The sequence below is a fragment of the Bos mutus genome, chromosome 4 (assembly GCF_027580195.1).
Source record: "Bos mutus isolate GX-2022 chromosome 4, NWIPB_WYAK_1.1, whole genome shotgun sequence".
NCBI lineage: Eukaryota > Metazoa > Chordata > Mammalia > Artiodactyla > Bovidae > Bos > Bos mutus.
The window spans coordinates 1,970,677-2,113,836 of NC_091620.1; the positions used below are offsets into that span (position 1 = coordinate 1,970,677).

At 46.9% G+C, this 143,160-nt stretch overlaps 1 protein-coding gene across 21 annotated transcripts; it reads left to right on the top strand.

The window, feature by feature from the left end:
* Positions 1 to 7,908: 7,908 nt before the first annotated feature.
* On the top strand, positions 7,909 to 110,206 carry ACTR3B (actin related protein 3B). Of its 21 annotated transcripts, none has more exons than XR_011463923.1 (13): positions 7,911 to 8,067; positions 29,597 to 29,652; positions 41,311 to 41,435; positions 42,126 to 42,236; positions 48,921 to 49,022; positions 53,982 to 54,077; positions 54,973 to 55,080; positions 58,528 to 58,671; positions 61,510 to 61,683; positions 63,104 to 63,196; positions 77,315 to 77,440; positions 99,304 to 99,430; positions 109,279 to 110,205. XR_011463923.1 is itself a non-coding variant. In XM_070368958.1 (13 exons), exons 1-13 carry the CDS (start codon positions 8,024 to 8,026, stop codon positions 79,541 to 79,543), a joined length of 1,359 nt encoding a protein of 452 aa, XP_070225059.1. In that variant the 5' UTR covers positions 7,912 to 8,023; the 3' UTR covers positions 79,544 to 80,057. The 21 variants fall into 21 exon arrangements, 19 of the variants coding, with proteins under 19 accessions (XP_070225063.1, XP_070225065.1, XP_070225061.1 ...); XR_011463924.1 differs by lacking the exon at positions 109,279 to 110,205 and adding an exon at positions 99,573 to 100,947; XM_070368958.1 differs by lacking the exons at positions 99,304 to 99,430; positions 109,279 to 110,205 and adding exons at positions 78,710 to 78,793; positions 79,448 to 80,057 and having other exon boundaries at positions 7,912 to 8,067.
* The last annotated feature ends 32,954 nt before the right edge of the window (positions 110,207 to 143,160 follow it).

Sequence of the window (143,160 nt, forward strand, 5' to 3'; positions counted from 1 at the left end):
GAAGCTGAAACACCAATACTTTGGCCACCTGATGTGAAGAGCTGACTCATTGGAAAAGACCCTGATGCTGGGTAAGATTGAAGGCAGGAGGAGAAGGGGATGACAGAGGATGAGATGGTTGGATGGCATCACCGACTCGATGGACATGGGTTTGAGTGAGCTCTGGGAGTTGGTGATGGACACAGAAGCCTGGCGTGCTGCAGTCCATGGGGTTGCAAAGAGTTGGACACGACAGAGCGACTGAACTGGACTGGACTGGGCTGCCAGGGAAGCCCCTCGGGTGGAAATTCTACAAGTTTCCCTGCACATCTTCTCCTGCCCAAAGGGACCAAGTCAATATCCAGTGAAGATAAGTTGAAATGGTACAGTCTTGCTTCCTTTATTCTCTTATATTAATAAGTGTGTGCTGTGATGCTTCTAAAAAATGTTCTAGAATGAACATCAATAAGGAAAGGGGAGGCCCTGGGAAGGCAGCTCCTCCAAAACCTGTTGCTTGTGAGATTGCACAATGGCAAGAAGCATTTGGGCCAAGCTCTTGGCAGAACGTCCTGTCCAGATTGCCTGGCGTCCAGTTCTACTACTCAGCAGTTTCATTCCCATTGGCAGAAGAATTAGATTTTTATTGGATGCTACTCAGTCTCGAGAACATATAGTGATTGCCTAATGGGAGTCCTTGGGCATTTGTTACTGGAAATAGAAGACATTCAAGGTGAAGAGCTCAAAAAATTTCAAAGTGTATTTGAAATTCTCAAAGGACACGATTGTTCTGAAGGACTGAATGTTGAGATTCCTTCTGGCTCTAATATACACTGAACCTCTGCTTACCAAATGCTGGCTTTGAACAATTTAGCATCTCCCTATTTTGTTGAGAGGGCCTAAAGAAAGTGCCCAGAACAAAATTAAAGTTTTACTGGCTTCCCTGGTGGCTCAGCCGGTAAAGAATCCGCCTGCAATGCAGGAGACCTGGATTTGATCCCTGAGTCGGGAAGATGCCCTGGAGGAGGGCATGGCAACCCACTCCAGTATTCTTGCCTGGAGAATCCCATGGACAGAGGAGCCCGGTGGGCTACAGTCTATGGGGTTGCAAAGAGTTGGACAGGACTGAGTGACTAAGCACATATCTTAATTGAAAAGTACAAGCCTTGGTTTCCTTATTTGATTAAGAGAGGTTTTCATAATACCTCCCTCTTGGGATTATGATGATTGAATGTGTGATGGACTGAAAGTGCTTTTATGAGCTTTTGCTGTCATCCAGCCTTCTCCCTAAGAAGTGGCTGGGAAATAGTTCCAGATAAAACCATAATACTGTTTGGCAGAACAGAAGACCTCATTAGAGTGCATCTCTCCAGACCTCAGCTATAGACGCTGACAGCATAGGTGCTTGATTCTGATGAGAGTCATAAAGATGCACCTGTCCTGAATGAGAAGATGAAGCGGATTTGCACTGAAATTGGAAGGATGAGTGAGCTCTGAATGGAATCAGGAAGGGTGGAGAGCATGGGGTAGGCAAAGAAGAATGTTCTAGACTGCAGAGCCTGCCTGAAGACCAGACGATAGAGAGGGTTTGGTCGGTCGTCCGTCGTGCCCAGACGTGTCAAGGATGTCTAGTGAGATGAGATTAGAAAGGTGACTTGGGGGACTTCTCTGCTGGCCCATTGGCTAAGACCCCCAGTGCAGGTGGCCTGGGTTCAATCCCTGGTCAGGAAACTAGATCCCACACCCTGCAGCTAAGCGTTCGAATGCCACAACTCAAAGATCCTGCCTGACGTCACCAAGATCCCCAGTGCCACAACTAAGACTGTGCAGCCAAACCGAAAAAAACCAAGCTGGTGACTCGGGAGCAGATCACGGAGGACCTTGAATGCCACCTGAGGGCTGGGATCAGCTTCTCCAAGAGGGAGTCGCTGAAGACTGTGGGGAAAGGAGACAGACGTGAGGGACAGAGGTCCTGGGTCTCGCCAGGTTGCTTCTCCTAGCAGCGCAACTCACCTCAGAGATGTCTTGGGTGGGGAAAACATGGAGATAGGCTGGCCGGTGGGTAGCTACGGAGTAGTTTAGCAAGAGTGACAGAGGAAAAAAGCAGAGGGGTAGGTATCAGGGATGTGAAGAGACTGAATGGACAGTGTAAGAGGAGAGGCGGTGGAGGACCAGTTTTCCAGTCGAAGTCACTGCTGTGGGTGCAGGCAGAAGCAGCAGAATTGATCTGAATAAAATCAGTGTTAGTTGCTCAATTTGTCCAACTCTTTGTGACGCCATGGGCTATAACCCACCAGGCTCCTTTGTCCATGGAATTCTCCAGGCAAAAATACAGGAGTGGGTTGCCATGCCCTGCTCCAGGGACTCTTCCCAACCCAGGGATCAAACTAGAGTCTCCTGCATTGCAGGCAGATTCTTTATCATCTGAGCCTCCAGAGAAGCCCCTGGTGATTTCCTTCCCAGGCTTGTGGTTTTAGGTCGGTTATCAACTCAGCGCACTCCGGCCAATCAGCTCTAGCTTGGACCATTTTGTCCCACTATTGCCAAGCCCTCTGGGAGGTCCATTGACTGCAATGACAGACCCTTCCTCTTGAAGGAGGGTGCCAGCTACTTTCAAAGGAATGGGCCCTATTTTTGGGGCACTCTTTTCTCTATTTGCATCCTCATGGCAACAGAGAACACACTGATGGCTTCTGCCCACAGCTTTGCAACTTAAGATTCATAGAGCCACTGGCTGGGCAGCTTTTCAGGATAGCCTTTCGTTTTTGTGTTCTTTTTCCTTCTTGGCCCAGCAAGACTAGTTAAATGCAGGAAATGAAGATCACATTGTCTGAGTGTGCCCTGACTAAATTCCATTAGATTGACAAGCTCTGTAAGTCCTGATTATTTTAAGTTGTCTTCGTATGCATAAAAATTGTAACCAGCATCAAACATGTTTATTAAAGGTTCATTGGAGAGCGATGCTGGCTTATCCAGACCTCAGGAGAGTAGTTATGAGACAGTCCTGTCGTCTGCCATGGAAGAGATGCTGAATTCTATACAGGAAGACTTCCTGTTCCCACGTTTCTGTCCCTTTAGGAGTTGGGGGATGGAGGAGTAGGAAGTCATTGTTGGGTAGAAACATAGTAAAGAGAAGCCTCTTTCTGTCACGGGAAGTCAACTAAAAAGTCCTCTCACTATAAGGAGAGAGTAGAATTTTGCAAAGTATATTGGAAGGAGCAAACCTTAGCAATACAATTAACAGAGATTGTACTTGAAGTGCCTCTTACAGAATGGGAGGTTTGTTTCTCTGTGGGTGTTTTGGCCTTTGTCAAAAGGGATGCCATCAGTCTCCGATCCATAGGAGTTTATGACCTCAGAAGAATAACAGAGAATATGCTTTGATATATAGAAAAAAACAGTGAAAACACTAACACAGAAATCACACGTAAGGTTCGCCTTTATTTGCTTTTGATGATGACAAGAAAGCAAGTAAAAACAAATGTTATGTGTAATTGAGAGGCTTAACAACTGCTGATGACTTCCATTTATTTAAGAACCTTTCACTGAGTGGCCACAAAATGTCACAAGTGCCCGATAACCCAAAGACATAAAATTATCGGAGACATACTTCTACTCTCAGGCTGCTGTACCAGGGGCGATGGAAGCGCAACCGTTGTGATGCCATCAGACAAGCGAACACGTGGACCATGTAGGAGGCTCTCCGAGTCCAAAGGAGAGCGAGACGACTCTTTCTGGAAGCTGAGGGAGAGCTTCAGAGAAGGGGCAGAGCTCCACCTGGGTCAGCAAGCAAGAGGCTAGAGGAGTGAAAAGACACGGAATGAGCGACCGTATGTGGTTTCATCAGGAGAATGACGAGTGAGGCGGAAACTGTTGTCCTTCTCCACGTGCGGGCTAAGTTGCTTCAGCTGCGTCCGACCCTCTGTGGACCACTCTACTGTAGACCTGGAGAAGGAAACTGCAGCCCACGCCAGTACTCTTGCCTGGAGAATGCCGTGGACAGAAGAGCCTGGTGGGCTATAGTCTGAGGGGTTGCAGAGAGTCGGACACGACTGAGCGACTAACACTCTCACTACTACAGACTGTAGCCCACCAGGCTCCTCTGTTCACGGGATGCTTCAGGCAAGAATAATGAAGTGGGTTGCCATGCCCCCTCCAGGGGATCTTCCCGACCCACGGATAGAACCTGCGCCTCTTTTGTCTCCTGCATTGGCCGGTGGGTTTTTTACCACTAGCGCCACCTGGAAAGTCATTCCCCTTATGCTCATCAGATCCCATTCGCCGCAGGTATGGGTGCCATATGCTTCTGAAGACATGACAAGGCTCCTCACCAGCCCAGGGGTGTGGTTTTAATAGTCTAAGCTAATCAAATGCATCAATCCCCCTCACCAGTGGCTGCTTTTGGTATAAGCTGGTGTTATTACGAGCTAAACTGTCTCCCCCAAAGCCATGCTGGAGTAGTCACCCCAGCACCTGTAAAAGGGATCTTATTTGGAAACAAGGCCTTTACAGATGAGATCAAGGTAAGATGAGGTCATTAGGGCAGGTCTTAATCCAGTGTGACTGGTCCTTATAAGAAGAGAACACCAGGGACTTTCCTGGTGATGCACTGGTTAAGATTCCATGCTCCCAATGCAGGGGGCCCTGGTTCAATTCCTCATCAGGGAGCTAGATTTCACGCGCAGTGACTAAGACTCTGTGCAGCCAAACGAGTTCGTGCTCAGTCGCCTCTGACTCTCTGCCACCCTTCGGACTAGAGCCCACAAGCCTCCTCTGCCACAGAATTACCCAGGCAAGAATGTTGGAGTGGGTTGCCATTGCCTCCTCTGGGGGATTTTCCTGACCTAGGAACCGAACTCGCATCTCCTGCATTGGCAGGTGGATTCTTTACCGCTGAGCCACCCGGGAAGCCCGGCGCAGCCACATAAATAAATATTAAAAAGGAAGAGAATGCCAGGTGATGGTGCAGAAACAGAGGGAGAGCATGGCGTTGAGACGGAGGCAGAGACTGGAGTGATGCATCTATAAGCTGAGAACACCAGGGATTTCTGGGAACACCGGGGCTCCTCCTCGAGGCTTCGGTGAGGACTGGTCCTGCTGACATCTCGATTTTGACCTTCTGCCCTATCATGAGATGATAAATATCCGTTGTTTTAGGCCATCAAGTTTCTAGTACTTCCACACTGATGTCATCCAACGGTTGAATTACCCTGGAATTTCTGGATTTTCTTTATATGGAATAATAAAATTTGCTCCTGTGCCCCCTGAAGAAATCTCTGTTCCTCACATGTGAAAACGCCTTTACTCAAACATCAAGGGTTAGTGGGGTCGAGAGGACCCATTTGAAATCAGGAAGTCTTTTGCTTGCTACCAGCTGCTGGCCTTGGTCGCCATTTCCAGTAAGTCCTTTGCAGAAGGGACACTCCCTGAAAAGGAACCGCCTTTATTACTGCTGCTGCAGCTAAGTTGCTTAAGTTGTGTCCGATTCTGTGTGACCCCCAGACGGCAGCCCACCAGGCTCCTCCGTCCCGGGGATTCTCCAGGCAAGAACACTGGAGTGGGTTGCCATTTCCTTCTCCAATGCACGAAAGTGAAAAGTGAAAGTGCAGTCGCTCAGTCGCATCCGACTCTTCACGACCCCATGGACTGCAGCCTTTATTACTAGGCAGTTCCAAATCCCACTAAGGGTTCTTCCCTGGTGAAGGTGACAGGGCCGTCTATGAGTCTTGAGGTCCTCTGGCCTCCTCATCCCAGAAATCCTCTCCTGCCCCACCCTCTCCACCATCGAGTGTTTCTCCATCCACCCTCTGGGTTTCAGCTTAGGCACCGTTGCTCTGAGAAGGCTTCACTGACTCCTAAGACAGGTGTAGATGCCTTGTTTGGCTTTTTTTTTTTTTTTTGGCCATGCTGTGTTTTCTTTGCTGTGAGGGCTTTTCTCTAGTCGTGGAGGGCAAGGGTTACGCTTTAGTTGTGCTGCTCAGACTTCTGCTATCTCTCACAAGACTCTAAAGTCTTATGGGCAGAGGGTAACCCTAACCCTGGTGGTCCAGGGTCTAAAACTCTGTGCAACTAAAGATCCTGCATGCTACAGTGAAGACCCAGTGCAGCCAAATAAATAAATAAATAGATATTAAAAAAAATGTCTTAGGGGCAAAGACTGCAAATGTCCCACTTACTGTTTCATGCCCTGTCTAATGCAAGGCCTGTCCCATAGTAGGCACTTGATAAATACGTGTTAAGGGAGTGAAAGAGGTTGTAGTGCTGACTGTCTGCAACCTAGAGTTTATCCACAGAATTCTGATGAGGGCCACGGAACAGTGGGGTTGGCCAGGGCTTTGGCAAAACACAAGGGAGGCAAGTGAGCCTTTGCCCCCAGCCTTGGGGTGCTAAGCATCCCCGGTGGCTCAGAGGTTAAAGCCTGCAATGCGGAAGACCTGGGTTCGATCCCTGGGTCGGGAAGATCCCCTGGAGAAGGAAATGGCAACCCACTCCAGTATTCTTGCCTGGAGAATCCCATGGACGCAGGAGCCTGGTGGGCTACAGTCCACAGGGTCGCAAAGAGTCGGACACGACTGAGCGACTTCACTTACTTACTTCAGGGTCCTATACAGGCTTTCCTCCACACTCCTCACCTTTCTTTTCTTCCCACCTTCTACTTCTCTTTCTAGGTTCCTCAAAAATTTTCTAGATCTGCGCCTTATTTGACCTGAATAGGTTAAGGGAAAAAAAAGGGAATCATCATGGGTTATCTAACGTGATCAAGTAATCTACCACTACTTCTCATATGGAAAAAGTTTAAAAATGCTTTTAATACCAGTTAAACTGCATGGAACTACGTCTCCAGAAGAGTTCTAAAAAGTAAGGTCAGGAATACATGATAGGGAGGGAGGAGGAAGCACGTGGGACCTTCCCGACCTTCATAACATAGTTGGTAAGTGGTGCGTACTTCGGTCCGGGTTCCAGGAAGATCTTTTGGACATCACTTCACCTTTGATACTTGAGAATATGTTCCATAATGATCCTGGTGTAGTGTTAACCTGATTGAAGGTCAATCACCCCTTAAAGCTGTCGGTGCATTTGTTGCACCGGTTTTTCTTCTATAGAGGAAAGCACGCAGTGTTTGACAGGTGTAAGAATTCTAAGGTCAAGTTTTGTTTTTTTTTTCTTTATTAAGAAAACATTTGAGTGTTTCCCGGAGAAGGCAATGGCACCCCACTCCAGTACTCTTGCCTGGAAAATCCCATGGACGGAGGAGCCTGGTGGGCAGCAGTCCACAGGGTCGCTAAGAGTCGGACACGACTGAGCGACTTCACTTTCACTTTTCACTTTCATGCATTGGAGAAGGAAATGGCAATCCACTCCAATCTTCTTGCCAGGAGAATCCCAGGGACGGGGGAGCCTGGTGGGCTGCTGTCTATGGGGTCGCACAGAGTCGGACACGACTGACGCGACTTAGCAGCAGTTGCAGCAGCATGAATGCACCAAATACTGTGCTGCGCATCCTTGTCATCAGTGGGAAGACATTCAGGAGCCGTATCTAGCGGAGCCTATAGCCTGCTATAGGAGTACAAATAAATATATATACACGGAATAAATTTACTCCAAATGTTGTGAAGCAAAGCAATAGATTGTTGAGATAGTGAGTAAGGTGCGGGGGGGAGGGGGCATCTAGCAGATGAGCAGGGACAGCTTCGCTGAGGTGACATCTGAGCGGAGACTTAAAAGGATGAGGAGTCAGGCTTCGGGGTCAAGTCCACGGTAAGTCAGTTAGACGAGCTCACAGCCTCTCCCGCAGCAAGGTGGGACGTACGGGCAACGAGGCCCCGCTGCCAGCACTAAAGATGGCGGGCGGCCGGGGGCGGGGACAGGGCGTGTCCTCGTAGTGATTGGTCAGACGGCGGTGGGCGGGGCGTCACGTGGGCCGGCGGCGAGCATCCGGGCTCCCGGCGGCGGCGCTGCGGAGGCTCCCGGGAGCCCGGCGGCTGCGCGGGGCGGCGAGCGGGCCGGCGATCGGGGGAGCCTCCCCGGCCGGCCGCGTGGGCCGAGCATGGCGGGCTCCCTGCCTCCCTGCGTGGTGGACTGCGGCACCGGGTAAGAGCCGCGGGCGCCCGCTCCGGCCCCGGCGCGCCTGGCGCCTGCCTGCCCCGCGGCCCGGCCCCCCGGTCTCACCTGGGGTGCCCCGGGCCCGGGTCGCGGCCCTCACCTGCCCAGGGGCCCCCTGACTCACTCACCTTGCTGGGGAGGGAGCCGAAGGGAGACGTGCCTCCCCGCCTACTCCCCGCGCTCGGCCGGGGCTCCTCGGGACCCCTCCGCCTCCCGGGGGTGCCGGCTGCGCACCCCGCTGCCGTTCCCTCGCCTTCCGCCTGCCTCACGGCGCCCCTGCCTTCTCTTCAGAAGTGGCCCTCGTCCTGGGTCCCCAAGCGCATGCCATTTCTCCTCGCTGATAGGGCTTCTTTATCACTTACTTGTGGGAGGTTTTTACAACCGTCTCCCAAGTTGACATCTTAAAAAAAAAAAATGTTTGTTTTTGCAGCCCACTCTGTCCTCTTCCAATATTGAATGGCTCAGTCAGGCTAAGGTCTTGCTTTAGTTTGCCTAGAGTTGCCTTTGCATTTAAAAATGTTAAAAAGGCTCCATTTTGAAAAACAGAAACATCTAAAATGTGGGAAAGGCTGTTAGTGGTAGTATAGTTTCTATCTCTCCCCGCGCCCCGCCCCCCACCCCCGCCGGACCCCCCAGCGCATTACTTGTGGGCCATGATTGCTTCTTTTGATGTTGAGATATGCCAGAGATACCCTTCGGAAGTCTCCCGGGCCATTCCAGTGGCCCAGGCTCCGCTCATTTTTAGGAAGGTGCTCGCTGAATCCATTTAGGTTTTGGTTTAGAAATTCAAGCTTGCCTGCTTGCACTGTAGGTGAAGTGCTTAATAAAATAGCCTGGAAGTAAGTTTAGGCTCTTAAAAAGATTTTTCAAGATGGGATTTTAGTCATTTTTTGCCACAGAATGAATATTCCATGGCACGTTCACCTTAGCCTCGATTCTTTGTAGAGAAACGCACTCGGTTTAGTTTCCTTGACAACCTTGTGGGGGTGTCTTCCTTAATTTGCTACAGTCCATCTCCTACGGATTGTTCTTTCCTTTTGCTGCAGAAAAAGGAGTGGTTACAAGCTGGAAAAAACTGCCTCTTTGCATGTATTAATTTTCCTTTCAGAGATACACACTGTACCAGAAGTTTTGGGGCTTTTTATTTCAGTAGTTGTTTGGCTACCCAGAACCTGAGCCAATAGCGGTATTGATAGGAACACCCCCCAGGTACTGGCTTCCTTACGCGTCCCTTTCTCCAACCATCTAGTGTTCACCCCACACCCACCTGAGGTCTGGTTGTGTCAGGAGAGAAGGCAGCTGGTCAAAGAATCTTTCATCCCCACATTTGCACGAGGTTTTTGTGGTTTTGGTCTCATAAAACTATTGAAATACAAAGCATTTCTTGGTAGAAGCAGTAAAATGTGCCCACAGGATTTGTCATACTTTTAATAATAGTAAGCTGGGAGCCTTACTCATCGTTCTTGCTATAAATATCAAAAGTGTGGTGCTCAGTTATGACCGTTGGAGGTAGGTGGTATCTCACGTGGCGGTATAACTTAAGGATATCTTTGTTTTCTGGCTCCAAGTTATGTTATCGTCTTCATGCTGTTGTAGGCTTTGTGTCAGGACTTAGAAATAGTGGCCGGGAATCCTCCCAGTGGGTTTCACACGGACATAGTCTGTTGTGGAAACGGTGATGGTCAGTCAGGAATTTCCAGTGTCCAGTGTGTGGCCAGGAGGAGGAGCTTGGAAGAGCCCAGGTTTATTTAAGCATATTACTGCTGCTTGTATTTCCTGCAGAGCCAAGTGATTTTGGATTGACCTTTAACTCAAAATAGGATAAAAAGGGATAAAATGCAGATAAATATAACTAGGACCGAAGACAAGAACGGGCCTGGAAAGTCACCTTAAACTGTAGGTCCGTCGTGCAGCTGGTTTGGTCTCAAGCTTGGCCTTCCTGTATGGGATAGGATTATGAGAGAGTCATTGTCAGTTACGTAATTCCTGTCATCAGGGAAGAAGAGAAATACCTGTTTTTCGGGTGAAAAATCTTTTTCTCGTACTAAATTCTAAAAGGAAAATTCATACTGATAGTGGGCATTTATGATTGAGTAGACAGTATACTAAATGGTGCTTTTTTAAAATAGCAAATAAATTCCATCCTGGGAGCCTGGCCTCATCTAATAAACCCTGAGACCAGCTTGGTGAGCTCAGATGTTCTGGGGGCTGGGATGACATGGACCACGGCTCTGCCTGCCCCACTTAAGTGAGTTACTGGGCTGCAGAGTGTTCAGAGAATAGCCTCACTTTTCCTAACTGAACTTGTAGTTTTGAAGATTTTTGTATTCTTTAAACTTATTTTGAGAAATTTCAAATCTACTAAAAAGCTGCAAGAAGAGTACCAAAAAAATGCTATATAGTCTCCATCCAGCATTCTAACTACTAACATTTGCTTTACTATTCTCTGTATACTTTATACATTATTATCTTTTTGAACTGTTTGTGAGTTGCAGCCATCCTGCTTTTTACACCAGGGTACTTCAGTATATCCTTTATGAGAACATACAAGCACAGACCAGTGATCAGAACCAGAAAATGTGACGTTTATGCCGAGTGTTATCTGCTCTGCAGTCTGGATCCCATGAATGGTCTCGCTGTGTCTCTGGACGCTCAGCTCTCCGCCCTCATCAGCACCGTACACCGTGTTTGCTTGTCATCATGTCTTTTTAGTCTCGTTTCCCTGGACCGGCTCCTTAGGCTTTTTTTCTTTCAGGACGTTGGTATTTTTGGCAGCCAGTTGTTACGGATAATGCTCCTCAGTTTACACTTGTCTGGTGTTTCCTTACAGTAGACACAGGGTGTGCGTTTTTGTCAGGGGTACCAGAGAAGTCATGTCAGAGCTTCTCAGTGCATCAAATCAGCTTTATTGAGAAGTAGTTGACATATTACATTGCATAAATCTAAGGTTACAGCATGTTGATTTGGTGTGTTTGTACATTGCGGAATGATTATCATATTGCATTACTGACACCTCCATCCTGTCATTGTAAACACCCTTTTCTTGTGATCTAAGATCCACTTGTCTTGGCAACTTTCAAGTATATAACAACACAGTGTTGCTAATATCATCTCTGTGCTGTCCGCCACCTCCCTAGAACTTAACTCCTCTTATCAGGAGGCTTAAGGCAGTTGATGAAGTTCACTTAGATCATTGGATATAGTGCCCTCCACTAGATTTCTCGCTGTGTGGTCACCGTTTTCCCCTTTGTAATTCATGTCTTTTGTGGAGAGAGGTTAGGAGATTGTGTAAATACCCTGTTCTGCCTTAAAACTTTTCACCCATCAGTTTTAGTATCCATTGGTGGTATTCTTGTTCTAATTGATGATTACAGCAATGGTTGCAAAATTGTGTGTGTATTTTAAACTCAAGTATTATCTACATTTTTTAGTTAACATTTTACAAAAAGGGTGCACTTTCCAGTAACTCCCTTTTACTTATCATCTGTATGGGTTACGGTTTTCAAAGAGTTACTTATGGTGATTCTTACTACATTCAATGGTTCATGATTTCTTACTGCTGTTCCTTGTTTTCATGCTTCAGCTGTCCAGTAGTAGAAGCCCCATTCAGGGTGTTTCTGGTCATCTTGAGACATGTCCCCATCAATTTTTGAGCATTTTGTTTTTATCAAAAGACTGCAGTGAAGTCAGTGCTGTGCATTTGTCTTTTTTTCGCATTTTTTTTCTGGAGCATCTCTGAGACAGCTTTCTAGAAGTGGGACTTCTGAGTCATAAGGTCCTTTTGCCGGATTGTGTCAGATCCCACCCTGGAGTGTGTGTCTTCCCCAGCAATGTGTGTCAGTGCTTACGTCTTCTTACAGACTCATCTCTGTAATTGCTGAGTTAAAGAAGTTTTTTTTTTTTTTTTTTTTTTTTTTTTTTACCAATCTGGAAGGTGGGAAATGATATCGTTTTAATTTGAATTTCTTATTATGTGGGAAGATGAGCGTCCTTCCACCTGATGAAGTGGCATCTGCATTTCCGTTTTCTGTCTTCGTTTCTCTAGCCCGTTTTTCTGCAGGCCTTCGGCCTTTTGCTGCTTTAGTTTTGGAAGCTCCTTGTGGATTAGGGTCTATTGAGGGTCCCACAGGCCACCACCAGGTTCAGAGATTTGCTAGGAATAATCCCAGGATGACAGTGAAAAGGTAAACGCAGAAACAGCCGAGGAGAAAGGCGTGTGGGGCGGAGTCTGGGGGAGCCAGCCGTGGGCATCCCAAGTCCTTTCTCAGTGGAGTCACTGACATCCAGTGTGACGTGTGTGAGACCCTGTTCACTGGGGAAGCTCCTTAGACGCTCAGTGCCCAGAGTATCTCTTGTGGGGCTGGTTGTGGCACCTTCCGCCTGGCACAAACCAAAATTCCAGCCCCAGAAGGAAAGGAGGTGTTCAGCATCCACTGTATTTGGGGCATGATGGGAACCCTCCTGAAATCTTAAGTTCCCAGATGCCAGCCCGGGGCCAAGTTCAGTTCAGTCGCTCAGTCGTGTCCGACTCTTTGCGACCCCATGAATCGCAGTATGCCAGGCCTCCCTGTCCATCACCCACTCCTGGAGTTCTCTCAAACTCATGTCCATCGAGTTGGTGATGCCATCTAGCCATCTCATCCTCTGTCAACTCCTCCTCCTGCCCCCAATCCCTCCCAGCATCAGGGTCTTTTCCAATGATTCAACTCTTCGCACGAGGTGGAGTTTCAGCTTTAGCATCCGTCCTTCCAGTGAACACCCAGGACTGGTCTCCTTTAGGATGGACTGGTTAGATCTCCCTGCAGTCCAAGGGACTCGAAAGAGTCTTCTCCAACACCACAGTTCAAAAGCATCAATTCTTTGGCGCTCAGCTTTCTTCACAGTCCAACTCTCAAATCCATACATGACTACTGGAAAAACCATAGCCTTGACTAGACAGACCTTCGTTGGCAAAGTAATGTCTCAACTTTTGAATATGCTATTTAGGTTGGTCATAACTTTCCTTCCAAGGAGTAAGCATCTTTTAATTTCATGGCTGCAATCACCATCTGCAGTGATTTTGGAGCCCAAAAAATAAAGTCTGACACTATTTCCACTGTTTCCCCATCTATTTCCCATGAAGTGATGGGACCAGATGCCATAATCTTCGTTTCCTGAATGTTGAGCTTTAAGCCAACTTTTTCACTCTCCTCTTTCACTTTCATCAAGAGGCTTTTTAGGGGCCAAAGTTACAAGCAAACTTTCACCTTGGTAGGGAGAGCAGTCTGAGGTCTCCTTCCTGCATACTGAGGCGTCAGCCTTTTGTGATACAACTTGCAAATACATTTTCCCTATGTATCATTTGCCTTTTGCCATGCAAAGTTTTTTTTTTTTTTTTTAAAGCAGTAGGTTTATTTGTCTTTTCTTTATTGTTGTTAGATTTTGAATCATAGTTAAGATGGGTGTTCCCCCTCCCCATTGCCGGATTTTATATGAATCTCTGTTCCACTTGAAATTTATCCTGGGATGGGCTATGAAGAATGGACCTCATTGGAGCCAATTCTATCTTCTTTCCTTCTGGTTGCCCCGTTTATCTCAGCCTCATTTATGAAAAAAGCGTAACAAAACACTGCTTGAAGATACCGCTTTCATTGTGTACTGCATCTGTCTATGCAGTGGTTTATTTCTGGATTCGTTTTGGGTGCCTGAACCTGTCTGCTTCTATGGCAGCATCACTGAGTTTAACTCCTGAGGCTTTATGACTTCATATGTGATGAGGTTGGTGTCCCAGCCACCTCATTTTTAAGAGTATAAATGACTCTTACTTTATTTGATAGTAAATCATCCAGAAAAATAAATCCCTGTGTTCACTGTAAAAAATTATTATTGTCAGGTAATATTGTTTGGACTTTTTAGTCTTTTTTTTGAACTTTTTATTTTGTACTGAGGTATAGCCAGTTAACAGTGTTGCTATAGTTTCAGGTCAACAGCGAAGGGACTCAACCGTACACCTTGTTAAAAAAAAAAATTATTTATTTGGCCGTGCTGGGTCTTAGTTGCTTCACCTGGGGTCAGTTGGAGCATGTGGGATACTCCCTGAACAGGAATCAAACCCAGGCCCCTGCTTCGGGAGCACGCAGCCGTAACCACTGGAGCACCAGGGGAGTTTCTCCACCTCCTCTTGTGAAACGTGTTTTCCAGTCTATTCTCCTTATCATTTCTCCAAATGGACTTCACATGCAGTTTCTTCTTTTAGTCCCCGGGGAAAACTGCTGACGGTATTTTGACTTGGATTGCATTAAACTCATATGTTAATGAGGACTATTATATTTATGATACTGTCTTCCCATCAGAGAATATGGTGTATTCTTTCCATCAGTTCAAGTCTGTTTTGTGCCTTGTAGGAATATTGTGTTTACCTCAGGTAGCTTTCTTGTTAATCACTCAGTTATGTGATTTTCTTTTTGGTTATTGTAAATGACGTTTTCCGTTGCATTTTCTGTTTTTCTTCACTATATTAAAGCCATTTATTTTGTCTGCTTCTTTACTGAATTACTAAATGATTTTTATTGTTTGAATGAATTTTTTCCCTTCATCTTTCAGGCTTTCTAGATAGAGAATTTTGTCACGGGCAAATAGAGATTGTTTTTCCTTTCCATTTTTAGGAGTCTGCTCAACTTTTTTCCCTGACACACTGCAGTGGCCGTTGCCTCCAAATGGTGTTAACCAGGAGTGGAGTTAGTGGGCATTATCCTTTGTTCTTATCTTAGTGGAATAGTTCCTGGTGTTTGTAAAATAAGTAAGATGCAGGCTTTTGGGCTGCTGTTTGTGTGTATATGTACACCTGTACAAATACATGTTAAGAAAGCTACCCAGATATGTCTAGAAGTATCTGTCAACTGCTGTGTTTTGGGATGTTAAAGCATGAATGCGTGTTGCGTGTTGCATGTTACACGATTTATCATAAATGGGACGTGCGGTTTTCTTTCTTAGTTCACATGGTGGATTTCCTGACGTTGAAGCACTCCAGCATTTCATAATAATCCCCCCTTGATCATGATGCCTCATTTTTTGATGTGTAGGTAGATTCTGTTAGTACTTTATTTAGGTTTTCCCGTTGGAACTTGGTATGCATTATAGTTTAGTTTTCTGGTGAGTTCTTTGTCAGCGTGTGGGATCAGTGTTACACTGTCTTCGTGAAACAAACGAAGGAGTTTTCTTTCTTATTCTGTGCTCTAGGGTAGTTTAAGTAATTTTGGAATTATCTGAGGTTTAAGGTCTGGGTAGAATTTCAGTGCTCCTCTGTGTAGTTCTTCTGAGGCTGGTTAGATGCCCCCTCTCAAATTGAATCAATTTTGGTTATGTTGTATTTGTCTAAAAACAATTCTGTTTTATCTAAATTTTTCAAATTTATGTATACAGTAGCCATGATTTTCAAAAATCTCTGTTTTTATGGTTATGTTTTCCTTTTGTCACTTGAATATATCTGTCTTGTCTTCATCCTTTCTTCTTCAGGGCTTAGCTAATAATATGGCTGTGCTGTGGATCTTTTTTTTTTTTTTAAAGGATAAGCTTTGGGGTTCACTTATTCTATTATTTTTCTGTTTTTTTTGATTCATTTATTTCTACTTTTATCTCCTCTGCTTTCCTTTTCTTTTTTTTGAGTTGGATATTAAATTCATTTTAATTTTCCCTTTGTATTGAAAAGGCATTTGATGCTGTGAAAATTTGGCTGTTAAGTCTTTAAGATTTATTTTGGATGTGAGCCATTTTTTAAACTGTTGAATTTGTTACAGTGTTGTGTCTGTTTCTCATTTTGGTGTTTTGGCTGGGAGGTTTGTAGGATCTTAGCTCCTGACCAGGCATGGAACCCACACCCCCTGCACTGGAAGGCGAGCTGTTAACACTGGACCGCCAGGAGAGTCCCCAGCTCTGATGTCTTTAACTGTATGTATCCCTCACTGGGATTTGGGTATAGTTTATCGATACCATTTTCAAGAAATTCCTGTGTTTTTCTTTTGAATTCCCCTCTTAACTCAGTATTTCTATACTAGTATGTTTGAAAATTTTCAAGTAGAAGGGCCTTTTCAAATTTTGTTTTTGATTCTAATTTAATTACATTATGCTCAGAGTGCTGTTTATATTCTGTTCTTTAGATTTCACTGAGTCTACGGTATGGGCAGTTTTGTGAATGTTCTCTATGTGCTTCAGAAGAGGTATATTCCCTGTTGGTGTGTTCTGAGTATATCTGTATGAGCTATCTTATTAATGACATTTTTGAGGCCTTCTGCTTATTTTTGTCCACCTTAGTTCAGTCGCTCAGTCGTGTCTTTGCGACCCCATGGGCTGCAGCATGCCAGGTCTCCCTGTCCATCACCAAGTCCCAGAGCTTGCTCAAACTCAAGTCCATTGAGTCGGTGATGCCATCCAACCATCTCATACTCTGTCGTCCCCTCTTCTCCTCCCGCCTTCAATCTTTCCCAGAATCAGGGTCCACTGACTCATCTTTAACTGAGAATGATGTGTTAGATGTTCCTGTCTTTAGTGTGTTTCTTATTTCTTCTTGTTCTATGAAAGTTACTGCTGCCTTATTTTTTAATTAATTAAAAATTTGTTTATTTATTTTTGGTTGCGCTGGGTCTTCATTGCTGTGGGGGCTGCTCTCTGGTGGCGGTGCGAGGGCTTCTCACTGCAGTGGCTTCTCTTGTTGCAGAGCACAGGCTCTCAGCACACAGGTTTTAGTTGCTCCATAGCTTGTGGAATCTTCCCAGACCAAGTATCGAACCTGTGTCCCCTGCATTGGCAGGCAGGTTCTTATCCACTGCACCACCAGGGAAGCCCTGCCTTATGCAGTAGATCAGGTCTGTAGATTTGGCGGGTGATACAGGCGGCTTCCCTCATAGCTCAGTTGGTAAATCATCTGCCTTGCCAATTCAGGAGACCTGGGTTCGATCCCTGGGTCGGGAAGATCCCCTGGAGAAGGAAGTGGCACCCCACTCCAGTCTTCTTGCCTGGAGAATACCATGGACAGAGGAGCCTGGTGGGCTACAGTCCTTGGGGTCACAAGAGTTGGACACGACTTGGCGACTAAGCCGCCACCACCACCACCACCCCAGGTGGATTGTTGTTGGAATAGCTTCTGTCTTAACGGTCTTTGGGTCTTTCTTCTTGAGCTGGTCGCTTTCCCCAGAGAGTGCACTTTTGACCCTCTGCCTGGAGGGCGGGGTCTGTGTTCTGAGAGCCGGGTTGGGGGCAGGGAGCACGTCTCAGCTATCAGGGTTTTCTGTGTTCAGTCGGGTAATTCTCAGAGTGGTTCCCGGACTCTCCCAGGCCGGTGACCTTGCTTCACGCTCCAAGTCTCGCTTTGCACTCCCCGAGTCGGCTTGTGGGGACTCGGGGGTCAGGGAAGAGCAGCCGCCGCCCTGGTGCGGGGTGGGGGCCGCGCTCATCTTGGCCTGTGTTTTGGGCCCTTCAGTCCTGGATCCACAGGGCCCTGTGCAGCCGCCCATCGCGGGGCCTTTCTTCAGGGTCCCGGGGGTGTGGGGCCGGTTCTCAGCTTTGCCCACGGCTGGTTTTCGGACGTTCCCAGGACAGTTAGCGCTGATCCTCAGCTGTCCAGGGCCCAATTCCTGCAGTTGCCACCTCTTCTTTTCTCCCTGTTGTTGTGGTTTCTGCGTCTTAGAAAGAATCATTTTGTTTTGGTTTTAGTGTGGCTTCGGGACAGAGTGAAATTAGATCACGTGTTTAGTCTACCGTTTTACCCTGGAAGTCAAAATTCACTTGATAATGCCCCAAACCCATAAGGAGGCCACAGGTCACGATATTGTATTTACCAGACATGGAGCAAAGGTGTGCTAGTGGTAAAGAACCCACCTGCCGACGCGGGAGACATAAGAGATGTGGGTTCCATCCCTGGGTCGGGAAGATCCCCTGGAGGAGGGCACAGCAACCCACTGCAGTGTTCTTGCCTTGAGAGTCCCATGGACGGAGGAGCCTGGCGGTTACAGTCCCTGGGGTCACAAAGAGTCGGACATGACTGAAGCGACTTAGCACGTAGAAGTGGACATGTATATTGGGTAATGTAAAACTTACGGACCAAATAGAGAAAAAGAAAAACACAGACTATTGGATTTAGAGAAAGTAAATCAATTTGAACTTACATATTTAACTGTGTCCCGTAAACAGAAACTACCATGTTCTCTATGACAACCTAAGGAATGTTTGAAGACTTGGTTATGATTATATATTAATTTTTGCCGTATACAGTGTGTGGAGTGTGTGTTATCTAGAATACTACATTAAGGTCTGGGAACAATTTTAGTTTTATCAAAGTCATGCTCTGAAGCAATGTAGTCACTTTTTTTTTTTTTTTTTTAAACAGAACATCTTAGGAGTGGGTAGGGCTATTCTGGTTGAATTTGGGGTTTGAGACTGGACCTCATAAGGGGTCTCACATAAGGGGCCTCACACAAAAGAACCTGCGCCCTGGATGCAGCTTTAAGAACGCTGTTTTAAGATGTGACATCTCTGCTTTCAAACATAAATTGGTTGAGCTGACACTGTCACCTTCTGCTCTAGACACAGGGCTGTAGGAGGGAGATATGTAAGTGCGTAGAGTTGACGCTAGTCAGATCAGCTCTCCTCACCGCAGGCAGTTACTGCTGTGCGGAGAGGGGCCTTTAACACGGGGAGCAGAAGAAGCTTCGCACAAGGACCTTTTAAAATGTTCGAGATGAATAAGGATGTGTTGTGTTTGCAGACAGAGAACATTGGGGTACACGTGTCTCTTTCAATTCAGGGACCTTTTAAAATGTTCAAGATGAATAAGGACGTGTTGTGTTTGCAGACAGAGACGTTGGAGGCTACACGAGAATAGAGTGGAAGGCGAAGTGGGTGGTGGGTGTCGGAGTGGGAGCGAGGCTTCTCCAGGACCTCGTGAGCGGGTTTGGAAGTTCGACGTGCAGGAACGTTCTGGTTAGTGGCAGACTTGTCACTCTTGGGCCTGCCTTATGCAGCCCTCGGTTCTGTTTCTGTAACCTCGGTCTGTCCTGGCTTCCGAATGAGAAGAGGCTTCGGGTCCGGGATGCTCAGAGGTGGCACTGTGTTTGGGAAGACTGCTGTCTGTAAGCAGGGTTTCTGTGTTTTGAGAATGATGCTTGGCTGCGCCATGCTAGCTGTCCTTTGGGAAGATAGTTTTCAGATAAACATTAAACAAAGCCTTTTAATGTGAACGTTGTCAATCTTAATTCTTCATGTACACGTGCCTGGGAAAATCTTGACTGCTGTATCTCTTCATATATAGGTATATCGGATGTTCACAGAACTGGAAGGGAAATGAGTGTAGGGAGAGACTTTCAAAGTAGAAACTGCAAAGGAAATTGTTCAGGAAAATAATTGATAGATTTGATCATCTAAATTGTTTCAACGATTATCCTTCAGAAAATGTATAATTGCAGGTAAACCACAAATTCAGAAAAATTAGTAATATATGTGAGCAAACATTATATCCTCAGTGTGTAAAGTGAAGTCGCTCAGTTGTGTCCAACTTTTTGCGACCCTTTGGCCTATAACCCACCAGGCACCTCTGCCCATGGGATTCTCCAGGCAAGAATACTGGAGTGGGTTGCCTTTCCTTCTCCAGAGGATCTTCCCACCCAGGGATCGAACCTAGGTCTTCCACGTTGCAGGCAGACACTTTACCATCTGAGCCACCAGGGAGCCCTCAGTGTGCAAAAGTTTACACAAATTGATGATACCGAAAGTCCAGTGGAAAAATGATCTATGGGCAGTTCATGGAAGAAATACAGTTGGTGACTATATATCAAATAATTCAGCAGTTGAATGAAATTATTGACTATGAGATCCTTTTACTTTTTGGATTAGGAGGTATTTTCTAGAAACGGTGAGTCATATTTAGCATTGAGGTAGGGATTGATATTGGGCTTCCCTGGTGGCTCAGTAGTAAAGAATCCACCTGCAATGCAGGAGATGCTGGTTCAATCTCTGAGTCAGGATGATCCGTGGAGAAGGGAATGGCTACCCGCTCCAGTATTCCTGCCTGGGAAATCCCATGGACAGAGAGCCTGGTGGGCTACAGTGGAGTCACGAAGAGTCAGACACGACTGAGCAACTAAACGGCAACAACAGAGGCGTTGTTATTACCTTGTACTAATGAAGAAACCGAAGCTGGAGGGATTCCTTTACTTCCTGAAGTCCCAGAGCTAGGGCTGCGCTTTGAACCCGGCACTGCGGGCCCTGTTTAACTCCCTGCAGTGTGAATACGTGCTGTCTGGCAGCTGTTTTCACTGTGAACCTTCCCCCTAAGAACTGCTTTTGCTGCATCCCATAGATTGTGTGTGATTGTGTTTTCCTTGTCATTTGTCTCAAGGTATTTTTTAATTTCCTCTTCGATTTCTCTGTTGACTGATTCGTTTTTTGGGTCAACTATTTTCAAAGTATACTTATATATGACCAGTAACATGTCTGCTTCATTTTTGATGATTGTGTAGCATTTTATTGAACGATTGCAATCTATTTAATTTATCCTATTGATGGCATTTGCGTGTTTCCAGTTTTTGTTGTTGTTGTTTTCCTGTTACACTGCTGTAGAGGACATTTTTTGTGCATTTCTTTTTATACATGTAAAATGATTCAGTGGGGTGAATTCCTAGAAATGTGCTATTTGGACAGTGGGGTATATGCATTTAAAACTATTTGAATAAAATGGTGTATGCATTTACAGTATTGAAAAATAAGATGAAACTTCTCCTTATAATGAGACTTCAACTTTTTAATTGTAAAGTTAAGTGTAATTTTCAGTGTAAAATGTACTACCACCTTTTTCAGTATTGGCCCAGATTTTGAATGGTTTCGCATTAAATTCGTAGGTGAGTTTAGTGGTGATATGTGCTGCTGCTTTTACACCCATTGATGCTTACTATATGAGTGAGGCGTGTCTCTGTCTCCGTGTGTATGGAGTGTTCCTCCCATCATATGTCTCATTCTCAGGGGTAATGTTATTCTGTGTCGTTGCCGTTCTGAATAGCATCTTTCCATCCAGTGTGGATTCTTACTTGTTACTGGTAGGAAAGTTGCTGATTCTTGTCTCTTTTTTTGTTAGGATGTGAGCACGAGGATGGGGAGCTCGCATTTTATAAAAATTCAGAGATGACTGCATGTGATATATACTTGAGTCAGCGATTCCTGCACTGGTTGGTCTTCAGAACTGTGGCTGACGGTGGTGGGGAGGAAGGAAGGGGATGTTTAAAATACACAAATCCAGGTGACTTCTCTGTGACTCTGGGACAGGCCCTAGGAATCTGCATTTTTCAGAAGCTTCCCAGGTGATCCGGTCAGTCAGGGTTGGTACTTTCTTTCCAGATGCCTTCCCAGATAATCTGAAACTCACCTGCCAGATAATGTAGGCCATGCTACTGTGAGAAGCACAACCTGAAATCATGTTTCTGACAGGTGACCTTTTTTTTAAAAACCTAATTCTCATCATTTATTTGGAGAAGGCAATGGCACCCCACTCCAGTACTCTTGCCTGGAAAATCCCATGGACGGAGGAGCCTGGTAGGCTGCAGGCCATGGGGTCGCTAAGAGTTGGACACGACTGAGCGACTTCACTTTCACTTTTCACTTTCATGCATTGGAGGAGGAAATGGCAATTTCCAATGGTTTTTCAGATTCTTTCCTCTTGTAGATTATTACAAGATGCTGAGTATAGTTCCCTATGCTGTACAGCAGGACCTTGTTGTTATTGTTTTGTGTATAGTCGTGTGTATCTGCGAATCCCAGGCTCCTGATTTGTCCTCCTGCCCCTTGCCCCTTTGATTGTCGTAAGTGTGTTTTCCGTGTCTGCGTCTAACAGGTGAGCATTTGGGGAGCGTTTGGAGCACTAGGACTGTGCTTCCCTCCCCTCCCCTCTCCGTATCCTCATATGTGCCTGCTATGTGGTTTCTGGCTAGCAGGCTGGTTGGAATGTATCTTTGCATAAATGGTGTCTAGAACACCTTCCCTATTTTAAGAGCTGTGTTTTGCTCGATGATTTTTGTAAAGCTGAGCTGTTGTCAGGTCACCTCTAATGGGGCGTGCCAGTCCTTCTAGAGAGAACTGTAGGAGGACCACTTGTTAGTTACATGTACAAATGTTCTATTTAATAGGGTTTCGTTGAGGTTCCATATGGACCTGCGTTGATGAAGATTTTGTTGAAATTTAAAATTTGCATGTCTCTTAAAAAATCTTAAAAGATGTTCCTTACATTGTGAGTATTCAAAGTAAGAAAACCTCAACTGTGCTTGATGCTGTGTCAAAATTAGCACAGGAGAGTTTATAAAGACGTTGAATTACCATAAAGGGATCTGAGTAATTTGTGCTCTTGCCAGTGTTTTTTTTTTAATAAAGGTTTTGGTTTTGCCAGGAAGGTGAGGAGGGAAAGCCTCATAGTGGTTAGTACCTACACCTGTTAATGGTCTCTTCGTGTTGGTTGTGGAGATCATTGCTTGCAGCATATTACTGCCGCCCGGTACCCATGTGACTCTGTGACAGAGGCCTCCTGTGAGGGCTGTGCCATCTCAGCGCGGTGACTTCAGAACCCGAACACCCTGGCAACTGTTGCCGGGCGGCATGCGGTGGCGGCATCATCCGCAGAGGGTGGAATGTTAGAGCTGTGGGACCCGGAAGGGCCGTGTCCATTTGTCCAGCCTGACCTTTGGCCATGGTGGGCCGCTGTTCGTGATTTCAGGGCACACAGCTTGGAGATGGGGGTGAGACACAGCTGTTGAGGGACACCTGGTATCTTCAGTGTCACCGTCGGCGCATTTTATCTCCTCCACTTCACGCATGAGTGTGTCTGTGGTGTTCAGAGTGGGCACAGCAGAAAGACTGAGCGGTGCGGTTTGGGACACATGAACGCACAGCTTTGGAAACATTTTTTTTTTTTTAATTTAAATTAGGAAGTATTTTAGTCCATCCTAAAGGAAATCAATCCTGAATATTCATTGGAAGGACTGATGCTGAAGCAGAAACTCCAATACTTTGGCCACCTGATGCGAAGAACTGACTCATTTGAAAAGACTCTGATCCTGGGAAAGATTGAAGGTGGGAGGAGAAGGGGACGACAGAGGATGAGATGGTTGGATGGCATCACCAACTTGATGAACATGAGTTTGAGTAAAGTCCGGGAGTTGGTGATGGACAGGGAGGCCTGGCGTGCTGCAGTCCATGGGGTCGCAAGGAGTCGGACACGACTGAGCGACTGAACTGAACTGAATCACACATAAAAATAGTAGTAGGCAGATGAAAAATATAGAGAGCACTGCTGTCATGCTTGTTCTCTTTCTGATTACACTTTGAATGCATTAGCTCGCCACCCCTGGGAAGTGGGCTGTGTTATGACTCTGCTTTTACAGATGGAGAAACTGAGGCACAGAGAGACCTGTTGGGCAAAGGAGAGAGCTGGGGTTTGAGCTCTGGCAGTCTGGTGCCAGAGCGCATGGCCTCAACCAGTGCAGTATACTCTGTTGCCTTTCTGTATACGAGACAGCAAAAGAGACACTGATGTATAGAACAGGCTTATGGACTCTGTGGGAGAGGGAGAGGGTGGGAAGATTTGGGAGAATGGCATTGAAACATGTGAAATGTCATGTATGAAACGAGATGCCAGTCCAGGTTCAATGCACGATGCTGGATGCTTGGGGCTGGTGCACTGGGATGACCCAGAGGGATGGTATGGGGAGGGAGGAGGGAGGAGGGTTCAGGATGGGGAACACATGTATAATTTTTTTAAATTAAAATTGAAAAAAAAAAAACAGAAATATAAAAAGTAATATAACAGACATGAGTGATACTTAGCACCTAATTTTAATAAATGTTAGCATTTTTCTGTACAGCTGACCCTTGGACAACACTGCAGTTAGGGGCACCGACCCCAGCACAGTTGTAAATTTACGTATAACTTTTTACTCTCCCAAAACTTAACTACTACTAATAGTCTTCCGTTGACCAGAAGCCCTCAGTTCAGTTCAGTCCAGTCATGTCTGACTCTCTGTGACCCCATGGACTGCAGCGTGCCAGGCTTCCCTGTCCATCGCCAGCTCCCGGAGTTTGCTCAAACTCATGTCCATCGAGTCGGTGATGCCATCCAACCATCTCATCCTCTGTTGTCCCCTTCTCCTCCTGCCTTCAATCTTTCCCAGCATCAGGGTCTTTTCCAGTGAGTCAGTTCTTCACATCAGGTGGCCAAATATTGAAGTTTCAGCTTCAGTCCTTCCAATGAATTTTCAGGATGGATTTCCTTTATGATGGACTGGTTGGATCTCCTTCCAGCCCAAGGAACTCTCAAGAGTCTTCTCCAGCACCACAGTTCGAAAGCATCGACTCTTTGGCGCTCAGCTTGCTTTATAGTCGGTCGTGTGCTGTATTTATCGATACTGCTAAGTGTACATCGTCTGTATGTAAGACGAATCACCTGTCAGTCCCTACATCAATATTATATTACATAAAACACTGTTATTAACAGTAGACATCAAAAATGAAAAGGTAATGAAATGTAAAGAAATTCAGATCTGTTTACAGTGTCGTTCATGCATTGATAACACTGAGGCAGAGAGTGATGGAAGCAGGTGTAACTGCTGTTACAGTTTCTTGGTAGCCCAGCCTCTACACTGGGGAATGAATGGTTACAGAGTTCTTATGGCAGGCAGTATTACAGCCCTATTCCTGTAGAGTTGGAAACACTGTTGCATTTTAACCACCACCACTGGCCTGTAGTGATAGCCGATCTGCAGGGTCTCCGGTTACTGGGGGTGGAGGGGCAGTCATGCTGTACAATAATGTGACTCCTTGAAAGTAACGCAAGGAGTAAGAAAATTAACACATTATTAAGTTTATATTAAATTTCAGTCATCTTACGCTTGTGTAAGGATAGGCTCTCCACTTGAATGCAGGTCTTGCACACGATCTTCTGTGTATATTTATTGAAAATAAATCCACCTGTAAGTGGACCTGCCCAGTTCAAACCTGTGTTTATGAGAGTCAGCTGTATTTGTTTCAAGGTTGGTTTGTTTCTGAAATGACCCTGTTACACACACACAGTGTAAAGGAGAGATTCAACAGTGTCTTTGTCTTCTTTGTGTTCATTAAAACAATGTCTAAAGTATTAAGCAAAGTCTTTGGTCTTCTTTGCATATAAGTTAAACAGAGTGACAATATACGGCCTTGACATACTCCTTTCCCAATTTGGAACCAGTCTGTTGTTCCATGTCCGGTTCTAACTGTCGCTTCTTGACCTGCAGACAGATTTCTCAGGAGGCAGGGAAGGTGGTCTGATATTCCCATCTCTTTAAGAATTTCCCACAGTTTGTTGTGATCCACATAGTCAAAGACATTGGTGTAGTCCGTAAAGCAGAAGTAGATGTTTTTCTGTAATTCTCTTGCTTTTTCTATGATCCAACAGATGTTGGCAATTAGATCTCTGGTTCCTCTGCCTTTTCTAAATCCAGCTTCCACATCTGGAAGTTCTCGGTTCATGTACTGTTAAAGCCTTGCTTGGAGAATTTTGAGCATTTCTTTGCTAGCGTGTGAGATGAGTGCAGCTGTGTGGTAGTTTGAACATCCTTTGGGACTGGAATGAAAACTAACCTTTTTCAATCCCGTGGCCACTGCTGAGTTTTTCAAATTTACTGGCATACTGAGTGCAGCACTTTCATAGCATCATCTTTTAGGGTTTGAAATAGCTCAGCTGGAATTCGGTCACCTCCACTAGCTTTGTTTGCAGTGATGCTTCCTAAGGCCCACTTGACTTTGAATTCCAGGATGTCTGGCTCTAGGTGAGTGATCACACTATCATGGTTATCTGGGTCATGAAGATCTTTTCTGTATATTTCTTCTGTGTATTCTTGCCACCTCTTCTTAATATCTTCTGCTTCTGTTAGGTCCATAGAGTTTCTGTCCTTTATTGAGCCCATCTTTGCATGAAATGTTCCCTTGGTATCTAATTTTCTTGAAGAGATCTCTAGACTTTCCATTCTATTGTTTTCCTCTATTTCTTTGCATTAATCACTGAGGAAGGCTTTCTTATCTCTCCTTGATATTCTTTGGAACTCTGCATTAAAATAGGTATATCTTTCCTTTTCTCCTTTGCCTTTTGCTTCTCTTCTTTTCTCAGCTATTTTAAGGCCTCCTCAGACAGCCATTTTGCTTTTTGGCTTTTCTTTTTCTTGGGGATGGTTTTGATCACTGCCTCCTATACAGTGTTATGCACCTCTGTCCATAGTTTTTCAGGCACTCTGTCTATCAGATCTAATCCCTTGAATCTATTTGTCACTTCTACTGTATAATTGTAAGGGATTTGATTTCAGTCATACCTGAATGGCCTAGTGGTCTTCCCTACTTTCTTCAATTTAAGTCTGAATTTGGCAATAAGGAGTTCATGATCTGAGCCCCAGTCACCTCCCAGTCTTGTTTTTGCTGACTGTACAGAGCTTCTCCATCTTTGGTTGCAAAGAATAAAATGAGTCTGATTTCGATATTGACTATCTGGTGATGTCCATATGTAGAGTTGTCTCTTGTGTTGTTGGAAGAGGGTGTTTGCTATGACCAGTGTATTTTCTTGGCAAAACTCTGTTAGCCTTTGCCCTGCTTAATATTGTACTCCAAGGCCAAATTTGCCTGTTACTCCAGGTTATCTCTTGTATACCATCATGTATGGATGTGAGAGTTGGACCATAAAGAAAACTGATTGCTGAAGAATTGATGCTTTTGAACTGTGGTGTTGGAGAAGACTCTTGAGAGTCCCTTGGACTGCAAGGGGATCCAACCAGTCCATTCTATAGGAAATCAGTCCTGAATATTCATTGGAAGGACTGGTGCTGAAGCTGAAACTCCACTACTTTGGCCACCTGATGTGAAGAGTTGACTCATTGGAAAAGACCCTGATGGTGGGGAAGATTGAAGGTGGGAGGAGAAGGGGACGACAGAGGTGGAGATGATTGGATGGCATCACCAACTCCATGGACATGAGTTTGAACAAGCTCCGGGAGTTGGTGATGGACAGGGAGGCCTCGTGTGCTGTAGTCCATGGGGTTGCAAAGGGTTGGACATGACTGAGCGACTGCACTGAACTTGGTCTTCTCTGGTTCCATCAGAATGTTTTTCTGACTGTCAGCACCACCCCCCGCCCTGCCATTTCAAATGCTGGTTCCTTGCCCAGCAGTTTGACAGTGACTGCCTCTTCTTACACCCCGTGAGAAGTCATTCAGCAGATGTTTATGGAATGTCTGCTACTTGTCAGGGCTATACCAGGGGTGGGAGACAGTCCAGAAAAAGGACCCTGTCCTGGTCATCCTGAAACTCACACTCTAATCCATGTGGAAAGGCAGACTTATTTATATACAAGGTGTGTAATTTTGGGAAGGCCTGGGGGCAGTGGGCCATGTGACCTGTTAAAAGCACAGACTTGGGTGTAGTGATTTCAGTGATTCCCGGCCTGCTTGTTAGCTTCTTGAGGCTTCTTTAGCCTTGGGTCAGTCATTCAGTTTTTATATTTGTTAGTTGGAATATACTTCTAGAAAAATGGTTCGATTGAGGATGGCCTGGGATTTTTGAAGCTCAGTATATATTTCTTTCCTTTCAGTAAGTCCCTGCCCCCTGGGTTGGCTCTGGACGTCTCTTGTGGGTCTGGCAAGCCCTGGAGTGGAGGTCTTGCGTGCCCACTTGTTTTGTGTCCTGAGTAGAACCTGGGAGTGCCCTCAGATGGGTCTTGGCCTTTTAGGAACTGACTGGATGGGTCTCAGGGCCAGGCCTTGCCCCACCTTCTAATGATACCAGGACCCTAGATCCTTGGAGACTGAGCAGTCAGGCATGATTTAAGTGGGGTTGACTTGCTTTTTTTTTGTTTTTTTTCTTCATAAACTTTGTTCATTTACTGTATGCTCAAAAAAAGTAAAATTAGCAGATGGTTAATGTATATTTAAAAATCATAAAATTAATTTATTAAGATGTGGAATGATTTAATCACATAGAAAATTTAGGACTTCCCTGGTGGGATAGTGGATGGGAATCTGCCTGCCAATGCAGAGGACACAGGTTTGATCCCTGTTCCGGGAAGATCCCACATGCTGCAGGGCAGCTAAGCGTGTGAGCTGCAACTGCTGAAGCCTGTGCTCTGCAGCAAGAGAAGCCACTGCAGCAGAAGCCTGTGCGCTGTCACAGAGGGTCTCCTCTGCTCACTTCAACGAGAGAGGGCCCTCCCGTAGCACCAAAGACCCAGCACAGCCCAAAACAACCAGTTAACTAAATGCGTACCTCCCTGGCGGCTCGGACGGTCAAGAATCTGTCTGCAATGCAGGAGACTCAGGTTCGGTCCCTGGGTCAGGAAGATCCTCTGGAGGAGGGGATGGCCACCCACTCCAGTATTCTTGCCTGGAGAATCCCATGGACAGAGGAGCCTGGTGGGCTATGCAGTCCATGGGGTTGCACAGAGTCAGACATGACTGAGTGACTGACACTTTTCAAGTAAATAAATGAATAAAAGTACATTTAAAAAATTGAGTATCAAGCATCTTGAACTAATTCATAAAATAAGATGAATTAATAAAATGACTTTCAGCGCGGCTAGGAAGTGTTTCTGTTCATTGTAAGCGTTACTGCAGAATGAAGCCTCCTTTCCGGGCCTGACCCCTCAGGACTGCGGGCCTGCTGAGAACGGGGCGCTCAGGAGTGTTTCCAGGGTTGCATTTCCAGCAGATGGTTCCGAGTGGTGGTCCCCCTCCCCACTTTGTTTTTTTCTTTTTTTTAATATATTTAGGAGATTAGCAAGTGCTTTTGGAACAGATAGTAGTATTTTGGCATTCATTTTCGTTAAGACTTTTGGAATCCATCATACAGAGCATCTTGACAGAAAGTGGGCTCGCTCTGCAACGAGATGATAAAGAGACGCTTCTGTCAGATATTCTCGGGAGGTGGCAGTAGCTTTTCTAGACATATGCCATGACATTTTAAGAAAATTATATAATTTCCTGAGCCCCCTAAAAGTTCACGAAGTTTGCGAAGTAAGTACACTTTGCTGAGAGGCAGCTCTAGAATTAGAGCCCGCGTGTTGGGATGTGGGCTCTCTCTCCCGTTCACTGGCTCTTTGGCTTTGGGCAGCTCAGTTAACTTCCCAGTGCCTTGTGTTTTCTCACCGGCCAAACGGGGACAATATTTACTTCCTTTGTGGGATTCCTGTAAAGGTTAAAAGAGTATGAAAGCACCTTAAAAATCATTAGGGATACACAGATGTGCTGTATGTATGAATGTATGTGTGCAACAGTTTTTCCAGTAGAGACAAGCATGTTTTTAACATTTTTGTTAACTGCTTGCTGATCTGAACTTAGTGCTTGATTCTTAGTCACCACAAGGTTTTTATTTTTAAGTTCATGGGGGTATTTTGAGTCTTGATATTTTAGGACTTGGAGAGCTCATAATAAAAGACGTTAATGGAACACAGAGGAGAGTATTATTATCTAAACCTGTGTTGATGACTTTGTGCTTTTAGGTATACCAAGCTTGGCTACGCAGGCAACACAGAGCCACAGTTCATTATCCCTTCATGTAAGTAAAGCTCCGCCCTTGGTTTATAAAGGGTTGTGTTTCTCATAACTGTTCTAAGCATTCTGATTCTGGTTTTCAAGGTATGTTAATTTATTTGCCATCTCCTTTTAGAAGATTGTCCTGGTTCCTGGGGAGTTACTCATCTGGCTGCCGAGAGTTGCTATTGGCTACGGCTGTCACCTAATTCTCATGCCACCCACCCACCCTCAACATACACCCCAGTCCTCTGATTTTCTTGTGATACAGTCCTTTGTCACAGTCAGTGGCGTTTCAGCTTGGGTGGGCTTCCCTGGTGGCTCAGACAGTAAAGAGCCTGCCTGCAGTGCGGGAGACCCAGGTTCGATCCCTGGGTCAGGAAGATCCCCTGGAGAAGGGAGTGGCCACCCACTCCAGTATTCTTGCCTGGAGAATCCCATGGATGGAGGAGCCCAGTGGGCTACACAGTCCATAGGGTCACAAAGAGTCGGTCATGCCTGAGCGACTTCACTTTCTTTTCACTTTTCAGCTTGGGTGGTTGCCTCCTAAATGTAGCCCTTACGACCTTGTTGCCCTCATTTGGCCTGTGTTACTTCCTGAGACAGCCTGTCTCCAAATGAGTCACACAGTTCGTTCAGGCATACATGTCTGAGCTGCTTGCAAGAGGTGTGCCTGTTGCTTAAGGTTAATTTGTAATTTTAAGTAAGTATAGTTTTATTAATTTAGCACTTTGGTGGATTATCTGTTGTGTTACACTGTTCCCTTTATTGAAGGATTTTTTTTTTAAACTGAGAGGCCCAGTGATTGTTGTACTGTGTTCGGAAGCGTCCTGTTCTGTTTTAGTCGGTCGAGCATGCTAGGGGAAGAAACGCCCTCCCTTTTGGCCAGCGTGCTCCTGCCCACTCTTTACGCACAGTCGTCGTCTCCAGGGCAGAATTCTTCTCTGAAACTGTGTAACTGCTGGGTTATTGTTTGGAGACTGTTGCCCAAAGAGGTTATGTCAGGCAGGAGTGAGGTTCTGCCTCCTAAATGTAGCCCCTCGTCAGGTAAGTTGTGCTCTTAGAAATGGTCAGCGGTTGCGGGCTCAGGACGTTGGAGTCACAGGCTCTGGTGCCAGCGTGGAGCACGGCGGGCAGCCCTGCAGAGCCGAGGGGAAGGGGCTTCGTCACGAGTATCGTTCGAGGGAGACTAAGGCCTTTTTGGCAGAGATGAGTATTCACGCCACCAGAAAATGCACCCAGATTCCTTGAGAAGGCCTAACTCACCTCATTCCAGGTCCGTCCTTGCTGGGTCACCGATCACGAGTTTGGTCTTCTAGGTCTCAGTACCTGATTTCCGTGATGGGGCATCCCTGACAGTTGGCATCATTGTCTGCTGCATCTTCATCTTAAATTCATGATTTGGTGTATTCGTTTGCTAGGGCTGTCGTAACGGAGCACCATAGACCGGATGTCTTGACAACAGAAATTAAACGGATGGCACAGCGGAGGCTCTGCAGTCCCAGATCTGGGCGCGGTCTGGGTTGGTCTCCCGTGAGGCCTCTCCTCCGTTTGCAGGTGGTGGCTCTGACTGTGGCCTCACATGGCCATTTTTTTCTGCAAATGGCTGAGAGGGAGACCTCTGGCGTCTCCTCCTTTTCACATAAGGACACCGGTCCTGTGGAGTTGAGGCCCCACCCTTGTGACCTCATTTACCCTGTGTTACTTCCTGAGACATCCTGTCTCCAGATACAGTTACACTGGGGTTAGGGCTTCAACATAGGAATTTTGAGGGGACACAGTTCAGTTAAGGGCTTCCCTGGTGGCTCAGTGCTAAAGAATCCGCTTTGCCAATGCAGGAGTCACGGGTTTGATCCCTGGGTTGGGAAGATCCCCTGGAGGAGGAAATGGCAACCCACTCCAGTATTCTTGTCTGGAGAATCCCATGGACAGAGGAGCCTGGAAAGTTACAGTCTATGGGGTCGTAAAGAGCCAGACAGGACCAAGTGACTAAACAACAACAGAATTGGATCATTCCATGCTGAATTGATACCTTGGAATTGGGCTTTCTGATTTTTCCGAGCAGCGTAGTTTTTGCCTTAAGTGCTGCAGCTCTAAGAGGCTGACCTTGCACCTTTTGCTTTAATAAGGCTGGCAGCAGCATGCAGTTGGCCGCCCCACTGACCTGTCATCACCAATAGAGAGGGCAATTGAAGTCAACTATTAGCAGGATTTCAGTCCAGAAGCTGTCAGGTCCTTGCTGTCAGAACAGCAGTGGCAGGAGCTAGAGAGAAAAATGTCAAGGAGATGGACATCAAGGAAGAGTTACATCACCGGCTGAATTTGTTGCAAGAGTAGAGAAGCTGGGAGGCAGCGCGAGGTGTTTGGGTTGTAGGGAGTGTGGTGAGACAAGTGGAGAGCGGGCCTCAGGTGCCTTGGGCAGCTGGCGGGCTGCTCCTTCCAGCCCGGGGAGCTGAACTGTGTTCTTGGTCACAGAGGCTTTGCTCCCACGGTGGAAGTTCAAGGTGCAGGGTGCCTTCCAGGGAGAGAAGATGGAGCTTGTATACGTGTGTGGCTGTGTAGAGATGCCGGAGCAGGGCTTCCTGGTTCTGTGGGCACAGAGGGGAGGCAAGCCCTGATGTGTGGTCATCACCCCAGGCAGAGGGTGGCCAGAGAGCTGGCCGGGAACGTGGAGAATGGAGCTGTGATTTTGTTTTGCATCCCAGGAATCTTCACTTTCCAGGGGCCTTGTCCTGGCCTAGAGAGAGAGGCACAGTGCCCTGTCCTGTTTCACCAGGGTGGCCTGCTTGAGTCTCATTTATCAGTATTTGAGCTTCTGTGCAGAATTCACTTGATTGTTTGAATTTTTTTTTTTTTCCCCACGTTGTTGGGAAATGGGGAGCGTGATGGAAAAGTTTTAGGCAGACGAGTGTGTGCGTGCTGATCCCACCCGTAGAAGGAGGGCATGGGAGGGCGGGAGGGGTCAGGAGACATGGAGCACACTTCAGACAGTCCCATGTGTGGAAGGTCAGGTGTACAGGTCCCGTCAGCAGCTGGGAAAAGGCGTGATGCTGTGGGGGAAGGTCTAGACTGGAGACAGAGCCAAGAGATGTGTTTGTGTTTTGAATGTCTTTAAAACCTTTATTTTGGTCAAAAAAAAAAAAAGATTATATAACAAAGACCCATTTACCCACCACCCAGAAAGAACAGATGTGAGCACCGTTGCGTCCTGTAAATACATAAACACAGACGCCCTCAGAGCGAGTGCCAGCCCCTCCTCCTCCTCCAGGCCTCCCCACTGCCCCTCCTCCGCTGGGTGTTGTATCCAGTCCAGGCTTCATCCTCATGTCTCAGATGCAGGATGCAATGACAGTTTCTCGTATTGTTTTGTGAGTTTAAACATTTCCAAAATGATATCATGGGGAAGATAACTTCATGTGGTTTTTTTTGGGGAAAATATACCCCTCAGTACTATGTTTTTTAAGATGTATCAGTGTTGCTCTATGCAGATCTAGATGAGAATTCTTAATCCGTGAATCTATAGCATCTGGGCATTTTCCAGTTTTTCCTGGTATACAAAATGCTGCAGTGTGTCTCTTATCTGCTCGTGCCGGTTTCCCAGGAGTCATAATGAGAAATGGGGTCATGTCACCACTCAGGTGCGCACCTCCTCAGCCTTGTCACTTACTGCCAGGAGGGTGGCTCTTCTGTACTGACTGGAAGCCTGTACTGACCTCCGTGCATATCAGCAGCGGACGGCAGTTTCTGGTTCTGCACATCCTAACCTTTTGAATGCCAATTTCTTGCAAATACCTTCTCCTATTTTATGACATCTTTTTTAAATTTTTTTTTTTCTTTAAGATACAATTTTAAAGCCTTTATTGAGAAATTTGAGACACTCTTTTAAGCATGGTAATTTCCTATGTATCATGTTTTTGCAAAATTGATTACCTCAAAGTATTTTCCCATGGGATTACCATATGTTTTTACTATAACATTTATTCCAACAAAGGGAATTTATAATGCAGCGCATGTGATTTAAACACATACAGTCAAATCAAATTTGATTTAAATAAGAATTTTGCACACGGTGGCTCAGCGGTAAGGAAAACACCTGCCAGTGGTGGGAGACATTGGGTCCCCAGGTCGGGAAGATCCTCTGGAGAAGGAAGTGGCACCCCATTGCAGCACCCTTGTCTGGAGAGCCCCGTGGACAGAGCCTGGTGGGCTACGGTCCCTAGGGTCGCAAAGAGCTGGGCAGGACTTAGCACCTGAACAACGTGTGACTTGATGTATTCACATGCACAGCTAGCACTTTAAAAAATTTCACGTAGTACAGTTTTCCAGTCTTTTTATAATCTGTTTCTATTAAAAATGCATTTGTATTCCAATGTCATAAAGATTTTATGTTTTCTTCTAAGGAAATTTTAAGTTTTTAAAAAGCATGGTGTGGGAGAGAAGCGCGGTTTTCCAAGTGGAAGGCCAGTTGCCCCGCTGCCTTTTGTCGCAGAGCGCCTCTCCAGGCCTGTGAGGCGCCTTGTGTGGTGGGAGCGCTTCTGGTGGTATTTTGTTTCGCTCGTGCATTTGTTTCTCTCTGTTCCAAATTCATTTACAAATTGTTGTAAATACTGTTAGTTTGGCTTGTCTCTTTATATCTGGTAGGTCTGGTTCCTCCTCCTTTTTCTTTCTTAAATACCCTCGGCTTTTCTTAGACCCTTACTCTTTATCCGGCTTCCCTTGTGGCTCAGCTGGTAAAGAATCCACCTGCAATGCGGGAGACCTGGGTTCAGTTTCTGGTTTGGGAAGATCCCCTGGAGAAGGGAAAGGCTACCCGCTCCAGTATTCTGGCCTGGAGAATTCCACGGACTGTGTAGTCCAAGGGGTCGTGAAGAGTCGGTCGGACACAACTGAGTGACTTTCACTTTACTCTTTATCAATAAATTTTAGAATCAGTTTAAGTCCATGAAAAATTATGATGGGATTTTGATTAGAGACACATTAAATTTGTAGAGTAATTTGGAGGAAAACTTGGTATCTCACTGCATTGAATTTTCCTATACATGAATATGGTATATGTATTTTATTATTTATTTCTATCTCCTGTGTTTTTCAGTGTTCATTAAAAAGCCCATACATAGCTTTTGCTGCATTTATTTTTAGGTACCTTTCTTTATGTTTTCACTGTGAATGTTTTTTGAAATTAAAATTCCTAATTGCCAGCATGGTAGGAATGCTGCTGGATCTTTGAAGTCGTTTTTTTAATCGACAGTCTTGCTGTCCTGTCTTACTTGTTCTGATTGCCTTCAGGTTCTTTTTAAGTTTTCTACATAAGCTATTGTGTTAATTGCAAATAATGGTTATTTTGTCTCTTCCAGTCTGAGTTCTTCATTTTTTTTTTTTCTTGACCTGGCTGCACTGGCCAGGACTCCTGTCAGTGACCAGAACTGGGGATGGCAGGTACTTTTGTCTTTTTGAATTTAAAAAGAATGGTTTTGGTGTTTCAGGAGCGATTGCTGTAGGCTTTTGAGGAGATTCCTTTTCAGGTTAATACAGTGTCCTTGTATTCCTAGTTTACTAAAGAGGTTTTTAAAATTAAAAAAAAAATTATGAATGGATGTTGATCTTAAGGCTTTTTGTGTATCTGTTGAGACAATTATGTGGTTTTGACATTTAAACTTTAATATGATGTATTACATTGATATATTTTTGAATGTTGAACAGTGTTTTATCATTCTTGAAATAAACCCTACATGGTTAGAAATATCAAGTACATGAATTGTATCTGCAAATGTTTATTTGGGATTTTTGTATCAGTGTTCGAAAGTGAGATTAGGCTATAATTTTCCTTTTTTGTACTAGTTTCGTCTAGTTTGTGTATCAAAATTATACTGGCTTTATAAAATGAGTTTGTTAGCTTTCTTTTCTGTCCTTCGGAACAGTTTATGTAAGTTAGGAATTATCCTTTGAGGGTTTAGTAAAATAAATGACATTCTTTTGGGAAATACACTGAATATTTTTATTTTTTAAAAATTACTGTTGTCTGTTAACTGCTGTAGCAAAGTTTGAAATGCTGTGAGAATTGCCAACATGTGACACAGAGACATGAAGTGAGGAGGTGTGGTTGGATAGGTGGCGCTGCTAGACTCGCTGGACCCGGGGCTGCCCCACACCTTCAACTGGTGAAAAACTAAACAGAGCAGAGTGCGATAAAACCAGGCGTGCCTGTGTATTGTTATGGTTGAAGAGCGTTGTAGACGGTGTAGAGCTCAAGTCTTTTTTTTTTTCATTTAAATCCACTGGACCTGTATCTGTCTTTTAGCTGGTGTGTTTAAACAACTTACATTTATATGAATTCCCTGGAGGTCCAGTGGTTAGGACTCCATGCTCTCACCGCCAAGGGCCTGGGTTTGATCTCTGGTCAGGGAACTAGGATCCCACAAGCTGTGCAGTGCGACCAAAAACAAAAAAAGACCACTTACATTTATTGTGATTACTGATTAGTGCTTTTTCTGTTTTGTTGTTTCTGTTTTTCATTTCTTTGTTTTGTTTTACCTTTGTGTGGATTACTTTGAGTGTGTTTTAGAATTTCATTTTGACTTATCTGGGGTGTTTTCGAGTGCTTCTCTTTGTGTGTTTTTTTTTTTTTAAAGTGGTTGCTCTACCTCTTATATGGGCTTCCCTCATAGCTCAGTTGGTAAATCATCTGCCTGCAATGCAGGAGACCCAAGTTCGATCTCTGGGTTGGGAAGATCCCCTGGAGGAGGAAATGGTAACCCACTCCAGTATTCTTGCCTGGAGAATGGACAGAGGAGCCTGATAGGCTGCAGTCCACGGGATCACAAGAGTCGGATACGACTTAGCAACGAAACCATCACCTAGCTCTTATGTATACACGGGTTTTCTTAGTCTGATTGTGTTAACATTTACCAGTTTTAGTGACATGTAGAAACCTTATCTGCTATAAAGATAGGTCTCTTTAGCCTCCTTTCTGTTATATTAAGATTTTACATTGAGAAACACTTCAGCGTTAACAATCTTTGCTTCAACTGCCAAACACTATCTAGCAAGCAAAAGAGGAGAAGGAAAGTAATCGTAATTGCCCGTGTTTTCGCTCTTTTCATCAGTTTCCTTCCTTCTTGGTGTCCCAGGATTCCTTCTTTTATCTTGTATCATTTCTCCTCTGTGTAGAGATCTTTCTTTAGCCATTCTTTTAGAGTAGATATGTTGGTGACAGATTCTGTTAGTTTTTGTTCATCTGAGAATGTCTTGATTTGTTCTTCATCTTTGAAGGAGATTTTTGCTGAATATAGAATTCGTAGCAGACGTTTCTCTCAGCAGTTAGAAATGCACAGTCTCCTTTTGAGCTCCCTGATTTCTGATGGCAGATTTGCTGGAGGTCTTCCGAATTTTCTGTTTGGTCCTTAGTTTTTAGATGTTTGACTATAATGTTTCTTGGTGTGGATTTCTTTGGGTTTATCCTCTTTGGAGTTTACTCAGCCTTGAATCTGTAGGTTTCTTTTGGTTCCTTTTGTGTTTTTTTTTGGTCAGATTTGACAAATTTTTAATGATCATTTCTTTGGATACTTTTTCAGCCCTCCTCCCTTTCTCCTGTTGTCTGGGACTCAGGGTGTATGAATGTTCAGTTCAGTTAAGTTCGTGTCACTCTGAACTGAACTGAACGTTCAGAGCGTGTTCCCGTCGCTCAGTCGTGTCCGACTCTTTGCAACCCCATGAATCGCAGCATGCCAGGCCTCCCTGTCCATCAACTCCTGGAGTTCACTCAGACTCACGTCCATCGAGTTGGCGGTGCCATCCAGCCATCTCATCCTCTGTCGTGCCCTTCTCCTCCTGCCCCCAATCCCATATGAATGTTTCGTCTGCCTTGGTCCAGCCCACACGTCCCAAAGGTCCTGTTCATTTGTTTTCCAGTGTGTTTTCTCTCCGTTGTTCAGATTGGGCAATTTCTGTTGTTACGTCTTCAAGTTCATTGATTTGTTCCCCATCCTTTTCTTCTTCTGGGCCAATATTGAGGTTTTATTTCAGGTATTGTGTTTTTTGGCTCTTAAATTGGTGTGTGGTTTTGTCTTTATATCTTCTGTCTTTGCTGTGACCTTCTTTTCTTTTTCATTTGTTTCAGATATGTTTGTAGTTGCTCCTTAAAATGTTCTGTGATGGCTCCTAAAATCTTGTTTGCTAATTCTATTATCTGTGTCATCTCAATGTTGGCATTATGGGCCATCTTTTCCTTTTTCACTTGAGATATTCCTGGTTCCTGCTATGGTGAGAAATTTTTTTTTAAAACCTGGACATTTTGGTTATTATGAGATTCCAGGTCTTACTTAACTCTTAGCTTTTAGCAAGTCATTTCTGGTGTTGCTTCAAGCAGGAAAAGGGGGATACCCCTTGTTAATGCTGGTTTGGGGTTCAAGTTCAGGTTTTCCTCTTGGCCTTTGTTGAGAGTCATTTGGGGAGGGGTTGCATGCTACTGCTGAATGAGGGCAGGAGTTTGGCACCGCCCCCCAGGCCTCTGCAGGTACCGTGCACTGGGAGGGCGGCAGGTGGCGGTGCTGACTTCCACGGGGCCTTCTCTGATGGAGCCGCGTGTGAGCCCTGCCTCCCGGGTGGTGTCTACACTGTGTGTGGGGGTTTGCTCTTCTGTTGAGTTTGACTGGAGTCGGAGAGTGGCATGTTTCTACTGCCCCTTTCATCTTTGGCTCGAGATAGCAGGCTTTTGGGGACCAGCATTGTTTGCTCCCATTGATGTTTCTGGGTCGTTGGCTTCCCTGGCAGCCAGGGTGTCTATGGGACAAAGGAGACCCAGGAAGTCACCCCTGTCTTGGTCCTCGGGTCCTGGGGTCCCCAGCCAGTCTGCCGCTTCACCCCTCAGCATTTTTATGTTTCTTTCAAACATAAAGTCCAATTATTCCAGCAGTGCTTAGAGAGAGGAGTAGGGAAAAGTATGTTTATTCCATCTTTCCAGAAGCAGAACTCGAAGTTTAATGAATTTTGGATGCTTTTGAACTGTGGTGTTGGAGAAGAGTCTTGAGAGTCCCTTGTACTGCAAGGAGATCAAGCCAGTCAATCCTAAAGGAGATCAGTCCTGAATATTCATTGGAAGGACTGATGCTGAAGCTGAAACTCCAATACTTTGGCCACCTGATGCAAAGAACTGACTCATTTGAAGAGACCCCGATGCTGGGAAAGATTGAGGGTGGGAGAAAGAGGGGACGACAGAGGATGAGATGGTTGGATGGCATCACCAACTCAATGGACATGAGTTTGAGCAAGCTCTGGGAGTTGGTGATGGACAGGGAAGCCTGGCGTGCTGCAGTCCATGGGGTCACAAAGAGTCAGACAGGACTGAGCAACTGAACTGAACTGAACTGGATAGGCAGTACAGTCATGTGACATACACATTAAATGTTATTAAAAATGTCCAGTGAAAATTCACTTTCTCCTGCCCACTGCCCTCTTAGATGGGCAGCTAATGATTCTGGTTTCTTGTGCTTCCTTCCCAAGCTAACCCTACATGCACCAGCAAATATTAATATTCACAGACGTGTTTGTACCCAAGTGGTGGCATTCCACAGACACCATTTTGGACCTTGCTTTTTCTTTTTTTTCTCATGACCCTCCTTGTGGATTAACACATGGAGAACCGTTTGGCTCTTCTTCACAACCTCATGGTATTTCGTTGCATGGAGATGCCACATGGATGTAAGCAGCTGGAAGGCCTAGGTGTTGACCCTGTTATCTGTTATATTTATTGTCCTACATCTCAGTGTTGGCTGCACACTTCTTGTCTCTCTGTTTCCACCTGAGTCAGGGTCCTGTAGTAAGGTTTGGTGTGCTGGAGAAAGCTATGGGTTACTTATGTGTTTTGCGATGACTCACGTATATATACTCCAGGAACACTCAGAGGTTCTCACTGATAGCCACGCTTTTCTCCAACATGTTCACAAGGACTGCTTGGTTCACATTTTGCTTTCGTAGGGATAAACAAAAGGTTTTGAATATAAGCTCTGTGTACCCACCTTTCCTCTCTTTCATGACTTTGGTTACTTCTGTATAACAGTTAAAAGAAGCACACTTTATGGTTTTGTTGTTGCTAAGGGCCACTAAAACATTGGTCCTTTGTAATTTGGGGTCAGAGTACTTGCGTGTAGCTTTTGGGATTACAACAAAGACTGACTTTGTTCTTGTGTAAATTTTTGAGTGCGGTGGCTTCATTCTCACGAAATTTAGCATGTTTTTCTTTAAGGTGGTGATTTTTCTTTCGTTAGATCGATTGCCCATGGCGTCATGAATGGAAGAGTCTTTGTGTGTCTGCAGTCTCTGACGCTGACTTGGGGTGGGATTCTAGGTTCAGGCCTGGTTAAGTTTGTCCAGCACCGCCGCGCGGTCAGGAGCTCCGAGGTCTCCGGCAGGGCGCTCGCGGGGCCCTCTGAGGTGCCGAGGGTACCGGATGACGGCGTGTCCGTGTGCCGTGTGGTGGTGCGCGCCGTGTCCACAGGTGGGCTGTGCTTGTTTCTGCAGGCGCCTTCGTACGCCTTGGCCCTCCGGACTCTTCTGGCCCCTTTCTCAGCCTCGAGGCCCCGACAGGCTCACTGCTTCTCAGCCGAATGTCTTCTCTGGCTCAGTCCCCAGCGTGTCCTGCAGGAAATTCTGGTCCTTCAGATGCGTGCCACCCTTCATAACTTGAAAGCTTCGAGGCTCAATGTGCAGTGGGTTGGGGTGAGAAAAGGAGGCGGGCAGAGTGACTTCTGTCCTTTTTTTCCTGCTTTTGAGGCTGTTACTTGAAGATGCCTTTCTGAGGAAAAGGATTAAAATTCACTCCCATAGCTTTGTTGCTGTTCTTCATTTGTAAATAAATTGGGAATTTCAGATAGTCTACCTTTAAAAATAACTGTATGTGTTTACTAATTTGTTTTGGAATAAAGTTGATGAAGACGAGTTTATAGGAATTCAGAATGTAACCAGGGGCTAGGAATTGAAATGGAAAATTGAATCTTTGTAAGGCTTTCCACATTAGATGTTAAATTCTGGAGTTAAGTTTTATATGATTATTTACTATTAAGTATATTTCTAAATATCAAGGTTAAGCTCTTATTAAAATTTTTCCAAAAAGTCATTAATATTTTTACATAATACAGTTGTTTGATTATTTTACTTTTCTTTTGTCAGATATTAGCAAAATCTTGGTTTTTCTTTTAATGAGAAGTCAGGTTTTTTTTGTAACAATACTAAAAATGTATTTTAAATCTGACATAGAGCTTTATGAATATGACTTGAGAGCATATAGTCATTTTTCAGTTTACTCTTTAAAATATTTTAAATTTTGTCTCTTTCTATATTTTAAATTTTGGCACCTATTTGATACTCCATGGGCATTTCATTTACTGTCTTGAGGGATTTTTTTTTCAGATGAAACTAAGAAATTTAGTAATACAGCTTTTGTCAGCTTTGAAAGTAGACCAGCTAAGTTTCTTTGTGCCTTGCTGAAAATAATACTGGGACCTAACAGCTTGTTTCTGTATTACTTTATGTACTCCTCAATAATAGTCTTTTCTGTGAGCACGCTTGACCCCAAATAAAACCCTAACATTGAAATTTTGCTTATACCTCTATAGGGACTATGTTATCCTTTCTTGATGGTTGGAGTGAGCGTGTGTGGTGATGGATGCTTTGTGCTGTTTTCCCTCAGGTATCGCCATCAGAGAGTCGGCGAAGGTGGTCGACCAAGCTCAGAGGAGAGTACTGAGGGGAGTTGACGACCTGGACTTCTTCATAGGGGACGAAGCCATAGATAAACCCACGTATGCCACCAAGGTAAACCCCTCTGTGAGCGCACAGATGCCGCCAGGGTAAACCCCCCTGTAAGAGCACAGCCAGGAAGGGCAGCAGGACAGGTGATGCAGAGGGGTGCTTTGTGTGGAGACGATGCCCGTGAACGGCAGAGTGCATTTTAATTCTTCTGTTGGAAAAGAGGTTTTTGTTGTTGTTGGTTTGACTCGGGTGTTTTGATGTGGGAGAGCAGGTGAGCTCACACAGCCTCGGGATGCAGGACTGACCTGGGATGCTGGACCGTGTGGGAAGCAAGGTCTGCTCCCCTGGGGTATTGCAGGTGGGCTAAATACCCCGCCAGATGTGGAAAAGTTGTAGATTGATCAGGTGAAAAAGCAGCACTAAAATTATTTAACTAGACGTTTGTTCTAAAAACCCTACAAACTCCACAGATCAAATGGTGTGGTAGGTTAGCTGTACTTTCCCATCTGTTACCTATCCCATTGTTAAGACAATTCTTTGTGCTTAGAAATGGCTGGAGTAGAATATAAGCAATAATCTAATACAATCTTTCTGGCAAAATGCCTGTTACTTCCTTATGTAAGTTCACATTCTCTCCATGCAAAGGCCCTATTTTCTCTAATAACTGGGTCTCTTCCATCTCTCCTGGGCCAGTGTGGTTGTTAAACTGTGGATCTTACTGATATGAACGTGGTTTGGTTTCTCTTGCTCTAGTGGCCAATAAGGCATGGAATAATTGAAGACTGGGATCTGATGGAAAGGTTCATGGAACAAGTGATTTTTAAATATCTTCGAGCTGAACCTGAGGATCATTATTTTTTAATGGTGAGTGACTGGAACTAACAAGAATATATCCCCGTAAATTCCAAGTTGCTTAGATTTTAAGTCCAAGTTTCATTCTTCCCTGGGGAGCTTTAAATTCCTGCTGAAGCTGTTTGTATGAATCGGGGTACTTTTTGGGTAAATGACAGAAGGCTCAGCAAAAATGTCTAGAACCAAAAGGGGCTTACTGTCTCACAAAATGGGAAGGCTGCTCCAGGGCTGGTTATTTCAGCAGCTCAGAGATGGGAGGCGACGGCCAGCCTAGGCACTAGTTCGGCCTCTCATGTTGGTTGCCCTCCGGCCGGGATGGTGGCCCAAGTTCCTGTACCACCTCTTGGTGTGTTGGCTTTCAGACGTAGAAGTGCTTCCTAAGAATTAAGAACCCCTTCCCAGAAACCTTCCTGGTAGATTTGCGCCATCCCTCCATGCCTAACCTGGTCCCTTGCAAGGGGAGTGCAGTGACCTTCACAGGTGTGGGTAACCAAGATTCTCCCTGGGGCTGATGAGGGGACCACGTCAGACACCTGGCCCCAGGAGGGCAGGTCCGTAAATGGGCCTCCAGAGACACCGAAAATGGGGGAGGAATGGATTTGGGTGGGAACCCAGCTGTGTACTCAGATGTCCTCCTGAAGTAAGCGTACGACTCTGATTTTGCTTCTTATAGCGGAGGAAACTGAGTCAAGATGTTACTTTGCCAGGATTTAAATCTTACTCTGAAATAAAATTGAGCTGAATTATGGGCCCTAATAGTGTGGTACTTAATTGATCTTGTTCAAACAAGGTAAAACATGACAGAGAAATGAAAAGAAATCTCTCATTATGGAATCTTTCCCAATTGTTCTCTTCAACATCACATGTTCCCTTCCATGAAATGTTCTTTTTAAGTTAAAATTAATTGCACGTAGAAAACACGTGCGTTATGGAGAGAAATTGCACACAACATAAATTGCACATTAAAACCTACATAATTTAGCTTTGGATTTTTTCCATTTAAGTACATTCTCAAATGGTCCCTGGTCCAATTATATAGTTCTCTCTAATGTTAAATATGGAGTGTTCTTTAGAATTATCTGCCTTAAAATATGCTAACTACAAAGACTGTTACAGTGGCCCATGGAATCTGTATATTTAAATCTGTTAGAGCAAGTCCTTGAAGGTGCTCTGATCTTTTTTTTCTGGCTATGTCACCACAACTAGAAATTATCGAGGGTGAGTACCGTGTTTTTCTGGCCACGTGTATTTTCTCTCTTATGCATCTACTGTGGTTTATGTAAAACAATTGGAGCCAGGAAGCTGACGGTGTGTCTGAGTGGTTTTATCTTTAGAGCCAGAGCAAATCACAGATTCCCACCTGTCACATTTGGCGTTTCCCCTTCTCTTGCGCATCACGTAACTACCTACCTGCTGGACAGGACTTTAGGGGAGGTGCCACCCAGCAGCTTCCTTCTGTCTGCCCCAGCTTCCCTGCCAGAGCTTTCTTCTCCCTCCACTCAGGATGCCTGCTCTCAGCCTGTGGGGCAGATGCACACCGCTAGGACACAGCTCACAGGCAACGTTTCCTCCAAGAAATTTTTTTCTGCTTGAGCCTGCATTAGCCTGGGAAGCGCTAGTGGTAAAGAACCCGCCCACCAGTGAGGAGACACAGGACCCGTGAGGTCGATCCCAGAGTCAAGATCCCCTGGAGAAGAAAACGGCAACCTGGCAACCCTCTCCAGTGTTCTTGCCTGGGAAACGCCATGGACAGAGGAGCCTGGTGGCTGTGGTCCATGGGGTCACAAGGAGTCGGGCACAGCTGAGCACACACTCGCACAAGATAAACCACGGTCTTGAAAGAAGTGTGGCGTGCTTCATATGAACATGGAAAGGTTCATTGGCCAAAAACGAGTACCTACAATGAACCCTCAGAAATAATCCAGTTTTTTAAAGGTCAGAAAATCCTGTGTTCCACGTATTGTGCTTTGGACTTTCCAGATCAGTTCATTGCACAGTGTGACCGAGGCGGTAACAAGAGGGACGTGTCTTTCAGGTTCATCCCCGCAGTCCTCTGTTAATGGGGAAGTTCCGGGGGGTGAAGCTGGTGTAGAGAGATGTATGGTCGAGTCTGAAAGTTAGCTGAAGACATTTATGAAACTGTGGCATCAGATGAAGGCTTCTTGGGATAAGAGAAGCCAATGGGGTTAAATTAAAGGTCCTCAGTCATCCCGCAGATTGTTCTTTATGGCTGTGGTGACCAGATGCCTGGATAGCGTGAGAATGATCTCATCGTGGCTCATGTATTTCAAGACGTTTCAGAGACTCAGCTCCTCTCGGTCATGTGGATTGAGCAGATAGCAAATGGGAGTCCTGCCCTTTTCCCAACACTGATTTGCCCAGAGCTCAAAACAGAATCGCTTGTGTTAGAACCTTGGGGTGCTCTTGAGTGGGAATTGAGTTGTCTCGTTGGAGAGATTTGCAGACTTTTTGAATATGAGTCAAGGAGGAGGAGCAAGCAGCATGCATGCCCGAGAACCAGGAGCAGCAGGAAAGATGGACGTGCCAGCTCAGAGAGAACCGCCCTTCCTTCGTGTGTTTCTGCCACGGGGTCCTCAGTGGCCTGGGTGATGCCCGCCCATGTGGGTGAGGGCCTTTCTCTCTACTCGGTCCTGACTGCTCATGTCTCGCTGAGACACCTCACAGACACACCCAGAAGCGATGCCGCACCCGCTTTCTCGTCCCTCACGCTGCCGTGTGTCCTGACCCTCCGTGCTGCTTCCCTTCCTGACTCTTGAGAGTGACGTGGACCCACTCTGTCCAGCGTGGTGGTCGCCGGCTGGAGCGGAGGTGGATGGCCCTGGGTTCGCGTGGTCCCACCCCTGACCGCGTGCTTTCCACCTTCCAGCACCTTGTCATCTCCTCTCCTGTTCTCCCCTCCTTGAGGATTTATACTTTTGAAAAGGTTACTTCGCTGCAGTTATCGAGAGTCTTGGGGGTGGAGCAGTGTTAGCCCATGTGTTCAGTTTGCTGTCTTCATCAGGCGTGTGGATTGGTTTTGAGGCACCGATTCATTCATTTAGAGTTAGTGCCAGATGATGTGTCACCATTATTAATGAATAAAAATGTGTAACTTGTGTTCATGTGACGTTTCAATCGTGTTTCAGTATTAAAAAAATAAGAATTTGATATCTCTAGTTTAAATCTCATACTAAATAATGGTTTGGGAAAGCTTCATTTAGATTGGTGTCCTAAAGGAACAGTTATGAGCAGGACACAAAGGAAGTGGAGGATTGAGAAAAAACAGATTTATGATTACGGTTCTCAGACCCCATGAGAATTGGCTCTTAATAATGCTGAATTTAATTTGGGAACCAGGAGAACCTAATTATATTGAAAACATTCCCTTAAATGGAAGTATACAGATTTTAAGGTAAATTCTTCCCAGATGGTGAATTGTTTGGTAGCAAGTAATTAAAATGTAAAATGCAGTGGTTTAAGCAAGTTAAGGGTTCTCTTTTTCTTAAATACATTTGTAGTAAGCAGGGCAGCTTCTTTATGTTACTGGAGATCTGTTTAGCACATGGCTTCCATTCAAAGGTTACCTTATGACCACAGATTGACTGCTGCAGCTCCAGTCATAACCTCTGCATTCCAGGAAGGTGTTAAGAGCAGCAGAAGGGAGTCTACTACTTGAGTATCCCTTCAGCCTTGTAAGGAGCTCTCCTAGAAGCCACATCCACCAGCTTTAGCTTCTTGTTGGCCAGAACTTAATCACTTAGCCGTCCCTGTCCAGAAGGAAGTCTGGGAAATGCTTTTCCTGTGGGCCCATGGTCGATCAGTGGTCATTAAAGCAGAAGGGAGACTGGGTGCTGGGTAGGGAGCTCGCATTGCCTGCCGTAATGACGTGACTGTGGGCATGAAGACAGTGGCAAGACAAGATCCCATTCAGCGTCTTAACACTCTGGCCGGGTGTGGCGAGGTCGCCTGTGCTAGGAGCCAGCAGGCCACTTCCCCAGCTCTGCTCGCCGCCCTGCCTCTGTGAGTCTCTCTGTCTGGATAGATACATCAGACAGCTGTACTGGGCAATTCTGTGGAACTTTGCACACAAGCTGTAACCCCAGATTTCACAACATTTGTAAAGATTTTTTAGTATAGGACTGTAAGTGTGAATTAGAAAATTTGGAAGATATCTGTGGGACTTTTCACACCCCTGTGCCATTAACATACATTTTAATATTTAGCGTATCTTCACTTAATCTTTTCACTGTGTTTTTATATGTTTTTGCATCAATATTATGTTTTCCATCCCTCTCCCCCCATGAGGGGAGAGGTTTTCATAATCCTCATTTTAGTGGCTATATAACCCTCCATCCAGTGAATACTGCCTGTCTGTTTAGCACTTCCACTATTTTTAGATGTTTACTTTCACTTCCAATTTCTTGGTTTTATAAGAAGTAATATGAAGTAATCTTTGCATAGTTTTTTCTATATTTAGAATACTTGTTATGTTAAAGATATAAAAGTTATGTATTAATATGATTTTGGGGTCCAGAAGTATTAATAAGTTTGAATCTTTAGTGTACCGTTTCATACTAAAATCTTCAGTGTACAAGAGACCACATTATTTGAACTCTTGTCGGAATTGGATTAATATTTTTGATTATCTGACATTAATTCGCATTTTTAATAACTTGGACCTTAAACCTTTTTCGTATGTTAGTTGTCTGTCCTGTTTTGTGAATTGCCTGTTCATGTCCTGTGCTGTGTTTTTACATATCAGTGTTATATTGCTTTTCCTATAGCTGTGATTTCTATGAACTTTTTTTTTAACCTAGAAGATTTTTTTAATGTGTTAGTCGCCTACTCACGTCCAACTCTTTGTGATCCCCTTGTACCAACCCACCAGGCTCCTCCATCCGTGCGATTCTCCAGGCAAGAGAGTACCGGAGTGGGTAGCCATTCCCTTCTTCGGGTATCTGCCCAACCCAGGGATTGAACCCGGGTCTCCTGCACTGCAGGTGATTCTTTACTGTCTGAGCCACCAGGGAAGAAAGATTTTGGCATCTGGTCTATTACTTCATGACAAATAATAAATGGGGAAAAAGTGGAAACAGTAACAGATTTTATTTCTTGAGTTCCACAATTACTGTGGATGGTGACTGCAGCCATGAAATTAAAAGATGCTTGCTCCTTGGAAGAAAAGCTATGATAAACCTAGAGAGCATATTTTGCTGACAAAGGTCCGTGTAATCAAAGCTCTGGTTTTCCAGTAGTCATGTACAGATGTGAGAGGGGGGCGGGAACATAAGGCTGAACACTGAAGAACTGATGCTTCTGAACTGTGGTGTTGGAGAAGACTCTTGAGAGTCTCTTGAAGTGCAAGGAGATCCAACCAGTCCATCCTAAAGGAAATCAACTCTGATTATTCATTGGAAGGACTGATGCTGAAGCTGAAGCTCTAATACTTTGGCCACATGATGCAACTCATTGGAAAAGACTGATGCTGGGAAAGCTTGAAGGCAAGAGGAGAAGGGGACGACAGAGGATGAGATGGTTGATGGCATCACCGACTCAGTGGACATGAGTTTGAGCAAACTCCAGGAGATAGTGAAGGATAGGGAAGCCTGACTTGCAGTTCATGGAGTCGCAAAGATTCGGATATGACTGATAGACTGAACAACAAAAGTTTCTTTTGTGGTAAAACGTACATACCGTAAAATTTACCATTTTAACCATTTTTGAACGTCCGGTTTGGTGAATGGAATACATTCCCATTGTTGTGCAGCTGTTACCACCATCCACCTCCAGGACTGGTTCATCTCCCAGCCTGGCACTCTGACCCTGTTAAAGAATACCTCCCCCCTTTCCCCTCCCCCGGCTCCCCCAATCCTCCTTTGTATCTCTGTGACTGCAGCTCTTCCAGGCCCTCATACAAGCAGACTTGAACAGTATTTGCCCTTTCGTGACTGGCATGCTTCACTTAGTATAATGTCTTCAAGGTTCAGCCACATTGTAGCGTATCAGAATTTCCATCTTTTTAGGGCCAATAAATATTCTTGTTGTAGGTATGTACCATATTTTGTTTATACTGTGAACTCTTACGTATAATAGGTAGCAACCTTTTGTCAAGAGCACATACTTGTTTTTATCATTTTCCCCCCTTTGCAGATTATGTTTTGAGCTAATATACCTGTGAATTTTTATGTAGTAAGCCTATTTTGCTTTGATATTGACACGTAATTTTCATCCGTCTGGGATTTATTTGGAGCACCAGTTGACACTGAGCTCAAACCCAGGAAGAATCCAGGAGCCTGGCTTCATCTGTTTTCTTGCTGGGAACGTCTTCCATAGGCTCAGTTTTTGCTTCACACCAAACAGGCAGCTCTTGGCTGGGAGACGAGAAACACTCCCTGTTAGCAAGCACACTTTCCATGCTGTTTTTGTCTTCTCCTGATCCTTTTTTCTCCTCTAATTAGTTTAAATGCTTTGTTTATCAAGTGTACTTATTAAGGTGCTTGCATTCCTCTTCAAGGTGAGAAAAGATTTTGTAGCACTCTGTGGTTAATCTATATAATTTCTTCTGGCATGAGTTAGGTTATCGACAGTATAGCTGACATTTGCCCAGCACCTGCTGTGTGCCCTGCCCCTCCCCCACTCAGCGTTTGCATGTATTTACCCAGTTATTTAACCCCACCAACAGCCTTTGTTTTTCAGGTTGATATGCTATGCTATGCTAAGTCACTTCAGTTGTGTCCGACTCTGTGCGACCCCACAGACGGCAGCCCACCAGGCTCCTCCTTCCCGGGGATTCTCCAGGCAAGAACACTGGAGTGGGTTGCCATTTCCTTCTCCAATGCATGAAAGTGAAAAGTGAAAGGGAGGTCACTCAGTCGTGTCCGACTCTTAGCGACCCCATGGATTGCAGCCTAATAAGCTCCTCCATCCATGGGATTTTCCAAGCAAGAGTACTGGAGTGGGGTGCCATTGCCTTCTCCGTTTCAGGTTGATAGGAAGCACTTTAAGGAGATATTTGGTAGCCAGCACTGTTGAAACCTGCAGCTGTTACTCACGTGCTTTAGATGAAAGAGGTCTAGAATAGCAGCCATGACGCTGTGCTGACCATGCAGTGGGTTTGTTTGTTTTTAAGGAAGTAACAGGTTTAATCGCAACACCTTGAGGCTGGCACGTTAAAATAAGTTACATGTTGGGTGACTTTTAGATCCCTTATTTACAGTCTGCTTTTGATGCCTCTATTATTTCTTCTTAAGATTGCGTTCTCTCTCCCATCCGGGGAATATATTGATTCTAATTACAGTAATTAAAACTTGCTTGGGGCACTGGGTTTGAGCTTTGCCTTAGTTGCTAGACAGGAGTCTGAACCAAAGCCCCCGTCGACAGCCCGCTGACTTGTTTGAAGAGACAGCGCACAGCACGGAGTCAGAAGGTGCAGAGGACTTCCAGTCCTTGGGGCCTCCTCTCGGCTCTGCGCTGCCGCCCGGTGTGCGTCCTGAGAGGACATGTTCCTGAGAGGACCCGCCTTTCCTGGGTCTCAAGCAGAGGGCTTAGTGTGCAGGCACGGGCACTGCACACGAGCTTGTGTGTGCCGTGGTGACGAGGTACACACACTGCTGTACATCTCGGGTTTACATTTTATTTTAGACTCAATTGTGATGAAAAGCGTTGTGTGAAATGTACCCCTTTATCCGTATGTTCCTGTTTAGTCCAGCGTGCTGCCTGTGTTCACCCTGTGCTGTGACAGGTCTCTGGAACGTTCCCATCTCATTATCTGACACTCTGCCCTTGAAGCAGCTCCCATTCCTCTCCACTGCACACCTTGTTTTGTTTTTTTGAAGTTGTTGACACAGAAGAACATGAAGGCGTGTTCATGTGACAGCTTATTCGAGGGAGTGTCTCGTGTCAGCACCCATAGAGCCCATGCTTTTTAATCGCTGCGGAAGGTTGTGTTTATGGACGTGGGGTCGTTTGTTGCATCAGTTCTTAGAGATGGGCATTTGGGTTTTTTCCCATCTTAGAAACAGCGCCTCTCTGAGGCACTTTGGTTTTTTTGCGGGGATAGGGTGATGCGATTTTGTTTCCTGGTCTTAGCCGAGAGACTGTCGCTAGTAGGCGTGTCTCTCACTGCTCCTTGCTGATGCTTTTGGTAACAATAACTCACCACATGCCAGGTGCTGCCTGGGTTTAGGCTCCTGTGAGGTCAGCACTAATTGTGCAGAGAGAGGAAGTCAGTTTCCAAACTTAGGAAAATCGAAGGCGGGGCGTGAACCACAGAGCTCTCCTCCTGGGCGGGCTGGTGTGGGCTCGGCTCAGCTGTTTTGCTGCCCGCTATGGTGTCTGGTTTTTATGTGTTTTGTTTATGTGTTCATGTTTGAAAACTCAGGTTTGATTTTTCTCTTTGATTTTTATTGGGTGAGTTCTTCCTGAGAATTCAGTAATTTTTAAAAATTGTTTTAGTTCCTTTTATTTGTACAGTTTAAAATATTTTGAAAGAATGTTAGACTTGAAAGTTTAAAAAAATCTTTACAGATTACTTCCATATACTCTTTCTCCAGCTCCCTCTGTTAACGTCTTTCGTAACCGCAATGTAATTATCAAAACTAGAAAATCAACATTGATGTGATGCTGCTAACTCATCCACAATCCAGATTTGAATTTTTCTGGTATTTCCCTTTTTTTGGTCCCAAGACTCAGTATTTAAAACTTTTTTTTAATGTAGCTATACGTTTGTGTATTTACTTGCGTTGTAGGGGTGACTGCTTCCTCCTGTGCTTAGTGACTAAGTTGTTACACTTGCACATTTTCTCACCTTCTCTTCCTTTCCTCTGTCACCTGCTTTGGACTGATTGTTACTAAACACTGGGCTTCCCTGGTGGCTCAGAGGGTAAAGAATTGCCTGCAGTACAGGAGACCCGGGTTCGATCCCTGGGTCAGGAAGATCTCCTGGAGAAGGGGTTGGTTACCCACTCCAGTATTGCTGCCTCGAGAATTCCAGAGATGGAGGAGCCTGGCTGTAGTCCATGGGGCTGCAAAGAGTTGGACACGACTAACACTTTCACTACACATTCTAATATTTACATCTGTAACGTTGTGTATACTAATATATGTGATACTCTGTCAATAGAACAATTATTTTTTGATTCCATGATACAAGGTTATCAATGTCTTTTTATTCTTTCCTCCTTTCCATGTATACCTCTCAACTTAATACTGGTTCTGCTGATTTAATTTACAGTGTTTACATTCTGTTCTATGGCTATAATTCTCAGAAAAGAAAAATCTTTATTTCTACATCTTATATGGATTAATTGCTCACTGTGAGTCATTGGCTGTACTTTCTGCATTTTGATTGTCTGGCTAAAACTTATCTCCTAATAGTTAATTCAGGAAAGCTTCATAGGAATGAGATTCTCCCAGGTTCTTATATGTTTAAAAGTGAAAAGGGAAAGTCACTCAGTTGTGTCCGACTCTTTGCGACCCCATGGACTATACAGTAACTCTCCAGGCCAGAATATTGGAACCTTTCCCTGCCACAGGGGATCTTCCCAACCCAGGGATCGAACCCAGGTCTCCCGCATTGCAGGCAGATTCTTTACCAACTGAGCCACCAGGGAAGATTTGTTTTTACAACACAACTGGTTAGCAATGTGGCCACACCCTCCTGCCCTGAGGACCCTGTAAGTGACCCAGTGGTACACACCTGTGTAGTGTTGATGGCTGAGACCGGCTGTACTTTCTGTGCTTTAAGGGTTGCTCTGTGTGCTCAAACATTTTTTGTTGTTCAGTTGCTAAGTCGTGTCTGACTCTTTGCGACCCCATGGACTGCAGCTCGCCAGGCTTCCCTGTCCTTTACTATCTCCTGGAGTTTGCTTAAACTCATGTCCACAGAGTTGGTGATGCCATCTAACCATCTCATCCTCTGTCTTCCTCTTCTCCTCTTGCCCTCAAGCTTTCCCAGCATCAGGGTCTTTTCCACCGAGTCAGCTTTTCTCATCATGTGGCCAAGGTATCTGGATCTATTTCTCCACTCTTCTCCAGTAGCATATTGGACATCTTTCGACCTGGGGGGCGTCCATCTTCTGATGCCATATCTTTTTGCCTTTTTGTACTATTCATGAGATTCTCCTGGCAGGAATACTGGAGTAGGTTGCCATTTTCTTATCCAATGAACCACGTTTTGTCAGAACTCTCCACCATGACCCATCCATCTTGGGTCGCCCTGCCGGGCATGGCTCATCACTTCACTGAGTTATGCAAGCCCCTTCGCCATGACAGATGTGTGATCCATGAAGGGGCTGCTCAGACTAAGCGTGCTAAAATCCCACAGTGTTCTCTCAGAGTTCTGGAGGCTTCAGGTCTGTAGTCAGGTGCCGTCAGGGCTGGTGTCTGGTGAGACCGTCCTTCCTGACCTCTCCGTGTCCTCCACAGTCTTCCCTCTGTGCGGGTGTGAAAGAGAGCTGTCCGGTCTGCCTTCCTTTTCTTGCAAAGACATTAATCCTGTGGAATAAGGGCTCCCCCATGACCTCATGTACCCCTCTTCCCTCCCTAGAGGCTTCCTCTCCAGATGCGTTCACACAAGGGTTGGGGCTTCAACGTAGGAATTCTGGGAGACACAGCTCAGTCTATAACAAAGGGTAACGTGGAATTTTTTGCCTAAAGGCCCAGAGAATTTTTATTTATTTATTTTTTCTTTCTTTTTTTTTGCAGCTTAAATATATGATGTATATCCATATTTATTGACATGGAAAAGTGTTCACAACATACTGCTGAATGACAAAAAGCAGGTTTATTTATTCTTTTTCTGTAATCCTGTTTACTTCCTCCTCTTTGATAATGGTAGTTATTTTAAAACAGATATTTGAATTTTCTGAAATGTCTTTACCATGATTTTCACCTGATTCGTTTTTTTCTGTTTTTCTGGGTGAATGTTTTTTGGTCTGCCGTTTGTTTTTCCTGTTACTTTTCTGCCTTCCCTCCCTTTCTCGTGTGGTGTTTTTATACGGCCTTTGGCTGGTTTCTTTGAGTTCTTTCCTCATCTTGGAATGAAGGGAGTTCTTCTGGACAGCTCTGCGTGTGAGTTTGGGCCGGGCGCGGGTGAAGAGGGTCTGGGCGAAGCTGCTTCTGCGTGGGTCTTTCTGCCTCGCAGCTGATGGCAAAGTTGCCTCATCTGACCTTGTGGCCTGTGCTCTCACAGCAGCTGGGGCTCGGGGAGGGAGGCTTCTCAGCTATTCTCTGCTCAGACTGGTCTTGTTCCACGCCGGGGCGCCCTGCTTCAGCTCTTCTCGGAGACCTGCGTGGCTGGCCTGCCATCTGGAGTCACCGGTCCTTCCCCTTCTTGGTGTCCTCTCTTGTCCCGGGGGCGGGGGGTGTTACTGCCCTTGGCAGCTCGCCGCAGGTCTCCTCAGCTTCAGGGTGTGTGGGTGTTGCATTATCGAAGGTAGAGTTTCCTTTTCTGTGTCTGGTTCTTGTTTTGGGGGTGGCTAGTAAGAGCAGAAGTGTTTAGAGAGGTCCTTGCTCTGCTGTGTCAAAGCTCCTAAGACATTAGGAGCTGTAAGACCATTTCTTTCTTTTTTTTTTTTTTTTAGACCATTTCTTAAAGTACTGATTTCTTTAGAGTACTCCCTGAGTGTGCCCTACCTGTGAAATTAAGAAATGGTACAGCAGCCTAGTTATCATGCTTTTAGGGTAACTCTTTTATGATTCTGTTGTAGTGACATGAAATTTGAGTGAACGCTACATACAGTGAATGTTTTCTTACAGACAGAACCGCCACTGAATACACCAGAAAATCGAGAGTATCTCGCAGAAATTATGTTTGAATCATTTAATGTCCCAGGACTCTACATTGCAGTTCAGGTAAAAGCAGAGTGATTTTTATGATTCTTAAATATCCTTGGCTGTCTCATAGTGGAAGGTGATCCTAAAGGCTCCTGTTGTGAGACTGCTGTGTGTTCTTCCTTTTCTGCACCCTCCACACACACACACACACACACACACACACACACACTATTTGGGTTTGAACTCAAATGCTGTCTGAACATGTTCTGTGATCTGTGTTTTTACTGCTGGTATGGAGCTGTCCAGCTTTTGTCTTTTCACATACATGAGCATCTAAGGTATTTGGGTGACAGGCTTGAGACAATGGTTCTTTTTTGGCTTCTTTCCCTTCTGATCATAAAAAAGAAAAGATGCTATAGAATCTGTTGAAAAACAGAACAAAACTCTCTAGAGAACAAAAATCCCTTTGGGATTTGGGCTCCATGAGCTTGTAGAAGCTAATTGTTCTGAATATGGGGTTTTTGTTGGTTTTGGTTGTTGTTATTTATCTGCTACTCTATATAAAGGAACTGAGATTTTTGGGAATAAATTTTTAAAAAGTATCTCCCAAAATATTTTCTGCATACTCTGGTCCTTCACTTCTAAGAAAAAGGAGGAGGAGGAGTTACATAGAAAATTAATCTGGGAGATAGCAAATGCCATGACCTCTGGTGGTTCTTACCAGCTTTTCTTTGCAAGACTCTGGTTTATTTTGCAGAAAGCTTGACTCCTTAGGTGAAGCTTACAGAATTTGCATGTTAGTCCCCCATGGGACTGGGATTTGAATTCTTGGGGGAAGATGGAGGGTGGGGAAGGGAAGAAGTTACTCAGACTTGTTGAGTAAGAGAAGGCTTGACTGAACCTGAGAACCCTCAGGTGAAGGCCTTGGGAAGAGTCTCCCCGAAGGCTCATGGTCTCCGTGTCTCCCCTGCAGGCAGTGCTGGCTCTGGCCGCCTCGTGGACATCGCGCCAGGTGGGCGAACGCACGTTAACGGGGATCGTCATCGACAGCGGGGACGGGGTCACCCACGCCATCCCAGTGGTAAGTGGCATCTTCAGGGCCTTGCTCTGTGGGCCTCACCTGATCAGAGGTGAGGGAAGAGATGAAGGGAAAACACCCTTCTGGAGTTAAGACACCACTTTAGAGGACATGGCTGTACTCAGCCAAGGTAGCAGGAGTTTCACACCCAGGAGTGTGAGAAAGAAGACAGCGGCCTGTGTCCGTGGTGCTGGCAGTTTGGGATCTGCAGTGGGAGGTTCCTGCAGTCAGAGTGTCAGCAGTGGTTTGGGGTCTCCTGGGTTCCGCGTGATCCCACGGTACATCACCAGGGGGTTTTCCTGGCTCATGTTCTGAGCTGTCCGCTTGGGTATCAGTAGCTCAGGATGACCTCTTTGCTGTGTCACAAGAGGTGGGTAGCTTGACCCAGCTCCTGCTTTAGAGGAATCACTTCTTGCTTCTTATTTAAGAGCCAAGAAAGGGAGATGCCCTGGTGGCTCAGATGGTAAAGAATCTGCCTGCAATGCAGGAGACCGAGGTTTGATCCCTGGGTTGGAAAGATTCCCTGGAGAATAGAATGGCACCACGCTCCAGTATTCTTGCTTGGAGAATCCCACAGACAGAGGAGCTATAGTCCATAGAGTTGCAGAGTTGGACATGACTGATTTTCACTTTCAAGGGATGATTGTTTATTTTGGCCTGCAGAATACTCTGCAATGTCAGTTTTTGGTTTTAAATTTCAAAGTGTTAGAGAAGTGATTTCTTAATTCAGGCTTCAAGAGAACACTATCTGTTTTTTCTTTCAGTCCAGTGGATTATTTAAATTAATTATTTGAAAGTGAAAGTCACTCAGTCGTGTCCAACTGTTGACCCCGTGGACTACACAGTCCATAGGATTCTCTAGGCCAGAATACTGGAGTGGCTATCTGTTCCCTTCTCCAAGGGGGATCTTCCCAACCCAGGGATCGAGCCCAGGTCTCCCGCATTGCAGGTGGATTCTTTAGCAGCTGAGCCACCAGGGAAGCACATTATTTGGTTTGCTCTTTTAAAGGTGAATTGAAGCTGCCTGCAGGGGGCGCACAATGGACAGTCAGACCCGCTCTGATTCCTCATCTTCCTCCTCCAGACTCAGATTCAACCCTGTTACTAGTTATCAATGGATACTGCAAGTGTGTTTTTTGCATACATGGGTGCGTGTGTGTGTCTTTTAAAAGTACAAACTGGTGGTTTTTTTTAAAAGCAATTCATTTACTTTAATTGAAAAAATAGTCACCATTTCATTTCAGGCATTTGAGAAGTGATATACTAATACGCTAAAGCTTTAATTCCTGGAAGGCCAGCGTTCACTGCAGGGCAAGGTTCCTGTGTCCACAGTCCACAGTCAGGAGGATACAGCCACATTCCTCCCGCCTGCCCCCCTGCCAGTGTGCCCTGAGCCCCGGGGGGGTGAGGAGAGACGGGGCAGAGCCTTCTCCGTGCTGGCAGAGCACCCTCCGCTGGGCCCTGAGCCCTCCCCACTCTTGAGGGCCATGACCAGTGTTGGAGACCCTCGAGGTTACTGCTGAGGGCTGGCCTCCGCGTTGAGGTCATGCCCTCAGAGACAGGGCAGACCTGGGTCTGGACGGCGCCCTGCTTTTTGCCTCCCTCTGGCATCTGATTGAGGAGAAGAAAAGAAAACTTCTACATGGTGTTCAGGCCCACAGAGAAAGCTGTTGTTCAGCTTTTTATCTGTTTCTTATTTCCAGTATTTTCCTGATTATAAAAATTACATTTGTTGAACAAAATTTGGACAGATAGAGAAGGGAAAAAAAAAAAAAGACCTGTAGTACCCACTCAGAGGACTGCATTATGCTTTTGGTTATATATCTTTCTAAGCTCTTAAACACACGTGCATATATTTTAAGCAGAATTAGAATATTCTGTGTCTGATTTTGTATTCTGACTGTACAGTGTAATCCTAAATTTATATTTTGCATATTGGTTTATCCCTAGTGTATGGTTAAATATTCTGTGTAAAAAATAGTTACTACATAATAGCCCATCCTCTGGGTATAGCATCACTCATTTATTTTCCTGTTGTTGGTTTTGTGGGCCGTTTTAATATATTTAATGCTGCAATGAAGCTGATTGAACACTGGTTGAATTCATTTTAGAAAGTGTTATATATAAAGCATAGATGGTAAAGAATCCGCCTGCAGTGTGGGAGACCTGGGTTTGATCCCTGTGTCAGGAAGATCCCCTGGAGAAGGGAATGGCAACCCACTCCAGTATTCTTGCCTGGAGAATTCTGTGGACAAAGGAGCCTGGTGGGTTACAAAGACAGAGTGACTAACACAAGACATAGAATATAAAAATTGTGAGTGGTTTGTGTCAGAGAGAGCTCATATTCTTATGAGTGTTTATGTTTATTATTTTAATAATTTGTTCATATCTTTTATCTCGATCTTAAAATATTTAATAAATGGCTTGGACTCTTTGGGAAGGCCACAGCTTCTCTGCTAGATGGAGTTACGTCAGAAGAAACCTCAAGAGGAACTCAGGGACTTGTTCCTGCAACTTAACTGGTGATGGCGTCTGTGCTTACAGCTGTTAGGACTGACACGCTGTGACACAGAGCCGCCTCTGTCCGCTCTGTCCCAGGGGCTCATGGCCCAGGAGACAGGGCTTCACAGGAGACTGAGGGTCCCTTCTGCACTCGAGGAAGCTGGCCTCGCTGACCGTCAGCTCCCTGGAGCGAGCTAGAGGCGCCCAGCCTGGCTTCTGTGGTGGCTGTGCCCGCAGGGCAGTGGGCGGGGGCGCCAGGCTGCAGCTCCTTGCTGGCACCGGCGGAGGACGGCCCAGCCCCTCCCAGCGTGGTCCCCCGCGGCGGAGTGCTCAGGGGGGCTTGACCAGTTATCCCTGAGCAGTGCCACTCACTGCATGGTGGAGGGCACCACTTCCTGGGCGCTTACTACCTGCCCGGGACTGGCTGGGTGCTGGACTTACCCATGAAGGCTGTGTCACCAACATCCGCCCCATGTGCCCCACGTTATGGATGAGGGCACCGAGGCTGAAACGTGTCACCAGCGTCCACGGCCCCTCAGCCCATGCCTGTGGAACCAGACTGAGTCCAGGTTGTTGGCATCTGCGTCCTGCCTGCTAACCAGATTGCTGAATTTTCATGACAGGTCCACTTCTCGTTGCTGTAACACTTATAAATAAAACTTTTTCCTTTTCGTTAGAGGAACAAAAGGAGGATTCATCCGTTGTTCTGACTGGCAGCCATACTTTTTGGAAATGAACTGTCTTACAGGGTTTTCTCTTCACATTCTTGAAAACATCAGGTTCTACTGACGGAACCGCACTTGGCTTCAGGCCTGAGCGAGCCCTCCGCAGACAGTGTGGCTGAGGGAAACCCCGTGGTGCTGCGCGGGCAGGGCCGACTCAGCCCGGGAGCCCGTGCCTCCTGGACTTGCTCACAGGCCTCCCCTGGTCTTTTCCCTCCTTCCCTAGGCAGAAGGCTACGTGATTGGAAGCTGCATCAAGCACATCCCGATTGCAGGGCGGGACATCACCTATTTCATCCAGCAGCTGCTTCGGGAGCGGGAGGCGGGGATCCCCCCGGAGCAGTCTCTGGAGACCGCCAAAGCCATCAAGGTAGAGACAGGCGGGGGCAGGCCGGTCTGCCCGGAGAGAAATGGTGTTTGGAGGGTTCCCTTGCTGCCATCCCCCCCGCCCCCCGCTTCATCTTCCTTCCTCCTCCCTCCCCAAGAGAACGTGGGTCTCTATCCGTTTATGCTTGCGGGGGTTCCTGCTGTTAATGAGGGCAGCTTGGTGGCCGGGGTTGAGCACCGGACCCAGGCCAGCATCATTTCAAGGAGCCTAATTAGGTTAGAACTTCAGTTAGCTGAGCGTGTCTGCCTCCCCTCCCTCCAAGTTCATCTCTAGCTTAGGGAGCAGCAGCAGTGATGTCAGGGGTCTGGTGAAGTCAGCCAGCGTTCAGACGCATTTCCAGCACCTGTAGAGTGTGGTTCTGAGCCCTGTGAATTACAGCTCAGAGTAATGCTGTTCCAGGGTGGGGTCATTGATCGGCGCCCCCCACCCCGCCCCCTGTCGTTTCTAGACTGTAATGACCATGCTGGAAAGGTTTCAGGGGCTTTAAGATCAAATCAGTAAGATGAGAAGAAAAACGTCCTACAGGGCCTTTCTAAAAGTGCCTGCTTGACCGGGCCCATCAGTCTGGTCTTTGTGTTTCTCTGTATCTAGCAGCTGACAGACCCTTTTTAAAGAAGCTTTCTTTCCAGGTTGAAAATCAGGACAAATAACTGAAAATCAGGACAAATCACTAGAAATCAGGACAAATTACCATTTTTTATTAGAGCCAAAATGCAAGAGAGTCTTCATAATACAAGGGTGATTATTATACAGATGAAGAGCAAGGGTTTTGTTTATGGAGAAGCATTTAAGTGTGGGGGTGACACGGGGCCTTGGGCGTCTCCCCTTCTCATAGAGCACACAGCATCTGAACCTCAGGGAGTTTAACCTCCCCTGCCTGTCCCCAACTAAGCACCCAGTAAGGGGCTTGAAGGGAGCAAGGGGGCACTCCCTTTTTTCCCCCCGCCCTCGGTGAGCACAGGTGTTCTGGGGCCGGGGCTTCTGCGAGGAGGGGCCCCCGCTACCCTGGGTGTCCAGGACAGGAGCTTCCAGGGAGGAGGCGCCTCAGAGCTGAAATTGCAGCCCCGGCCCGACCCCAGATCCACCCTCTCTCCTGGGAAGGTCACGGAAGCGTCCTTTTAGACTGAAACCTCCCCCATCTGCCCTCCCTTCGCCTTTCTTCTTGTCCCTTCCCCGCCCCCTCTGTCATGCACGTGACCAGCCCTCGGGGTGGACGTGGGGGAGCGGAGCCCTGAGCGGTGACTGGGGGGCTGTTTTCCGGGTCCCCGTGGTGGCCTTTCCTTGTCGCGGGCCCTCTGGGGCCCGGTGCCGACCCTGACCCTGGATCTGGTGTGTTCAGGACGCACAGCGTGTGGCTCAGCTGTGAAGTGGGGCTGAGAGAGACCCCTGTCCCTCTAGCCAGCTGCCTGGCCTGTGGTTAGTCCTCCACTCACTCCTTCCTGAGACCGGGGCGGGGGCGTCCTGGAAAGGTGGTGGAGCCCCTGCACCCCACAGGGGTGGTCTCCGCAGGCCTGAGGCTGGTGGGCCTGGCACTCACGGTCCTGGCAGCGGGGGTTCAGAGCTTAGTGCAGACACGGCTGCGCCCCATCCAGCGTCACTGAGGTGTTCATGCCGTCACTTAGACCAGTTGAGATGCCCTAAGAACTCAGCAGGCCTCCAGGGCAGCGGCACACTTCTGTCTGCAGTCTGCAGACTTGCAGTCGTATGGACTCACTCTGATGTTAACGAGCACAGTGTTGTGGAGCTTATAATTTGACAGAGTATATCAAGGATGGCAATAGGATCTGTTTCAGGGATTCTAGGACACTTCAAACTTATTATCGTGAAACCACCTTCAGTTCAGTTCAGTCTCTCAGTCGTGTCTGACTCTTTGCGACTCCATGGACTGCAGCACGCCAGGCCTCCCTGTCTATCACCAACTCCTGAGGCCCTAAGATGTGCGGTGAGCATGAGCTCTGTGCCTGGTGTTGAACACAGCCTACGTTGCCCACAGGAAGCTTATTTCAGGATCTGGTAACCAAGAGCCACCTGCTTCTCTGCTGAGGTCAGCTCTCAGGACAGGTGGTTGACCAGAGATCCCCAGGGGAGCATCACCAGACGCCAAGGAGACACTGGGCACGTCTCAGGCTGGTGCTGGTGCCTGGGTGAAAACCAGGAGCAGGTTCTCAGGCTGCGGTGTGTGGCCACTCTGTCCTGCCCATTGGCCTCTTGTCCGTGGCGCCTGGCACCTTGTAGCGTGCCGTGTCGTCTGCTTCTTCGTCACGTCGTTGCTTCCTCTCCTGACTCCGTGCTGGAGTGTGTGCTCCAGCGGGCAGGGGTGTGTGTTTTCTTGTGAGTCCTGTGTGTCCACGTTGTAGAGCTGGTGGCTGTGCCGTGTCAGACTGCACAGCAGGTTCACGACCCGTGATCAGCCGTGTTCGGTATCAGGGTGAAGTCGGCCGTGTTCAGTGTGGGGCTGCAGTGCAGGTCTGCTGGCCTGGGTGGACGGCTGTGAGTGCCTGGGCAGGCGCTGCGTGGGGCCCCACGAGGAATAAGGAGACAGGAGATGGAGACAAGATACCTAGTACATGCTGTCAGTACTTCAGCTGATAAGCAGCAGAATATGACAGGGGAGGGCTGAGATGAATAGCCGAGCTGCAAAGCAAGCAGGTTCACTCATAGTCTGGAGCAGAGTCATGAAAAGTCTGTGAGGCCGGACCGCGTCCGCACTGGAGTTGTGATGAGCGGGCAGGACTGGTTTCGGGGTGTCCAGGGCTGGGGGTCACTGGGTCTCGGTCAGAGGCAGACTCTGGTGACTTCGCTGTGTGTGTGTGTCTGCAGGAGAAATACTGCTACATCTGCCCTGATATAGTCAAGGAGTTCGCCAAGTACGACGTGGATCCTCGGAAGTGGATCAAACAGTACACGGGGATCAATGCCATCAACCAGAAGAAGTTCGTCATAGATGTTGGCTACGAAAGGTTCCTGGGCCCTGAGATTTTCTTTCACCCGGAGGTAAAGAGGCGGGCTTTCTGAGAGCAAAGTCCGTTGTGTGTGGTGGAGCGATGCTGCCCCCTGGTGTATGTAGGCAGCAGTCCTCGGGCCGCCTTCCCGTAAGGACCGCCGGGCGCCCGCTGTACCCTCTGCAGCTGTTACAGCACCGTGTGTTATAGCACCTGCTTGACTGTTGCCCTTTTTAGACCTGGCTCTCTGTTGAAAAAACAGGTAACAAGTGATTAGGAAGATGCTTTAAGAGCAACAGAAGATAATGGAATGGTGTTGCTCTCATAGTAACGAGAAAACTAGTTAACCCCCGCAGACCATCAGTGTGGGCGTAGGAGGGCACGTGACCTTTCCATTCTTTGTGACGGTCTGTCCCAACTCCAGTTTTGAACCCTGTGTTTCCTGCTGCAAATTAAAATTAGTTAGAGCTCCTGTCTGAGCAGCAGCCTTTCCATCAGTTAGACAGGCTTTAAGAATTACAGGCCTCATTGTGTTAACTATAGTCACAAAGAGTTATTATTAACTCTTACAGATACAGTAATGAAGAGACGACATTTTAAGATTTAATAAAATGGGTTGTATTCGTATTTTGGTTTGTTTTTCTAATTCAGTTTGCTTTTGGTAGGTAGGTTACACGCTGCCACCTGTTTCCACTGTGTGTCACCTTTCGTGCAGGCAGATGGCTCACAGTGTCACCTCACCACAGTCTTAACACTCATTCGTGCCCTTTGATATCATAGATTTAAAACAGATACAAAACTGACCATGACCAGTGAACAGCTGGTGAGCACCTGGATGTTACTTTCTTGAGTTCATTAAAGGTGTCCTTGATTTTTAAAGCATAGTTCAAATGTTTAAAATTGAATTCTTTTACACTTCACCTTATTTGACTTACAGAACTGAATCGAAGACTGTTTACTCAGTGACGTGACCGTTACCATATTGTTTCATTGGAAAGCCACCCCTTCCAGCCGTCCCCCTTGCACCTCCGCCAGGCTTCTGGCTCAGGTTTCCAGTGTGATCGTTCATTGGCTGTGTTTTCTCTTGTATCCTGGGCTAATTTTTACATGACATTAATACTCATAAGTGATACACTTGTTCTTACTCACGGTGTTTCCATAACATCACACACATGTGACTTACAGTCTTGGACTGAAGGACTCCTGGTGTCTCCTGACGCAGGGCTGGGTGCTCTTGGCTCCTATGTGATGTTTTCCCCTCACTGAGCCCACACGTGTCGCCGGGATGTGTCACCATCAGTCAACCCCATGCACACTCACTTGGGTTCGTTTGACATACCAATATTTGACGTGGTCATTCTAGCCTGATGGTTTTAAAAGTTACAGTACTTACTGTATTTATTACAGTCACTTTAAAAAAAAGTTATTGAGAGAAGTATGTAATGTTTCTTTTATGTTTGTACAAAATTCAGTTTGCCAACCCAGATTTCATGGAGTCCATCTCGGAGGTTGTTGATGAAGTCATACAGAACTGCCCCATTGACGTTCGTCGTCCGCTGTATAAGGTATCAGCCGCCTGGGGGAGGTGCTCGGGTTTCATCCCACAGCCTAAGGCCCAGCATTCTTAGAAGAACAGGTTCTTAACATCAGTGTGCAGACGTTCCTGTCTCACCGTGGTCTTGTAGGATTTGTTAAAGGCCAGCATACTGGTGAAATGTTTTTCTTGGAGTGGCGATGACATAAATGTTTGGAAATAGGACTCAGTTAACCGGAAGTTTTTAATTTAAGTCTTCTTGTATCTTTATTCTTATCTGGCCAGCTGTATTTTAAATTGGACAATTTTAACCCTGCATAATGACCGATAGATAAAGGCAGCCCTTCCCCGCCTGCTCTCCCTGAATTCGCTGGTCTTGCTTCACACATGTTTAGGTTTGTCCCACATGTGCTGTTGCCAGAAAGAAGTTAGATCCTAACTGAAGTGTCGGGTGGGAATGCCCATGTGATAATGTTTTCCAGAATTCTGTGTGACCAGGGAGCTTTGAAACCTGAAATGAGAAAAGACTAGTCTGTGTAATTACTGGATAAAAGGAGATGTTGCTGACAGCTGGATATTGAGAGCAGGAAGTGGCGGTCAGCTGGCCTTCCTTCACCTGTGGCTGCCCTCTGCCTCATGCTCTAGGCCCGCAGCCTCTGCCGAGTCTTACCTTCTCAGCTCGGGGGGCTGAGCTTAGAGGAGACCATCAGGCCCGGGAGTGAGGGCGTACACAGTAGAGTACTGTGTAGTCTTCAAAAAGAATGAGGTGAATCAGTGTAAATTCAGATGAAAAGACGTTATAGTATATGTTAAGTGAAAAGGGAAATCGTAAAATTTATATATACTATTATTTAATTTAAAATGTAGTTTGTGTATGTATATATACATACATCAGATCAGATCAGATCAGAGTCACTCAGTCGTGTCCAACTCTTTGTGACCCCATGAATCACAGCACGCCAGGCCTCCCTGTCCATCACCAACTTCCGGAGTTCACTCAGACTCACGTCCATCGAGTCAGTGATGCCATCCAGCCATCTCATCCTCTGTCCTTCCCTTCTCCTCCTGCCCCCAATCCCTCCCAGCATCAGAGTCTTTTCCAATGAGTCAACTCTTCGCATGAGGTGGCCAAAGTACTGGATTTTCAGCTTCAGCATCAGTCCTTTTCAATGAACACCCAGGACTGATCTCCTTCAGAATGGACTGATTGGATCTCCTTGCAATCCAAGGGACTCTCAAGAGTCTTCTCCAACACCACAGTTCAAAAGCATCAATTCTTCAGCTCTCAGCCTTCTTCACAGTCCAACTCTCACATCTATACATGACCACAGGAAAAACCATAGCCTTGACTAGACGAACCTTTGTTGGCCAAGTAATGTCTCTGCTTTTGAATATGCTATCTAGGTTGGTCATAACTTTCCTTCCAAGGAGTAAGCGTCTTTTAATTTCATGGCTGCAGTCACCATCTGGAGTGATTTTGGAGCCCAGAAAAATAAAGTCTGACACTGTTTCCACTGTTTCCCCATCTATTTCCCATGAAGTGGTGGGACCGGATGCCATGATCTTCTTTTTCTGAATGTTGAGCTTTAAGCCAACTTTTTCACTCTCCACTTTCCCAGTATGCTACTAGAGATCAGTGGAGAAATAACTCCAGAAAGAATGAAGGGATGGAGCCAAAGCAAAAACAATACCCAGCTGTGGATGTGACTGGTGATAGAAGCAAGGTCCGATGCTGTAAAGAGCAGTATTGCATAGGAACCTGGAATGTCAGGTCCATGAATCAAGGCAAATTGGAAGTGGTCAAACAAGAGATGGCAAGAGTGAATGTCAACATTCTAGGAATCAGCGAACTGAAATGGACTGGAATGAGTGAATTTAACTCAGATGACCATTATATCTACTACTGAGGGCAGGAATCCCTCAGAAGAAATGGAGTGGTCACCATGGTCAACAAAAGAGTCCGAAATGCAGTACTTGGATGCAATCTCAAAAACGACAGAATGATCTCTGTTCGTTTCCAAGGCAAACCATTCAATATACATACATACATACATATATATTTGAAAATGTTTTGAATGATATATGCCAGACTTAAAATATCTTTGGGGTTGGGAGATGGATAACTTTTACTTTCTACTTTTTGTGTTTTAAAATTGTTTGAAATTTTATAGTTAAATATTATTTTATTATTTCCTATGTAGGAACATTCTCCTATGTAGACAGCTTTTTATGGGTGAAAACAAATTATAATTTTATTTTTATTGCTCAGTTCAGTTGCTCAGGCATGTCTATTTTTGACCCCATGGACTGCAGCATACCAGGCTTCCCTGTCCATCACCAACTCCCAGAGCTTGCTCAAACTCATGTCCATTGAGTCAGTGATACCATCCAACCATCTCATCCTCTGTTGTCCCCTTCTCCTCCTGCCTTCAGTCTTTCCCAGCATTAGGGTCTTTTCCAATGAGTCATTTCTTCGCATCAGGTGGCCAGAGTACTGGGGCTTCAGCTTCAGCATCAGTCCTTCCAATGAATATTCAGGACTGATTTCCTTTAGGATTGACTGGTTTGATCTTGCAGTCTAAGGGACTGTCAAGAGTCTTCTCCAACACCACAGTTCAAAAGCATCAATACTTCAGTGGTCAGCTTTCTTTATGGTCCAACTCTCACATCCATGCATGACTATTGGAAAAACCATAGCTTTGACTAGATGGACCTTTGTCAGCAAGATAGTATCTCTGCTTTTTAATATGCTGTCTAGGTTGGTCATAGCTTTTCTTCCGAGGAGCAAGCATCTTTTAATTTCATGACTGCAGTCACCATCTACAGTAATTTTGCAAGAAAATAAAGTCTGCAAGAAAACAAAGTCTCTCACTGTTTCCATTGTTTCCCCATCTATTTGCCATGAAGTGATGGGACCGGATACCATGATGTTCATTTTTTGAATGTTGAGCTTTATGCCAGCTTTTTCACTCTCCTCTTTCACTTTCATTAAGAGGCTCTTTAGTTCCTCTTCACTTTCTGCCATAAGGGTGATGTCATCCGCGTATCTGAGGTTATTGATATTTCTCCCGGCAATCTTGATTTCAGCTTGTGCTTCATCCAGCCCAGCATTCCACATGATGTACAAGGTGACAATATACCGTCTTGACATACTCCTTTCCCAACTTGGAACCAGTCCACTGTTCCATGTCTAGTTCTAACTGTTGCTTCTTGACCTGCATACAGATTTCTCAGGAGGCAGAACAATTACACCAAAGAAATTCTCAGACCTACAAAAGATTTTCCAACCTGGAGATCTGGCAAAGGGACCGAGAACCCCAGGGAATTTGACTTTAGAGGCCAGTGGGATTTGATTTTTACTGTTACATGTGCTTAATTAAACATCTCTCTCCTCCAATAAAATGTGCAAGAAAGGGAAACTAGAGACAGAGGAGAGTATTAAAGTTTAGTAAAATTCATGCCTTGTTCTCTTTACTTCTTAAATCTCAGCTGACATTGGCTGTATCTTCATGTCCGTGAAAGCACGGAACAGGTGTGCTCTCTTTAGTCTTCGTTTCATTGTAATGGAGATGAAACTTGTGCCAGTGGCTACGAAGGTTCAGGATGGGGTGAGATTTTTTTCTTTAGACAGTTGAGTTCACTTTCAGTGGAATTACAGGAAGTAGAGATGGCCTGGTAGCCTGAGCTCCTTCCTTCCTTAATAGAGGACTACCCTGGGCCCCAGAACTAGACGGACCCAGGTTAAATGGAGCAAATTGGTCTTGGACTTGTAGTTATAAAATCCTGGCTATATTTCCTGAGTTGCACAGCATGTCTTGTAGCTTATTTATTTTATGCAGAATAGTTTGTATCTCTCAATCCCCTGCCCCTGTCTTGCCTCTTCCCGATCCAACTGGTAACCACTGATTGTTCTCTATGAAAAGTGAAAGTGGAAGTTGCTTAGTTGTGTCTGACTCTTTGGGACCCCATGCACTACACAGTCCATGGACTTCTCCAGGCCGAATACTGGAGTGGGTAGCCTTTCCCTTCTCCAGGGGATCTTCCCAACCCAGGGGTTGAACCCAGGTGTCCCGCATTGCAGGCAGATTTTTTATCAGTTTAGCCACCAGGGAAGCAGATTGTTTCTATAACTGTGTCTTATTTCTTGTTATGTTCATTAGTTTTTTATATTCCATCTATGTGATTTCATACAGTATTGTTTTTTCTGCCTTATCCCTCTAGCCTATTGCCCTCCAAGTCCATCCATGTTGCTGCAAATGGCATTATTTCATTCATTTTATGGCTCGGTAACATTTCATTGTATATATGTACCACATCTTTATCCATTCATCTGTTGATGGACACTTAGATTGCTTCCACGTCTTGGCAATTGTAAATAAAGTTGCCATGAACATAGGTGTGCTTGTATCTTTTGAGTTAGTACGGTTGTCAGGCTTCTCTATCCCTGAGACCTATGGCCCCCACCGGCCACTGCTCTGCCCGTCACCTCTGGAGGCTGTCACCCCAGGTTACAGGCTCTCGGGTAGGCAGCCTTGTTCTTCGGATTCACTCTGTACTTGTGGTCCCGCTTCCTGTCGTCAGCTCCTCGTGAGCGTGGACATGAGCATGCTGTGGCCAGAACCTTCCACCATGACGTCTGTGTTCATGAAATGCATGGATGTACGGTTGGTGGGATTTTACGAGTAACTCTAAAGCCCTCTTCTGGTTAGAGACATGCTACATACAAGTGCTTCTGCAGAACACACGGATATCATGCTCTAGAGAGCTGAGTGGGCATGTCTTTGGGATCATGTCTTTCCTCTCCAGTCTTACTGTCATTCTCTTCTTTGTTTCTGATGCTTCTTCCTGCTTGCTGGGCCCACTCTTGTCAGTGTCTCAGGCACCTGCCATGGGGCTTCCAAAATGCTCAGTAAACCACCCAGGAAGTAGGAAGCAGGTTCACACCCACACAAGCTCATGACTGCTGTCTACTGAGCCCTATGGGTTACCCACTCAGGCACGAGGCCCTGCAGGAGGCTGGGCTCCTGACTTCTGCTTTCGTGCCTGGTCCCTCCAGTCCCCACAGGCTGAGATGGGCAGTTCTGGTGGCAGAAGGGGTTATAGGGGAACCTGCAGGGAAGGCTCTGAGGCAGCTCCCTGGGGCCCTGAGGCCTGCCCTTGGCTTCAGAGCAGGGTGTCTCCCCTTTGCCTCATCTGCTTCAAGGCACCGCCTGGACCAGGAGGGTCAGGATTTCTTGTGTTTCCCAGGCCCAGTCGCAGAAACTAGGTGGAGTGTTTTATGGTGAAGTGAGCAGAAAGCTTATTGTAGGCCAACACCCGAGACCTCCTCGAGCCTTGAGTTAACATGTTCCTCAGGCTAGTAGGCAAGAAAAAGAAGTTGGTGGAAAATACGATGTACCTTTGAAAACTGAGAATCTTAAAAAAAGCCAAACAATTGTTTTAGACAAAAGGAGGAGTCGTAATCTTAATTTTTTTTTGTCTGGCCTGTAGATAAGAAGGTTATTCATGGTACTTTCCTGATGGTCCAGTGGGTAAGAATCTGCCTGCCAATGCAAGGGACATGGGTTCAATCCCTGGTCCAAGAAGATTCCACGTGCCACAGAGCAACTAAGCCCGTGCACCACAACTACTGAGCCTGCGAGCCTCAGCTACTGAACCCTTGCTCCACAGCAAGGGAAGCCACCGCGGTGAGAAGCCCACACACTGCAGTGAAGACTAGCCGCTGCTGGCTGCAACCAGAGAAAGCCTGTGCAAAGAAGAAAAATTTAAAAATTAATTTTTTAAAAGGGGTATTCACACGCCCCCTTTTTCTGTTTAGTCTCTAAGTGTGATGGAAGTTGGGTCTGGAGAGGACTAGCATGTGAGAGCTGACTCTTGGCCTGTGACTTCCCCACGAGGCCAAGTCATTCCAGGCAGCAGATGCTGCTGGAAACAAGATGTTTTTGGCCCTGGCTGTCTGTGGGCTTCATCCCAGGAGCAGTAAAGTACATAGATGTCTGGGTCTCACCCTGAGATTCTGATATAATTTTCTGGGCATCTGGATTTTAAAAGCTTCCCAGATTTTGATGTGCAGCTGAACTGAGAACCATTGTTAGCAGCTAGTCACTCTGAGGTTTTCTCAACCTGTAGGGAGCTGTTGGCATGGAGATCTCTTCAGGGACGAGTGAAGAAGTGAAGTGAAAGTCACTCAGTCATGTCCGACTCTGCGACCCCATGGACTATACAGTCCATGGACTTCTCCAGGCCAGAATACTGGAGTGGGTAGCCTTTCCCTTCTCCAGGGGATCTTCCCAACCCAGGGGTCGAACCCATATCTCCTGCATTGCAGGCGGATTCTTTACCAGCTGAGCCAAGAGCGGAACCCAAATACTGCAATCCCAGCAAAACATGCAGCTATTTTGTGCCTACAGTTTAGAGAGGAAGCTGGCTAAGGTACACAGGATGGTGGGCAGGGGGCGCTGTGAATCTGTCAAGCTGGATGAAGAATAAGGATAGAGCCTCTAGCACAAAATACACTTCATGTTACAGGAGTGGAACTTTTGTTATTTTTAATCCCATATAAGATATTCAGTGGACTTTACTATTAATACAGACTTTGTGTTTCTACTTAAAAAGGTGACAGGCTCTGGCTAGTGTATATGATGATGTTGGCCAGGATGTTTTTTACTGGCATAAAGACAGGGCCTGTCCTATAGAGATAATTATGACTGAGACTTTTTATTTAACATCATGGAATAGACATTTATGTAGCAAAGTAAGGACCTGTTGAAAAGGCCAGTCCACTACAGGGGTTTCAACAAGCAGATGAGTGAAAGGTGTGTTGTGCAGATTGGGGTCCGTGGCCTTTGAGCAAGTCAGCGGACAGCACTGTGAAAACACAGGAAAACGTAGACTCTGCGGATGAGCAGAGATGACTATTTCCAGATTAAAATGCATTTAGAAAATTTGAGAAGTAGCCCTGGCCTGATAGCTCAGCTGGTAAAGAATCCGCCTGCAATGTGAGAGACCTGGGTTCGATCTCTGGGTTGGGAAGATCCCCTGGAGAAGGGAAAGGCTATCCACTCCAGTATTCTAGCCTGGAGAATTCCAGGGACTGTATAGTCCATGGGGTCGCAAAGAGTCCAACACGACTGAGCGACTTTCACTCACTCAAAATCTTTAATAGAACAGTAACCACTGCTTATCAGTTATCACTTTGTCTTTCTCCTTTTCTTGAAATATAGGTAGGTAGGTAAATATATCATGCTGTATTTACATTTTGTATCTTGTATATTAACCTAGCATTGTGTTGTGAACATTGTCTTAAGGAATTAACGTTTTTCAGAAGCATTTTTTTATGGTATCTAATGCTCCACACTTCATCTGCTTCGGTATCCAACTGGTTTTCCTGCGTGTCAAGTTTTGGATATTTTTCTAGCTCAGGTCAAGCTTTCCTTCTCTCCCAGGACACACTTGGTGGTGTACTGACTAGTGATGCTTCTTGATGGGCAGGTTCCGGTCTGAGGATTTGCTGACTGGATGGAGCGGACGCCTTCCAAAATGCTGAGATGCTCGCGTGGGTCAGCGGGCTCTGAGCTCGTCAGGATCTCCAGGCAGGATCCCACAGGAGCTGGCGGGAGGGGGTAACTGGGTGTTGGGGGAACGTCTTTCCTGAGGAGGGCGGACTGCTAGAAACTCGTACCTTGGAAACTTACCCACCACTCTTGTTCCGTGTGATAAAGGATCACCTGGTCTTTTAAATTTTCTTTAGAATGAATCACATTGAACTTCGGCTTTTGTTGAAAGTTTCTCGAGGAGTGTCATTTTTTGTGTCGTAACATGTAAGAGTGTAGGCTCCGGAGCCAGACCACGGGGTTTCTTCATGCTGCCTGAGGCGTCAGGCGGCGTCACTTCAGTGCAGTGATGGTTGGCGCTCTCTGAGCCTCTTCCTGCCCTGGAGCATGGTGGGTACGATCAGATCAGCGTAACGGTCCCTCAGAACTCTCGCGATGATTCGGTTAGAGAACGCATGCGCAGGGTAGAGCTTGAGCCTGGGTGTAGCAAGTACTGTGTGAATGTTAACTACTGCCATTATATTAGCGTCTCTAAACCTCATGGCCACAAGCTCGGGCTGTGCGGTCAGGCCTACAGCTTACTCGCTGTGTGGCTCCAGACTGTGATTTGACTGCCGGCCCTGCTCTTTTATCTGTGAAATGGTGTGGCAATGCCTGTTTTATAACGCCATGTGAGGCTTACTTACGTGGGACAGCGACCATCACCCGGCACCTTGCTAAATAAGCATGTGGTCACCGTTAGGACTGTTCATAGGCCAGGAATTTGAAATGACACCATAATGTTCTGGTTTAGTTCAGAGAAAATGCTGTGGTATTTAAAAAAATTTTATCCCTATAAAGGGTTGAAATATGCAGTTTTGTTATTTGACTCAGTTAAGGGAAGGCAGGAATTCTTTGATTTAGTAAATCAGTGATCAGTCTTGCTAAGACTTCCAGCAGGTTAGTGCATTTTGAGTTTTTACTTCAGTTAAGATCAGTCGCTCAGTCGTGTCCAACTCTTTGCGACCCCAGGGACTGCAGTAGGCCAGACTTCCCTGTCCATCACCATCTCCCAGAGCTTGCTCAAACTTATGTGTGTCAAGTAGGTGATGCTATCCAGCCATCTCATCCTCTGTTGTCCCCTTCTCCTGCCTTCAATTCTTCCCAGCCTCAGGGTCTTTTTCCAGTGAGTCAGTTTTTCGCATCAAGTGGCCAAAGGATTGGAGCTTCAGCTTCAGTATCAATCCTTGCAGTAAATATTCAGGACTGATTTCCTTTAGGATGAACTGGTTGGATCTCCTTGCAATCCAAGGGACTCTCAAGAGTCTTTTCCAATACCAGAGTTCAAAAGCTTTCATTCTTTGGCACCCAACTTTATCGTCCAACTCTCACATCCATACATGACTACTTTAAAAACCAAAGCTTTGACTAGACGGATCTTTGTTGGCAAAGTAATGTTTTGGCTTTTTAATATGCTGTTTAGGTGGGTCATAGCTTTTCTTCCAGGGAGCAAGCATCTTTTAATTTCATGGCTGAGGTCACCATCTGCAGTGATTTTGGAGCCCAAGAAAATGAAGTCTCTCACTGTTTCCATTGTTTCCCCATCTATTTGCCATGAGATGTTGGGACCGGATGCCATGATCTTAGTTTTTGAATGTTGAGTTTTATGCCAGCTTTCTCACTCTTCTCTTTCACTTTCATTAAGAGGCTCTTTAGTTCCTCGTTGCTTTCTGCCGTAAGGGTGGTGTCATCTGCATATCTGAGGTTATTGATATTTCTCCCGGCAGTCTTGATTCCAGCTTGTGCTTCGTCCAGCCTGGCATTTCATATGATGTACTCTGCATGTAAGTTAAATAGCCACGGTGACAATATACAGCCTCGACCTACTCCTTTCCCAGTTTGGAACCAGTCTGTTGTTCCATGTCCAGTTCTAACTGTTGCTTCTTGACCTGCATACAGGTTTCTCAAGAGGCAGGTCAGGTGGTCTGGTATTCCCATCTCTTTGAGAATTTTCCACAGTTTGTTGTGATCCATACAGTCAAAGGCTTTGGCGTAGTCAGTGAAGCAGAAGTGGATGTTTTCCTGGAATTCTCTTGCTTTTTCAATGATCCAACGGATGTTGGCAATTTGATCTCTGATTCCTCTGCCTTTTCTAAGTCCAGCTTGAACATCTGGAAGTTCACGTACTGTTGAAGCCTGGCTTGGAAAATTTTGTGCATTACTTTGCTCTCGTGTGAAATGAGTGCAATTGTGCGGTAGTTTGAACATTCTTTGGCATTGCCTTTCTTTGGGATTGGAATGAAAACTGATCTTTTCCAGTCCTGTGGCCACTGCTGAGTTTTGGTTTAGTTCAGAAAATGCTACATTTTAAAAACATTTTATTCCGATAAAGTAGTTGTTGAAATATGCATTTTTTATTATTTGAATTGACTCAGTTAAGGAAAAGGGAGGAATTCTGTAATTTGGTAAATCAATAATCAGACTTGCTAAGACTTTCAGCAGGTGAGTGCATTTTGAGATTTTACTTCTTATTAGAGCTTCATAAAGACTCTGCATGATGGCAATACAGGAGAGAGGGTCCCCCTCAGCTGAAGTTGATTCCCAGAAGGTCCAGATAGAGGTGGACGGGTGAGCCACCTCCATGGGTGGAGGACAGGGTGGCTGAGGCCAAGAAGACCTGTGAGTAGACACGGGCAGGGTAAGCATGGCATCTGAGTGGGCATGGCAATGTCTAGCAAACCCACTCATTTATTCAGTGTGCAGTAAATTCCATTGATATCCCTACCACCCCAAAACCTTTCAGAAATGGAAAGGCCAATCCTACCTCATCCCCCAGGTTGTACTAGAGGAGTCAGTGGCACAGATTGGTGCCTGGAGGGAGGTGCCATCCCCTGACTTGAGTGCTTGGCAGGCCTGGAGTTGTGCCGCGAGCAGCCCGTGCAGCGGCCTGGGGCCATAGGGGCTAATGGCAGGGCTTCAGCTCTTGGCCCGCGAGAGCTGACTGTCCCTCGTTCATTTGGACGTACAGTTGCATCTCCCCTCTTGCGATAGGTCAGGTTCTTTGCCTGCACCAGCCGGCTCTCAGGCTGTGTGGGGCCGCGTGAACGGATGAGCGTGTGGAGTGCCTCGTGAGTCTCTGACCCCTGACTGCTCACACTCAGGGAAGGACGGGCCCCTAGATCGGAGGGCGGGGCGCAGGACCTTTGAGACACAGTGACGTCCCGTGGGGAGAGCAGGGCCTGAAAGAACCCGGCGAGACCAGGGAGGAGGTGGGAACGTGGGCTGGGGTGAGATGTGAAGGGCATGTGTATGGATTAGAGCATAAGATGAGAACCTTAGTGAAATGAGGATTTCCAAAGGGAGCCTCAGTACATATTTGCTCAGCTGTTAAATGCTGAGTTAAAAAATCTTATTTTAAGAGATTGTGTTGGCCTGTGCTGTACAAACAGTGAAGTAAGGTGGGGGGCTTACAGTGTTCTCTCATGACTTCAAAGATGGTATTAGTTAAGGAGGGCATTAGAAACGCTTTCTCTGAGCTGGGGTTTCTGCTGAGAGCTCTCTGTACATGTCTTGTGGTGTCTGCTTAGGAGGCTGTTTCCTTCCTGTAAGTGAGGGGCTTAAATTACAGTATTAAAGTTTTACTATTTGTGATATCATATTGAAAGACTTCCCTTAGAAGAATATTTGTGTACTTTTCTGTGTGGAAATTGGTTAAGAATCCTGTGAGGCTAAATGTTCCTGTTTCTAAGGTGCAAAATCATTAAGAGAAGCACTGTTGCTTCCCTTGAAATGAGATGGACAGAATTCATGTATTGGTAATTTCACTTATTTCTCTATTTTTGTTTTTTTTCCACCATTCTGAAAGTGGAACAAGCATAGGTGATAATAGACCAAAGCCAACACTGCCTATTAGCTAAGTTTAAACTCTCAGGATAACTCTGAATAGCCACTTGGGTTGAAAATAATAAGTTTGTATAACATTCTGATGCTCATAAAACACTAGTTAGCGAACCAGCCTTATTTTCATGAAGCCAGCCAATTACTGCTGGAGAAGGTATGCTGAGAACATGGACAGCAGAGTGTGTCATCTCCTCTGCCTATGTCATAGTTACGAAGACTTTAAGGAAATATTTTCTTCTAGAAATTCTGTACATTTTAGCCCTTAAATCTATGATCCATATTGAGTTCAGTTGTGTGTGTAAAGTAAGATAGTTAGTAAATGTTCATTTCCCCTGCATGGATATTAATCATTCACCATCATTTGTTGAAAAAGACTATTCTTTTCCTATTGAAGCATCTTGGCAACCTTGTCCAAAATCATTTAACCATGTGTACACAGCACTGTTTTGTATAAATGGATGAATGAATCTTACACGTTATGCCTTTGCAAGTGACTCCAGAGTACATCATGAGAAACGCTGGGCTGGAAGAAGCACACGCTGGAATCAAGATTGCTGGGAGAAATATCAATAACCTCAGATATGATGACACCACCCTTACGGCAGAAAGTGAAGAGGAACTAAAAAACCTCTTGATGAAAGTGAAAGAGGAGAGTGAAAAAGTTGGCTTAAAGCTCAACATTCAGAAAAAGAAGATCATGGCATCCGGTCCCATCACTTCATGGGAAATAGATGGGGAAACAGTGGAAACAGTGTCAGACTTTATTTTTTTGGGCTCCAAAATCACTGCAGATGGTGACCTAAGGCATGAAATTAAAAGACACTTACTCCTTGGAAAGTTATGACCAACCTAGATGGTGTATTAAAAAGCAGAGATATTACTTTGCTAACAAAGGTCCATCTAGTCAAGGCTATGGTTTTTCCGGTGGTCATGTATGGATGTGAGAGTTGGACTGTGAAGAAAGCTGAGCACCGAAGAATTGATGCTTTTGAACTGTGGTGTTGGAGAAGACTCTTGAGAGTCCCTTGGACTGCAAGGAGATCCAACCAGTCCATTCTGAAAGAGATCAGCCCTGGGATTTCTTTGGAAGGAATGATGCTGAAGCTGAAACTCCAGTACTTTGGCCACCTTATGACAAGAGTTGACTCATTGGAAAAGACCCTGATGCTCGGAGGGATTGGGGCAGGAGGAGAAGGGGAGGACAGAGGATGAGATGGCTGGATGGCATCACCGACTCGATGGACATGAGTTTAAGTGAACTCCGGGAGTTGGTAATGGACAGGGAGGCCTGGTGTGCTGCGATTCATGGGGTCGCAAACAGTCGGACACGGCTGAAAGACTGAATTGAACTGAACTGAAGATCTTGCAATGCTTCTGAAATATAATGAACATTTGTTTTTTCATACTCTAATGAATTAATTTGTAAATTTGAAAAATCCATTACAGAGATATGACCGGTAATTGCAGTAACTGGCCCATGACTGTATCCTGGACTGGAGTTAAAAATGCTAGAAAGTGCTAATAGAACAGGTGACAGAATTGCAGTAACAGTAATAGGTGAAAGTTATTGTGTTAGTGTAAATTTATGAGGTTGAGAATTGTACTGTGAGTCTTCTTCTACAAGCCAATGCCCAAAATAACCAAGAATGCTTTTAAACTGTGGTTCTTAGTAGCTCACAGGTATGCATTTTGTGTGAAGGTGTTAGCAGGAGTCTCTTCAAGAAGATGAGGGTTGTGGTGCTCTGCAATGCCCCGGTGGGGTGGGATGGGGAGGGAAGCTCACAAGGGAGGGAGTATATGTATACTTACAGGTGATACACAGTGTCGTACAGCAGCAACCAACACAACATTGCAGAGCAATTATCTTCCAATTAAAAAAAAAAAAAAAAGATGAGGCTCAGAAGACCCTTGTTTTACTCTATTAAGGTTGCTGTCTGACCCGTCCTAGACTTGGTTCTGGTGTTCTCAGCTCCTAGCCGTGTTGAGGGGGCACCTGGCAGGGGCAGCAGGCAACGCTGGGTGCAGCGTTGGTGGGTGGCCCCCTGACTCTTGGCGGGAACCAAGCCCCCTCCTGTTGTTTCTGAGTGATTTTGCCACAGATGACAGGGTGCGGCAGTGATTATCGGTGACATTGATGTTGGGGCAGGATGTTGTTAGAAAGATGCAGATTTGTGATTTGTCAAGAGAAGACGGAGGCCTGTGTGGGGAGGGGTGTGGTAGAAGTTGCCCCCTTGAGAAGTAGAACAGGCAGCATGATTTTACTTGGTTATGGTGGAGGAAAAGCACCAAGAGACAATTTGTGACGCAGGAGAAAAGCTCAGTTTGTACTTTATAAAAATATATTTATGCATTTGTTTGGCTGTGTTGGGTCTTAGTTGCAACACGTGGGGTCTTCGTTGCAAGCCCGTGGGATCTTTGGTCCTGGCCCACTGACTCACTAGTTGCGGCACGGACTTAGTTGCCCCAAGGCACGAGGGCTCTTCCTTCCCCTACCAGGGATTGAACCGGTGTCCCTTGCATTGCAAGGTGGATTCTTAACCACTGGACCACCAGGGAAGCCCCGATTTATACTTCTTCCTTGATAGCACTGACGTTGCCTCAGTGATTAGCTTCTCATAAAGCCTGAAGTGTATTACTCAGATGACTGAAGGGTGAGTGGGGAGTGTGTTGTGGGCAGGTGATTTCATGCGAGGAAACCTCTGTTTTGTGTCTTTTAGAATGTCGTTCTTTCGGGAGGCTCGACAATGTTCAGGGATTTCGGACGTCGTCTGCAGAGAGACTTAAAGAGGGTGGTGGACGCCAGGCTGAAGCTCAGCGAGGAGCTCAGCGGTGGCAGGATAAAGGTGAGGCCTCTGGGCAGCCAGGCGGGGCTGGACGCTGCGCTGGTCTGGGCCATGAGGGGTAAACACGAGTTGGAGCCACTTTCTTAGCCACACTGTGAAGTCACAGTCAGAGGTCTGTTGCCCGGACTCCCTCCAGCTGTGCAGTCAGGACAGGTGCGGACCTCCCAATGCACCAACGCAACTCTTCCCCAGCACTCCCCCTCCTCCCCCCGCCCTCTACGCCTGCCAGCAGTTTCTTCCCTCTTGTCAGAGATCAGGCATGTCCTGTGATGACCAGTACCCCAAGGAAGTGGATCACTTTTCAGTGAGGAACTCTAATGTCCTTTGGAACGTTCTGATTAAGCTCTCATCACTGGAATGAGCATGGCACTCCACTGTGTTCCTCAAGATCATAACCCTTAACCAGCTGGTGGATTTACAGTGTTGGGTTTGGTGTGGGGCCCATGGGAGCAAACCCGCGTGTCCTCACCTCCTGGGATCACCCCAAGGTGGTATCATTTCTTGGAGTATTTTTGGGACACCTAAGTGTTACTGCCCCATGGTTTCCCTGATAGCTCAGTTGGTAAAGAGTCCACCTGCAATGCAGAGACCCTGGTTTCATTCCTGGGTTGGGAAGATCCCCTGGAGAAGGGAAAGGCTATCCACTCCAGTGTTCTGGCCTAGAGAATACCTAGAGAATTCTATAGTTCATGGGGTCGCAAAGAGTCGGACATGACTAAGTGACTTTGGGTTTCTCATGTAGCTCAGTTAGTAAAGAATCTGTGTGCAATGTTGGAGACCTGGTTCAATCCCTGGGTTGGGAAGATGTCCTAGAGAAGGAAATGGCAACCCACTCCAGTATTCTTGCCTGGGGAATCCCATGGACAGAGGAGCTTGGCGGGCAACAGTCCATGGGGTTGTAAGAGTCGGACACCATTTAGCCCTATCTTTCTTAAGTGTTTCTTAGAATTATCTCTAGGTGTGAAAACATCTAATTTGCTTAGTTCAAAAAAATAAGCTGGGTTAGTTGCATGGAGTGTTTATTTCTTAAAAATGCCTTTAAATTGAGGTAACCTGCCCTTGTGTTGTATACTTTGTTCTCTGCACCACCTGGGCTGGGATTGGGGCTGGGGCCGTGGACTTGGCAGTGGGAGGGCTGAGCACCTTCCTTTCAGGGTGGAGGTGTTGAGCCTGAAGGTGGGGCCAGCGGGGTGGGAGGAGGGTCCCAGGTGGGAAGGCGTCAGGGTGCCCTGTGCACAGGACAGTCAGCTCACACCACTTCCCTTGCAGCCCAAGCCCGTGGAGGTCCAGGTGATAACGCACCACATGCAGCGCTACGCCGTGTGGTTCGGAGGCTCCATGCTGGCCTCAACTGTGAGTCCTTTCCTGGATTGTGCTCTTTTCATCTCTGTTCTCTGTTGAGTTTGAATTAATTCTCTCTTACCGGAGATGAAATGGTGTGTGCTCTAATTGTGTGTGGCTCTAAACAGCCCCACATTTAATTGAGATAGAAAAAATACTTTAATGACCATTAGTGGTGCAAATTAGTACCACTAATTCATAAATACCCTTGCAAATTAGGGGTTACAGATATTGTAGATAAGTGAATCTGAAAATAACCTACAATGTCGCATTAATCATTAATTCTAGAAATTTTCTGAGTAATTACTGCTTTTTCTCCTCAAATTTGTGACTAGCTAACGAATTGCTAACTTAGGGCGAGCAAGCACATAGTTGCTCCTAAATAGAAGCTAAATAAGTTTTCTTGCCTGAAAAATCCCATGGACAAAGGAGCCTGGCGGACGACAGTCCATGGGGTTGCCAAGAGGCAGATGCGATTGAGCGCCTGAGCACGCGGGCAACTTTTTTAAAAAACGAAGTAAAACTCCCGTTTGGCAGTTCAGGCTCACACAGTCCGCGGCCGAGGTGGGGGCGAGGGTGGCGGTTCGGATGGGGGATTGTCTGCTCTGCTTGGTCGTCTGTCTGATGCTGTTCCCTTGCCGGCGCGTGTGCGTGCTCCTCTCGCAGCCGGAGTTCTTGCAGGTCTGTCACACCAAGAAGGACTACGAGGAGTGCGGCCCGAGCATCTGCCGTCACAACCCTGTCTTCGGGGTCATGTCTTAGTGGCGGCTTGGGCACCGCCCCCGCAGTGGTGTCGGAGCGCAAGTGTCCTTCAGACCCGGAGATGACGGGCCCTGTACATAGAGCGCGAGCGTGGTGTCCCATTGCATGCGGCGCCGCCCGCCGGACAGCTCGCAAAGCCATCTGCGCGCCCGTCCCGCCCCTCGCCCTTGCCCTCGCTCTTGCCCTCGCCCTTGCCCTCGCCCGCCCAGCCCCGCCCCTCACTCGCCCTGCCCCATTCCTAACCCTCACCCTACCTCGCCTTGCCCCACCCCACTCCGCCCACTCATCCCCACCCCACCCATGTCTCCGCCCTCACCCCATCCATCTCACCGCCCTCACCCTGCCCACCTGATTCGCCCCACCCCTCACCCCGCCCCATTTCCAACCCCCGCCCCACCTCTCACCTTGCCAATCTCCCTGCCCCGCTCCTCTATGCCCCCACCCAGCTCTATGCTCTCGCCCCGCCCCTCACCCCGCCCCATTTCCAACCCCCGCCCCACCCCTCACCTTGCCAATCTCCCTGCCCCGCTCCTCTATGCCCCCACCCGGCTCTATGCTCTCGCCCCGCCCCTCACCCCGCCTCTCACCTCGCCCTGCCCCCGCCCATCTCTCCACCCTGCCCCTCACTTCACCCCGCCCTCGCCCCTCACCCTGCCCCATCCTTGCCCCTGCGCCCCCTACCCCTGCCCGTGCTCCCTGCCCCCTCACCCTGCCCCCACCCCCGCCCCTCACAGAGCTCTGCCCCTCGCCCCGCCCCATTCTCGCCCCCGTCCCGCCCTTGCTCCCCGCCCCTCACTCCGCCCCTAGCTCCCCCCACCCATTGCTCCGCTCCACTCTGCCCTCGCCTCCGCCCCGCCCCTCACACAGCTCTGCCCCACCCCCGACCAGCCCCTCGGCCCGCCCCCTCGCCCTCCTCTCCACCCAAGCTTCTAGTCCACAGTTGGGTTCTGGAGTTCAGCTGCGACTCTTGAGTCATAGGTAGGGAAAACCCTAGAATGTGACAATAGCTCCCCCCCACCCCCCCTGCCCAGGACAGAGTATGGGACTGTAAAGCCTCTTCCTCCCAGACTATTTTTGTAAATAAAATGTTATAAACTTGAAATACAAAATTGATGTTTATATTTCCTATCATTTTGTATTTTATGGTTCTTTGGTACAACTGGCTTGACCGCGAGCACGCGTAGATGTCGGTGTCATGGAGTGTCGTCATAAAGCGTTTCTAATCATGAGGCATGTTCTGACGTGTTTGTAGGCGAGCAAAATAAAGCAGAGCAAAACGTTTTTGCCACGTGTTTGCTAGATAACGACTACACTTGATTGAGCGACATGAAGTTTAACCACTAAGCAGTATTGTATGAGAATCATAACAGACAATGTATCTTTTCCTTTTCCTGTGTGAACTTTCTGGAACTTTTATAGAAGATGCCAGTGTGCTGTTGGTGAGCGTTGGATGAAATACTACCTTGCACTATTGTAATAAAAGCACTTAAACTCTTTATAAAGATTTACTGTGGTGCTGTGGTGGTCTTTGGGTTTTCGCCTTGGTGCCTGTGGTTTTTTCAAAGAGTATCGAAATTTGTTTCACATCCGCGGAGGCTTTGATGATAACAGAAGTTTGGGGAGGAAGTTTCCTGAAACGGTGTGGGATGCCTGTGATGCAGGGACCACTCCGTCATTCAAAGTGGTGTGGATGGTGCTGGATGAACTTGTGCGAGTGTTGGGGCTTGGGTGATCCTGGTGGTTTCCACCATCCCGTCCCAGGAATTCAGAATTCATGGCTTTAAGACTGGAGCAACTACTCTGACATCTGCTGAGTAGATTGCTGGCTTAAAAGGTAATTTGCTAAATTAAGGGATTTAGTTTTAGCCCATTCTTCATATAATACTTATGTTCCTGTTTAAGCTGCTATTTTATGGCGTTTCTTCTAGGTCACGAAGTATGTTTTGTTTTTTCTCTAAAGATCTGAATTTGTAAAGAAACATTTGGTTTTATTATTTAAGGTTAAGATGACACTGGGGATAATAAAGGAATCTTTGTGCTCAGTATGGTAAAATCTGGGTTTCCTGGGCTGTAGGTGGCCCCTGCCACTTGTTCCCGATGGTCAGTGACCCAGGCCCTTCAGCGGAGGGTCTCAGGCCACCTGGTTCTTCCTTTGTCCAGACAGTTTCTCCACTTTCTCTGGGGTTGGCTCTGCTCAGAGTCCCAGGGCTGCTGTTTGAATCTTCCAGCCACCACTTTGTCACAAGTCCAGGTGGGTGTGCCTCCTTCAGCAGCCCTCCCACCGTGTACCAAACAGCATACTGGCAGGATCACCTGCCCTGACACCACTTCTGCTTCTGCTCAGAAACCACTGGACCCAGGGGCCCCTCTGCTGTCCCATCTCCATATCAGTTGGCGTCTTCACATGTGGGCCCTTTGCCTCCCCAGCCTCCCGGTCTCTGCGCTTCTCACCGTGAACACACCATGTCTCCTCCCTCCTTCCATTCCCACCTTGCCTTGACTTGGCCAGGCGCCAAGTAGATTGGAGTTATCATTTTTTGTTTCTTCAATCAACCTGCCAGATGCCATATGTCAAAGTGAAAGTGAAAGTCGCTCAGTCGTGTCCAAATCTTTGTGACCCCATGGACTATATACAGTCCATGGAATTCTCCGGGTCAGAATACTGGAGTGGGTAGCCATTCCCTCCTCCAGGGGATGTTCCCAACCCAGGGATCACTCAGGTCTCCTGCATTGCAGGTGGATTCTTTACCAGATGAGCCACCTGCAATGTGCATTGGTCATTCTATAAGGAGGGTAAATGCTTAGAGTTATGGTGGTAGTTTTCAGATTGAATTAGTACAAGATCATAATATCGTGAGTTAGGTATTACTGGTTAATGGGTAAAATCAGCCTTCTATGATGAAAATGCCTTGTAGCTCTCAATGAACAGTTTTCTATTAAAAAAATTTCAATGAACTTACACTTTCACAGAACATATTCTAAAATGTCAATAGTTCTTTTTTTAAAAACAACTATTAAGCTTTTAGATAGCATAAGAAATCATGGTACCCTATTTGACAGATGTAGACATAATCTCAACTTTACGATGATAAGCATATTATTGGGATGCTTTACTTAAAATTTGGTAACTGATGTGTGAGCATTCCCCCTCTAATCCAAATCCCTTGGTATGTAATGTGTGCTAGGGAGCTGCTGATCGAGGATGCTTAGATGTTAAATTATTTTCATTTTCGTTCATAAGGCTTTGTGAATGTATGTTTTGTCGTGTGCATTGACTGGATTGTATAAGGCAAATAAGATAAAAGAGAGCAATAATGGGACCATGATAAGTGTTCAGTAAATTTTAGCCTTTGTTATTCTGTTATAAAGCAATTATTGTGTCTTGAGACATCATATTGTTGTTCCGTAGCTGAGTCGTGTCTGTTTTCAACCCCATGGACTGCAGCACACCAGGCTCCTCTGTCCTCCACTGTCTCCTGAGGTTTGCTGAAATTCATGTCCATTGAGTCAGTGATGCTATCTAACCATCTATCCTCTGCCCCCGTCTCCTTTTGCTTCAGCCTCTCCCAGCATCAGGGTCTTTTCCAATGAGTCAGTTCTTCACATCAGGTGACCAAAGTATTGAAGCTTCAGCTTCAGTCCTTCCAGTCAATATTCAGAGTTGATTTCCTTTAGGATTGACTAATTTGATCTCCTTGCTGTCCAAGATACTCTCAAGAGTCTTCTCCAGCATCACAATTTGAAAGCATCAGTTCTTTGGCACTGAACCTTCTTTATGGTCCACCTCTCACATCCACACATGACTACTGGAAAAACCATAGCTTTGACTGTATGGACCTTTGCGGGCAAAGTGATGTCTCTGCATTTTGCATCATAATTGTAATAAAATTGTATTAAAAATTTAAAATTGTAATAAAATTGTTTGAGTAGGGGAAAATAAAATTTTAGGATCATGAACTAAATGGCCTTAAGGACTTTCAATAAGAAGGTACTTTTTAAAAAGATATTACAGGACTTCCCTGGTGGTCCAGTGGTTAAGAATCCAGCTTGCAATGCAGGAAACACGGATTCGATTCCTGGTCAGAGAACTAAAACTCCACATGCCTCAGACCAGCTAATAAGCCTGCTTGGTGCAACTGCTGAGCCACATGCCACAATTAGAAGGAAGCCAGCGTGCAGCAAGTGAGATCCAACGCAGCCAAGTATTTTTTAAAAAGTCATTTTTTTTAGAAAAGGTATATAGTTGTAGAATCTAAACATCACAGGGTACTTTCTTTTAATCACAATGCTGATATAGCTGAATCATTCTCATCATCCATGTGATAAAGCTATCCTGTTCCTTCACAGCGGCTGTTCCTCCCCTGGTTCTGGGAGCTGTCTCTCTCTGACACCCTGAGGATGCTCAGTGTTAGGAGCTGTCTCTCTCTGACACCGTGAGGATGCTCAGTGTTGGCTGTATGTGCACCATAGACATGCTTCAGTTGATCGTGCCTGGATTTGACAGTTACTCTTTGGTGTTAACGGCGTGGTTTCAGCAGCAGGTTGGTGCACAGCATCCTGAAGGGGTCCACCCAGAAGCGGCTTATTTCTGAGTACCCTTGCCCTCAGCTGCAGCATCACCTGTGTGGGAAGTCTTCTCAGACCTTCCCCACCTAGTCAGTCTCGAGTTACCCAGACACCAGTTGTGCCTGCTGTCCCTCACTGGACTGAGGTTCCTGAAAACGGGACTGATGTTTGTGCCACCAGGACCCTCGCTATGTCTGGCACATGGTGGGTACCCAGTAAATATTGAATGAAGGTTCTTTTCAAGTGAAGACTCCATCCCATTTTCCAGGCTGGGTGTGAGAAGCATTGTGTGTTTGGGTAACCTTAGATGAAAGCTGGGTTTTGGAGGTGTGGGATGTTTCCCATTGGTATTTTAAGATTTTTTAACAATATAAAATATAGCTTGTGCATGGATAAAGGAGATGTGGTCCATGTACAATGAAATATTACTCAGCCATAAAAAAGAATGAAGTATTGCTATTTGCGGCAATATGGATGGACCTAGAGACTGTCATACTCAGTGAGGTAAAGCAGAGACAAATACTCTATGACATCCTTTACATGTGGAATCTGAAGCAGTGGTACAAATGAACCTATTGACAACACAGAGCTCGAGTGACTGATGTAGAAAACAGAATTCCGGTTACTAGGGGGTAAGGGGGAGGGGTAAGTTGGGAGGTTGGGACTGACAAGACATGTACGCACCACTGTGTATAATGCAGATAACCAGCACAGAAGGACCAGTGCAGATAATTAGGAAGCACAGCATAGGGAGCTCTGCTCAGTGCTCTGCAACGACCTATGCGAAGTGAAAATCGCTCAGTGTGTCAGACTCTACGATCCCATGGACTGTACAGTCCGTGGAATTCTCCAGGCCAGAATACTGGAGTGGGTAGCCTTTCCCTTCTCCAGGGGATCTTCCCAACTCAGGGATCGAACTCAGATCTCCCACATTGCAGGCGGATTCTTTACCAGCTGAGCCACAAGGCAAGTCTGCAATGGCCTGTGTGAGAAAAGAATCTAAAAAAGGGTGGATATATGTATAACTGATTCACTTTGTTGTATACTTGAAACTAACTGGATGTTGTATGAATAAATCAACTATACTCCAATAAATTTTTTTTTTAAAGAGAAAATAAGATTGTCTACTATAACTCCATCCACCCAATCTAGCTCTTCTATCAAATAGATCAGTGATTGCTTAGGAGAGGATTGTGGGCAGGGGTAGGGAAGGTTGGGAGGAAATGTAACTACCAGTAGGAACGGGGTTTCTTTCTGGGGTGAGTAAACCCTCCAAGGGAGCTTCCCAGGTGGCTTAGTGGTAAAGAATCTGCCCGCCAATGCAGGAGACACAAGAGACTCGGGTACGATACCTGGGTTGGGAAGATTCCCTAGAGATGGCAGCCCACTTCAGTATTCTTGCCTGGAGAATCCCATGGACGGAGGAGCCTGACAGGCTCCAGTCCGTGGGGTTGCAAAGAGCTGGACATGACTGAGTGACTAAACGCACACAAAGTGTCCAAAATTGATCCACAACTGTGAATACACTAAAAGCTGTTGAATTATTAATATATGCGTTAAGTGGGTGAATTCTATAGCATGGGAATTATATTTCAGTAAAGCTGTTAAAAAACAGAAAAAAAAAATCCAGCTCTTAAAGTGTAACTCCAGTAAATGTTCTGTAAACCTGAGAGGTAGGTGTTCAGCGCGGTGGAACACGTGTGTGAGTGGACCTCTTTCCGCTGTGTCACTGTCTGCAGTGTGGTCAGTGAGCAAGCCCAGAAGAAGAAATGACCCCCCAGGAATCTTGAAAACATAAGCAGATTTTATGGAAGTGATAACCAGTTCATTCTCCAAGGTAACTAGTATGAATCACGAGCTCGTCTCTGATGGCTGCACCCAGAGTTTTGTGATTTCATTGTTTATGATCCCTCCATTGTATCTCATTTGTAAAAAGCACCGTTGTGCCAAACAAGCTTGTGAGGTTAATTGAGCGTGTCGCTTATTTAAAACCACAAGAGAGCCTCATTAAGAATATTTATCTGTTAAATAATTCTTTACTTAGTTGAAATATATTTCATGTGTTTCTTTTAAAACTAACTGTCAGGATTCTTAAATGGCAAAATAATTGTGTGGGGTTCTGATTGGCAATTACATCAATTTCACTTGGTTGGAGGGAAATAAATCTCGTTAATTAAAAAGAGGAAAAGTCCTGTAGTTTGCTATTGGTATCATGGAAGGATTTTTTTTTAATGTTAAAATATGAATTCCTTCTACCCTGTATTATGTCTCAAAAGTAAGCAGCTGTTCATTCTTTGAAGATTGATTTCTCAGGTTTTATCCATTAAAAAAATTATTTTTGGCTGTGCTTCTGAGGCTTTTCTCTAGTGGAGAGCAGTTGCAGAGCGTGGGTCTCTCTCGTTGCGGAGCATGGGCTCAAGGGTGCGTGGGCTTCAGTAGTTTCGGCTTCCGGGCTCCAGAGCATATGTAGTGGTTGTGGTTCACAGGTTTAGTTGCTTTGAGGCACGTGGGATCTTCCTGGATCAGGGATCGAACCTGTGTCTCCTGCATTTGTTCAGTTCAGTCAGTTCAGTTCAGTTGCTCAGTCATGTCTGACTCTTTGCGATCCCATGGGTTGTAGCACGCCAGGCCCCCCGTCCATCACCACTCCCAGAGCTTGCTCAAACTCATGTCCATCGTGTCAGTGATGCCATCCAACCATCTCCTCCTCTGTCGTCCCCTTCTCCTTCCACCATCAATCGTTCCCAGCATCAGGGTCTTTTCCAATGAGTCAGTTCTTCACATCAGGTGGCCAAAGTATTGGAACTTCAGCTTAAGCATCAGTCCCTCCAATGAACATTCAGGACTGATCTCCTTTAGGATGGACTGCTTAGATCTCCTTGCAGTCCAAGGGACTCTCAAGAGTCTTCTCCAACACCACAGTTCAAAAGCATCAATTCTTCGGTGCTCAGCCCTCGAGCTCTCACATCCATACGTTCTTTACCGCTGAGCCACGGGGGAAGGCCTAGTCATTGTTTTTAGCCTGGGATGCTACAGATTATTTCTGCTTATGAGGGTCTATGCAGGTGGCACTACTGGTAAAGAATTCACCTGCCAACTCAGGAGACGCAGCCCTGGGTCTGGAAGACCCTTTGGAGGAGGAAATGGCTGCCCACTCCAGTATTCTTGCCTGGAAAATCCCATGGACAGAGGAGCCTGGTAGTCCATGGGGTCCCAAAGAGTCGGACACAACTGAGCAACCGAGCACACATACACACACATGCGCACGCACACACACACCCAATCATATATATATATTCCTCCTGGTGAGGGACAGGGAGGCCTGGGGTGCTGCAGTCAGACACTGAGTCACAAAGAGTCAGACACGACTGGGCCACTGAACAACAACAATTATGTGTGTGTGTGTGTGTGTGTATGTTAATAGTATTTACCATAAAGAATTCCAAAAAATTTTAATTGATAAAAGGGAAATACAGTTATAAATTATTAACAAATCAATAATCACCAACCCAAGAGTTTATGGTGTCCAATAAAATTTAAATGATATGCCATTGGTTATATTTTCAATATTAAGGGGTCAGATCAGCTGCAGTAATTGATCAGATCTCCATTTAATTCAGTCATGGCTACACTAGCACTTACTGCAGATAAATTTTTAATGGCTTCCCATCAGACACAGTTTGACCTCGAGTAGTCTTTCTTCGTGCTTCTAGCTTGTCTGGCCGTGGTGATCAGATGAGAAGGGGGTCTGAGGGAAGGCTCTTGGTGTTCCTGTTCAGGACAGTGTGGCTGACCGTGGGGACGGAGCAGAGAACTGGTGGCCTGAAATCCTGACTCTCGACTCTGGTGTCGCTGTTGGCTTGCTGCTGGTCCTTGTTAACATCAGTTCATTTCTGTCTCCTCCTCACCTTCTGAGAAGTGATGATGTGGGCCAGAGGAGTCAATGACCACAGGATCCCACTGGACGACTCCAGTGATGAGAGTTTCTGGAAAAATGAGATAAGGACGTTGTCAAGGAAACAACAGCAGGCTGTGGTCCAGCTCTCCGTGCACCTCTCAGATTGTGCGGTTGCCTCAGGTTTTTGTTTTTTTTTAAACCAGGAAAAGCCATTGTTTGTTGCATGCTTGCTGGGTTCTGGGTACTGTGCTAAGCCCCCATTCTGTCATCTCACGTTTGCTAAGTGCCCATGAGCTAGGCTTCCATGATAGCTCAGTTGGTAAAGAATCCGCCTGCAATGCAGGAGACCCTGGTTCGATTCCTGGGTTGGGAAGATCTGCTGGAGAAGGGATAGGCTACCCACTCCAGTATTCTATTTTTTTTAAAATTTTATTTTTTAACTTTACAATATTGTATTGGTTTTGCCATGTATCAACATGAATCCGCCACAGGTATACACGTGTTCCCCATCCTGAACCCTCCTCCCTCCTCCCTCCCCATACCATCCCTCTGAGTCGTCCCAGTGCACCAGCCCCAAGCATCCAGTATCATGCATCGAACCTGGACTGGTGACTCATTTCATGTATGATATTATACATATTCCAATGCCATTCTCCCAAATCATCCCACCCTCTCCCTCTCCCACAGAGTCCACAAGACTGTTCTATACATCAGTATCTCTTTTGCTGTCTCGCATACAGGGTTATTGTTACCATCTTTCTAAATTCCATATATATGCATTATTATACTGTATTGGTGTTTTTCTTTCTGGCTTACTTCACTCTGTATAATAGGCTCCAGTTTCATCCACCTCATTAGAACTGATTCAAATGTATTCTTTTTAATGGCTGAGTAATACTCCATTGTGTATATGTACCACTGCTTTCTTATCCATTCATCTGCTGATGGACATCTAGGTTGCTTCCACATCCTGGCTATTATAAACAGTGCTGTGATGAACATTGGGCTACATGTGTCTCTTTCAATTCTGGTTTCCTCAGTGTGTATGCCCAGCAGTGGGATTGCTGGGTCATAAGGCAGTTCTATTTCCAGTTTTTTAAGGAATCTCCATACTGTTCTCCATAGTGGCTGTACTAGTTTGCATTCCCACCAACAGTGTAAGAGGGTTCCCTTTTCTCCACACCCTCTCCAGCATTTATTATTTGTAGACTTTTGGATCGTAGCCATTCTGACTGGCGTGAAATGGTACCTCATAGTGGTTTTGATTTGCATTTCTCTGATAACGAGTGATGTTGAGCATCTTTTCATGTGTTTGTTAGCCATCTGTATGTCTTCTTTGGAGAAATATCTATTTAGTTCTTTGGCCCATTTTTTGATTGGGTCATTTATTTTTCTGGAATTGAGCTGTAGGAGTTGCTTGTATATTTTTGAGATTAGTTGTTTGTCAGTTGCTACATTTGCTATTATTTTCTCCCATTCTGAAGGCTGTCTTTTCACCTTGCTTATAGTTTCCTTTGTTGTGCAGAAGCTTTTAAGATTAATTAGATCCCATTTGTTTATTTTTGCTTTTATTTCCAATATTCTGGGAGGTGGGTCATAGAGGATCCTGCTGTGATGTATGTCGGAGAGTGTTTTGCCTATGTTCTCCTCTAGGAGTTTTATAGTTTCTGGCCTTACGTTTAGATCTTTAATCCATTTTGAGTTTATTTTTGTGTATGGTGTTAGAAAGTGTTCTAGTTTCATTCTTTTACAAGTGGTTGACCAGTTTTCCCAGCACCACTTGTTAAAGAGATTGTCTTTAATCCATTGCATATTCTTGCCTCCTTTGTCAAAGATAAGATGTCCATAGGTGGATGGGTTTATCTCTGGGCTTTCTATTTTGTTCCATTGATCTATATTTCTGTCTTTGTTCCAGTACCATACTGTCTTGATGACTGTGGCTTTGTAATAGAGCCTGAAGTCAGGCAGGTTGATTCCTCCAGTTCCATTCTTCTTTCTCAAGATTGCTTTGGCTATTTGAGGTTTTTTGTGTTTCCATACAATTGTGAAATTATTTGTTCTAGCTCTGTGAAAAGTTCCGTTGGTAGCTTGATAGGGATTGCATTGAATCTATAAATTGCTTTGGGTAGTATACTCATTTTCACTATATTTATTCTTCCAACCCGTGACCATGGTATATTTCTCCATCTATTAGTGTCCTTTTTGATTTCTTTCACCAGTGTTTTATAGTTTTATATATATAGGTCTTTAGTTTCTTTAGGTAGATATATTCCTAAGTATTTTATTCTTTTTGTTGCAATGGTGAATGGAATTGTTTCCTTAATTTCTCTTTCTGTTTTCTCATTATTAGTGTATAGGAATGCAAGGGATTTCTGTGTGTTGATTTTATATCCTGCAACTTTACTATATTCATTGATTAGTTCTAGTAATTTTTTGGTGGAGTCTTTAGGATTTTCTATGTAGAGGATCATGTCATCTGCAAACAGTGAGAGTTTTACTTCTTCTTTTCCAATTTGGATTCCTTTTATTTCTTTTTCTTCTCTGATTGCTGTGGCCAAAACTTCCAAAACTGTGTTGAATAGTAGTGGTGAGAGTGGGCACCCTTGACTTGTTCCTGACTTTAGGGGAAATGCTTTCAATTTTTCACCATTGAGGATAATGTTTGCTGTGGGTTTGTCATATATAGCTTTTATTATGTTGAGGTATGTTCCTTCTAGTCCTGCTTTCTGGACAGTTTTTATCATAAATGGATGTTGAATTTTGTCAAAGGCTTTCTCTGCATCTATTGAGATAACCATATGGTTTTTATTTTTCAATTTGTTAATTTGGTGTATTACATTGATTGATTTGTGGATATTGAAGAATCCTTGCATCCCTGGGATAAAGCCCACTTGATCATGGTGTATGATCTTTTTAATGTGTTGTTGGGTTCTGATTGCTAGAATTTTGTTAAGGATTTTTGCATCTATGTTCATCAGTGATATTGGCCTGTAGTTTTCTTTTTTTGTGGCATCTTTGTCAGGTTTTCGTATTAGGGTGATGGTGGCCTCATAGAATGAGTTTGAAAGTTTACCTTCCTCTGCAATTTTCTGGAAGAGTTTGAGTAGGATAGATGTTAGCTCTTCTCTAAATTTTTGGTAGAATTCAGCTGTGAAGCCGTCTGGACCTGGGCTTTTGTTTGCTGGAAGATTTCTGATTACAGTTTCAATTTCCGTGCTTGTGATGGGTCTGTTAAGATTTTCTATTTCTTCCTGGTCCAGTTTTGGAAAGTTGTACTTTTCTAAGAATTTGTCCATTTCTTCCACGTTGTCCATTTTATTGGCATATAATTGCTGATAGTAGTCTCTTATGATCCTTTGTATTTCTGTGTTGTCTGTTGTGATCTCTCCATTTTCATTTCTAATTTTATTGATTTGGTTTTTCTCCCTTTGTTTCTTGATGAGTCTGGTTCTTGATGAGTCTGGCTAATGGTTGGTCAATTTTATTTATCCTTTCAAAGAACCAGCTTTTGGCTTTGTTGATTTTTGCTATGGTCTCTTTTGTTTCTTTTGCATTTATTTCTGCCCTATTTTTAAAGATTTCTTTCCTTCTACTAACCCTGGGGTTCTTCATTTCTTCCTTTTCTAGTTGCTTTAGGTGTAGAGTTAGGTTATTTATTTGACTTTTTTCTTGTTTCTTGAGGTATGTCTGTATTGCTATGAACTTTCCCCTTAGGACTGCTTTTATAGTGTCCCACAGGTTTTGGGTTGTTGTGTTTTCATTTTCATTGTTTCTATGCAAATTTTGATTTCTTTTTTGATTTCTTCTGTGATTTGTTGGTTATTCAGCAGCGTGTTGTTCAGCCTCCATATGTTGGAATTTTTAATAGTTTTTCTCCTGTAATTGAGATCTAATCTTACTGCATTGTGGTCAGAAAAGATGCTTGGAATGATTTCTATTTTTTTGAATTTACCAAGGCTAGATTTATGGCCCAGGATGTGATCTATCCTGGAGAAGGTTCCATGTGCACTTGAGAAAAAAGTGAAATTCATTGTTTTGGGGTGAAATGTCCTATAGATATCAATTAGGTCTAACTGGTCTATTGTATCATTTAGAGTTTGTGTTTCCTTGTTAATTTTCTGTTTAGTTGATCTATCCATAGGTGTGAGTGGGGTATTAAAGTCTCCCACTATTATTGTGTTATTGTTAACTTCCCCTTTCATACTTGTTAGCATTTGTCTTACATATTGCAGTGCTCCTATGTTGGGTACATGTATATTTATAATTGTTATATATTCTTCTTGGATTGATCCTTTGATCATTATGTAGTGACCTTCTTTGTCTCTTTTCACAGCCTTTGTTTTAAAGTCTATTTTATCTGATATGAGTATTGCTACTCCTGCTTTCTTTTGGTCTCTATTTGCATGGAAAATCTTTTTCCAGCCCTTCACTTTCAGTCTGTATGTGTCCCCTGTTTTGAGGTGGGTCTCTTGTAGACAACATATATACGGGTCTTGTTTTTGTATCCATTCAGCCAGTCTTTGTCTTTTGGTTGGGGCATTCAACCCATTTACGTTTAAGGTAATTACTGATAAGTATGATCCTGTTGCCATTTACTTTATTGTTTGGGGTTTGAGTTTATACACCCTTTTTGTGTTTCCTGTCTAGAGAAGATTCTTTAGTATTTGTTGGAGAGCTGGTTTGGTGGTGCTGAATTCTCTCAGCTTTTGCTTGTCTGTAAAGCTTTTGATTTCTCCTTCATATTTGAATGAGATCCTTGCTGGGTACAATAATCTGGGCTGTAGGTCATTTTCTTTCATCACTTTAAGTATGTCTTGCCGTTCCCTCCTGGCTTGAAGAGTTTCTATTGAAAGATCAGCTGTTTTCCTTATGGGAATTCCCTTGTGTAATATTTGTTGTTTTTCCCTTGCTGCTTTTAATATTTGTTCTTTGTGTTTGATCTTTGTTAATTTGATTAATATATGTCTTGGGGTGTTTTACCTGGGGTTTATCCTGTTTGGGACTCTCTGGGTTTCTTGGACTTGGGTGATTATTTCCTTCCCTATTTTAGGGAAGTTTTCAACTATTATCTGCTCAAGTATTTTCTCATGGTCTTTCTTTTTGTCTTCTTCTTCTGGGACCCCTGTGATTTGAGTGTTGCAGCATTTAATATTGTCCTGGAGGTCTCTGAGATTGTTCTCATTTCTTTTAATTCGTTTTTCTTTTTCCCTCTCTGATTCATTTATTTCTACCATTCTATCTTCTAATTCACTAATCCTATCTTCTGCCTCTGTTATTCTACTATTTGTTGCCTCCAGAGTGTTTTTGATCTCATTTATTGCATTATTCATTATATATTGACTCTTTTTTTTTCTTCTAGGTCCTTGTTAAACCTTTCTTGCATCTTCTCAATCCTTGTCTCCAGGCTATTTATCTGTGATTCCATTTTGCTTTCAAGATTTTGGATGATTTTCACTATCATTATTCGGAATTCTTTATCAGGTAGATTCCCTATCTCTTCCTCTTTTGTTTGGTTTGGTGGGCATTTATCCTGTTCCTTTACCTGCTGGGTATTCCTCTGTCTCTTCATCTTGTTTATATTGCTGAGTTTGGGATGTCCTTTCTGTATTCTGGCAGTTTGTGGAGTTCTCTTTATTGTGGAGTTTCCTCACTGTGTATGGGTTTGTACAGGTGGCTTGTCAATGTTTCTTGATTAGGGAAGCTTGTGTCGGTGTTCTGGTGGGTGGAGCTGGATTTCTTCTCTCTGGGGTGCAATGAAGTGTCCAGGAATGAGTTACGAGATGTCTATGGTTTTGTAGTGACTGGGCAGCCTGTATATTGGAGATCAGGGCTGTGTTCCTGTGTTGCTGGAGAATTTGCTTGGTATGTCTTGCTCTGGAACTTGTTGGCCCTTGTGTGGTGCTTGGTTTCAGTGTAGGTATGGAGGCATTTGGTGAACTCTTGTCAATTAATGTTCCCTGAAGTCAGGAGTTCCCTGGAGTCAGGGTTTGGACTTAAGCCTCCTGCTTCTGGTTTTCAGTCTTATTTTTACAGTAGTCTCAAAACTTCTCCTTCTATACAGCACCATTGATAAAACATCTAGGTTAAAGATGAAAAGTTTCTTCACAGTGAGGGACACCCAGAGAGGTTCAGAGAGTTACATGGAGAAGAGAAGAGGGAGAAGAGAGTTAGAGGTGACCCGAATGAGATGAGGTGGAATCAATAGAGGAGAGAGCAGGCTAGCCAGTAATCACTTCCTTATGTGCACTCCACAACTGGACCACTCAGAGATGTTCATGGAGTTATACAGAGAAAAGAAGAGGGAGGAAGGGGACAGAGGTGGCCAGGAGGATAAAAGCGGGGAATGAAAAGGAGAGAGACAGATCCAGCCAGTAATCAGTTCCCTAAGTATTCTCCACCGTCTGGAACACACAGAAATTCACAGAGTTGGGTAGAGCAGAGAGGGGTTAGGGAGGAGACACAGGCGACCTGGTGGAGAAAAAGGAGAGTCTAGGGGGAGAGAGCAGTCAAGCCAGTAATCTCGCTCCCAAGTAAAAGTGGGTACTGAAGATTGGGTTCTTAAAGGTACAAAATTGATAACAAATACCAAAAAGCAAAAATTAAAAATCTAGAGTAGAGTTTGGAATTTCAGAAATACAATGTTAAAGAAAAGAAGGAAAAAAAAAACAAAGTCACAAAAATTATAAAAAATATATATATGAAGTTTGCTTTTAAAAAAATAGGGTCTTTTTTTTTTTTGCAAAGTAATAGTAGGTTATAAAAGTGAAAATTAAAGAAGTAATAGAGGACTTAAAATTTTTTTAAAATTAAAAAAAAAAGAATGATCGTAAAAATAGTAAAAATATATCTAGGACTTTCTCTGGTGTTGTGGGTATTGTGGGGTCAATTCATTTTCGGCTAGTTCCTTGGTCCGGCTTATATTTCTCAAAATCTATAGGCCCCTTCTTATGTAGTCGGTACTAACGACAGGGTTTTAATCTATTGCACCTGTCGCTTCCAAGGCGGTTCCCTCTGTTTTAGCTTCTTCTGTTTGCTGGTCTCTTCAGTGTCTGATTTCCGCCCTGACACAAAGGGGTGGTGGTGGACACTTTTTTTTTTTTTTTGGGCTCACTTGTTCAGTTGCGCTGTGGGGAGGGAGGGACGCTGCAAACAAATAACACTGGCGTGTGCTTGCAGTGCCTCAGCCACACTGGGCCTGCCCCCGCTCACGGCGCGTGTACCCTCCCTGCCCACACTGCTCAGGCTCTAGGTTGCTCCACCGTGAACCATCTGAGGGCGGCCCTGGGCTGCCTGCACCTCCCAGGTCTAAGCCGTTCAGGTTCAGGCACTCGGGTAGTCCTCAGAGGCGCAGACTCGGTTGGGCCTGCGTTTTGTGCCCTTCCCAGGTCCGAGCAGCTCAGGTGATGAGGTGTTTGGCGAGCTCGGTCGCTGCGACTTGTCGCCTCCCCACTGCTCGGTTTTCTGGGTGTAAAACCGGCGCACCTTCTCAGGCAGATGTTGACCATCCAGAACCCCAAGAAGTCTTAGTTAGCAAAGAAGCCTGCTTACAGTTTTGTAGATAATGCCTCTCTGCGGCCGCGATTGCCCCCTTCCGGCTCTGGCTGCCTGTCACCGGAGGGGGATGGTCTGCAGCCGGCTATCTCTCTTCAGTCCTTTGTTCTGTGCGTGGGCCTGGCGGTGTCTTACGTTAGGGCTGGCTTTTCGTGTGGTAGTTATCCCACAGTCTGGTTTGCTAGCCCAAGTTATTTCTCTCAGATAGTGCTCGGGGCATTCAGGCCAGATCCTTGCTCTAAGCAATGCAGCCCGCTCCGCGCCTCCCTGCCCAGCCCCCACTTGCTAGTGGTGGGTGCAGGCGTCTGTGCTGCTTCTCCGCTGGGGGAGTTACTGTTGGGCTTGTAATCTGTGGGTTTTAATTGTTTATTTATTTTTCCTCCCTGTTATGTTGCCCTTTGTGCTTCCAAGGCTCCGCACAGACTCAGCAGTGAGAGTGTTTCCTGGTGTTTGGAAACTTCTCTCTTTTTAAGACTCCCTTCCCTGGATGGAGCTCCGTCCCTCCCTCTTTTGTCTCCTTTTTTGTCTTTTATATTTTTTCCTACCTCCTTTCGAAGACAATGGGCTGCTTTTCTGGGTGCCTGATGTCCTCTGCTGGCATTCAGAAGTTGTTTTGTGGAATTTACTCAGCGTTTAAATGTTCTTTTGATGAATTTGTGGGGGAGAAAGTGGTCTCCCTGTCCTATTCCTCCGCCATCTTCCACTCCAGTATTCTTGGGCTTCCCTGGTGGCTCAGCTGATAAAGAATCTGCCTGCAATGCTGGAGACCAGGGTTTGATCCCTGGGTTGGGGAGATACCCTGGAGAAGGGAAAGGCTACCCACTTCAGTATTATGGCCTGGAGAATAGCCCATGGCGTCACAAAGAGTTGGACATGACTGAGCGGTTTTCACTTTCAAGGCATACAAACCTGGTGTGGATGGAGTAAGGGCACTCAAGGTGGGGCTTGGTGCAGGAGTTTGGTCTTTCTCTCCAGAGCAAACCCCTCTGTTTACACGTCACAAGACTGTAAACAGAAGACCCGGTGATCAGATTGGCCAGGCATGCCTGGAAGTTTCAGCCGAGGCCTGTAGCTTTTCTCTGGAGACTGAGCAGATGAGGAAGAAAAGAGGGGGTCGGCCAGACCTGAGGACTGCTCAGGAGTCTTCTCTTGGGAAAGCTGACTCATGACACCAGAGTCTGGCAGAGGCCGCCTGCGAAGAGCTGCAGGATGTTCGTGCCCCACCCTGTAGACCAGCGGGTGGAGGGGATCAGAGCTGTCAGATGAGGGTGGGGGACAGACTCTTTGTGGTCTAGGGAAGTAGGCTGCATGGCTATGAGGATGCAGTTAGTTTTCAGTCTTTTAAAAGATATTTATCTATTTCTTTATTCTGGCCGTGCGGGGTCCTCATTGCTGTGCAGGCTTTTCTCTAGTGGAGAGCAGGGTCCACTCCCTAGTTGAGGTGCAGGGGCCTCTCGGTGGCTTCTCTTGTTGCAGAGCATGGACTCCAGGGCGCTCGGGCTTTAGCAGTTGCAGCTCCTGGGCTCTACAGCTCAGGCTCAGTGGTTGTGGCACGTGGGCTTAATTGCTCCACAGCATGTGGAATCTTCCCGGATCAGGGATCGACCCCGCATCTCCTGCATTGGCAGGCCGATTCCTTGCCGCTTAGCCACCGGGGAAGCCCAGTTTTCAGTTTTAAAACTGAAAATTTAAAATTTACACTTAAAATTAAAAACGTTTAAAAATGTTCTGCTGAATTAAAACGTGGTAGATGTTTTTCACAGGTATTGTATATTAACGCACGTATATGGGATGTGTTTTCTATTATATTAATAGAAAAATGGTGCAGATGAACCTATTTCCAAGGCAGCGATAGTGACACAGACGTAGAGAACAGATGTGTGGACCTCGAGGGGGCGGGGAGGATGGATTGAGAGAGCAGCGTTGACGCGTACAGACTACCATGTGGAAAACAGCAGGAAGCTGCAGTCCAGCACAGTCAGCTCCACGCTCTGGGGTGACCTCCAGGGTGGGATGAGGGCGTGGAGGGAGGCTCAAGGAGGGAGGGGATATATGTACTCCTACAGCTGATTCACGTTGTCCTACAGCAGAAACTAACACGACATTGTAGAGCAATTATCCTCCAATTAAAAAAAAATAACAGGTGTTCTTCACTCTTCTTAGCCCTGTGCTTTCTTTCTTTTGCAGAAAAAGAGCTTCTATGATTTGTCCACAGTCAGTGGTATTTGAGAGCTCTTACAGAAGGATTTATGATACAACACAGTATAGATTAGGTGCTCTAACTAGTCATTAAACATAAACTATCAAGAGAAGTAAGTTTGTGAGCTATAAAGGTACAAACAACTGGTGTTTTCCACTGACACGTCTCCTCTTAATAAGGATAGTGTACTGAACTTGCATTTTGATTGTGCAGTCATTTTCTTGAGCTGAATCAGTATGTTTTAACATTTATCCATTAGCTCTCATGTCTATGATAAATTAAACTTTATAGGTAATCAGAACATTATTGCCTGATATCATTACAGAGCTCTGAATTACAGTTTAAGAATGCTATTACAATAGTATATGTAACTTAAATGTCCCTGCTGCAAAGATGAAAAGTATTATGAAGTTTCTGGTAACACGTCCTTCACGTCTGGGTTGATTTACAGTTGAGTAACTTTTAAAGAGCTGACGGCCCTTGTGCTGAGCTGTTATAAGCAGTGACCTTTCCAAGAGGGAGTGTCCTCTGTGATTGGGCAGTGATTCCTAAGCCTCTGATAGTAACACATCTACTAAGTTAGTTGTATCAGTGCCCTGAGAGGTTGTTACATTCATGACATAGGAAAGTAGGTTCCCTGTTTCACAGTGTCACGTTAGGAGGTTAGCTACATGAAAATGGAATCATGATGTCCATAGGACTTAATAACCACACCCTGGGATAGTTCTTCAGAGTTTTGTTTATAGATAGCTGGTGGGAGAAGGGGACGACAGAGGATGAGATGGTTGGATGGTATCACCAACTCGATGGACATGAGTTTGAGTAAGGTTTGGGAGTTGGTGATGGACAGGGAAGCCTGGTGTGCTGCAGTCCATGGGGTCGCAAAGAGTCAGACACAACTGAGCTACTGAGCTGAGTGGGAAGCTGCTATAAAGCACAGGGAGCTCAGCTTGGTGGTCTGAGATGATCTCGAGGTGTTGGATGGGTGGTGGGTGGGAGGGAGGTCCCAGAGGGAGGGAATACACGTGTATGCATATGGCTGATTCGCGTCATCGTACAGCAGAAAAGAACACAGCATTGTAAAGCAATTATACTCCAACAAAAATACCATTGACACACTCACACAAAGAGATGTACATTTTTGAGCATATGTATTTTTTCTTAAATCTTAAGCTCTACCACTCCAGTGCATTGCTGTAGGAAGCCTTGGGCTGTACGTACTGGAATTATACCTATTCAGTTCCTTACCCGGGGAAGGCTTGTTGCCAGCATGAATAGAATGGTCAGTGGACTTGGAGTTCTGTCCCCAGCATCAGAGATGGATTTGTGGCGATGACAGAGTGACAGACCTGTAGACCAACCAGCTCATCTCTCCCCACCCTCCTCACCACAAGATCCTCTTGTTAGCACAGGATGAGAAGAGATAGATGTGATCAGAATTCCTGCCTGCGTCCACTGCACAGCATCGGCCTTACTGTAGACCTGTAGACCACCCAGCTCATCTCTCCCCACCCTCCTCACCACAAGATCCTCTTGTTAACACAGGATGAGAAGAGATAGATGTGATCAACATTCCTGCCTGCGTCCACCGCACAGCATCGGCCTTACTGGATTGCACAGGACTCGAACCAGAGACCCCGTGGAGACCAACAGAAGCTACTCAGGACTTTTCGTAAGTGACCTGTGGCTTCTGGAGGTGCTTGTTATAACAGAGAGATGAAAACCAAGTTCCAAGCTCAAGTATATTTAGGAATCCTTGTGTTAGAGAAGGCATGTTCCTTTTTTCTTTTCTTTCCTTCCTTCTTTCTTTCTAGAAAGCATATTTTGGACTTCCCTCATGGTCCAGTGGTTAAGAACATGCTGGCCAGTGCAGGGGACGTGGGTTCGATCCCTGGTCTGGGAAGATCCCACATGCCGCGGGGAAACTAAGCCAGTAGACCACGACCACCAGGCCGTGCTCTGCAGCAAGAGAGGCCACTGCAATGAGAAGCCCACACACCACCATGAAGAGTTGCGCCCGCTCGCAGCAACCAGAGAAAGCCCGTGTGCAGCAGCGAAGACCCAGCGCAGACAAAGCAAAACCCAAAAAACCCAAGGATGCGTTTTTACTCAACGGAAGCATGAAAGTCGCTCAGTCATGTCCGACTCTTTGTGACCCCATGGACTATACAGTCCATGGGATTCTCCAGGCCAGAATACTGGAGTGGGTAGCTGTTCCCTTCTCCAGGGGGTCTTCCCGACCCAGGAGATGAGAGCATTTAACATGCTGGGATGCGTGGTGTCCTTCTAAGCAGGATACTGTTTGCTGCGTTCTGTTCAGTGTCTATCCCTGAAATAGGAACGCCTCTGAGCGCCACTGGTCCAGAGGACAGAGTCAGGGGAGCCCTCCTACTGGGATCCCCCGGGGAGAGCTGTGTTCAGAGGGCGTTGTCCATGGAGAGCCATCTCTCATCTTGCTCTTGGTAGACTTGGTGAGAGAAATTGAGGTTTCTGAAAAGGATTTTTTTTTTACTTTGGAATCATTATGGTTTTTTTTTTTTTTTTTTTAACTATGAACTGAAGAGAAATGAAAATTGTGCTTCTGATGGTCATTGGTGATTAAAAAAATTAAGGAAAATGGAAGTCACAGAGGGTATTTTGCAGAAAGACTGTAACTCACAGAATGGGCTGTTTGGCATTCCTTCCTGTGGGTTTTCATTTCTCATGCTCTTATCTGAGAGGACGCACATGTTCAGGGTGTTACCTGCTTCAGGCTGCGTTTGTGCAGTTTTCCTGTGAGGACATGATTTCTATTTATTGGAATTTGCTTTCAAATATGAGCAAAACTCCTGGAGGGAAAGGACCTAGAGATGTTAGTGGTTCCTGCCATGCTAACATGCTGGGGACCGACAGTATGGTGCTCACTGTGACATCAGTTTCTGGTTTTTAGGGAAAACAAACTCCTTTTAAGAGTATGATTAAAAATATGAGCCATGTGATGCTGTGCTCACTCGTCTTTTGTTCTCGTATGAGGAATCACCAGTTTTATTTTTTGTTTATTTAAAAATTTTAATTGACTTTTGGCTCCTGGGTCTTCCTTGCTGCTTGTGGGCTTTCTCTAGTTGCCCAGAGAAGGGGCGACTCTCTAGTTGCACTGCCGGGGCTTCTCATTGGGGTGCTTCTTTTTTGGGGGAGCATGGGCTCCAGGGTGTGCAGGCTCCAGTAGTTGTGGGGCTTAGTTTCCCCAAGGCACGTGGGATCTTCGTTCCCGGACTGGGATCGAATCCATGTTCCCTGCATTGGCGGGCGGATTCTTAACTGCTGGACCACCAGGGGAGTCCCATTTTCCTTATTTTAATCTCTAGTCACAGTTGTGTGCTTTGGAGAATATTCTTTTTTTTGGGTGGGGAGAGGTGGATATTCTTAAAGAGGATAATAATCTTTTTTTTTTTTTTTTTTCAATTTAACAGTTGTAGTGGGCATCGCATTTGTGGTTAGTGCAAGGAGTTTCTAAAGGTCATTTACTTGTGGATGTTTTCTTGGTTCAGGACTTTGGAGAGCGTGATCAGTTCTCCATTACATAGGCGCTTCCTGTTATATGACGGGGGAGGGGTGGGGGGGTGGGGGTGTGTCTCTGATTGTACCCCAGCCCTGCGCTCTGGCTGTTTTTCTTTGTGAGAATGTAGTTTTACTTCTGGAAAAAGTAAAAGGAAAAATAAAGATGGAAACTGCTTTCCTTTTAGTTTGGGGAAAAATAATTGGTAGTACAGAAGACAAAACTTTGTTATGTGGAAATAAATGAAGACCCAAGTAAGTAAGAGGCTAATTACTCAGAGCTGTGGGAGCTTGGGGGTCGCCACCATTCTGTGTGCTTGGTGGGGCAGCTCTGTTGTGGGGAAGGGGGCTCTGGGGTGGAGGCTGTGAGTGCGGGGGACCTGGGGCAGCTGACTTCCTATGTGACTTGTTAGGGGAGTGTATCAGGCTTTCCGCAGTTGGTCCTAAGTTGGGAGTGAGGGAAGAGATCAGAGAAGCTGTTATTGATGGAGTCCTAGCCATCGACTGGGTTGCTGAGCTTCCCAGGGGGCTCAGATGGTAAAGAATCTGCCTGCAACACAGGAGACCTGGGTTTGATTTCTGGGCCGAGAAGATCCCCTGGAGAAGGAAATGGCAACCCACTCCAGTATTCTTGCCTGGGAAATCCCACGGACAGAGGAGCCTGGTGGGCTACAGTCCACAGGGTTGAAGAGTCAGACATGACTTAGCGTCTAAACCACACAGCCACAAGCTGCCCCTGAGGTTTGGCCTCCTGGGCTAACACGTGATGAAAAGTGAATCCGTTGATCTAAGGAAGAGTTGGAACATTTTATTCAAGCCATATTTGAAGATTATAACCTGGGAAGTACATCTCAGAAAGCTCTGAGAACTGTTCCACTCTTTAGAAGTCAAGACACAGTTTTTTGAGATAGAGGGATGTACCTGAAATGATGTATTATTGACAGTTTACATAATCCAGACTTGAGCACCATCAGGGTGGGTCATGTGGGCACTTTACAAGATCAAAAATGTGAAAATGAAGTCTCTCAGTTGTGTCTAACTCTTTGCGATCCTATGGACTGTAGCCCACCAGGCACCTCCATCCATGGGATTTCCCAGGCAAGAATACTGGAGTGGGTTGCCATTTCCTTCTCCAGGGGATCTTCCCAACCCAGGGGTCGAACTTGGGTCTCCCACTTTGTGGGCAGACTCTTTACCATCTGAGCCACCAGGGAATCCCTTATAGGATCAAGGAGGAATGCTACCTTTAAGGAGTTGTCTTGCTGATGCTGGGAGAATGTTGCTCTTTTTGTCCTGGGCTTTCGTTATTGTTGTTGCTTTGGCTGTATGAGGTCTTAGTTGCGGTGCCCAGGATCTTTTCACCTGTGGCGTGTGGGATCGAGTTTTCTGCTCAGGGATGGAACCCAGGCCCCTGCGTTAAGAGTGCGGCGTCTTAGCCACTGGACCACCAGGGCAGTCCCAGGGTTGCTCTTTTAGGCTGAGCATGTTTCTGCCAATGGGAGAGGTTTGATCCATACGTAATGCGTATGCATGTGCACAGCAGTTGGGTGGTGGGGGGAGGGAAGAGGTCGAAGGGCAGAGAAGAATGTTTATGTTTAGATTGTTCTTGTCTTGCCATAAGATATGAATTTTATATCACATGCTGCAGGCTGTGGGTCTGGGGCAGGCTGTCACGTTCGGTCTGACGGCCGTCAGGTTGTGTGTTTAGTTTTTCAATGGGAAGGTGAAATTATGAGTAATGTGTGGATGGTCCAGTCTACATTCAAAGCACGCACACTGGCCGCCCAATCTGGAGTCCATGCTGCTCTGCATGCTGCTATCACTTTAAGGCAATGAAGCCTTTGAAGTGTTTCTACCACCAACTGCATTTTCCCATAGAAGACTTGGGTGATGGCAAAAAGACCCCCAGATGCAGCCGCTGCACCAGAGTGCTGGTCCCTGCCGTGCTCGGCTGTGCTCTGTGGTCCCACGAGCATCACCCATCCCTGGGCCGCCAGTGGCCCTGGGGGTGGGTATGATGAGGTCCCCAACTCTCTGGGGTTTTGTGATGACACAGTGAAACCCGGAAGACAGCTGGGGAGACCTGCATCCATTTCCCGGGGCTGTGCTAACGCAGGACCGCACGCAGGGGCGCCGAAAGCAGCAGAGATGCACTGTCGTACCGTCTGGAGGCCGAGGGTCCAAGATCACGGTGTGGCAGGGCTGGGCTGGGAGCAGCAGGATGCCTGGTCTCGGTGGCCTTCTCCCTCTGGGCCTGTCGGGGCCCACCTTCCCCCTGTTTATAAGGATGCCAATCATCTCAGGTGAAGGGCTGCCCTGCTCCAACATGACCTCATCACAGAGTTACGTCATCAGAGCCACTTATCTCCTGGGAAGTTCCCAGATGGTCCAGTGGTTGGGACTTTGTGCTTTCACTGCAGGGGGCATGCGTTTGATCCCAGGTTGGGGGACTATGACCCTGCATGCTGGTGAGCCAAAAAAAAAAAAAGAGAGAAAAACAAAAAACTGCTTATTTTCCAATAAGATCATGTTCCGAGGTACTGGAGGTTAGACAAAGACATACAGGTTTGTGGGGAGGCCATTTAATGCATAACGAGACCCCTGAACACACGAGCCTTGGGTTCCTTGGGGCTGCTGGGTGTCTGTCTGCCGTGCTCCTGGGGTCTCCGCAGGCAACTGGGCCACGTTACCCAGGCAGTCTCCCCACTTGTAAGAGGAGGGTGGTGAGGCAGACCTCATGTGCCTTAGGATTAAAAGAGGGAATAGGTGGAAAGGAAAGGGCTCAGCACAGTTCCTGGGATAGAAGAGCTGTTGGAAATGTGACCAGAAGCCCTCGGTCTGCAGGACTGCAAGGATCAGCATGCGGAAAGAGGAACAGCACGTCTCACTAAGGGACCGGGCGTCTGGGCTCAGGGGAGAAAGTGCTTCCTCCACCTCTGACGGCCCGGCCTGCGTTCCCAGACACTTGCAGACGTGGATGGCCCAGCTCAGGCCTCGCTTCTCCAGGAAGCAGTTGGCAATCAATGTTCTCAAGTTCATTTTGGGCCGTGGACGTTGCTGCTCCTCGCCCCTCTCCCTGGGGCTCTGTTCCTGAGGGCAGGGCCTCGTGAAGAAACTTCTCTGCACACGGAATACTGGTCTCGTCACCAGGCCCCTCGTTGAGTGGTCTCAGGACCACTGTGGGAAATCAGAACGCGGACCCCTGTGTGAAAATGATTCAGAATTCAGGATGGCAGGAGCAAGCTGTTCAGGCTGAGCGCGGAGTCCCTGTGATCAAGCAGCCGCCAGAGTTTCCCAGGAAGAGGCGTCCAAAGGACCACCGACATCTGGGGAAGCAGCCGTGTGCAGGAGGGCAGAGATGCAGCGTGGCCCACCCGCCTTGCAGGGGTTGATGGAGGGGCAACCCCTCCTAGGTGGGAGAGCACAGGCCCCTGGGGGAATCCCAGTCCTTTGTAAGGATGCCCGTTGTCACCAGGCTGCGTTCCTCCCTGGGGAGCAGGAGGTGAGACTGCCCAGGGGTGAGTCTGCCACGCGCCTGGCCGTGCTGCTTACTGATCCATGAGTCTTCCTGTAAAGCCGAAGACAGAAGAAACAACCGTGGCCAGGAAACACATTCTGAGCTCTCGAGGGCACCCGGTGAATGCTCACACTGGGACAGTCAACTAGAGCGGCCTGCCAGGGCCCACCGCTCTTCCCTCTGGCATAGCTGGGGGGTCCCCAAGTTCAGGCTGTAGGGGGGAACTTGAATGCGGGGTGGGGCAGATGTGTGGCTTGTGGCTCAGCCCTGGGACAGGGACACTCCTATTGATGGACCCGGTTTGCTTCTCTACCAAATCTTGTTCTCCTGGTGAAGCACAAATGATTATCCAGCTTAAACTTGTGTTTGTGTCAGACAAAAGCAAGTGAAGAATTAAAACATTTGCGAGGGTGCATCATGAATATCATACACTCAGTACACTTGGCAGGGGCCCAGGGAACGTAGACAGAGGATGAGATGATTGGATGGCATCACCGACCTGATGGACATGAGTTTGGGCAAGCTCCGGGAGTTGGTGATGGACAGGGAGGCCTGGCGTGCTGCAGCCCATGGGGTTGCAGAGATCCAGACATGACTGAGTCACTGAACTGAACTGAACACTTCCAAAGGGAGATAGTCCGTGAACTAAAGCAAGCTCAGGATAGCAAGAGCTACCATGTCCATGGATTTCAGGCAGGAGCGTCTATAAACTTTCGATCTATTCAAACAATACCTACCTACCTTTTACTTTCACAAGATTGTCTTTTTCTCCCCCACAAAGAGTTTTCGGTTAATAAGTGTTTTGTGTGCGTGTATGTTCTTAGTTGCTCAGTCGTGTCTGACTTTTTGTGACCCTTTGGACTGTAGCCTGCCGGGCAACTCTGTCCATGGGATTTTTTTCAGGCAAGAAACTGGAATGGGTTGCCATTTCCTCCTCGAGGGGATCTTCCCGACCCAGGGATTGATCCTGCATGTCCAGGGTTTCCTGCATTGCAGGCAGATTCTTTACCCTCTGAGCCATGGGTTTTGTCAAATTGAGGTTGTCCTTCAGAACAGATTATTCTTATTTCCTATTTGCAAAGCATGTGGTTTATCTCCAGATAGGATAGAGTGAAAACACAGTAAGTTATTTCAGCAGAATTAGGTTGGGAGGGGATTTTAAGAAATACTTGCTTCAAAACTTGCTTCTGCTCCTGAGACTTTCAAATTTAAATAATATTCAGCAGCAGAAAGCTTGAAGAATAATATTGGATGGGCCAAAAAGTTCATTTGGGTTTTTCCTTATGATCTTATGGAAAAACCTGAACTAATTTTTTGGCCAATCCAATATATAGGTTTAGTATAGAATTTAGTATTGGGCCTTCCCTGGTGGCTCAGATGGTACAGAATCTGCCTGTAATGCAGGAGACCCAGGTTCAGGCTCTGGGTTGGGAAGATCCCCTGGAGAAGGGCATGGCAACCCACTCCGGTATTCTTACCTGGGGAATTCCATGGACAGAGGAGCCTGGCAGGCTACAGTCCATGGGGTTGCAAAGAGTCAGACACAACTAATACTTTCACAACTCTCTTTCATACTCCACTTAAAGTTATTATAAAATAATGACTGTACCTAGTTAGAGTCTACAAGAACAAGAGAGCTGATGGTTTCAGAAAACCCAGGAGGACCAACAGACAGTCACGAGGAGAAATGCCCGGAAGCCAACCGGAAGTGCCGAACCACTGGCCCGCCGCACCACGTAGCTGCATCCTTGCTGCTACCGCCCGAAAAAGAAACACAAGCCTGCACGCCTGTGCTGCCGGAGAGGACGTCTTGGTGTGGGGCTGCTTCTCCCCACTGCTGACTTCTGCCGGGCAGACCTGGTCCCATGGGGAATGCCAGCCGCGAGACCACGTGGGAAACGTGTCCTCCCGGGCAGGTGGCTCATGCTGCCTTCTCCTGGAGAAGGCAGTTGAATTGCCCGGTTCACTTCAGGCTTCTTCAGACCCCAGCGCTTTTTCTGCCTGGCTTCCTCACCAGTCTGATCCTAAACATGGTGATTTATGTCCTTTGTCTCTGCATCTGAACTCTGGCTGTGAGGCAGTTAAAATGAAAGCAAATTGAGTTCCTCTCCAGAAGCTGTAGGTGGGAAGAGGCTGAACAAGGAAAGAGCTGAAAGAACAAGAGACACCATCATGTGGGAAGGAAAAAGCTGGAAAGCCAACCCCCCCCCCACCCCCCCGACACACACACTGTCCCCTTTGTCAGAAGAGACAGATACGCTAGTTTCAAATTTGGTTCAATTGTATTTTTAATAGGATCAGATTCTTTTAACCATTTTAGAAATGGAAATGTTATCCAATGACTAAGCGATATAAGCATAAACTGCCCGGGTGATCTGAAGACAGAGGCTCAATTTTACTGTTAGACTGGCGTATCAGATGTACTAAGGGTTAGAGCAATGAAAAAATGAAAGAAAGAATTTAAACTGCGCTGCTTGTAGTAGGTCTATGACTTCTTTAGGGTGAGTAATGATTCCTGTCAGGCAAGTAAGAAAATATTCCCATTTCATGAATCTAATTATCTACAAACAAGCTTTTCAGGAGTAGAGGAGTTGGTTTAAAACACTTCATGGAGAAGCCTATTTTTTGCCTTCAATATAGTTATTGGTCTAGTGAAAGAGTGGAGTTTTTATGTGTAAATAAAAGGATCTAGTTAGTTTGACTCCTTGTGACAAAAAACAAGTATCAAAAGTAGTTTCAATATATAAGGTTTTATTTTTTCCTGTAGGCGGGCTGTCCGTAGCTGGCATTGAAGTTTACCTGAGTGCCCCTGGGACGTGCTCCTCCCAGTGTTCTGGCCTACAGTCCCTAGAGTGTGGCCACGGTCCTCATAGCCCAAAGTGGTGGCTGGAGCTCCAGCTAACACACCTGCTTTCCAGTCAGCAGGAGGAAGAAAGTGACAAGAAAGGGAGTGCCCCCTTTTCAGGGTACTACACAGAGGCATCATCCCACACTTTCTTGAGCTTGCTTGAACAAGGTGACAGCCAGCTACCAGGGATGCTGGTAAATGTAATCATTTGGCCGAGGGACAGTGGGCCTAGCTAAGAATCAGTGTTTCATGATTAGAAAGTAGGAGGGTGGATGCTGGGCGGTGATGAGCCGTCTCTGCCACAGCAGAGTTGAAGGATCGATGACGTCAAGGACGATAGGGCCTCCTGTCCTGGCCTGAGTTCAGGGTTGCCCCCTCCTGCGATGCTATATGCGCTGACATCAAGTTCTAGTTCCCAAGAGTCAAGCCGGTGGCTTAAAAGCACACCAGTGGGTCTTTATGCTTCTCTTCTTTGATCTAAACTTAAGGAAATAGGACACTTTTCTGGAGGATGCTCTTTCCTGGCCTTGAATTCTCCATCAACACAGCTAGTATTGTCTTATTTGGACCGTTGAGAGTAGGACTGAGGTGATAGAAATTACTAGAAGACCCTTCATTTTAATCTTAGGCTGTCGATCTCTTCGTTATCCCCCCTGCCCTCTCCCTGCTGTTTAAAGCAAACAAAACAAATGAAAACAAGGCTCCTGGATGAGTCTGCTAGGCCTGCTGCCGTCAGACTATCACAAACTAGGCGGCTTAAACAGCAGACATCTCTGCTGTTCGGTTCTGGAGGCCGCAAGTCCAAGGTCAAGGTGCCGGCAGGGTCAGGCTCCCCTTCTGGACTCTGGAGGTGGCCCCGGTCCTCCGCCTTCCTTGGTTGCAACGGCATCACTCCAAGCTCTGCCTCCATCACCCCGTGGCCGCCTGCCCTCTGGGGTCTGACTTCCCACGGCCTTCTCCCGTGTCTCTCCCCCTCTTCTTCTCTTGGCTGTGCCGCACGGCTTGCGGGATCTTAGTTCCCCAACCAGGGCTTGAACCTGGGGTGGAGAAAGCGCCAAGTCCTAAGCACTGGCCCGCCGAGAGAGAATTCCCTCTTCTCCTCTCCTGGTAAGGACACCTGCCGTGGGGGACTAAGGCCCGCCCTTCTCCGGGGTGTGTGCTTAGTTGTTCAGTCGTGTCCAACTCTTTGAGACTCCAAGTCGTCATCTCTGTCCATGGGGATTCTCCAGGGAAGAATCCTGCAGTGGGTTGCCATTTCCTCCTCCAGGGGATCTTCCCGACCCAAGGATCGAACCTGAGTCTCCTGTGGCTCTTGTGCTGCAGGCAGCTTCTTTACCCACTGAGACAAAACCAGCAGGAAGATGGCTTCACTGCAGCAGGGGTGTGGGGCAGAGCACTTGCCTCCGTCGGCCTGACCAGGGCCGTCACGACGAGGTGCAGAGTGGTTGTGGCTGTGGGTCGCACCCTGCAGTCTAGCCGGGCAGTGGGAGGGTGTGTGCGAGGCGGGGTGCCCCAGGACAGGACCAGCGAGTCAAGGAGAAGCCCAAGAGGGCTTCCTCTACAGTGCCCCGCTGACACCCCGCCCCCCAATTTGCTACCTGTTATGTTTTCTTTTTTCCAGCTTTATTGAGGTGTAATGACACAACGGGACTTCCCTGGTGGCTCAGATGGTAGAGTCTGCCTGCAATGTGAGAGACCCGGGTTTGATCCCTAAGTCGGGAAGATCCCCTGGAGAAGGAAGTGGCAAGCCCCTCCAGTATCCTTGCCTGGAGAATCCCATGGACAGAGGAGCCTGGCGGTCTACAGCCCATGGGGTCACAAAGAATTGGACATGACTTTCACTTTCAGTGACACACAGCAGTGTGTGAGCTCACAGCAGTGTGTAAGCTCATGGCAGTGTAAGCTCACGGCAGTGTGTAAGCTCACAGCAATGTAAGCTCACAGCAGTGTGAGCTCACGGCAGTGTGTAAGCTCACAGCACTGTGTAAGCTCACAGCAGTGTAAGCTCACAGCAGTGTGTAAGCTCACGGCAGTGTGTAAGCTCACGGCAGTGTAAGCTCACGGCAATGTGTAAGCTCACGGCAGTGTGAGCTCACGGCAGTGTGAGCTCACGGCAGTGTGTCAGCTCACGGCAGTGTAAGCTCACGGCAGTGTGTAAGCTCACGGCAGTGTGTAAGCTCACAGCAGTGTAAGCTCACGGCAGTGTGTAAGCTCATGGCAGTGTAAGCTTAAGGTGTGCAACACTGCTTTTGGATGACAGCTTGATAGATTCAAGTTTTACATTTTATAACTAGAAATAACTCACTTGAAAGGCAAATGTTTTAATTATGGTTGCCAAAGCAGAAACGTGGTGGAAAGGGGAGGGGTAAATCAGGATTTGGGGATGAACACACATATACACGCTACTGTACATAAAGTAGAAAACCAGTAAGACCCACTGTGTAGCACAGGGAACTCTACCCAATATCTCTGATGACCTGTATGAGAAAAGAATCTGAAAAAGAATGGATGTATGTATATGCATAACTGACTCACTTTGCTGTACATCTGAAACTAATACAACATTGTAAATCAACTAGAATCAATAAAGTATTAAATAAAATTACATCATCAACCCCCCCCCTCGCCCCCCCCCCACACAAATTTCTTATTGAGGCACTTAGCTTCTTGAAAGGGCTTCCTTGATGGCTCAGTTGGTAAAAATCCACTCATAATGTGGGAGACCCCGGTTAGATTGCTGGGTCGGGAAGATCTGCTGGAGAAGGGACAGGCTTCCCACGCCAGTATTCTTGGAATAGTGAACAGAAGTCAGAAGTGACAAATGTCCTTTCCCCCGAGGGATAAGGAGAGCAAGACTGAGGGGGAAGACTGGGGGGCACACGTCTTAGCTGACATCTGGTCACTCCCAGATCTACAAAATGTAATGGAAGCTGCCACCGTTTTCATGCTGACCCCTCCCCACCCACCCAGAGCGCTGGGGAAATCGGGTCTTTGCTGCTTGGTGTGAAAGAGCAGAGTTCAGATTCAGAAGGCTGGAGCTGATGGACAAGCTCTGTGCGGACCTTCACAATCCGCAGCTGAAGACATGAGATTCAGTTTCCTATTGACAACATGAGAAGTCAAGCCACATATGTTATAGGGACATATCATATGGGGAGAATCAAATAAGGTAATGTGAAGTGCTCAGTACACCATCTGCTCAATCGCTGCTGCTGTGATGGTGTCTGAAGTTCGGCAGATGTCTGTATAAGAAGCATCGTTCACGGAACATTTGCTGACCAAAATAATGGGCGGTAAGATACGACTGCTGTTCTAAATGTTCGTAATTCTGATACAGAGACGAGATGTCCACAAGACATCCTAAATAACATAAGTCATGTGTAAGTGCTGGAGGCGGCTATGGGTCAGGGCTCTGGGGTCAACACGACAAGAGATCACGGGGGCACCAGTGGTTGCTGTGTGCTAAGTCGTGCCAGTCGTGTCTGATTCTGCAACCCCATGGACCGTAGCCCTCCAGGCTCCTCTGTCCATGGGGATTCTCCAGGCATGAATGCTGGAGTGGGTTGCCATTTCCTTCTCCAGCGGATCTTCCCCACCCAGGAATCAAACCCAGGTCTCCAGCATTGGCAGGCAGGTTCTTTACTTACTGCTTGCACCACCAGGAGTCATTGGGGAAGCCTTCAGGGAGGAAGTGAGACTCTGAGTTGGAGACACAAAGCTAAGCGAACAGAGTTGTCCTTACGGGCTCCCAAGCACCCATCAGCCCAGACTGAGCGTCCGTGGCCATGTGCAAGGGTGGCCTAATCGTACAGATCTGGTGGGAGGGCTGTTGGAGGACTCACCAGGATGGCTGGGTGCACACATTTGATCAAGAAGATCAGAATGTGGTGGCAGGAGTGGGTGGTGTGTTTCTCTGAGGTTCTAATTAGGGCTGGCAGCTGGGATCTGTACTATTTCCTTCTGTGCCATCTCAACAAAACCAGTTAAGCCTTATTGCATCCACACACCACCATGCGCACAGGCCAGAAGCAGGCGGAGGCCTGTTGAGCTTGTTGCCTTTTGGCTTCTAATGGAAAAATCAATTTATTCCTGCTTATTAAGCTATTAGTGCATATTAGATTTTACCTTCCGTTTTTCCTGTAAATCCTCCTTCTGCTTCCCCTTTCTCAGGCATCGGGGAAGAGTCTCTTCTGGGTTTAAAAATGGTGAATAGGAGACTTCCAAGCTCGGGGGAATGAACCAGATGCTCACCAGACGTGTCTTGGACCCTCTAAGAACTTCCTTATGGAGTTATTAAATTCCTCAAGGCTTCTAAATTCTACAATCAAGCATCGACTTTATTAATTGCATAGTTTGTTAAGAAGTGGTCCCAATGAGGAATATTACCCAGCCGTATAAAAGAATGAAATAATGCCATTTGCAGCTCCATGGGTGGACTTAGAGATTATCAAAACCTCAGCAAAGTAAGTCAGAAAGAGAAAGAAAAACACTGTATGATCACCACTTATGTGTGGGATCTAAGATAAGACACAATGAACCTGTGAGACAGACATAGACACAGAGACATTGAGATGGACTCGTGGTTTCCAAGGCCAGGTGATGGGGAGGGAGAAGGACGGACTGGAAGTCTGGGATTAGCAGATGCAGACTACTGTATATAGAAAAAAAACAGCAACCCTACTGCAGAGCACAGGGAGCTGTGTTCAGTATCCTGGGATGAACCATAATGGAAAAGAACATGAGAAAGAATGTGTATGTAAGTATAACAGAATCATTTTGCTGTAGAGCAGAAATTAACATAACATTGTAAATCAACTATACTTCAATCAAAAAAAAAACAAGAAAACCAATGAAGAAATCTGACTCAGAAGTGGCCCCACTGAGAATCTAACGGCCTCAGCCTTGTTCTAAGGGTACACGAAGTCAGTGACAGGTTGGATGAGCAGCCCTTTCTAAGCAGGAAAGGGAGATTCAGGGTGCCTGTGACAGCACGTTTCATGGGTCCTCTTGGCTGGGCTCTGGGGCCCAGTTGTCTGGCTGCACATTAGTCTAGACGTTACCAGGACGGTATGCCGTGGATGTGAGTCACATCTGTGAGCACGGACATTAAGGAAATCGCCCTCCATAATGTGGGTGGGCCGCATCTCATCAGTTGAGGGCTCTAAGAGCAAAATGTGAGGGTTTCTGGGGAAGAAGGAATTCTGCTTCTAAGCTGTAACACAGACGTCCTGCCCGAGTGGCCAGCTTGCCAAGCTGTCCAGCAGGCTTCAGAGTCGAGACTGTAACACCATCTGTTACTGACTTCACAGATGGTCAGCCAACCCTCTGAGTCGCAGATGTGCCAAGTCCCTCCAATCACATGAGTGGATTCCTTAAAATAAATCCCCCGTGTAACACTGCCCACAGACACTTGTACGCCTCCTATTGCATCTGCTTCTCTGCAGAGCCTTGACCCACACCTGACCTCCAGTCCTCTCTGTCTCTGTCGTCTCTCGGGCTCGGGGTATCCGGTGTAATTGCCAGCCAGGATCTTTCCTCCTTACCTGGACTCAGCCTCAGAAATCACCCCAAAGATGCAGGTACTGATTGTGCCCAGTCGGCACCAGAGAGGGCACCTGTCTGCTCTTCTAACTCTAGGGGGCACTCTTTATGGATGTCAGCTAATGGAACAGATACCTGTCGTCATGTTAAGAGATGTGTGATTTTATGCCAGTGGCCACGGTCCATCTGACCCTTGGAAGCAGGTTTCCAGCGCCTGTCCCAGAAGTGGGCACCAGAGGGCGCCCCAGCACCACTGACGGCTCTGGTCCTGCTTTGGCAGTTACGTTCTGGCTCCAGGCTGACCTCGGAGAGTGTGGGGTGGGGGCGTGGGGCTGGGGGTGGGCCATATGTGGCTGCAAAGTGCTGACCTCATTATCCATCCTCGGAGGTCACTTCCAAGCTGAAATCCAAGAGAATAGAGGACAAATTACATGCATTAACCCTTCCGGGTTATTGAAAAAACTTATCGGAGTTGTTCAGTGGCTCAGTCGTGTCCCACTCTTTGTGACCCCCTGGACTGCATGCCAGGCTCCTTTGTCCTCCATTATCTCCAGGAGTTTGCCCACAGTCATGTCTGTTGAGTCAGTGATGCTATCTAACCATCCCATCTTCCAATGCCCCCTTATTCTCCTGCCCTCCATCTTTCCCAGCATCAGGGTCTTTTCCAGTGAGTCAGCTCTTTCCATCAAGTGGCCAAAGGATTGGAGTTTCAGCTTCAGCATCAGTCCTTCCAATGAATATTCAGGGTTGACTTCCTTTAGGATCGACTTGTGACCTCCTGGTGTCCAAGGGACTTATCACTGCAGGGAGTGGTAATGAATCAGCTGGGCTTTGGGGGACAGAGAGAGTGTGCCCATATGACCCTTTTGGCTCTTTGGGAACAAGAACTCAGCGCCAAGGGAAAGCCTGGTTCCAGGGCGCTCCGTCTCCCTGCTGGCTGCACACCCAGCAGCCTCACTGTGCAGAATTTGCCTGGGGGCGGGGTGCCCAGGCGCCTGAACCCAGGAGAGCTGGTGTGACCTCACCAAGCCCTCGTGCTGGGGGGTCTGGGGGCTTCGTTCTCTCAGAGTTTAAATTTCTCTCTGTCTCACACACAAACACACACACACAAATTACCCAGCATCTTGCCCACCAGAAGCCACAAATCAGAGTGGGGGAAGGGGCTGCCCTCCAACTGTAGGACCAACCCCGATGGTGAGGAAGAGGTCATCTCGGCACAGGACTTGGTGAACATGATTGCGATTCTGAACCAGGAAGACGAAATAGGATCCGCATGCACTAAGGAGACTCAAAGGCGTGTCAGCAGTTTAAGAAAGTTTTTAGCTTAAAATGGTTAAAAGAAGGTTTCGTAAATGAATAAATGGAACTAATGGTGCTCAGTTGCGTCTGACTCTTTTGTTACCCCTGACTGTAGCCTGCCAGGCTCCTCTGTCCATGGGATTCTCCAGGCAAGAATACTGGAGTGGATTGCCATTTCCTCCTCCAGGGGATCTTCCCGACCCAGGGATCGAACCTGGGTCTTTTGTGTCCCCTGCACTGGCAGGCAGCTTCTTTACCACTGAACCACCTGGAAACTAATGGAGTCACCTGGAATTTTCACGCAAGGGCCCATCACTGAGGAACTGTGTGTTGATTTGTAAATATGAGGGTCCTCTGTACCTTGCTGTGGTGCCCCTGGTTATCATGGGGTGGGCACAGGTGGTGGATGGGGATGGAGAGAGGGCAGGAGGGTCCCTCCCCTCCACCTGCTGGCAATGCCTCCTCATCTGCTCCCTTCTCCATCTCTCCCCTCTTCCCTCCTTCCTTCCCTCCTTTCCTGTGCTGTGCACCTTGCCGAGTCTTCGTTCTCTGACCAGGGATTCAACCCACGCCCTGGCAGGGAAAGCACCGTGTCCTAACCGTGTTTCTAACACCTGCTTTGCACTGTGGCGTGTGAGCCCGGATCGCAGAAAGCTTGTCCTTCCCTTGCTACACCCCAGGGTACCCACCACCGCCCTGACCAACTGCAGCTGCCTTCCCATCTCCCCTTGAATACACAGGTGCTCCAAAGGAAGCGTTCAGCGCCTTCTCGACCCTTGAGATCTTGCAATCTTACTAGGAAAACTGTATGTTAATATGTAACCAAGGCTAAGCCTCTGATCTATCTGCAAATGCTGCAGGATTTCAGACAAGACACGAGAGTGGAGAGATGCTATTTGGCTGGGCGTTCACTGTCAGGTGGAACGTTTTGGAGGGGTGCCTAGGTGGGGCCCTGGGGCTGGCGTTCGGTTGGAGGGATTGAAGGCAAGCTGCAATGCGCCCAGCCCACCAGCAGGATGATGTAGACAAACTTCATTTACACGAGGAACTCTTTAAATCTGGTTCATACCCGTGGCTGATACTTTAATTTGTTTGGCTGTGCTAGGTCTTCATTGCCACGTGGCCTACTCTCTAGCTGTGGCAGGCGGGCTTTGCATCCGGGTGCCTTCTCTTGCTGCTGATCATAGGCTCTAGCGGGTGACGGCTTCAGTAGTCATGGTTCCCAGGCTCAAGAGCACAGGCTCAGGAGTTGTGGCGCTCCGGCTTCCTTGCTGCAGCATGCGGGATCTTCCAGGACCAGGGATCGAACCCGTGTCTCCTGCATTTGCAGGCGGATTCCTTACCACTGAGCCACCAGGAAAGCCGCAAGAAGCACTTCTTATCTGAAGGGAGAGCTGAGAACACAAACTCCACCTTCCTCTAGAGAACAGCCCAGCACACCAAGGTATAGGACTGTAACCCCTCCTGTCTTTTTCATTTATCTTCACGGGAGTCCCAGATTGGCCAGCAGCTTTAACTGCAGTTCTTCCCAAAGAGCATCTATTCCACACCAGGTTTTAAATACAAAAGCCATAAAATTTAGTGGGCCATGTTCTTTGGGCTTACATGTCACATACACATCTGAGGTGCAGAGCTGTGGCTTTTGAAGCACTGCCTGATTTATGCCTTTCGGTGGTGCAGTTTTGTCCTTGGCGACCTAGAGCTATTTGAAAGTTCTTCATCACTGCTGGCCAGAGGGTGTGCCAGTGGTGATCAGTTCAGTTTAGTTCAGTCACTCAGTTGTGTCCAACTCTTTGCGACCCTGGCAGACTGCAGCATGCCAGGCCTCCCTGTCCATCAACAACTCCCGGAGTTTGCTCAAACTCATGTCCATTGAGTTGGTGATGCCATCCAACCATGTCATCCTCTGTCATTCCCTTCTCCTCCCGCCTTCAATCTTTCCCAGCATCAGAGTCTTTTCCAATGAGTCAGTTCTTCGCATCAGGTGGCCAGAGTATTGGAGCTTCAGCTGCAGCATCAGTCCTTCCAATGACTATTCAGGACTGATTTCCTTTAGGATGGACTGGTTGGATCTCCTTGCTGTCAAAGGGACTCTCAAGAGTCTTCTCCAACACCAAAGTTCAAAAGCATCAATTCTTCAGTGCTCAGCTTTTTTTATAGTCCAACTCTCATATCCATACATGACCACTGGAAAAACCATAGCCTTGACTAGACGGACCTTTGTTGGCAAAGTAATGTCTCTGCTTTTTAATATGCTGTCTCGGTTGGTCATAACTTTTCTTCCAAGGAGCAAGCGTCTTTTAATTTCACGGCTGTAGTCGCCATCTGCAGTGGTGATAGGGTGAGCCATATCTGAAGCTGCCTCCGCTCTCTGGAGCAGATCATACCCTTTCTTTTAATCACAAAAAAGAGAGAGAAATTTTAAGACACCAAAATATATATCTTGGAACTGGCTCATGTGTTCGGAGGGCCCTCTGTGCTCTATCATGGGTGGTGCTTGAAAGTTTCCAGCTTGTTCTGAGTCTTGGCCCTGCTTCCAGGTGGGGACCCAGAAGGTGGGGACCCAGAGGGTGGGGACCCAATGTCGTCTGAATAGTACTGTCCCCAGGGTGCACACGGAACAGCAGAGAGCCTCAGACAGAAGCCTGGCCCCTTGTCACCAGCACCACATGGGGGGGGGTCTCTCCATTTCTGTCGTGTTTTCAGCAACTAGAGACTTGAGGTGAAAACCAAGGACAACCTCTCTGCCTTATTCAGGACACCAAGGGTTCATTTCTCCCTAATCTGTGACTTTTCTCAGAGCAGAGATTGTCGATGTGGGAGAAATCTAGATACCGCTTTCTTTTCTCCAGTGTACACATATCAGAGAGAACATGCAGGCAGGGTTTCCTTCCTCGGGGCCGGGAACTGGGAGATAAGCAGGCGGTGCTGTCTTGGACAGAGGCTGGCACCTGGTGGACCTTGCTGCCAGCTTGTTGGTGTCACTGGCTCTGGAGGGAGGAAAAAGGATTACACAGCAGCTGTGGTCATCTGTCCCTTTTGGGATTTTCCCAATTGCTACCACTATGTGGTTTATTTCATTTTCAGATTTTATTGAGACCCTATTATCCTCCAGGGCATCAGTCTCCTGGGCCCCCCATAAAAAACCAGCCCAGACTGGGTGGCTCAACCCGGATGAGTTATCTCCAGGTTCTGGGGCAGGAAGTCCCAGATCAAGGTGGAGGTGGGTGGGTTCCTCCTGAGGGCTCTCTCCTCAGCTTGTGGATGTGGGTCTTCATCTTCCTGGAAAGGTGGGTCTGCGTGTCTCGTGTGCATGTCTGACTGTGTTCAAATTTCCTGCTTTGATAAGGACGCCAGCCATCTCGGAGGAGGGCTCCCCCCTGAGCTCATTTTATCTTGATTTGCGAAGAGCCTATTTCCAGATAAGGTCATGTGGTGAGGTCCTGGGGGTCAGGCTCAATTTTGGGGGGGGACCCAGTTTGATCCCCAGCAGCTGGTGAGGGGAGGACGTCCCTCTCTCCTTTTCACCATGTGTCTCAGTGTCTTCAGTTCAGTTCAGTTGCTCAGTCGTGTCCGACTCTTTGCGACCCCATGAATCACAGCACGCCAGGCCTCCCTGTCCATCACCAACTCCTGGAATTCACTCAGACTCAAGTCCATCGAGTCAGTGATGCCATCCAGCCATCTCATCTTCTGTCGTCCCCTTCTCCTCCTGCCCCCAATCCCTCCCAGCACCAGAGTCTTTTCCAATGAGTCAACTCTTACCATGAAGTGGCCAAAGTATTGGAGTTTCAGCTTTAGCATCATTCCTTCCAAAGAAATCCCAGGGCTGATCTCCTTCAGAATGGACTGGTTGGATCTCCTTGCAGTCCAAGGTACTCTCAAGAGTCTTCTCCAACACCATAGTTCAAAAGCATCAATTCTTTGGCGCTCAGCCTTCTTCACAGTCCAACTCTCACATCCATACATGACCACAGGAAAAACCATAGCCTTGACTAGACGAACCTTTGTTGGCAAAGTAATGTCTCTGCTTTTGAATATGCTATCTAGGTTGGTCATAACTTTCCTTCCAAGGAGTAAACATTTTTTAATTTCATGGCTGCAGTCACCATCTGCAGTGATTTTGGAGCCCCAAAAAATAAAGTCTGACACTGTTTCCACTGTTTCCCCATCTATTTCCCATGAAGTGATGGGACCGGATGCCATGATCTTCATTTTCTGAATGTTGAGCCTTAAGCCAACTTTTTCACTCTCCTCTTTCACTTTCATCAAGAGGCTTTTTAGTTCCTCTTCACTTTCTGCCATAAGGCTGGTGTCATCTGCATATCTGAGGTTATTGATATTTCTCCCGGCAATCTTGATTCCAGCTTGTGCTTCCTCCAGCCCAGCGTTTCTCATGATGTACTCTGCATATAAGTTAAATAAGCAGGGTGACAATATACAGCCTTGACGAACTCCTTTTCCTATTTGGAACCAGTCTGTTGTTCCATGTCCAGTTCTAACTGTTGCTTCCTGACCTGCATACAAAATTCTCAAGAGGCAGATCAGGTGGTCTGGTATTCCCATCTTTTTCAGAATTTTCCACAGTTTATTGTGATCCACACAGTCAAAGGCTTTGGCATAGTCAATAAAGCAGAAATAGATGTTTTTCTGGAACTCTCTTGCTTTTTCCATGATCCGGTGGATGTTGGCAATTTGATCTCTGGTTCCTCTGCCTTTTCTAAAACCAGCTTGAACATCAGGAAGTTCACAGCTTGAACATCATGTATTGCTGAAGCCTGGCTTGGAGAATTTTGAGCATTACTACTAGCATGTGAGAGGAGTGAAACTGTGCGGTAGTTTGAGCATTCTTTGGCATTGCCTTTCTTTGGGATTGAAATGAAAATAAATGAATGTTTATTCATTTATTTAAAAAAATTAATTTAAAAAATTTAAAGTTTTTTTTATGTAAGCCATTTTAAAGTCTTTTTATTGAATTTGTTACAATATATATATTTTTTGTTTTTTGTTTTGTTTTTGTTTTTTGGCCATGTGGGATCTTAGTTCCCTGACCAGGGATCAAACTCACACCCTTGCATCAGAAGGAGGATTGTTAACCACTGGACCTCCAGGGAAGTCCCTTGATTTATATTTATGTGTGTTTATGCGCATGTGCTAAGTCACTTGAGTCAGTCCTGCTCTTTGCAACCCCATGAACTATAGCCCGCCAGGCTCCTCTGTCCATGGGATTCTCCAGGCAAGAATGCTGGAGTGGGTTGCCATTTCCTTCTCTAGGGGATCTTCCCCACCCAGGATTGAACCCAAATCTCTTGCATTGCAGGTGGATTCTTTACCATTAGTGCCACCTGGGAAGCCCTGGTCTATGTTTACATCTACGCCTAAATCCATAAAATTTACAACAGCAGGTGCACCCTTCCCAAGACCATGCAAGCAACCTGTGGAATTTCGTTACTGTAACAGGTCAGCATCATGACCCATAAGCCTGGGAAGAGCCAAGCAAACACAGGGTGGCCGGCACTGCTGGGCCTCTGTCCACAGATCACACACCTCTGGAGATCCCCCCTCCACCCCTTGTAAAGGATGTCCCTCCCCTGGACCTTAATTTCTCTCTGGAGCTGGGGGCCCCACCACTCCAAACCCTTAAGCACGGCTCAGATCACTCTTGTGTGACCTTTCCACAATAAAAAGAACCTTTTCTGTCAAGTTCGGAGTCAAGGACATCTTCTCTGGTATCAGTGCTTCTAACTAAATCACTGCAGATGGTGACTGCAGCCATGAAATTAAAAGACACTTACTCCTTGGAAGGAAAGCTATGACCAACCTAGACAGCATATTAAAAAGCAGAGACATTACTTTGCCAACAAAGGTCCATCTAGTCAAAGCTATGGTTTTTCCAGTAGTCACCTATGGATGTGAGAGTTGGACTATAAAGAAAGCTGAGTGCCGAAGAATTGATGCTTTTGAACAGTGGTGTTGGAGGAGACTCTTGAGAGTCCCTTGGACTGCAAGGAGATCCAACCAGTCCATCCTAAAGGAAATCAGTCCTGAATGTTCATTCAGGACTGGAACATGAATATTCAATGTTCATTGGACTGATGCTGAAGCTGAAACTCCAATACTTTGGCCACCTGATGCGAAGAGCTGACTCCTTGGAAAAGACCCTGATGCTGGAAAAGATTGAAGGCGGGAGGAGAAGGGGAAGACGGAGGATGAGATGGTCAGATGGCATCACCGGCTCAATGTACATGAGTTTGGGTAAACTCCGGGAGTTGGTGATGGACAGGGGAGCCTGGCGTGCTACAGTCCATGGTGTCGCAAAGAGTCGGACTCGACTGAGCTACTGAACTGAACATGTGCTTAGTGAAGTGCAGCCCCTCCCCAACTCCTCCAGGGGGTGGGGGCTGGACCACCCGCTCCCCAGCGGAGACCCAGCAAGGAGCGGGCACCGTCCTGGGGAATTTCCTCCATGAGGGGTGGGCGGGAGGTGCAGCTGTTGCCAAAGGCAAGGGGAGTGCGTGACTTTAGGAATGTGTTTGCAAATTTTCTCTTTTCATGTTGGAAACCTTCTGCCAGCGCAATCTAAACTCTTTTAAAAATGAAATCCTGTCCAAACGTTCCCGATTTTGAGTCGCAGACGGTGTGTTGGTTGGTGTGTGGGTTTCGAGCTGCATTTCAGGAGGATCTACTCAGAACTGGATCCGCCAGGGGCGCCTGGGAGGCGGGGCCGGGTGTGCGGGCCCCGCCCCGTCCATCACCCACGGGCGACCCCCGCCATCATCAGAGGAGCTCACAGAGTCTGTGAGACCGTGAGGCTGCTTGACCGGCTCTCAGACAACTGTGCAGTTCCCTCACAGAATTATATGCTTCTAGAATTTTCCACCGGAAGCCTCTGAAGGGATTCTGAGAACCCACTGCTTACTTGGGCAGATTCTCAATTGTATATCCTCTCTCCCTGGCAAGTGTTCTGGGAATAAAACTGGAGCTGAGCCTGTGTCTGCCTGTAGTCACCTGCTTAATGCACTGTCATCGTGGGGGTCTCCCCGGGTTGGTGCTCAGAGGGTGGTTGCAGAGACCCCTCCCCCAAAGCCACCGCCCCCTCTCCTGCGTTTGTTACTTGATTTTTGTTCCTGAAAATGCCCACCAGATTCCCTGAGTCTCCATTGCTCTATTGGCTTCTGCTTTTTGGGGAGGGAGAGGGCCTGTGTGATGGGGGGAGTGGAGTGGGTCGGGGGGGGGGTGTGGGAAGGAGGTGGCAGTCTGTCACGTGGACCTGAAAGTAGGGGTGTGGGGTGGAGAAACCCCAGAGGAGCCCAGTGGGTCAGGGATGTGTCCTGGGAGCTAATGATGCTCTCAACAGGCAAGAGGTGGGTGGAGCAGAGCTGGAGGGGTGAGTGGATGGGGGGTGTAAGGGCCGGGATATAGAGGGAGGGAGGGATGGAGGTGGGGGGAAGCAGGGGTGGGGTTGTGAGGAGTACAGGTGCCCAGGGGAGGTCAGAGTGGAGCCCTGGGGGGTGGTGGGGGCTGGGCAGACTGGGGGAGCCCTGCCACCCTCTGGGGGTGATGTGGGCCCTGGGGCTTTGTGGGCAGGCGTGGGGCAGGGAATGGAAGGGTGGGGCTGGGGGTTTGAGGCTCTTCCTGACTCCTGGACCTGCCCCCGGTGGGCAGGCACCGGGCTCCAGGCTGGTCCACATGTCTCCCACTTGTGCGGCCTGCCTTCACGTGCTCATGTATGCCAGGAGGTGTCGTTCCAACCAGGCACGGACCTCCGTTCTGAAAATGTAGTCCGTGGCTCCCCACACTTTCCAGGCACAATCACACCTGCGTCGTGAGTTTGTGGCCTGGTATGATGACAAGAGAGTGTCATCAAGAGATGACAATAAGAGCTCCTTGTCCAGCAAGAAGATCCAACCAGTCCATCCTAAAGGAGATCAGTCTAAATATTCACTGGAAGGACTGATGCTGAAGCTGAAACTCCAATACTTTGGCCGCCTGATGCGAAGAGCTGACTCCTTGGAAAAGACCCTGATGCTGGGAAAGATTGAAGGCAGGAGGAGAAGGGGACGATGGAGGATGAGATGGTTGGATGGCATCACCGACACAATAGACATGAGTTGGAGTAAACTCCGGGAGCTGGTGATGGACGGGGAGGCCTGGTGTGCTACAGTCCATGGTGTCGCAAAGAGTCGGACACGCCTGAGCGACTGAACTGAACTGATGATGGCAGGAGACCTGGAGGCTCACCACGAAGTACTCTGTGCCTCCAGCGGCCTCGACATCCCCACCCCAGACCCCACCTGGCAGGCTCACCACCTCCAGGCCCTCCCCATTGCCTTTTCTTCCAAACCTTACCATCCCCTGTCCCCCGAGGGCCCCAGGAGGTAGTTAGCCATATGACAGACTCGGGAAGCGCTGACCTTCTGAGGTTGGGATTATGACAAACAGGAGGGGTGACCTTCGTAAACCAGCCTGCCCGTGAACTGGCTTGGTTTCTCTTTATTTCCATCGCCGCGTGCTGGGTCCGCCGACCCCTGGCTGTTCCGAGTGTGCCGTGTTTCTGGGCCTGCCGCTGTCACAGAGCCCCGGCTGGCCCTGACCCGTAGGGCGGCCGTGGGCCTGAAACTCCAGCACAGCCAGGCCTTGCTTTATGTGACAGGCGTGTTCCTGGAAAACCACCTGTTGCAACAGAGTTTCCTGCAAAAAGGAACGGCAGGTGAGGTGGCACCAAGGTGAGTCTGTCTGTTTTTCTCCTATGCCTCAGTATAACATTTCCCACTGTTGAATGTGACAGTAACATGTATTAAGTGACAATGAAAATGCAGAGCACATAGCGTGGGCCCCAAGAGGTGGGGATCTGGAGAGGGGATGGGGCCAAAGTCCGGCTTTTTCCCTTTCCCATCCAAGTACTAACCAGGCCCGACCCTGCTTACCTTCAGAGATCAGACACCATCAGGCGTGTTCGGGTGGCATGGCCGTAGACTGACTTTTTCTTTCTAGTCCAAAGATCTTTAGCAAGCTAGTTCACCTCTTTGCCTCATTTTTCTAACTTGTCAGGTGGAGGTAATAATAGTTGCTATATCATAAGGTTGTGCTACTGTAGAGCTGGTGATGGACATGGAGGCCTGGCGTGCTGCAGTCCATGGGTCGCAAAGAGTGGGACACGACTGAGCGACGGAGCTGAATGGCTGACTGTACAGCTCCGGGAACTCTATTCAATACCCTGTGATAAACCGTAACAGAGAAGAATCTGAAAAAAATGTGTGTATATATGTATAACAGAACCACTTTGCTATATACTAGAAATTAACAGGACAGGATAAATCCGCTATACTTAAATACATGGTGCTGTGGAAGGAGATGGTGCCATGACTTCCTGCAGCTCCAACGCACCCATGGAGCAGAGCCGAGGCCAGTCTTCTCCTCATGTGACCCCCCGACCCCCTCAGGGCCGGCAGAGGCGACCTGATTTCCTCCTCCCTCATATCTCTTTGTCACATCAAATTTACTGGCAAAGAGACACCTTGGGTAGTTTCTTGGCACCAGAGGTCTTTGCAGATTTCCTGACTTCTTGGCAGGCAGGCAGCACAATAGGAGAGAAGCCGATCTCACATGAAAGTCCATGGAGCTGGGGTTGGGGGCGGGCACAGTAGCAGGAGGGCCTCACAGGGGCGAAGGGCAGGCAAGGAGGATTGTCAGCCCCCAAGCCTGCAATGGGCTTCCTTGATAGCTCAGCTGGTAAAGAATCCGCCTGCAATGCAGGAGACCCCGCTTGGATTCCTGGGTCAGAAAGATCCCGCTGGAGAAGGGATAGGCTACCCACTCCGGTATTCTGGCCTGGAGAATTCCGTGGACTACAGTCCATGGGGTTGCAAAGAGTCGGACACGACAGAGCAACTTTCACTTCGCTTCACTTCAAGGCTGCAGCCCCTGAAGCTCCCTGCTCCTGTGGGCCAGCACCACCCCCCTGCCATGGGCTTCAGGGGAGTTCAAACTTGAAAGAAAACAGCCCTGCGGGTGAAGGACTGTTTACCATCCCACCCAGACCCCACTCCTGGGGGACCATTGGCAAGGTGCATGTGGTGAAAATATATTTCCTGTAGCTTTCCAAAATGAATGCGCACACTTCCATTTAAATTTTACTTGAATAGCTCACAAGAAGAAAGATCTGGACCCATAATCTGAGATATTTTGTAAACTAGCAAGAGAATTGATTCAGTTCATATAGAGGCAATTTTACTCATAAGAGATTGGTTAGGTCAAAATGACTGGGTTAAGTATAGCCAGTTGGTAAGTAAATTCAATTTTCTGTGGCAAGCATTGTTGCCACATGCCACTGTAAGAGGACAGGCGTGATTTTCTGCAAAAACATACTCCAACACATACAGTTTCCTCTAACAAGCATTTAAGGGAATCTCAAGTTAATCTAAACTTGAGGTTATAGGTAGGGAATGAGGACAAATTCTCTGAAGATGGAGACTGATAACAATCAGACACAGAGCGTGTTCCATTTGACCTTAAAGCAAATTTTGTCTTCCTTGGCCAGGGATGTGTTTTGTATATGTGGGTATAACACAAAAGAGCCAGGGGTAAGTGGCAACCTGGAGACTGTTTTCCACATAATATAGAAGTCGCATTTTTGTCGGTGATTTTTCCTAGCATGCAAAGTAGTGAAGGAAGAGCAAAGGAAACTCAGATTAAGCGGAATGGAGGCGACAAGAAAGATAAGGGCAGAAACAGTGAGCTAGACGGCAGAGAAACAATAGAGAAAAATCAGTGACACTGAAAGCTGGTTGTTGGAGAAGATCAACCAAATTGATAAATGTCTCAAAAGACTGATGGGGAAATAAAGAGATAAGGCCCAAATTACCAGTGTCAGGAATGAGAGGGAACTATTCTACCTGATGATGATGAGAGACAGCAAAAGAGACAGATGTACAGAGCAGTCTTTTGGACTCTGTGGGAGAGGGAGAGGGAGAGGGTGGGATGATTTGGGAGAATGGCATTGAAACATGTATAATATCATATAAGAAACGAATCACCAGTCCAGGTTCGATGCAGGATACGGGATGCTCGGGGCTGGTGCACTGGGATGACCCAGAGGGACGGGATGGGGAGGGAGGTGGGGGGGTTCAGGATGGGGAACACGTGTACACCCGTGGCGGATTCATGTTGATGTATGGCAAAACCAATACAATATTGTAAAGTAATTAGCCTCCAATTAAAATAAATAAATTTAAATTTAAAAAAAGGTGAGAGAATATTATGAACCGATCATGTCAAAAAGTTCCACAACTTAGAAATAAAATGGATAAGTTTCTTGAAACACAAACTATCAAAACTTACCCAAGAAGGAGTAGATATACTGAATGGCCCTGCATCTGTTAAAGATTGAATTTACAGTTAAAAGCCTTCACATAAAGAAAACTGTAGACGTACTGGTGAAGTTTATTAAAATTGTGGGGCTTCCCTGCTGGCTCAGACGGTCAAGAATCTGCTGGCAATGCAGGAGACCCAGATTTGATCCTGGGGTTGGGAAGACTCCTGGAGAAGGGAATGGCTACCCACTCCAGCGTATTTAAGGGAGACATAATATCAATTCCACACAGACTTTCAGAAAACTGAAGAGGAGGATACTTTCCAATTCATTCTCTGAATCCAGTATCTGATTGATACCCAAACCAGAAAAAGACAGTTCAAGAAAACACAAAGCCACAAACTAAATAGCCATCATGGATTCAGATGTTCTTAGCACAACATAGCAATTTGAATCTAAAATATATATATAAATATGTAGTACATCATGGCCAAGAGGGATTTATCCCAGGAATGTGAGACTGATGTTTAAAAATCAGTGTAATCCCATTTGTTTATTTTTGCTTTTATTTCATTTGCCTTAGGAGACAGATCCAATAAAAATATTGTTATGATTTATGTCAGAGTGTTCTGCCCATGTTCTCTTCTAGAAGTTTTATGGTTCAGGTCTTACATTTAGATATTTAATCCATAATAAAATCTCTTTGCAGACCCAGGAGAGAAGTAAGGAAGGTGAAAAATGGTCCCCAGCGATCTTCAGACCCTCATCCCTGGAACCTGTGAATGTTAGCCTTATATGGCAAAAGGGATGTTACAGATATGGTTAAATTAAGATCTTAAAATGGGGCGATTATCGTGGATAATCTAGTGTGTGAGTGTGTTAGTTGCTCAGTCGTGTTTGACTCTTTGCAACTCCACAGACTGTAGCTGGCCAGGCTCCCCTGTCCGTGGGGTTCTCCAGGAAAAGAATACTGGAGTGGGTTGCCATTTCCTTCTCCAGGGGATCTTCCTGACCCAGGGATTGAACCCAAGTCTCCTGCATTGCAAGCGGATTCTTTACCATCTGAGCCAATGGGGAAGCCCGGGATAATCTAGGTGGACCCTGGATGAATCACAAACGCCCTTGTAGGAAGGGGTCAGAAGGAGATCACCAGGCTGCAGAAAAGGGCAATGTGACGACTGAAGCAGGTGCTACCCTGCTTGACTTAGAGAGGAAGGAAGGGGCTGTGGAACATTCCAGAAGGAAGACGCTTTTGAAGCTGGAAAAAGCAAGGAAGCAGATTCTCCCCTAGAGCCTTGGGTGGGGCATGGCCTTCCCAGCACCTTGATTTGACCTAGTTCTGGTTTTTATAAAAAATATTTTACTTATTTATTTGACTGTGTCAGTTCTTAGCTGTGGCACTTGGGTTTCTCTCTAGCTATGGAGCTTGGGCTTAGTGACTCCAAGACACGTGTGATCTGAGTTCCCTGACCAGAGATGGAATCCATATGCCCTGCAGGTTCTTAAGAAGGCAGATTCTTCACAGCTGGGCCACAAGGGAAGTCCTGACCCAGCCCTGGTTTTTGACTCCTGACTCCAGAACTGTAGGAGAAGATCTGTGCGCTGTTTTAATTCACAGTTTGTGATGATTTGTTAGAGCACCCATCGGAAACTCGTACAGGAAGAGAACGTTAAGTGAAAAAAAGCATCTGTCCCCGGGGTCTCTGCAATAGACACCCGAGCTGTACTGGCTTGCTAGGGCTGCTGAACAAAGAAAGCACTGCAGACAGGGCGGAATGCTGCTGCTGCTGCTAAGTCGCTTCAGTTGTGTCCGACTCTGTGCGACCCCATAGACAGCAGCCCACCAGGCTCCCCCGTCTCAGTGTTCTTCCAGGCAAGAACACTGGAGTGGGTTGCCGTTTCCTTCTCCAATGCATGAAAGTGAGAAGTGAAAGTGAAGTCGCTCAGTCATGTCCGACTCTTTGTGACCCCATGGACTGCAGCCCACCAGGCTCCTCCATCCATGGGATTTTCCAGGCAAGAGTACTGGATCGGGGTGCCACTGCCTTCTCCGAACAGGGTGGCGAACACAAGAGAATTAGTCTCACGGTCTACAGGCTGGACAGCGGAGATCCAGGGGTGGGCAGGGCTGGTCTCTGCGTCTGGGAGGAAGCACCTCTCCCAGGCCTCTCTCCCGCCTGCAGGTGGTCCCTGGCAGCCTTTGCTGTCTCTTGCCTGTGGACGTGCTGCCTGGACTCCATGGCAGACCCCGGTAAATCTCTGGACACCGAAGCACAGACGAGCTTCCCTGGGCGGCAGCACTTCCCACGTTCTGTGTTGTCACACGCTGTTGCTGGGAGTTGTGTGTCTCTCAGCTGGTAAAGAATCCACCTGCAAGGCAAGAGACCCTGGGTTGGGGAGATCCCCTGGAGAAGGGATAGGCAACCCACTCCAGTATTCTTGGGCTTCCCTGGTGGCTCAGCTGGTAAAGAATCCGCCTGCAAGGCAAGAGACCCTGGGTTGGGGAGATCCCCTGGAGAAGGGATAGGCGACCCACTCCAGTATTCTTGGGCTTCCCTGGTGGCTCAGCTGGTAAAGAATCTGCCTGCAATGTGGGAGACCTGGGTTCCATCCCTGGGTTGGGAAGATCTCCTGGGAAAGGTCCCACTCCAGTATTCTGGCCTGGAGAATTCCATGGACTGTATAGTCCATGGGGTCGCAAAGAGTGGGACACGACTGAGTGACTTTCACTTGTAATTGCTCTGGGAGACAAACCAGCAAGCTTGTGGCTGGTTCCTCCACCCACGACCTTTTCTCATTGCTGGCTTTAATCTGTACCTTTTCTGTGTCATAAACCATAACCATAAGAATGACAGCTTTTCCTGAGTTTTGTGGGTCCTTTTAGTGAATCATCAAGTTTGAAAATAGCCTTAGGGACCCCCTGGCACAGTTATATCACACAGACCCCCCATCTTGGCTGGAAGTGGAGTTCTCTAGGCGGCGATGAACCACTGGAGTCTTTGCTTGGGCTGCTCAGTCTCTAAGTTGAATCCGACTCTCTGTGACCCCGTGGACTGTAGCCTGCCAGGCTCCTCTGTCCATGGGATTCTCCAGGCAAGAATACTGAGGTGGGTTACCACGCCCTCTTCCAGGGGATCTTCCAAACCCAGGGATCGAACCTGTGTCTCTTAAGTCTCCTGCTTTGGCAGGCGGGTTCTTTACCACTAGCGCCTCCTGGGAGGCCACAGGTGCTCACGTAATAACAGTGGTATGTTTAGTGTTGATGCCAGAGGCCTTCTTTGCCTCTCCAGGTGCACTCTCTGCCCTTCACCATCTGCTCTGAGCCCTGGGAGGTTGCCCTGTACTGACTCACCAGGTCCTCGGCTCTCTAGCTTCCTATGAGGGTGGGGGGAACCTAGAGGAAGGTATAGTCACTGTGTTGATTTCTCCAGCTCCTTCCGCTGTGGAGCTGCTGGTTGCCTAACCCTCTGCTGCTCCCAGGTCTCCCCCTTGGGTTCTGGTGACAGCCCCTTCCTTGTTCCCTCATTCTCCACCAATCCTAGCTCTGGGGACCATCCCCATCTTTTCTTGGATTTCCCTGGATTAATAGTCCTCTTGTTAAACTCCTCAGTTACCAGCTTTGTGTGTCTGTTCATTTCCTTTTGGGACACTTCTGACTGATGTGGTCGATCTTGAGTCAACTCATAAAGTCAGAAATATACTCTATATGCAGGAATGTTTTTAATGCATCTATAGTTTATCAGTCACAATCGTGTCACATCCATTCCCCAAATCATATGCACAATCAATACTATTTACTCAGTATTCAATCAGAGCTTGGTTTGAGCACAGATTTGTAGACCTCTTGTAATTAATTCCCAGGCTCCCAGCAAGGACCTAGAGCTCTGGGCTTGGGAAGCCTTGTCATAGATCACTGGAAATTGAGGCATTGGTCACCACTGCCTTGAAAATTACCTGTAACTGCTGTGGTCCCTAACTTGGCTGTCAGGGAACCACTTTCAGAATGCTTATTCTTAGGCTCCCACTCCATACCTTCTGAGTCGCATCCCAGGTACCTCTGATGATCAGTGGAATCTGAGATCAAGGATTTAAGTAACTGAGAGTTCCTTATGGCGACTAGGCAGTTTGAGTCATAAAATGTTGCTTTTGGAAATAAGGGGGCTTCCCTGGTGGCTCAGCTGGTAAAGAATCTGCCTATAATGCAGGAAACCTGGGTTCAAAGCCTGGGTTGGGAAGATTCTCTGGAGAAGGGAATGGCAACCCACTCCAGGGTTCTTGCTTGGAGAATTCCATGGATAGAGAAGCCTGGTGGGCTACAGTCCCTGGGCTGTAAAGAGTCCACAAAGAGTCAGACACGACTGAGCGACTTTTCACTTTGAAAATAAAGGTCAGCGATGGGGGTGAACAGTTTACCTCTGGAGACTTACGGACCGCTGGGTGCACAGAATTTCCAGCGCCTCCTCCCCTCCTGGCTACGCAGGAAGTGTTTCCCACCCTGTGGCGGGAACTGATCCCGGCCACTCGGGGCAGCAGGTAAAGCTGCTGGGGCTTCTCCGTGGGCTCTTCCCCTGGTGTTGTCATCATGGGAGGTCACAGTGTTCAGGCCATCCACGGGGACAGCTGCTGGACAGTCATCCACGGGGACAGCTGCTGGACAGTCCTCAGACCCTCATGGACCCTCATGGACTTGGAGTGAGCACAGAATAGACCTCATTGGGATGGTTTGGAATCAATAATCACAGCAAAACTGAGCTTATCCTACCTGTTTTTACCATCGTTGAGATATTGCTCAACTATGAATAGTTTATAATTCTAAACCTATAAAGCAACTTGTGGATAAGGGAATGGAAACCTACTCTAGTGTTCTTGCCTGGAGAATCCCATGGACAGAGGAGCCTGGTGAGCTAGAGTCCATGGGATTGCAAAAGAGTCGGACACCACTGAAGCAACTAACACTTACACAGCCTCCTGGGAAAATGCTTATAATACAAGGTGAAGTAAAACAATTGGGCTACAAAGTTGCATGTAGTTGATACATAGTCACTGAAGAATATACATGTGGCCCACACTGAATGTATAAAAGTTAAAATATTTGTGTGAAGATGATGGGGGTGATACTGAAATGGTTTGCCATTCCCTTCTCCAGTTGGATCATAGAAAAAGCAAGAGAGTTCCAGAGAAACATCTACTTCTGCTTTACTGACTATGCCAAATGCTTACACCAATTGCTTTATTGACTACGCCAAATGCTTTGACTGTGTGGATCACAAAAAACTGTGGAACATACTTAAAGAGATGGGAATACCAGACCACCTTACATGACTCCTGAGAAATCTGTATGCAGGTCAAGAAGCAACAGTTAGAACTGGACATGGAACAACAGACTGGTTGCAAATCAGGAAAGGAGTACATCAAGGCTGTATATTGTCACCCTGTTTATTTAACTTATATGCAGAGTACATCATGCGAAATGCCAGGCTGGATGAAGCACAAGCTGGAATCAAGATTGCTGGGAGAAATATCAATAACCTCAGATATGCAGATAATACCATCCTTATGGCAGAAAGTGAAGAAGAACTAAAAAGCCTCTTGATCAAAGTGAAAGAGGAGAGTGAAAAAGCTGGCTTAAAACTCCACATTCAAAAAACTTAGATCATGGCATCTGGTCCCATCATTTCATGGCAAATAGATGGAGAAACAATGGAAACAGTGAGAGACTTTATTTTCTTGGGCTCCAAAATCACTGCAAATGGTGAGTGCAGCCATGAAATTAAAAGATGCTTGCTCCTTGCAAGAAAAGCTATGACCAACCTAGAGAGCATATTAGAAAGCAGACATTACTCTGCTAAGAAAGGTCTGTCTAGTCAAGGCTATGGTTTTTCCAGTAGTCGTGTGTGGATGTGAGAGTTGGATATAAAGAAAGCTGAGCACTGAAGAATTGATGCTTTTGAATTGTGGTGTTGGAGAAGACTCTTGAGAGTCCCTTGAACTGCAAGGAGATCCAACCAGTCCATCCTAAAGGAAATCAGTCCTGAATATTCATTGGAAGGACTAATGCTGAAGCTGAAGCTCCAATACTTTAGCCACCTGATGTGAAGAACTGACTCCTCAGAAAAGACCTTGATGCTGGGAAAGATCGATGGTGGGAGGAGAAGGGGACGACAGAGAATGAGATGGTTGGATGACATCACAGACTGAATGGACATGAGTTTGAGTAAACTCCAGGAGTTAAACTACAGGGAGGCCTAACATACTGCAGGCCATGGGGTCACAAAGAGTCGGACATTACTGAGCTACTGAAATGAACTGATGCAGGGGATGAGTCATTGAAATGAAAAAAATTGTCCTTGAAATGTCTTTAAAATCTTTGAAATTACTCTAATAGTTTTTCTTCCTTTTTCCTCTGTCTTCGCCTCTTCCTCCTCCCTAGTATACTTTTGAAGGAACCGGGAAGCGGGCATTTCTTTATGGTAAAGGAAAGATGAATGTGGAACCTGCTGGGCCTGTGTGAGAAGACACAGCTTGGGGCGGGGGCCCTGAGGCTGTGTGGACCCAGCTGGGGCAGCTGTCCTGGAAGGAGGCCGTTTGGGCGCCATTCAGTCCTTGGAGGTTTGGAATGAGGTTCTTAGAATGTAAACCCAGAGTTTTAGATTGGCTATTTTCATGCTGTTCATATTTTCTGTTCTTACTGTTTTTCTACTTTAAAATTAAAAAAAGTATTTATGTTTAATTGGAGAATAATTGCTTTGTAATATGTTGGTTTCTGCCACACATCCATAAGAATCAGCCACAGGTATACGGACGTCCCCTCCCTCTTGAACCTCCCTCCCCCTCCCGCCCCATCCCACCCCTCGGTTGTCACAGAGCCCTGCCTCACGCAGTAAATTCCCGCGGCCGTCGGTTTCACGTACGGCCGTGTGCGCTTCCGCGCTCCCCTCCCCATTCGCCCACCGGTCCGCCCGCACTGCGTCCACCCGCCTGTTCTCTGCGTCTGCAGCGCTATTGCTGCCCTGTAGACGGGTCCATCAGGACCATCTTCCCAGATTCCGTCTCTCTTTCCGCCTTACTGCACTATATACTATGTTTCTTTTTTTTTAAGTCAGTTTTTGTTACGTTCCATTTGAAAACAATAAGCCTAAAGCAGTGATTCTCATCCAGGGGACAGTCTTGCCTCTGGGGACATCTGGCCACATCGAGAGACGTTTTTGGTTGTCGTGACTGGGTCGGAGGTGGTATCTAGTGGGTAAAAGCTAGGCAGGTGCCCACACTCTAAAATGTACAAGCAACCCCACAGCCAAGAGCTGTCAGGCTCATGGGCCCAAGGGTAAAGGAGGAGGGGTTTCTATCTTCCCACAGCTTAGGGATCCCACGACATTGGGAAGTTAAAGCTCGAGACCTCCAAGGAAAGATGAAGGCTGGGGTGGCCTCCATGGGTGCAGCCAGCTCCCCACCCGTGAGAGCCCCTCTCTGCTTCCTAGTGTTGCCCTGGCCTTCACGGGAGCTCCTTCCTTATTCCTCTGGAGATGCTGACGGCAGCATCTTTCTTTGGTGACAGGCAGGACCAGGGTGTCTGGGAATGATGAGTCCCCCAGGGAAGAGGCAGGAGCACTCATTTACTTCTAAAAAAATCTAGAATGGATTTTATGAATAAAAAGATTAATTTTGAAAAAGTTTTATTGAAGTAAAGTTGATTTACAATGCTGTATTAATTCCAACATATTAAATATTAATGATTTGCTGTACAGCAAAATGACTCTTATACCCACATGTATGTTCTTTTTCAGCTTCTCTTCCATGATGGTTTATCACAGGATATTGTGCCCTACAGTCGGACCTTGTGGTTTATCCATCCTATACACAATAGTTAGCATCTGCTGATCCCAAACGCCCAATCCATCCCTCCCCGACCCCCTTACCCCCTTGGCAACTACAAGTCTGTTCTCTATGTTTCCGTTTCTTTTCCACAGATTTGTCCATTTGTGTCTTATTTGAGGTTTCACATGTAAGTGATATCACATGGTATTTGTCAAGAAAGATCAGCCTGACCTTGACCAAAATCCCACCCACCAGGAGAGTGTTTGCAGCATTCTCCTTGTTGGTTAAAAGGACAACAGGGTGGGGATTGCTGGAGAACTTCCTGGGGAGAGCCTTGTTAGAGGGAGTGGTGGTGGTTTAGTCTTCATTAAAGTCGTGTCCAGGTCTTTTGAAAGCCCATGGGCTGTAGCCTGCCAGGCTCCTTGGTCCACAGGATTCTCCAGGCAAGAGTACTGGAGTGGGTAGCCATTTCCTTCTCCAGGGGATCTTCCCAACCCAGGGATTGAACCAAGGTCTCCTGAATTCCAGGCAGATTCTTTACTGCTGAGCCACCAGGGAAGAGGGAGGGGAGCTGGTGTGTATTTTGTGTGTTTTGGGAGTTGGGGAGGTGGCTGCTCAGTGCCCCTAGGTGTGGGGTGTCCTGCAGCCCCAAATACTAGGAGGCCTTCAGGTCCTGTCTCGGCTACAGAGCTGCCTCAGCTGCCATCCTGGGTACCACCTCCCACCTCCAGGTGTGATGGGGATACAGGCATTGCCAGTGGGTCCCGTGGGGCAGCTCTGCAGTATTCGCCCTCCACACATGATCATGCCCACCAGGTCCCTCCACTTGGACCCCATCACAGCATCCACTCTGGGAAAGCTGGTTGCGATGGGGAAGAGAGGATTCTGAAGGCTCAACGCTCAGTGTTCAAGGGCTTCTGGGAGGGACTGGAATGAAGGGCCCACTGACAAAAAGAGGTCGCTCAAGAAGGGAAACATCGGGGCCATTTGACACAAAGGCACCCCAGCCGCCGAGATGAGAAGGCTTCTTTGGCCACGATTCACCTCAGGTGATCTATTTTCCCCAGCTGTACAACCCCTGACAAGATGAAGTGCATTCCTGACATCCAGACTCTCCCAATAAAGATTTCATTGTCTGGTTCCCCTGTGGGAAGTGAGACGTGAACTTGATATTTCTCTGTTCAACCTTCATCAATAAAAAAAAATTTTTTTTTTTTCTGGTTGGCTTATTCCTGTTGATTCTTAATGAAGTGGCGTTTTTATGAGGTGCCATTCAGTCCGAAACTTCAGAAGGAGTCAGGAATATGTATGGCATGGCAGAGCGGATGCATTAAACGTGGAAATGTGTATGAATGGCTGTGTGCATACATGACACGCTGAAATAAATACTACAGTCATCAGGGGTTTAATACACCTCATCCAGAAAGGCATATATCACACATTAAAACATAATTACTGGCTGGAAATGGAAATAGATCACCTCCTAAACCAGATGCATCAGCCTGACTCAAATACATCACCCGCTGAAGCAGAGCGAACACACACCGAGCCCAGGCCACGGCCACTGATTTAGACCCAAAGCACTAATATACTAAATGGGTGACCACCCCTGGCCTGAAATATATTGTCGCCTGGTGAAAAAGATCGCTGTGATGGAGCCGATTGACTGAAAATGAAATCCACGCTGGGAGGGCCTCCCCGAGAAGGTGGGCTGTGCTGGGGGGCGGGCCTGGCTCCCGGGGCCCCCACTGGAGGCTGGTCCTGCAGGAAGCAGCGCTGGTTGCTGAGTTACTCGGCGATGGACCAGCTCCCGTCCAAGGACATGGAGGAGGCGGCCCCAGAGCAGCCTCCCTCTCTATGGGTCAAGGCTGGCTCCCCGGCTGGCTGCAGGGCCCGGGGTCAGGAGGCTGGTCACAGAGAGGGATGAACCTCGCTGCATCTGTGTGTATGCTCCAAAAAAATGTACGTTACCCCCTTCTCTAACCTGCAAATGCCACCTTGTGCGTGGGGTGGAAAACCCTTTCCATGCGCTTCCCCAAGGCTGCCTTTCAGAGGTCCATCTTCCCCAAGCCCACTCGTGATGTGCAATTGTACCGAGTTTACCTCCCACAGGTGCCTGTGTGTGTGTGTAGGTTGTGTGTGAATCGGGATGTATGTCGGGGGTGTGTGTATGGGTATGCAGGTGGTATGTAAACTGGCGTGTGTGTGATGTTTGTGTGTAGGCAGTGTGTGAGTTGGTGTGTACGTGTGAGTTGGTATGTGTGTATGTGTGTGTGTAGGTGGTGTGTGAGTGTATGAGTTGGTGTGTGCATGTATGCATGCACATGGTATCTGAATTGGGGTGTGCCTGGGTGTTATGGTATGTGTGTGTAGATGGTGTGTGTCAGTTGCTGTGTATATGAGTTGGTGTGTGTATGTGTGTAGGTGGTATGAGTTCATGTGTATATGTGAGTTCATATATGTGTGTGTGTGTGTGTAGGTAGTGTGTATTGGTGTGTGTTGGTATGTATGTATGTGTATGTGTAGGTGGTGTGTGAGTTGGGGTGTGAGTTGGTATGTGTAGGTGGTGTGTGAGTTGGGGTGTGTGTGTAGGTGGTATGTGTGTAGGTGGTGTGTGAGTATAGGTGGTGTGTGAGTTGGGGTGTGTGTGTAGGTGATGTGTGAGTTGGGGTGTGAGTTGGTATGTGTAGTGCTGTGTGAATTGGGGTGTGTGTGTAGGTGGCGTGTGAGTTGGGGTGTGTGTGTAGGTGGTGTGTGTGTAGGTGGTGTGTGAGTTGGGGTGTGAGTGCAGGTGGTGTGTGAGTTGGGGTGTGAGTTGGTGTGTGTAGCAGTGTGTGAGTTGGGATGTGTGTGCAGGTGGCGTGTGAGTTGGGGTGTGAGTTGGGGTGTGAGTTGGTGTGCATGACGGTATTGCGTGCGTGTGTGTGACTTGCTTCAGGAGGTGGGTTCCGGTCGCTGCTGGTGCTGACTGGGGACTGGGGAGTGCGGGGCAGGAACGCAGAGGGCTCGGCCGTCATCATTCACAGGCCGGCTAGCTGCCGTCAGGGGGGCCCTGTCTTGGCCGCCGGCATCGGTCCGCGGAGGAGCCCTCGCTGCTGCCTCTCAGGCCCCTCTCCGGCCGGGCCGAGACTGCTCGGTTTGGGGACAGCCCCCGGGCGCAGGCGGTGGGGCGGCTCCCCAGGCAGCAGGCGTGGTCGCAGGGTGAGAAGGCTGAGCTCCCTGAGACCTCGCCTATCACCTTCCCAGGTGGCTGCCCAGGCTGCCTTCCCACTAGCAACGATGCCAGTTGCTGCCGCTCTGCCTCCCCACCGGCATCCCGTGTGTCCTGACATCTCATTGTTTTAAAGGGATCTCAGAGAAGTTCTCTCTCTAACCTGTCCCCTCTCTCCTTGCACCTCTTCCCACCTCCCAGTCCATTCTCCCCCACCCAACACGGCCCCGGGACCCTTGGGACAGCTTAGGGTCTGCTGACCCCTGGGGGAGTCTGCCCAGGCTGGTGGTCGTGAGAGGTGTCCTCCAGGGAGCTGCTCCCCTACCCAAAGTCCTTCCATCCACACGGCTGTTTTGGGAGCTGTTAGAATCGAAAGGACTCTGAGTGCTCATTTCACAGGAATGTTTATGGACGGATAATCCCTGAATTCCCTAGACACTCCCATTCTTGGTCTCTCATTTGTTCACTGTGAATATTGCTGCTAAAGACCCTAATGAATTTAAAATCAGAATTCCTAGATCTCTTAGTTCTCTGATTCCTCCCCCATAAAATGTTCCTATTGAACTCTAAGGATGAATTTCTAAAGTCTTTTCTGACCAAAGTGATTAAAGGTGAAAAAACACGGAATAAATCTGGCAGAGTTTTGGCAGATGGGTGGGTGGGGTGACGGGTGTCTGCCACAGAGCAGGCTGGCGATGCGTTTAGCTGTCCTGGGCTTGGCCTCTGAAGCACGCTTGCTTTTAATTTCTTCCCACCTTTCTCCTCTGAAGTGACGAGGTCTCTAAAAGCTCCCTTTGACTTTTATTCTCAAACACACAGAGGCTCCCCGGTGGCAGCATAAGGAGCCCTTTCATATAAGTTGATCTTATTGTTCAGTTGCTGTCGTGTCTGACTCTTTGCTACCCCATGGACCGCAGCATGCCAAACTTCCCTGTCCTTCACTATCTTCCAGAGCTTGCTCAAACTCCTGTTCATTGAGTCAGTGATGTTAGCCAATAATCTCATCCTCTGTTGTCCTCTTCTCCTCCTACCTTGAATCTTTCTCAGCATCAGGGTCTTTTCCAATGAATCGACTCTTCATCAGGTGGCCAAAGTATTAGAGCTTCAGCTTCAGCATCAGTCCTTCCAATGAATACTCAGGACTGATTTCCTCTAGGATTGATGGGTTGGATCTCCTTGCAGTCCAAGGGACTCTCAAGAGTCTTCTCCAACACCACTCCAGTTTCAAAGCATCAGTTCTTCGGCGCTCAGCCTTCTTCATGGTCCAACTCTCACAGCCGTACACGACTACTGGAAAAACCATAGCGTTGACTATATGAACCTTTGTTGGCAAAGTGATATCTCTGCTTTTTAGTATGATGTCTAGGTTTGTCATATTCTTTCCTGGAGAATCACCGTGGACAGAGGTGCCTGGTGGGATACAGTCCATGGGGCGCAAAGGGTTGGACATGACTGAGTGACTAAGCACAGGTTTGTCATAGCTTTTCTTCCAAGGAGCAAGCATCTTTTAATTTTATGGCCTCAGTCTCTGTCCACACTGATTTTGGACCCCAAGAAAATAAAGTCTGTCACAGTTTTCATTTTTTTTTTAATATGGCTGCTGGTAAATGGGGGGCTGACAGGGGACTCTTTGGTAGCTCCTTCCTTCTTGTAAAGGGCTCCACCGCTCTGTGAGCAAGTGACGGGGTGGCCCCAGGCTGCCTGTGACACACCCAGCAGTTCTCAAACTGTGCAGGGCCGGCACCTGAAGTGGGAAAGAGAGGCTTGCTCGTCATTCAGCTTCCTGGGCCTCACCCCCGTGGTCTCTGATTCTATGGGCCTCAAGGGGGCCTAGGGATCTGTATGCTTTTGTTTTTTGGCCATGCAGCATTTTAAAAAACTTTTTACTTTGTATTGGAGTAAACCAATTAACAGTGCTGTGATAGTTTCAGTGAACAAACAAGGGACCCAGCCATACCTGTACACGCATCCATTCTCCCCAGAACACTCCTCCCATCCAGGCTGCCATGTAACACTGAGTGGAATTTTCTGTGCTATAAGTAGGTCCTTGTTAGTTATCCATTTTATTTTATTTTTCAAACTTTAAACTTTCTATTTTGTATTAGAGTATAGAGAAGGCGATGGTACCCCACTCCAGTACTCTTGCCTGGAAAATCCCATGGATAGAGGAGCCTGGTAGGCTGCAGTCCATGGGGTCGCTAAGAGTCAGACACGACTACGAGACTTCACTTTCACTTTTCACTTTCATGCATTGGAGGAGGAAATGGCAACCCACGCCAGTGTTCTTGCCTGGAGAATCCCAGGGACGGGGGAGCCTGGTGGGCTGCCGTCTATGGGGTCGAACAGAGTCGGACATGACTGAAGCGACTTAGCTGCAGCAGCATAGCCAATTAACTGGAGAAGGAAATGGCAACCCACTCCAGTGGGAGAATCCCATGGACAGAGGAACCTGGCAGGCCATGGTCCATAGGGTTGCAGAGAGTCGGACACGACTGAAGCGACTAAGCATGCACACGTCATAGCTGATTAGCAACGATGTGATAGTTTCAGGTAAACAGCCATGGAGCTCAGCTATACCTACACATGTATCCATTCTCCCCCAAACTCCCCCACCCCCATCCAGGCTGCCACATAACACTGAGCAGAGTTCCCTGTGCTACAGTAGGTTCTTGGTGGTTACCCATTTTAAATAGAGTAGTGTGTTCCTTTTCATCTCAAACTCCTTAACCATCCCCTCCTCCATCCCTCCCCTGCCCCCTACCAGCAACCACAAGCTTCTTCTCAAAGTCTGTGAGATTATTTCTATTTTGTAGACAAGTTCATTTGTATCATTTTTTTTTAGAGGAATCTGTATTTTCATTAAGCACTTGCCATGGACTGAATCGGGTTCCACCTGTAATTCATATGTTGAAGCCCCAGCCACCCACTGTTTTTGGAGTGGGTGGCTCCAAAAACATAACTTCCATAAAGTTTATGGAAGTAAGTAGGGATAAATGCTTCAGAAGAGTGGGGCCCTGATCAGATGGTATTAGTAACTTTTAAGAAGAGACAGGAGAGGGTTTGCTTTTTCTCCAGCATGTGAGGACACAGTTAGAAGGCTGCTGTGTGCAAACCAGGAGGAGAGCCTCCCTGGAATCCAAACCGTCCAGCACCTTGACCTTGGACTGCCAGTCTCCAGAGCACTGAGAAAATAGTTCTGTGTTTAAGCCACCTGCTGAGGGCATTCTTTTACAAGAGCCAGAGCTGACTGGTACAGCACAAGGGATTCTGCACAAGGTCATTTTATGGGCAAGGAATCAAGGATGTCACAGCTCGTTAGGTGGTCAGAACCCATAGGTGAACCTTGGTCAGTATCCCAGATTCTTTCACTGAGCCACTCTGCCTTTGTATCGAGCCAACGCCGGGCTTGCCCTTCTCACTGGTGATGGGAGGAGGTGAGGAGGCTGCATTGCACCCGCAGTTCCCTGGGGCTGTGTGGGGTGCTTTGTGGGATCAGCCTCACAGATCCCCCGGAGGAGGGCATGGCAGTCTACTCCAGTATTCTTGCCCAGAGAATTCCCTGCACAGAGGAGCCTGGCGGGCTGCAGTCTATAGGGTTGCACATAGTCGGACACGACTGAAGCGACTTAGCTCACACACTCTCACGAGTGTTTGCAGTCAGAGTCTCATGGATGCCTGGGCACACAGTTCACCTTTTCTGAGGCTCTGAGGTCCCTTTGGTGCTGATATCCTTGAACTTACCGGATCCCTTCCATCCGTCTCCCTCTTCACTTCCTTCTGGTTCCTGGAGGTCAGAAAGTAGGCTCCTCCCTGGGCCATGGGCTGGGTGATATTTTTTCTTGGATCTTCCTCTGTGATTGTTAGATTGCTCTTTTTACCTTAAGATGGAGAGCCCATTCCGGGAAGGTACATATATTTTTTTCCAATTGATTTCTTGTCAGGTCTAACAAGATCAATCAAATCATACGGGCGATAAAATTGATTTAGCACTCATAAAGTCCCACGACATCTCATACGCACCGAGAATGAATGACAAGGAGGCAAAGCTCCTCTGTGTCCCTACACCGTCCTGGTTATAGGAGGACAGCTTATCCTCGGACTCACCTTCTTAGGCTCCCTTCTCACCTAGCAGAGAGGAGACCCAGGGCGGCATGTCCTCAGTGGGTGGGGAGGAACCAAAGCTAGAGAAAGGGCAGAGGGACAGAGTCTATGAACTTGCAGAAGGAAGAAGACAGAAACTAGCCAGAGGGTGCCCCTGGAAAGGAGGATCAAAAATGTCTATGGCCAGGAAAAGCATCATTGGGAACATCGGTATTTTCCATTTTGGGGGGCGTTCTGTTGTGAATCCTCATCCACTGTCTAGGGAAGAGATAAGCCTGCATGACTGTGATTGGATCGTGAAACCTGGCCCTACCAGGTCATGGCTGCTTACTCAAGGATGGACACTGAGTCTAAGACAGGCCTGGGTATCTTCCCTGTGGAATCTGAAAGCGGGCACCTGGAGACAGAGCTAAGGGTAGAGGGCTGGGGAAGAAGCAGCATCCGCCGTGTTGCCCATCCTGCTAGAGCGTGGCTCTGCGCTGAGGTCTCTGGAGGTGCCCCTACTCCATTTCTTCAGCTTTTCTTGGGATCCCTGAAACCCACAACCTACAATAAACCCTTTTTTCTGGAGCGAGCCTTCTTGGATTTATATTCCAGACAACCAAATATATCCCGATTAAAACAGGTTTCTTTGGGAGATGGTTGACCTTACCTCATATCAACCTTAGAACTGAGAAATGTTGTGTAAAGTGGGCTCCAGAGGTCATGCAGCCCTAGACTTGCTGATCCGCAGGAGTGTTTGTTCCTTTTTGGCTGCACCGGGCCATCATTGCGGTCCATGGGCTTCCTCTAGTCAGTGGGGCCGGCTCTTTGTTGTGGTATGTGGGCTCCTTATTGGCGGCTCCTCAGCTGTGGAGCACAGGGTCTAGGCACATAGGCTTGGTAGTTGTGGCTCCTGGGCCCTAGAGTGCGGGCTCAGGCTTAGTTGCTCCTTGACATGTGGGACCTTCCCAGACCAGGGATCAAACCTATGTTCCCTCCACTGCAATACTGGGGAAATCCCAGGAGTGCTTCCTGTGGACTGCATGTACAGTTTTTTGGAATACTTTTGGTTGCTCATGTAGGGTCTCCATGGCACCCCAGGCCCCACGGTTCCCTTTTGTCTTATGCCTTGGTTATACACACTGTCGTTCCTTTCCAGCTAAAGGTTTCCCACACAGCTGGCAAAACACTATTCCTGAGTGAGTCTGGGAGGGTGCTTCTGGAAGAGGTTAGTCTTTCAATCAGAGGACTGAGAACAGGAGGGAGACTATGGTTTCTGACACAGATTGAGACAGAGGACATTTAAGGTTTGCTGGAGGGTCCTCTTTGGCCCTGTGGTTCGGGGGACCCTCCATGGAGGCCTTTCTGGGGTCTCCACAGTCAGTTTGCTGGGTAGTTACTGCCCAGGGCCATTCTCGCTCACAGACATTGACAACTGGGGTCCCACAGAGCCTCCTGGGAAACAAATCCAGCAGCCAGCTCTTCTGCTTTGCTGGGATCGCTGGCTGGAAGTGACGGGCTGCCTCAGGCCTCCAAGTGCAGTGTTTGATCTTGACGGTCACCATCTTTATGCCCTGTCTATTCTGTCTCAGGTAATCTCTGTGATGATCAATTGTGTCCTTTTGCTGTCTGACCAGCTGCCTTCCATCCATGGCTGAGGGCCCCTAACGGGAGCTGCGTGAGTCAGCCATGGGTCACAGTGATCCGTCACCAGCACAGCACTGGGATGATATGTTGGCGCCTGGCCTCAGGAGGTGTTGGCAGTGCCAGGAGCTGCACGGTGTTTGGTTAAAGCTGTGCGTGTGTGCGTGTGTGTGTGTGTGTGTGTGTAGATTCAGAGGCACGTGGGGGAAAACCCACACCCAGGACCAGAATTACTGAATTGTAAATATGTAAGTGGGAGAAATCTCAGAAACTTGAACACTCTGTGCTCTGACATGTGACACGGGTCTCATAGGCAAATTAATTGGATTGATAAGTGACCTACAAAGTTTTTGAAGACCAACAACAGTAAGACATATGTTGCAGCAGCTGCCAAGCAAGTCCCTAAACGAATACTCCCACGTGGCTTCTTCCAAGGTGGGCACAGGGCTGTGCTGTATTTTCTGGGAGCTGACACATTGATGTTGAATACGGTGCTGCTTTAAGGGGTTTTAGAGGGTCATTTGGAAATTGGTGGTTTTTATGTACAGTAAGTCCCCTACATACAAGAGAGTGTTCATAAGTTCAATTTGTTTGTAAGT

Coding starts and splice junctions, on each gene's coding strand:
- ACTR3B (XM_070368958.1), top strand. CDS start 8,024: ATGGCGGGCTCCCTGCCTCCCTGCGTGGTGGACTGCGGCACCGG. Junction 49,023..53,981: donor CCTTCCCGGGGATTCTCCAG/GCAAGAACACTG, acceptor GTTTTCTTACAG/ACAGAACCGCCACTGAATAC. Junction 58,672..61,509: donor AGACCGCCAAAGCCATCAAG/GTAGAGACAGGC, acceptor GTGTGTCTGCAG/GAGAAATACTGCTACATCTG.